Source organism: Ylistrum balloti, unplaced genomic scaffold, assembly GCF_031769215.1.
Source record: "Ylistrum balloti isolate Yb309-2 unplaced genomic scaffold, AGI_CSIRO_Ybal_v1 Utg370830, whole genome shotgun sequence".
In the NCBI taxonomy this organism is placed as follows: domain Eukaryota; kingdom Metazoa; phylum Mollusca; class Bivalvia; order Pectinida; family Pectinidae; genus Ylistrum; species Ylistrum balloti.
The window spans coordinates 69,406-187,874 of NW_026782479.1; the positions used below are offsets into that span (position 1 = coordinate 69,406).

At 34.1% G+C, this 118,469-nt stretch overlaps 5 protein-coding genes across 5 annotated transcripts; 3 read left to right on the top strand and 2 right to left on the bottom strand.

The window, feature by feature from the left end:
* The first annotated feature begins 23,277 nt into the window (after nucleotides 1–23,277).
* Nucleotides 23,278–27,071, top strand: LOC132558850 (multiple epidermal growth factor-like domains protein 6). Its single transcript, XM_060223467.1, has 3 exons — nucleotides 23,278–24,933; nucleotides 25,155–25,404; nucleotides 26,242–27,071. Exons 1-3 carry the CDS (start codon nucleotides 23,278–23,280, stop codon nucleotides 27,069–27,071), a joined length of 2,736 nt encoding a protein of 911 aa, XP_060079450.1.
* A 615-nt stretch (nucleotides 27,072–27,686) lies between these two features.
* On the top strand, nucleotides 27,687–32,360 carry LOC132558851 (tenascin-like). The gene is made up of 5 exons (XM_060223468.1): nucleotides 27,687–29,043; nucleotides 29,643–30,000; nucleotides 30,291–30,453; nucleotides 30,795–30,940; nucleotides 32,225–32,360. The coding sequence occupies exons 1-5, from the start codon at nucleotides 27,687–27,689 to the stop codon at nucleotides 32,358–32,360; spliced, it is 2,160 nt and encodes a 719-aa protein (XP_060079451.1).
* Nucleotides 32,361–37,137: 4,777 nt separating this feature from the next.
* On the top strand, nucleotides 37,138–46,414 carry LOC132558852 (kynureninase-like). The gene is made up of 12 exons (XM_060223470.1): nucleotides 37,138–37,333; nucleotides 40,513–40,633; nucleotides 40,975–41,063; nucleotides 41,967–42,028; nucleotides 42,193–42,264; nucleotides 42,783–42,857; nucleotides 43,360–43,506; nucleotides 43,679–43,777; nucleotides 44,242–44,368; nucleotides 45,222–45,307; nucleotides 45,588–45,821; nucleotides 46,292–46,414. Exons 1-12 carry the CDS (start codon nucleotides 37,138–37,140, stop codon nucleotides 46,412–46,414), a joined length of 1,431 nt encoding a protein of 476 aa, XP_060079453.1.
* Nucleotides 46,415–61,497: 15,083 nt separating this feature from the next.
* Nucleotides 61,498–67,857, bottom strand: LOC132558853 (interphotoreceptor matrix proteoglycan 2-like). Its single transcript, XM_060223471.1, has 6 exons — nucleotides 67,671–67,857; nucleotides 66,251–66,425; nucleotides 65,339–65,524; nucleotides 64,773–65,004; nucleotides 63,917–64,069; nucleotides 61,498–61,572 (listed from the first exon to the last, which is right to left on the bottom strand). Exons 1-6 carry the CDS (start codon nucleotides 67,855–67,857, stop codon nucleotides 61,498–61,500), a joined length of 1,008 nt encoding a protein of 335 aa, XP_060079454.1.
* Nucleotides 67,858–83,973: 16,116 nt separating this feature from the next.
* On the bottom strand, nucleotides 83,974–104,737 carry LOC132558854 (mucin-2-like). The gene is made up of 8 exons (XM_060223472.1): nucleotides 104,728–104,737; nucleotides 97,242–104,291; nucleotides 95,983–96,098; nucleotides 94,750–94,808; nucleotides 85,729–85,899; nucleotides 84,877–85,078; nucleotides 84,336–84,467; nucleotides 83,974–84,129 (listed from the first exon to the last, which is right to left on the bottom strand). Exons 1-8 carry the CDS (start codon nucleotides 104,735–104,737, stop codon nucleotides 83,974–83,976), a joined length of 7,896 nt encoding a protein of 2,631 aa, XP_060079455.1.
* Between the last annotated feature and the right edge of the window lie 13,732 nt (nucleotides 104,738–118,469).

The window sequence follows — 118,469 nt, forward strand, 5'->3', positions numbered from 1 at the left end:
TGGAGACAGCAGGTTTATTATGCTCTACCTGCAGGTCTATGCAATTTGATCATCTTGGTTATGCATTCATTAAATAAGCGTATCAACGACATCACGAAAATGTACAATTCTTAAAAAAATATTGATATTTTAAATGTTAATGTAAAGAAACTATTCGATTTCCTTAAGTTCTAGATTGTTTGATCTCATGGAAGCGCCTATTGCGCCAAAGAGAACTTCAACGAAATCATTTTTAGCAATTTATTTATTTGAGAACAAAGTGTGTGTTTCTGATGTATCTAAAGCATGCACCTGAATTACCAAGACAGAGCTCTGACTAAAGTTTGAAGCGCCTGCCGGTGTAGTTCTTAAAATCGAGTTTATCTATATACAAAGGACAGTAATATTGAACATATATCGGACACCCGTATACTAAACACTATCATAAGGTCTACAACACGGAAATCGGTGTCCTTGACTCAGTAGACAGACAATTTAGCTATTACACCGTTGTAGTTTTTTTTTTCGAATATTAATGCCAGAATATGATGTATTCTGCCTTTTTTGTTTTGCAATGGACCAAAATGTTTAAGTATAATTTATGTATAATGTATAATTTGTCCCGTTTTCCTCGGGAATCCGGACTTTCTCTTGATAGTACCAGTCAGATGGGCTTACACTAGGTATGAAGCTTTAGAGGGATTACTCTTATATTTGAGTCACCAGATTTTTGGAAAAAAAATTTTGATTTCGTTTCGTTCGACGAGGTGTTAGATGTCAGGATTAACCATATGTAACTTAATGTTAATTTTATTAATGCATGTGACAAGCTTTCCTTTTGATTGACACTTAACACGTGCTTTTATTATAGGAAAGAAATGTATAGATATTGTCCAGCCTTTTCTTTTAGAGCATTGTAAAAGGTATCAGTTTGAACTGATCTGATAACTGAAGGCTAATTAACTGAATGAAATAGTTAATAGAAAAAGACTCTTTATTTAACTGTGCGTTACACATAGTTCCTGTTTACTTTTTTAAAGCATGCCTAGTAGATACGATCCCATGTAGTTCAAAACATCAGTACCTTATCTTCATCAGGTACCATGAACGATAGCACTTTTGCATGTAGAAAACTTTTATCTTTAAGAAACGTATGTAAAACATAATAAAATAGACGTTTTTGTTATATTTCAGAATATTTCGGTCATGAATTCCAAACTTCTCTCTATTGACGAAATTGAAAGGACATTTTTGGTATCACGTTCCCATGGATTCCTAATTGACTGCTCCGAGGTATGCGCACTAATTTTGTTGTCCCGAACAAATGTATTTTCATATTCATTTGCAAAAAAATATTGATTTCTTATTTCACTTGGTTTTTATTTCTGTAGATTATATATCAATGCTGTTGTATGTCGGAAACAGCATTCAATACTAATTTTGAAACTAACGGGTTTCTTTTTGGCAAAATATCCATACACGTATACAGTGTTTTATCATCTTATCAATTGTGAATTATTTGTTCTCTTTCCTTTAAACAAGGTGGAACTTCAACCATGTTGGAGCTGTTATCGGGAAGCGGCTGAAAATCTACCTGATTTGGTGGCGACGAGACTGCTTCATCACTATGTAAACGAGAAAGTATGTATATGTACCGATATATTCTTGATAAATGTGTCAAAGAAAAAAATATTTTTTTCTGTACTTAACACTTGTTGCGTTTTATCAACATGATACAGAATTTGTTTTACGGAGCAGCTTCTCTCTGTTGTTCGCCAGTCATTTCGTCTATATTTTTGAAAGGGGTTCTAGTAAATTGTGGATTTTATTCAAAGGTATTTGTTATTGGTACACAGTGACTATTACACCTGATGTCAAATGCTGTTCATGTCAAATGGATTCTGACATCATAATTGTTCATTATACAAGCTTCATTCCTTTATTCATAGTGATTGACATTTTACCTGGTATACAAACGTGTTTTCATTGTCGTGTTTAGTTGGAGATTCCGATAAACGATAACGATTGAAGGACAGATATAGTATAGTATCATTTCTTATGTCCATAGCTTTGTGAAGAAGCCTTGAAGATTCCAAACGACAAGCGCCAGCTATTGGAATTACACACAGTGTTAACATTCCTAACAGCGGGATATGTATGGCAAAATGGGGGCCGGAGTCCAACGCAGGTACGGTACTGAAAATAAACAGTCATTAACTAGATTATAATAAAAATAATGACAAAAGGTAAGTGTATGGTACCTGAAATGTTCCTTATTAAATCGCGGTAAACATGTGTTTTTATTATTGACCGAGTAGTATACAAATATTAGCAAGAGGCGAAAGATCCATCAGTTTTCTCTATTTTTATATGGCATTGCTAATCAGGTTTTCAATCACCGTATAGCGGATATTTTCCGCGGGTCAAAATTTATGAGAATTTCTTTTAGAACGATAAAAATATGTTTTGGCGAATTATCATTTCGCGCTTTTGGATGTAAAAGAACTTCTTATACAAAAGTATTTCACCGACTTCATTTTCGCGATCACTTAAATTTACTGATTTTTCATCCCAGCGACTGTATTAAGCTAAAAGGTATCCCTTTTTTGGTGGTACAATGCATTTATATTTAAATATCGTTATCGTTTTCACAGCAGCTTCCTTCGTGTTTAGCTGTCCCACTGTTTAAAGTATCTGAAGCTCTAGGAATGAAACCGGTAATATCATATCCAAGTATGATATTGTCTAATTGGAGAATCGGAAGTGTTGACGGGTAAGTTAACACTTATATAAAATGGAACACGATTCAACAAGACCACTCACACGATTCTATCTGGGCAAATAAGATTGAAATGTTGAAATAGCAAGTCACACCGTTGTTGTTAAAAATAGTTTATACTTATGTTCTTTTAACATTTGTTCTTATTTTGTGTAGAAACCTGAAGCCCATTTACACGACACCTGGTGGTCAAGGGGCTGATGTGTTCATTTTGAAACATGTAGAAGTTGAACAACATTTTGGTCCAGCGATTAAGGTAGCACACGATATTATCATCTATAGCAAGAAATCACATTATCTTGAATATGAATAGCGAATTTGTTTTAAAATCTTAAGAGACACTGTTAAATCGTGTCTACCTAAACGAACCACTCCAAAATTATCAAAATTATCAAAATTATCAAATTATCAATATGTGTTTTAAAAATACCCCAGTGGTATGTTTGATACATGAATAAATATCGGATATATCAAGATATGTTTCGGAGAATCGATTAAGTATCCTAACTCCATTTATTAAGGAATATTGAAATATTATGACATTACGTAATTTACAGCGAGAAATAAAATCTATCGTCTTTCTAGTATTTAACAAAGAGCGTGACGTCATTATAACGGAATATAAGGTATTAATATTGGTTAACTATAAATCTACTTCCCATCATTTTAACCGTGTCCGTGCAAATTTCTACATTTCATTTCTTGTTTTTGTTAATCATTGTGTTATATTCGACCAAACAATTTGTGACATTTAACAAAGTGGTCAAATGCCATTTTATTTCAGTCAATCATAGACGCTATTGGCTGCACAAGTGGAACAGACACGTGCAACGATTACCAGCTGATAACGTCATTGGCCATTATACCACAGGTTATGAACAAAATGATCGTCACTCTACAAGATTTAAAGGGCAAGTGTGTTATTGAGATACATCTCATCCACAAGTATTTCAGTTCTAAAAATCATTATTACTCATGTCTCTCTGTTTATCACAATACCATTGCATTGATAGATTTACTCTTAATATTTGTAAGATTTCCGACGTTTTTCGTAATCTTGTCGTAATTAAGTTAGAATTCCAACGAGCTCAGAGTATACACGTTTCATGATCATTAAGAATTAAATATGACACAATAATTGAAGAACAGAACAGAGTTTGACTTGTATTTTTACTTCAATTTCATTCTTAATATCGTGTCCCCTCGTGTCATTGCGAGCCAAAGCAGAACAAAAAGCTGTAGGTTACAAACCAGCAGTTTATAACAAACGATAAATTATCAGTTACTTGTTCTAACATGTTATGGTCATGTTGATATCACTTCATCAAAACCAAATAACACAACTGTACATCTTATTCTTAATCTGTTCATGTATTTATTTTTTGGCGAAAAGTAGACGCGATTCAAGGAAAGGCAGTAGTAAAAGAAAATAAAGCATTTCATGGCATCTAAGCACATTGTATTCATTTTGCTTTAAACATTCAATAAAACCGCGAAAATCTGACACCGCAAACCAAAATTTACTGCGAAAACACCAATTTCTATGAGATTTTATTTTTGTTGATTTCTTCTCTTAATCCAAGAAATACTTATAGGATATTTTTTTCTGCTTCAGACGTTTTGCAGCCAAATATTTACTACGATCGTCTAAGGATATTTTACAATGGGTATGATTTGGCGTTTCAACGTATAAGATTTACCAATTAGATAAAAGCACAAGACACAGGCTATTACAACTTGAGAGGCCTAGTGATAGGCAAACAGACAAAAATAGATATAATAGATTTGTGGAATTAAAGTATTTAAACATAAATCAATTTGATTATGAGACAAACATAGACATGATAGACTGGTAGAAATATAAAAAAATTAAACATGCAATCAATTTTATACAAACATAAATAATAGATTGGTGGAATTGATATATTTAAACGTAAAATTTATTTGAGTGGGGAAAATGTCAATGATCGTGTTAATTATTACAGGCTTGATTGGATAGACTTAAATAAAGTTGTAAGAGAAAGTCTGAAATGTAGTATTCGATAATTATGTTTATTCCTTACCTCACATGGACTTGTTTCCTTCATCAATATAGGTTAACGGACTTCTTAGATTCAATATTACATATTATATGTAATTTGACTATACATGTTTAAACTTGTACAGCAGGCCATTTTTCCATTAAATCACTTCGCAAGGTAGTTTCAATTTACAATACTAAACTTTTTTATTGACGATTAATTGAAATTGTACCTTAAATGTGAATAACGAATAAGAAAAATTATATAGCAATTGTTATGTTTCGTTAAGTGGGAAGTTCTGTGTATATTGCTTTGCTTGTTGAAGGTGGGGTTATGGTAATCCCCCGTTACCTCACGGACTTGTTTACAAGGGAGTGCACGATTCTCCATTAATGGTAAGTTTCACTGTTACTGATACAGGCTTATACGTGTTGTTAATTCAATTAACAGACACATGATCTTTTGGACGTACACAATAACCCAGTTCTACATATTATCATAAAATTATCAAAAGCAATCTTTTCCAAAGGCTATTAATTTGTGTCAGTTAAATAACATGATAATATCCAGTGATGGATTTTATGCCAGGCCTATTTCCTATAAATTGGCATTACGTTGAATGCTATATTGTAAGGGTTACGACAGGATGTTTACATAATAAAATATCATTCAGTGGCTCGAAACCCATTGATATTTTGATATATGAATTCATTACCTTTTCACAAGTGAAATTTAGAAAACGGGGGAAAGGATGGGGTGTTGGAGGGAGGCATTGCAATGGAAAACAGTTTTGAAGAATTCTATCAATGAAAATAAATCACATTGCATCTTCCAAAATTGGCCTATCATAAAACGTGATACCAAATTACATAGAACTAGCAAACATAATGTTTAACGATGTTTTCACGATTGACATATATATTTTACACGTGTTGCTAATAATTTTGTTTTTCACTCTGCGCACCCATGGCAGATGCCAAAATATAAGCCACTTTCCTGAAATATACCTGTCACACTGTTAGATATCTTTTATAGCAGTAGCCATCACGTAAAATTATATAAGTATATCAAACGAAGCGATTTTCGTAGTGTTTTTCTATTAGTCAACTGAGGGTAATATAGACCCACCACTTGTACATAAGCTAATATGTACGTATTAAACGTGAACAATAAATGTATGTTTCTTGATGTCTTATTGACATAATTTATTTTAATTATGATTTTTTTCTAGATGAGAGGTGGTAGTGCGGCTCAGAGTTGTACATTTCAGGTGTTAGACGCAGCCTTTGGGATCCAACATAGTGGAGGTATGTCTCACATTTACGACATAAAAGCTATCAACTAATTAAACGAAGCAATGTGCGTGTATTTTTTACTGCATGAAATTCTATTACTGTAAACAAATGAAATACGCTCTTACAATCAAGAGATACCTTCCATTCGAAGAGCGAAGATGGTGTCCACAAATAACGGGACCTTTCACGGCCGCCTTTATCGTGCAATCATACTGAAATATCATAGATTGATATAAGCAGCACGACATCACATGATACAACAGGGTGACCAGTCTCTGTGTATGATATATAATACCTATAGGGAAGCAGGAGACATCTATACCCTTCCTTACGTGGTCATACGTTCTACATTAAGACCGAATATAAGGACGTTTCAAGCTAAAATGGGAAATCTAGTTGATTTTATGTTTAATTGTCTCGTCAGATCATGTGATAAGGCAGTAGTAACATTTTTTACGTTCTCCTTTAGGGCAGACGCATTATTATAGATCTCCTTGTTCGCTTATTTCATATAATTATATGAATATATATTTCATATATGTTTTCATATACAGTTTTTGTTAAATATTGCTTAAGTTTTGAATTTTCCAAACGAATGTGATTTGTTAATAATAACGCGCAATGGGAATCATATAGACAACTCTGATTTTTCCGCCCAGACCAAATATATCGAAATTGACAATATTCGTGATCATACAATCATGAACATTATAAGCTTATCGTAGCCTTTGAAGTGTCCTTACTTGAAGAAACAAGCTTCTTAAGAAGTGTACTTCAGTTTGAACCATATGCTTGTGATGTACCTCAATCATTAAGTATACAAATTACTTCCCTGATAGTACATCAATGCAGAAAGCCGATAAAGTTAGGATTACAATCAGTTTCATTAGATTCAGACTGTAACGCAACTTCTGCTAACAAAACGTTTAAACATTAGGCTTATTATCAAGTGAATAATCTTATTTTTGTTTTAGATGAAAAGAAATACCTGGATGAGGTTAGAGACTATATGCTTCGGGAACATAGGAATTTATACGACTACGTAAAAAGCCAAAGCAGAATAAGGGAGTATGGTAACACATTTGATTAGGACAATATCTCAACTTTATCGAGATGCAACATTCATTTCTGAGTTGATATTGCTGTAATTGCATGTGTGATATTGGATAATTTCTTGCAAATTGATGATTATCAGTAAATCAATATGAACACTTATGATATCTACTGAAAGTTCATTAAGATGATCAGCTATATAAAAACTTTAAAGATTTATTGAAATATGATGATAGTGCACGTGTCCATCTATATTTGACATTTCTGTCAATCACATTTGATTTTACCCAGTAAAAATGTAGGCCTTTAGCATAACTTAAGAGTTCTAGTTGGAGAAAACAATGGAAGTGCCATAATAAGCTCAACATTTGTCCCTAATATACATAATTCTGAATCTGCATCAAAATTTGACATAAAGGTAATAATGAACTTGTTCGTATATATATCAAATGCTGCTGATACTGGATATACTATATGATGTCCTATTAAACCGTTGTCAGCTGCATGTGTAATAGTGCATGTTTTTGATAAGACGTAATAATGATATGCTGTTCTTCATTTAGTTGAAAGTAGCAGAAACATGTTAGTGACAGAATCATACAATGACTGTATCAGCGCCATTGAACGATTTAGACGTCACCATATAACGAAAGCTGAGGAGTAAGTTACATATGTTACTCATGCCCAGTTTCCTTACAGACCAAACATTTGGATGTCATGCCAGAGTGTTTTTGTACTAATAATTCTCGGGCGGAAAAAAAACTCGTAAGAGTACTTTGAACACGTAGAAGAAAAAAAGTTTTATTTTTGTGAAATATACAATACTATATTAATCATGCGCTTGCATCTGACGTTTCTTCCCTTCTTGAAAATTCAAATTTGAAAGTAACGAAATTTGACTGAATTTCATTTATATGCATTAAAACACTATTCTATACTCGTGTGTTACATTTTTCACATTGTTTCCCGGTTATATGTTATGTGTTTTAACATCCTACCAAGTTCTCCAAAACAGAGCTTGATCTAATTGTTATGATAAAATTATGCAGATAAATGAAAATGAATGGTTAGCATTAAAATGTGATAGAGAAATAGTGAACTTATGGTTGTATATTTTATATTTAGAAATATTGATATTACCATCTAAATTAATCAAAGTGACTATTCACATAGCGGTCATTGAGATGCTTCTAGATGTTTGCATACAATAGTGCATAATTACATATAAATTAAATAGAAAATAACTAGCAGTTTCACAACAACATCTCTGTGTGAAAGAAACAGTTTGAATAATTTCACCGTAAAATGTGGCGACGATTAGATATATATTTGCCTTGTTTTCAATTGCTTATTTACTGATCCGTCGTTTGTACTGTCTACTCATTACATATTTTCGCTTAAATGTTATAATTAGCACAACATTTTCTCGTATGGCCCGTAATATGTAATTATCTTGTCAAATACAAACCAAAATTGTGATTTTTCGAAGTAACTTGAATACCGTTATAGATTTATGACACTAATTGTTCCTTCATTAAGTATACTGAATTTTAAATTTTGCTGATTTAAGGTATATCAAGCAGCCTAGTCAGAGAGCCGAAAGTAACAGTGGCGTCAATTGTATTCGATATAAAGGCACAGGAGGAGCAGGTTAGATATCACCTATCACAGATGTTACTGTATTGAACAAGACTCTATATTCAGAAAATATACGTCTGTTAAGATCTTCCGGTATTCTTCTTTTTTGTCTTTCCTGAGATAAAGGAATTTCTGATATCGACACTGTCTCTGAAGGGGTGCTCCCTGTGATTGTATTTCAATTATCTTTATACACTTAACTCGATATTATTGACACATTTAATGATTGAATAACAGAATTCCCCGTTGTTATTTTTAGAAAGATTATTCCCTTGCATAACTAATTACTTTACAGGATACATCACATTCCTGAACAAGATCAGACGAAACACTTCGTTGGCGAAACTGAAACCTAGCTAAATCAGCTTCACTGAACATTTGTCTGAAAGATCCCAATTCTTCCTCAGGTGACAAAAACAAAAGAACAATTTCAAGAGAGACAACTTCAACCTCGAATCTGTATTTATTTAAAGAGGACACACTAACTTCAAATAATAATAATAACATTTGTTGATTCCAGAGATATTTCAAATACTCTCATCTGGAAAACTTTCATCTTTGGAAACTTTGTATCCCTGATAATAATACTTTTCGACCTGTTTAAAATTCAGCCTGGGCATGTGCATGTTTTTTCCTGTCTTTTCGTTCATGTCAACTTCTCTCTTTGGCGAAATGATGAAAGCTTAACAATGCTGAAGCAGCACAATATGGAGATTTGTGATGATAATTACAAATAAAAACTTTCTGTTTCCCTATAACACAGTCTAAAGAAAGTGTAACTTATTGAGTTTCAATAGGAGTGTGATATATGATATTACAGTGCGGAGTAAAAAAATCCTGAACCCCACTTATCTTAGACCATGACATCAACGTCCAGAAAACAAATTTCCGGCAAAGATCTATGCACATATTTAAGAAATTATGAGAGTCGAGCAAACGCTTGATAATCTTCGTTTATATCTTCAATGGAATACAAGTTCAATTGTGTTGCTTTACCGGAGACTTGAATTTCTATTTCAGATTCACTCACCCGAAACCTACAGGTGTGGTTCATTTTGAAATGTGTCTGATATTGAAGAGTGTGTGTTTGATTCCAACCATCTGTTAATATTGTTTTTGAATTTACGATAGAATGATAGTGATATTACTGATAGGTGTTATGAAACAAAATTTAAAGAAAATTATAAGAATTCTTCAAAACAATATAGTTTTGATCACTATATTTTTAAGAATATTTTTAATACTTTCCATTCTGTTTACGCTCGACAGTTTACCACAGTCTACTGTCTTAATTGTTTGACTACTGTAGTAATAAATTAGTGATGGCACTTTGGAACACCTCTGCTGTTTTCACGCAGTTACCGGGAATTTTACACGTACAATTTGCCACGATTTGGATATATAACAGGTTGGCTCAGTTTCTCTCTTCTATGCCTTACGGTAGTGTAGAAAATGGTAGTTAATACTTAGAGATATATAGGGTTTAGTGTTAATTTGTTATTTTATTGTTAGAGTCACAATCGGATGTATATAGTATAATTATTATATGGAACTAGAATGCAGAGTTAGTAACATTTTTTTAGACACATAGGGTCAATTTTACTCACCCATAATCTATTTTGTTTAAAGGAGTTTGGCCATATCGTTTTTATAACCCTGAGTTATGTATATGAGAGTGGGTATGGGCGTCCTGTTTAAATATATTAATCTTTGCATTACTTTGGTTCTTGTAGTTATTTTAACTCTACAATATATATCAACAACAACATAGTGCACGTCCATTGTCAGTTTGGTCGAATGATAAAAAAACTGATTGGTATATTGTGCAACAAGTGATTAGAATAAATCATAACTGGATTATTTGATTTACATAATTATATATGATTGCAGCTGAACATAAGAGAATAAAAAAAGTATTCAGATACTGCAAATAATGCCATTTCGAGGTGTTTTATTTTCATGGATTTGACCAATTCGAAAAAAGGTGCATTTAAATAAATCTGATAGAGAAAACGATATTCCCATTTATGTAGCATTTTCTTCAAGATTTTGTTAAAACCGCGAATGTTTGAACCTTCAAGAAAGAGAATATCGTAACATTACTTTGATCAATTTACTTAATCTAACAATGATTATGATACAGTAACAACTTATTGTCCTGATTACACTTACTGTTGTTCATGCAGACGCAGATAGACGTCTTACAGTTACATAATTTTCTGTACTTTGTTGACACATCTCGGGTTAAACTGGCAAGACATTTGATAGAGAAAAGATAGTACACAGTTGAAAATGTATTTTGTTTCTATCCCTATATCATGAGCTCAACAGCAGCTGAAAGAATAAATGATAAAACTAAATTGAACAATGATCTGCTGTAAATAAAAAACGTAAAAGTCAACGTATGGTTTTTAATATTTTAATAAATTTGTTTATTTCAGTATCCGTTACATAAATATGAATAAAATATTTTAATCCACTGGAAAGCTTATTATCTAGGTACATAACACAGCAAAGCGTCCAGATCGTGGATATGAAATTTACATGGTCGTCACCATTTATCTTACAGTATGTTTTAAATACACCAGTCCTACCTCTGAACCATGCAGATAAAGTATACTGCATAGTTGGTAATATATGCGATGGTTCGATTTCGTTGTCATAAATAAAAGTGCAAATAAATACACAGCAAACACATAATGAAACCAAATCTTGGATAATATGTTATATGCATTCATACGTAGGAACAGTGTATTAACATGCGAGAAATTTAATCCTATTGAACTATCCAAAACCTTGACAGTCGCGAAGAACTAACTCCCGAAATTAAACAATGATATAGTATGAGGAAATAAAAAGAATATGAGATGAATTATCAATTTGTTACCAAATTAGATTATAACTCTGGTCCTTATACTTTCCCTAGCTTCCATCAACATGCGTCTCTTTTAAGACATCAAATCTAATTTTATTTAATGGACTCGTTTTTGAGACTGGAATAATTTATTCTGATGCGATACAAAACCAGATGGATATTGTTGCGGAATTAACCCGCAAGGATTTGCACTAAGTGTAGACATTGTAATATTGGGCAAATGTGTTGACGTTGCCAATACGAAAATCAACTTGAATAAATGGAATGTTTTTATCGAAAAAAAATGTCGATAAAACTATGACGACGACTTAAATAACGATTGCTTCAAAATATGGACACTTGCGGTATGTGAAATTAGGGTATCGATATCGTCAAAATATAAAACCTATCTCAGATTTGTTTACAGAATTAACGATAAATCAATCTCGATGCAGGGGTCTCTTTCCGTGCCTTGTACAAGATAAAAGACAACAGTAGATACAACAAAAAATCAGAGAATGATTAGCCGAAAGGTAACGTGTTATCTTCAAGAGGTGGACATTAACCATCATCACTGTATGCGTGAATCCCTATCTGCTACTAAGACCAGATAACTGCCTTAAAAATTAACACACTAACAGAATAAGATAAAATTTAATGATATCGACGCACGAATGATCAGCGTTAACACATACAGTCCTAAGGATGACGACATTCACCCTCCTCCTCCTTCTGATTATGATTACAACGGTAAGAGGATCCTCACTATGATATTTTAAGATTCTTATTCATTCAGTGGTACTACAAAATGTTACACCCCATTAATCATCTCGTCATGTTGTGAAATCTAATTGTATGGCATATAAAGGCAGGATGTATTCTACTAAATATTGCCTCCCCCCTCTTGGTTATATCATTGTTCTCCAATTGCGATATTGACGGAAGCATATTCCGTATACTGCCTCACCAAATTGTTCGGTAATGGGATAGTGGTGTTCACTATAAAATCAATATAAAGGAAAGGCAGCTGAATTTGTATGGAATTTGCGTAGAGAAGGCATGGAACTATGAACTATTGTAACGAAAAAAATAAGTACAATGTTGTATGCAGAAAAATACAGATAATATTAATGAGAAAAAATTGAGAGTAGTCAATATCTTGGAAAAGGTTTTTGTTAATAGGAACAATTTATAAATAATTAATAAATGAATAATTGATACTAAATTAAGTGATTACATTTCTTAATAAATTGCTGATTTATAAATTATTTATTTCTTTATTGATTTCTACTCTGACATAAATGCACCATATAAAATACTTACAATCATAATAAAATATTGACAATAAATAACTTCGTTGTTTAGATGGACAAGCTTGCTCTCTATATTTTTGACTTTAATTATATCGATTACCAAGCACGGGTGACCGTCAACTAACTTTTGTGATAACCTTTACTACCACGTTTTCAATGGTAAACCAGGTATTTCGGAAGGGTAAGCATCTTCTGCTACAAATCATGGTCAATACCAGTACGTAATGTTTAGTAGACGATCTTTGCAGTTTCATATTCCATTTAGTTTACATTCTCGGATATACGTTTTTCAAATTAAACGATAATTTTGGTATGTTAGCACTAATGATGGTAATAACAAGCTTAAAGAAGGTTGTGTTGAACTTGACCAGTTAGAAACAAAAGGTTGTTTATATAGACTGCTGCGGACTTAAAAATCCTATATAATTGAGAAAGGTCCGTATCTTTACCATCAGGTTTCAATTTCAATGATTGCAATACTGAGGTAAATGTTAGTATTAAAACTCCACTAACTCAAATGGTGATACGTAAGAGAAAGCTTGCTTGAGATAGTATTGAACGATTGTATGCTATATGTGAAGACGACAGTAATATTCTAAGTTATAATTTATATTTCATTTCTTTATGTAGGTGCATACTGTAACCATATTGTCTGTGCACCTAATGTCCCTGTACAACCAATATAGCCATGTGTACACCAATAATCAGTTCCAATGCTGTAAGAATGCTGCTAAAGTAGGAAACCGTTGCATAGAGCCGTGTAACGTGGTAATTCAGGCATGCTACAGGTAAGGATCTAATGCAAACGTAGAATATATAATATTTTGTTATAATAAATTTCTACATCCATATATGCTCCATAAACTATCTGAAGATCTCATGATTTCATACTTGGCTTCGTAACATTTTGTCATGTCCTTAGAAAACTTTGTAACTCCTGCTTACCACTACATTTAGTCAGTATTTGATCACCAGTATGACTGACATCAAAAGAAAGCCAACTTAGGAAACAACAGGTTTAGAGAGGTGCGCGGTTTTGTACGCCTACAAACTCTAGTGTATAAATTCGCTCTAATTTAAAACGTTATATTGATATACACATTTACATTTAATTAATCGGCAAACAAACGTACCTCTGTAGATGTACAGAAGGAGAGGTAGCACATACATTATGATTAATAATACCATGCATATACGTTTTTTCCATTTGTAAGATGTACTTACAAAATACCACTACCTGAAATCTACCCATGATATTTTTTTTCAAGAATGAAGATAACGTTGCAAACCAATGTCATCTCATTGTAAATGAATTTTCATAATCCTTTAGTATTACCATTCAATTTTTCTTTAGATTGCTTATTTACTACTAAATTTTGTTTCATTTCAATGAACTTCAGGCCTAGTTATCAACAATCTTGCCAGCAGACACAGACTAGTAATCTAATAAAAGGACGGCGCAGCATCAGATTCTCCTCAAGTATTGGCAATTTGTCAAATCCGATCATTTTCCAAACGCAACACTGGACGGTATGTTTGTGTGTTCCGCTTGAAGTCAATTATTTCATTTGCTTTAAACAACTTCTCAACAAATTTATCATCAAGTAATGTCGATTTGTCAAAATCAATTTAGTAAAACTTGCAACAGTGAACGGTATGTCCGTCAACTGACACAAATTGATTTTGTTTTGTCAAAGTAAGGTGAACGACAGCAAACTTAACATGAGATACAACAACACCGAAAATTCATACTCGGCCAGTTCCAAATATTATTTCTGTGATAGTAAAGTGTTTAGTTGAAGAAACTTAATAATACTTTCATTCTTCAATTTTGGTGTTCATAAAAAAATCAAATGTGTTATTTTCTTAAATATTTTATGACAGATCAGTTCACGATTCACTGTCAAAGCTTTTGAGGATATTAAGCTGTCGCGAACCGTTGGCACATTTGACGTGCGTCCTTACTTAGGTAGAGGCGACAGAAGTAACAATACTGCTAGATTTCACACGCGAAAAATCACTGACCACATAATTGATTCAACGTAAGTATAATAGTTACTTAGTAACAATATAAAACTAATATCTTAAAGTGTTCCCTGAGAGGTCAGCTATGTTGACCTTGAAAAATAGTTCTGCACATAAAATACACTATGCCGAAAACACGAATGCCGTGGAATGTTCCGTTATTGAGAAATTGCTACTTTTCTGAAAAACACACCTTTGGCTGAGAGGCGTTGACCTCGTTTTCGGGCACCCAAACCTGTGACGTCATGTTCAACGCTTTATTTGATGCAGCCATATTATCTTTACTGTGCTACATGTGATTGTGATCTATTTTGGGATTTTCCGTGGTAATTTCTTTGTTTATTTACGTGAAAGTACTTCACATCTTCGCAATATCTAAGGTAGTGAAAGCCGGTGAATTAGCGCTTAAAAATTCGCGGAGGGAAGCGGTGTGTATGGTTGTCCTAACACTAACACGGATGGGGTGTCGAAAATAAAACTGATTGTTGATTAAATAAAAGTATATTTGTTAGGTTGATATTTTGTTATTAATTCTACAACTAAACATTTTAAATTGATAGGCTAGCCTATGACTTGGACGGTCATAGGAATATTATTCCTTCGTAATCGTGAACGCCCAATACTCGGAGAAATATTTTCACCCCGAGAATTTTCATACTACTATTATATAGTATAGAATAGAATTATTAGAATTTATAGAATAGGTTATGTGTGTATGTTGTTTGTATAAGGTGTAAGATCTTCCAGCAGAATGTTGTTTAGTTATTAATAAGATCACCAATCTTGATTTGAAAACACAGTTAACAGTGTAGATATACAGGTTAGGTAATTAGCACCTCTGTGGCTGGAAAAAACAATTGTGACACCTGTGAAAACATTTCAATAATTGTTTAAAATTCTAAAACATCAAATTTTTTATTATTAACACAGCGGAGGGTGTTTTAATTGGTTGTTGACACCCTATCTATATATATCCATAGTGCTACGAAAATTCCCTGGAAAGAAAAATTCCCCTTGTATAGAAAGTTAAGAAAACAAGAATATTTCATTTTCCAGTTAAAAAGTCCAAAACCACAAAGAAGTGTGAATTAATTGCATCGTCACTTTTTCATTTTCCTCCTCACTGGATACATCGTCTTGTAATTCCAGTTCAAATCGGTAGGGCTGGATTCCGTCTTCAGACATATCATTCACACCATAATCAGACTCCTCAAAACTCATGCTCAAATCGCTCTCAGTTGCGGTGTCGTTGTCACTGTCAGTCATGTTGACTGCCATTTCTGTTGAACTTATGACGTCACGAGTAGAAGAGCCTCGATTCCGCGGAAATGACGATTCGGCTGATTAGGTCTGGGCGGAAAGGTGAAAATCGACAACTTTGACCTCTAATAACTCGACACTGGGGCGACGGATTTTGACGGGGTTTTCATTATTATTATTTTTACGGCATTCTTAACATTATATCTAAATATAAAATTACTCTCAGGGTACACTTTAAAAGGAATATACTTTGTCAGATACTGAAATATTTCAATATAGGTATATCAAAAAAACGATATATTCCTCGCAAACATTTAAATGATTTGGCACCTTTGTATAGAAGTTAGAACAAGAATATTTCATTTTCCAGTTAAAAAGTAAAGAAGTGTATTAATTGAATTTTCAGGCTCCATGTAGAATACAAAGTGTACGAAAATCACTGTAGTCCTGACGTTGCAACACACAGAGATTGTGACTCGTATGGAAACGCTAAATGTGCACAGCACTTCTATGGTGAGCAGTGTGATAGAAGGTGTGAACCAGTATTAAATGGCCATTGTGACAGCAATGGAACCCTACGATGTGTTGCCCCATTTCACGGTCCAAACTGTAGTGAGAAGTCTGTGACAACAACTCCTCAGGTAAACTAGTGTCAGATACAATAGTATTTAGTCGGATTTCTAATATTCTGCAGACTCAACAAAGTTACAATGTTTGTAGCTATTGAATGTCACGTTTTATGTACCACTATGGTAATCTCTCCTTTTTCAGTAGAAACACTTGTACATTGAGAAACAAACGACTGTGTAGACAACCTGTAGTAGTACGTTACGGTATAATTAACTTAAAATAAGTGCGATGATGAATTCTGAATTTGTACTTTTTTGTACTTTATTTTTATGATACATTTTATCTTTCTATGCTGGCGGTAAAAAAGCAACGTACATATACCCTCAATTTTATAAATGTTTTTCTGTAGGTTTTTCTGTAGGTATTACACAATAACAATCACATGCTATCTGTTCCTAATGTACAATGACAAGTTTTATATTCAAGGTAATAAATAGATACATAAATTTGATTTAATCCTGTTTGTCCCAAAACTGAAAATTTATAAATCCTGTTTGTCCCGAAATCCTGTGTGTTGTTATAACAGTAAGGTACTGCAGTGTTGCTTTAACAGGTAAGGGAAGTTGTCCCAAAATTCATACAGGTAAATTAGTATGTGGTATTTTCTTAAAATGTGTACATATATGTGTGTGTATTTCAGTTTGAAAAAAAAATAAACAAATAGATATATAATATTATTTTAAGCATTTTGTTTTCTCTTAAACATTTCATCTGAAATTATCGTACTATTAAATGGGTTTGTGATCATTATTTTTTAGAAACTTATTCTGAACTCAAACTCATAATTAATCTATTTTAATGATTAATTAAGAAAATACATATCATGGATCTCATAAAAACCAATTAAGACAATTAAGGTTTTTAAATGAGTAATTAAGAGAACAACTATGATAGATTTGAATGTGAACAGTTAACACCAAATTGAGTTTGAGATGAATACCCAAGCTACATATCATCATGCTGAGTGGAAATAGTGAATACCCAAGCATAACGGAAGTACATATATATCACAAGAGTTGGAAATGGACATTATCGTTGCAACTATGGCAAACTACCAAGTTCAAGTTGAATTCACAACCAACAAGCGTGGTGGTCGGACTCTACATCAAGCCGGATTTAGTTATATGGTGAAGAACAACTACCGAGATAAAACCTATTGGAGATGCTGCATTAGAGACTGCCCAGCAACCATCAACACCAGAGATGACATTCCAATGAAGATGGGCCACCACCAACCCAACCGATTTCAAGTAGAAGTAAAGAAGGTCATGAATAGTATAAAGAAGAGATGCAGAGAAGAACTTAAAGCCGTACCCGCCATCTACGACGAAGAAATCGCCCACTTACAGACATTAGATTGGACAGATGACAAACGACGAATGGTGGAACAGATACCAACTTATCCCTCCTGCAAGACATCCCTCTACCACAGCAGAGCGAAGCTACTGCCCAAACTACCGAATTCAGTGGCAGATATCACACTAGAGAACGAATGGACGCTCACCAACACAGGGGACCAGTTTGTACTATTCGATGACAACAGAGACAACTCGAGGATTTTAGCCTTTGCCACTACCAGTAACCTAGAGATCCTGTCAACAGCTACCACTCTGTATTGCGGCGGAACATTCTACACTTGTCCGAGGTTCTTCAGTCAACTGTACACCATCCATGCCATGATAGACAACCAGATGTACCCACTTGTATTTACACTCTTACCAGGGAAGTCACAGCTCATCTACACCAGGTTCTTGGAGAAGCTGAAGTCTACAATGGAAGAACGACAACTTCAACTGAACCCGACAGTGATATTCATGGACTTTGAATCTGCCGCCCAGAACGCCGCCAAATCCATATTCCAAGGAATTACAGTGAAAGGGTGCTTCTTCCACTTCACGCAGTGCATTTGGAGAAAGACGCAACAACTCGGACTCCAGACCTACTCTAGAGACAACGAGGATATCCACAGACTTGTTAGACGTGCAGCTGTTCTCCCTCCACAACGCATTGAGGACTACTGGTTCAACGCAATGGATGACCTTGAAGATGTCGACCTACCAGTGGATACAACACCATTCACTGACTATGTCACAACCCAATGGATAGAAGGAGACTGACATGTTTGGAACCACTTCGACAACGACGGGCCGAGGACTACCAACAATCTTGAAGGATGGCACAGCAAACTTAAGAAGAGGATTCCACATGCGCACCCAAACATCTATCTAATCATCCGTGTACTGAAAGACATCCAAGCTGCCAATGACATCAACCGGATTCAACGTGCTGCTGGAGGTTTACCTGTGCCAAAGAGACGACGCTATCGGAACCTGGCTGACCGCCTGATCCAATTGAAGACTCTCCTACAGAACGACGAGATCAACTTCATCAATTATGGAGACAGAGCCACATATCTATTGCATATGGAGTGATAAAACTGTGAATATATCCAACAGTGTTATTCTTAGAACTATCTTAAAGTGTTTAATGGACCATCTTACAGTGTTTAATGTGTCTTCGTGCTAAATGGAATTATCTTGTAGTGTTCAAGTGTGAGACAAAATGGAATCACCTTATAGTGTACAAAGAGAACAGTGCTTATTGGAACCATTTTACAGTAACAAAAAATAGTGTATTAGTGTTTATAAAAGCTGCCTCTTAAAGTGACATTAGTGCTAAGATTTTTTATTAATTGGAAACAATATGGAACAGAAATACTATTTGTATATATCTTGTAAATGTGTTGTTATAATATATCAATATGGTTTAAAACATAGTTATTGTCAATATTATATAACCTATATAGGCTATTATATAACTTATATAGGCTAAAAATGTACATGCTATTTGATTTAGAACAAATATCTTTCAGTGCTTATTTTGACCACTTTAAAGTAACAAATAGTGCAATGGATGTGTAAGTGTTGAGTAATGGAGACTATCTAATTTGTGCTATGCTTGTAATGACTTATTCACCTGGATTTACCTGTATTTCACCTGGTACCTGTATTTCAAATAAAATGTCTAATGATCATAATTACCTGTTGTTTTCTTTGCCATTACTGGCTTATATACACAATTCCTGTTTGTCCCAAATTATTTTTTACCTGTTTTACCACTTTTGGGACAAACAGGACTACACCATAAATTCATACAGTTACATCATGTTTTGTTTTATTTCTAGGCTTTTGCGAATTTTAATCTGAGGATAACGTTGAAGAGCCTTTTCACTCCCGCTTGCCCTTGTGAGAAACCTAATATCACATGTCTGCCGGTGTGCCATCCAGCGGCTAAAATCTGTTTTAAGTAATTCTTTCATGAAATTTGATAATTTAATTTTATTGATTACATGTTAACTGATGTATCTGTGATTAGAGGTGTCGTATCTTCAGCAGTGATTACAATGAATATCTTAATATAATACTTTAAGATAAGGATTGTCTTTGACATATTACATAATGATGAAGGTGAAGCATTATTTGTAGTTCTCTTTTATCAAAACCTTCAATATATATATGTATAAGTTGTGTGAAATATGATCATAGGTATAACATCATTCAACGACAGTAGGCAATGGGACAATTTATATACAAGATTGTACAAAAGACACACATTTAGAATTGAATACAGTAGAGCCATACAATTAAGTTAACCGAATCATAAAGATGTTTCGTCCTACTACGGACTCGTCAGTGTTGTTAAGGGCCTAAATGTTAAAGATAGGAGGCAAAAAAACTAATCACAATGTAGAACTAAAGAAAACGGTTGCATCGTCCTTCTAGATCTCGTCAGTGATGCTAAAGGCCTTGATTCCGAAGCCTAGAAGGCGACTGAAGAAATTCCAAAGTAATCGAAAGAAAGGTCAAAGTTTTGATAGTGAGGTGTAAAGGACCCATAAAAGTGTTAATATTTCCTCATAAATCATAATGTACAATTACATTCACGTTAATAAGGTGTATCATTTAACCCGACAGAAATGGTACGCGGAACAGGTGCTCGAAGATAATACAAGGTTCCTCTGACTATTCTGGCAGCAAACACGTAAGGTTTGGATCGACGATTGGGAATCTGTCAAACCCTGTCCTAATTCGTCTTCAAACCTGGTCGGTAAGATTTGCTTGTATTGTAATAAAGAATACGGAGTCAAAAATATTGCCATAATCAATTCCATAGCAGAAGAAAAATTCGGGTAGCGTTTTCAGCGAAGTTGTCTGGTTTTCCGGATTATAAAAAGTAAAATCGAAAGCATCAATAATTTTCTCTTTACTGCTGAAGTTAGCATTTGACGTAAAAATAGTTTTGTGTCTAATAAAATTTTTGTTATCGATATATTTTTAGAGTAGAGACAGATTCCAGGTCATGTTCAACGGTAACGGCCACGCACCACATCTTATTGGTTCCTTCACTGTCACACCACACATTTCTGAGGCAAATGTAACAACTGAGGGCCGAAGCATTAGACATGTCAGCAAAACATATCACGGTTCAGTGTGAGTATACGTGTCATTTTAGTAATTGGATCTTGTCCCTGGTCGTTACGTACGTATCAGAGTCGATACAGATTAGAGTTTACTGATACTTGCTTAACAATCAGTGTTGTGTTATTGCAATGGTTGATGTGTGCGCTGTGAGTATAATGTTGTGGGTGTCTTGCTGGGAGACCCAGATAGTTTATCACAGTGTATTGGCACGTCCAGAATGAGTGCCACCCTAGCCCAGGTAAGATAACACGAATAAATCGGAATCTTTATAAACACTCATACAGGAACGAACAGAAGCACTCAACTCACATACAATTGTATATAAGGAGGCTTTCCTTGATTCACTGATGTGACGTTAAGCAATTTAAAACCAAACAAACCATGTCATTGATAACAATACAAGTACCTTATTTGTTTATGATAAAAATGATATAAAGAATATATACTGTAGGCAACCATGTAAGCCTGACAGTACATGATGTAAAGCGTCTGAAGATTAATACATGAAAGCGCTCATGATTTACACATAAATTCATATCGTGTTTCTGATTATTATTCTCATATATTGAACCGGACACTGTATATGTATATATATATATAAATGCATATCATACGTATACCAGATAAAACGTTTTCCTACTCTACATCAGACACTTATCAAGGTGTTTTCTTACAGCGATATGAATCATGGACTACATTCCACTGAAGTGTTTGATATACAGCTGTATGTTGTCATCACAAATGTAAAACCGGATTTATTTAATCACACGTATAAACGATTTGCTGTCACAAGAAAGAAAAAGCTTACTACAAACGCAATTACAAGCAATTCTGTAAATACCTTATATTTCGAATGGGTTTCCTGTTCGTGTAAATTCGCGAGAAGAATTAATCGTGGATTCAAATCCTTCTAACCGTATTGAAATAAAATTTCAAAACTCAGCAAATGGGAACCACAGATGAACATTATAAGTTTGATACAACAATAGATCCGGTTTAACTGCAACAGGCAGCTGTTTTGTCTTTCTAAGACTCTTCAGTGATGTTAAAAGCCTACATGTTAACACTAGAAATCCCTTGAGGATATCCCAAAGTGATCCACAGTAAGATCAAAAGATGTGCACTAGCTCTATAATAAAATAAATCTCGTGAATTTCATATCTCACATAATTTTAGACAGTGTCAAGTACATGTTTACATTCTGATCCGTTCCACCATTCGAATGAATCAAAACGTGGCATGCTGGTTACGGCAAACCTCGGGGACTAATCATTTGAAATTGTATTGTAATATTTATTGTATGTTCTATGTAGTTGTAAAATGTTACAACGAGTACACAAATGTCGGTCGAAACGCATGCATGCACTTCATTGTCTTAATATGAAGACACATTTTGAGATACAAATTTTGTGCTGGTCTTTGTAGAGCTTTTACGTCGGGCAGAAAGGCATGTTGATGAAAGTTAAGATGAACTGGTTTTGTATTAAAGAACATCCTAGCTATCGATATGGTTAAGAGTACCTCCCCTATGTATATCAGGTGAGAGTGTGTTTGAAGGAGAATGATATATATTCGTGTAAGCATGACATTGATATTGCAGAACTATTGCCGAATTTGCAGTGTTATCACACTGAAGTATACTGTCGATGGCCACCAGCAGGGCAATCCAACCGAATATATTTACTGACAACGGGCAAGCATGTCGTTGCACAAATAGAATACTTATCTTTAGGTAAAACGTTTGAAGTCTAACGGTCAGCATTACCATTTAACATGTTAAATATCTTTCAGGTATTCGATAATATAAGAAATTGTACAAACGAAACGCAAGTGGAAAGCACATTTGAAATATTTATTTATAGCCATTTACAGCCAAACACCGTATTCAGATGTTTATATCCGGCTATTCTAAATACTTGTAGTTTGGTTTGATACCATTTAGGTTGACGATGGATTACGAGGTGTTTCGAGCTGCATGTCTTCCATCACCAGAACAACATCGTGTGTGTAATGATGATGGTCAGCTGGTATGTGATATCGACCACTACGGACCTCAATGTGACCACTTATGCGTATCTACCGACCATGGAACTTGTGACCACCTTGGACATTTGATTTGTAACAGAAGCTACTATGGACCAAAGTGTGAAAAACAATGTGTGCATACCGAACATAAGCAGTGTGATAAATACGGAAATACGCACTGTGTTTCGAACTATTATGGACCACAGTGTGACGTTCATTGCGTATCAATGAGGCATGGATCATGTGACCAACACGGACATTTACGATGTCACCCGAACTATTATGGACCACAGTGTGACGTTTATTGCGTATCAATGATGCATGGATCATGTGACCAACACGGAAGTTTACGATGTAACCCGAACTATTATGGTCAAAATTGTAGTGTGCACTGTGTGGCTACAGGCAATAAAACGTGTACGAAAACAGGACGACTGCTTTGTAAAGACTTCTTTTATGGTAATAACTGTGAAAATCGTTGTGTTTCTACCATGACATCTCATTTCATACGAACTTCTGAAGGAGAGTTGATTTGTACTAAGAACTATTATGGTACATGCTGTAACAAGGTATGTCCACATACACAACACGGCCACTGTAACGGCTCCCATCTTATTTGTGATTCAGGGTACTTTGGATCTACATGTTCAACGCACTGTCTGTCAACTGACCACGGTAAATGTGACGCCAACGGACTGCTGGTATGTGACGTCAATTTCTATGGATTAGCTTGTGACGTGTTGTGCGTACCGAGAAGACATCAGGTGTGCGACAGAAATGGGACGCTACGTTGTGACACTAATTACTACGGAGATTTATGTGACGTTTACTGTTTAGTTCCAAAAGACCATGGAAGATGTGAGAGTACTGGACACCCTCAGTGTGACCAAGCTTATTACGGCCCCAGTTGTAACTTTTCTTGTCATGTTCATTCAAACGGTCATTGCACAGATAACGGAACCGTAGTTTGTTATAGAAACTATTTTGGACCCTTATGCGACATTTTCTGTCATATACCAGATAGACATCATGGTCGTTGTGATATAACAGGACAAAAACATTGTTTTAATCCTTATTATGGGGAAAATTGTACACATGTCTGTCCTGTTACAAAGACTGGCCACTGTCTTTCCAACGGGACTCTTGTATGTAAAGCTGGATTTTATGGACCTACCTGTGATGTTCCTTGTACAAAAACATTACACGGAATGTGTAACAACAACGGGATGCTTGTATGTAAATCTGGCTTTTATGGACCTACATGTGATGTTCCTTGTACAAACACATTACACGGAATGTGTAACAACAACGGGACGCTTGTATGTAAATCTGGCTTTTATGGACCTACTTGTGATATTCCTTGTACAAACACATTACACGGAATGTGTAACAACAACGGGACTCTTGTATGTAATACTGGCTTTTATGGACCTACCTGTGATGTTCAATGTACAAACACGTTACACGGAATGTGTAACAACAACGGGACTCTTGTATGTGAAACTGGCTTTTATGGACCTACATGTGATGTTCCTTGTGCAAACACGTCACACGGAACGTGCAACAACAACGGGACTCTTGTATGTAATACTGGCTTTTATGGACCTACCTGTGATGTTCAATGTGCTTACACGGAACGTGTAACAACAACGGGACTCTTGTATGTAAAGTTGGCTTTTATGGACCTACCTGTGGTGTTCAATGTACAAACAAGTTACACGGAATGTGCAACAACAACGGGACTCTTGTATGTAATACTGGCTTTTATGGACCTACCTGTGGCGTTCAATGTACAAACAAGTTACATGGAATGTGTAACAACAACGGGACTCTTGTATGTAATACTGGCTTTTATGGACCTACCTGTGATGTTCCTTGCACAAACACGTCACACGGAACGTGTAACAACAACGGGACTCTTGTATGTAATACTGGCTTTTATGGACCTACCTGTGATGTTCAATGTACACACACGTTACACGGAACGTGTAACAACAACGGGACTCTTGTATGTAAAGCTGGCTTTTATGGACCTACCTGTGGTGTTCAATGTACAAACAAGTTACACGGAATGTGCAACAACAACGGGACTCTTGTATGTAATACTGGCTTTTATGGACCTACCTGTGGTGTTCAATGTACGAACAAGTTACACGGAATGTGCAACAACAACGGGACTCTTGTATGTAATACTGGCTTTTATGGACCTACCTGTGGCGTTCAATGTACAAACGAGTTACACGGAACGTGTAACAACAACGGGACTCTTGTATGTAATACTGGCTTTTATGGACCTACCTGTGATGTTCCTTGCACAAACACGTCACACGGAACGTGTAACAACAACGGGACTCTTGTATGTAATACTGGCTTTTATGGACCTACCTGTGATGTTCAATGTACAAACACGTTACACGGAATGTGTAACAACAGCGGGACACTTGTATGTAATACTGGCTTTTATGGACCTACCTGTGATGTTCCTTGTACAAACACGTTACACGGAATGTGTAACAACAACGGGACTCTTGTATGTAATACTGGCTTTTATGGACCTACCTGTGATGTTCCTTGTACAAACACGTTACATGGAATGTGTAACAACAACGGGACTCTAGTATGTAATACTGGCTTTTATGGACCTACCTGTGATGTTCAATGTACAAACGCCTTACACGGAACGTGTAACAACAACGGGACTCTTGTATGTAAAGCTGGCTTTTATGGACCTACCTGTGATGTTCCTTGCACAAACACGTCACACGGAACGTGTAACAACAACGGGACTCTTGTATGTAATACTGGCTTTTATGGACCTACCTGTGGCGTTCAATGTACAAACAAGTTACATGGAATGTGTAACAACAACGGGACTCTTGTATGTAAAGCTGGCTTTTATGGACCTACATGTGATGTTCCTTGTGCAAGCACGTCACACGGAATGTGTAACAACAACGGGACTCTTGTATGTAATACTGGCTTTTATGGACCTACCTGTGATGTTCCTTGTGCAAACACATTACACGGAATGTGCAACAACAACGGGACGCTTGTATGTAATACTGGCTTTTATGGACCTACCTGTGATGTTCCTTGCACAAACACGTCACACGGAACGTGTAACAACAACGGGACTCTTGTATGTAATACTGGCTTTTATGGACCTACCTGTGATGTTCAATGTACAAACGCCTTACACGGAACGTGTAACAACAACGGGACTCTTGTATGTAAAGCTGGCTTTTATGGACCTGCCTGTGGTGTTCAATGTACAAACAAGTTACACGGAATGTGCAACAACAACGGGACTCTTGTATGTAATACTGGCTTTTATGGACCTACCTGTGGTGTTCAATGTACAAACAAGTTACACGGAATGTGCAACAACAACGGGACTCTTGTATGTAATACTGGCTTTTATGGACCTACCTGTGGCGTTCAATGTACAAACGAGTTACACGGAACGTGTAACAACAACGGGACTCTTGTATGTAATACTGGCTTTTATGGACCTACCTGTGATGTTCCTTGTGCAAACACGTCACACGGAACGTGCAACAACAACGGGACTCTTGTATGTAATACTGGCTTTTATGGACCTACCTGTGATGTTCAATGTACAAACACGTTACACGGAATGTGTAACAACAACGGGACTCTTGTATGTAATACTGGCTTTTATGGACCTACCTGTGATGTTCCTTGTACAAACACGTAACACGGAATGTGTAACAACAACGGGACTCTTGTATGTAATACTGGCTTTTATGGACCTACCTGTGATGTTCCTTGTACAAACACGTTACATGGAATGTGTAACAACAACGGGACTCTAGTATGTAAATCTGGCTTTTATGGACCCACTTGTGATGTTCCCTGTACAAACACATTACACGGAATGTGCAACAGCAGCGGGACACTTGTATGTAATACTGGCTTTTATGGACCTACCTGTGATGTTCCTTGCACAAACACATTACATGGAATGTGTAACAACAACGGGACTCTTGTATGTAATACTGGCTTTTATGGACCTACCTGTGATGTTCAATGTACAAACGCCTTACACGGAACGTGTAACAACAACGGGACGCTTGTATGTAATACTGGCTTTTATGGACCTACCTGTGATGTTCCTTGCACAAACACGTCACACGGAACGTGTAACAACAACGGGACTCTTGTATGTAATACTGGCTTTTATGGACCTACCTGTGATGTTCAATGTACAAACGCCTTACATGGAACGTGTAACAACAACGGGACTCTTGTATGTAAAGTTGGCTTTTATGGACCTACCTGTGGTGTTCAATGTACAAACAAGTTACACGGAATGTGCAACAACAACGGGACTCTTGTATGTAATACTGGCTTTTATGGACCTACCTGTGGCGTTCAATGTACAAACAAGTTACACGGAACGTGTAACAACAACGGGACTCTTGTATGTAATACTGGCTTTTATGGACCTACCTGTGATGTTCCTTGCACAAACACGTCACACGGAACGTGTAACAACAACGGGACTCTTGTATGTAAAGCTGGCTTTTATGGACCTACATGTGATGTTCCTTGTGCAAACACGTCACACGGAACGTGCAACAACAACGGGACTCTTGTATGTAATACTGGCTTTTATGGACCTACATGTGATGTTCCTTGTGCAAACACGTCACACGGAACGTGCAACAACAACGGGACTCTTGTATGTAATACAGGCTTTTATGGACCTACCTGTGATGTTCAATGTACAAACACGTCACACGGAACGTGCAACAACAACGGGACTCTTGTATGTAATACTGGCTTTTATGGACCTACCTGTGGCGTTCAATGTACAAACAAGTTACATGGAATGTGTAACAACAACGGGACTCTTGTATGTAAAGCTGGCTTTTATGGACCTACCTGTGATGTTCCTTGTGCAAACACATTACACGGAATGTGCAACAACAACGGGACTCTTGTATGTAATACTGGCTTTTATGGACCTACATGTGATGTTCCTTGTGCAAACACGTCACACGGAACGTGCAACAACAACGGGACTCTTGTATGTAATACTGGCTTTTATGGACCTACCTGTGGCGTTCAATGTACAAACAAGTTACATGGAATGTGTAACAACAACGGGACTCTTGTATGTAATACTGGCTTTTATGGACCTACCTGTGATGTTCCTTGTGCAAACACATTACACGGAATGTGTAACAACAACGGGACTCTTGTATGTAATACTGGCTTTTATGGACCTACCTGTGATGTTCCTTGTGCAAACAAGTTACATGGAAAGTGTAACAACAACGGGACTCTTGTATGTAATACTGGCTTTTATGGACCTACCTGTGATGTTCCTTGTGCAAATATATTACATGGAGTTTGTGATTCAAAGGGTCATCTCAGATGTGACACAAACTATCATGGATTAGATTGTTTAACATTCTGTAAACAAACCATGTCGAGTCACTGTACCGAAAATGGCTCTGTCGAATGTAACCATGGATTTTATGGGCCGGAATGTGAAGTCGAATGTAAAGCTGTGGATCATGGCCATTGCGATGCAAATGGTTCCTTAGTATGTGAGGAGAACTACTTTGGGACGAACTGCTCTCTACAATGTAGCATTGAGGCGACTGATGGCATCACGAATGGGCGTTGTGTGACAAATGTTGGACCCGTGTGTAACCAAGGTAAGGATATATTATAGTCAGATGCTATAAATATTCTGATTTTCCTCTAAAGAAACAACAACGAAATTTCAACATTTCAGCAAACTCTTTATCCAACAATAGGACAGAATATGAACAAAAGACAGATTTACACATAGATCTCTGAAATAGTGTGCAAGGTGGAATAGTCGAGGTGTAAGCAAAATAAAATTTAGATAGCAAAACAACTCCAAAAATACCCATTAGAAAGGCTGCTTTCAAATCAGGATTTTAATTTGCTGATGGAAATAGGGGGATCTACCTTTCTAGTTTTCCGGTTTTTATTTTCATCACAAATACGCTGATAAAAGAATCAATTCGAAGTGAAACTGATCATAAATCTAAATGTCAGTTTGTTCGATCAAAGGACATATAAGTAAAAAGACTAAATACCACAACGTTCAGTGCAAATGACAAGCAGGCTAAATATGATGAAAAAATTGATGAGTACTGTACAATTTTTTGTGAGACTATATGTTTGATATGTTTCTATTTTCTTTGAATCTCTACATGAAGTAAACCTCACCTGCAGATATTTTCATTCATGGAACACATAAATATCTTTTGTTTTTTTATTGAAGGCTATGCAGGACGACATTGTGAACAAAATATCAACGAATGTCGGAACATCACATGCAACAATGGAGGGAGCTGCGTTGACGCAATTAACAACTACACATGTGTTTGTCCCAACGGTTATTCTGGACTGCATTGTGAGATTGATGAAAATAAGTGCAAAACTAATCCTTGCAAAAACAACGTGTTTGGATTTGCAGATGTCACAGCGTCAACCTCCATTGAATTAAATTTTGACGGAATCATCGATAACAACTCTCTTCCGAAAGTGATGGACGCTATGGAGAAAATATTATCTTCGAATCTGTGTTCCGGGTTTAATGTTTCTGTTAAAGAACAGAGATCCACTAGAAATGTTAAACAGTATGTGCAAAATAATCAGCTCGTACTTTTTGTTAATATGGCGATGATGTTTTAAGAATTTTCGAAAAATCATTCCATCTTATAACTTACCAGAAAGGTATCTACATAATATTGAACCACTTCTATTCCTTCTTCTTAATCTGGGATTACTCTTTTCTAGTACAGTACATTATTAAATATTAAAAACTTTTTCTCTTTGTTATATTTTTATTATTTGAAATCCTAATGTGACGTCAAGTTCCTTAGCAATATTTATTAGAATATTCAGACCTGTTTGTAATCTTTTTCAGGAACCAGCCATCAACCGTGATGTTGTCCGTCTCGTGCGGCGGTAAATCACTCAACACAAGTGTCATTTATGAAGAGGTATACAAATCATCGGATACTACATTTCCTTTCCCACTGATGAACAAACAAAAACACTTAAGCAACCACACGGAAAAACAATCAGATGTGAGTAATATTCATATACGTTTCTCTGCTGCTACTTGTATGAGTTCGTTGTTGTTCTGTATATCGTGTATTCATGTTTTGATAAATGATTGCATTTAAAACTGACGATTTCATTTGTTATTCACTGGGAGTAACATATAACAGCTAACAACAGACTTACTTTTGTGAGCATTGGACACTTGTCCCATTTTTTTTTTTTTTTTTTCCTCCTTTTTTTTAATCCTTTTTTATCTTTATACATTCGTCTGTGGAATCCGGCAAAAACGATGTTTTAGATAATAGCTTGACATTATATCTGAAACAGATTATAGTCATTGTAATTATGTTAAATATTGATGAAGTTGATGACGAGATCAAAACGTTTTGAGCTAACTCAGTTATATCAACAGCAGGACTGGCTGAAAGACAACTGGAAAAACCTATTAGGTGTGTCTGTCGGGTTGGCTTTCCTATTGATCATCGTTCTTATCATACAGCTTAGGAGGCGGTAAGTACTACATATTATTTATGCAATGTTAAGGAGCTACACACATCAAATAAAGCTGATATAGATACAAGAGATTGTATAAAAGACACACAAGTTAATAGAATCTGTTCATAATTTAGAATGATATACAGTAGAACCAAATAATGAAGTAAACTGTATTACACAGCTACAACCTTTACAACTTTAGTTACAATTTTTATAAATGGTTTCTGGTTCCTAAATCATTAATGGGGGTGAACTAAAAGGGAAACTTGTTTAAGTTTGATTTTATTAGAATTGTATTTCGTACGTTTTTCCTTTCTTGGAATTACCTCAAAAATGTTTTACATGTTGTATTCAATCGCGCCGATAGAAATAATGTCGATTAATTTTAATCTTGTACCCGTCGTTTATCTGGTAATTAAATGTTATTGAAAATATCAAAGAGTTTTGTATATATAACACACACTTTAAACGCAACATATTTTACCTTGTCTAGGATCTTACGAAAACACACAAGAGGATAACACCGTTTCATACAAATTTCGAATTTGATACAATATAACTAAATTGTGAATTAGACATCAGAGAACTGTCTCGTCCTTCTGTGACTCGTCAGTGATGATAAAGGCCCAAAATTTTGAAATCTTGGGAAACATTTATTATATAAATATGTCTTTAATTGTTCAATATTATAGCTAATTCATGAAGTCAGAGGTACAATTTATAAACTATGTGAAACTAATATGCATAACGATTTGATAGGGTTATCAATTAAAAACATGTAGAACTATTGGTTTTGTACCGAGTCAATTTACTGACATGCTTCATGTTTATTTTATTTCGTTTTTGTCGAAACAATAATTCGTTTTTTTTAAATGATAATTCGTTTTCATTAATTATCAATCCGTTTTAACGAAATACTATTTCGTTACTATTTCGTTAAAAGCAAAATATTGTTTCGACTTTAACGATGTACGTATGAAGCATGTGAGTAAATGGGCTCCATAGGTTTTAGGGATGAGATAATTGTTTTATGATACTTGCTACATGAATAATATTTCAATATTGTATATGATGATATGTGCCCACTCCATGCTAGGCAGATTACATGATGAATGATAAAAATATACATAACTGTGTATGTTTCGATTTACATAGTGAATCGTAGGCAGAAAAATACAAGACAATTATTTAAATAGGCAAGACGTACATGTATATTCAGTGGAAGATATTGATGAGTGATTAAGGAGAATCATGTTCCAGAATATTTAATATATTGATTGAGTGTCAATCTATTTATAGGTACAAACGGCGGAGTGGATATCAGTCCCAAAAAATGGGAAATCGGCTCAACATTGTACACGCTAATCCTTTATACCTGGATACAAACTCATATAGCACAAATGAAAACGCTTCAATACAAATTGAAAAACTATAGCAATAGAAACAATAAACTAAATTATAAATGTATTCAATCATTTTAGGATGTATCTTTTTCAAAGTATCACTTATATGAGCTTACCTCTGCGTACCTGTTGCTATTTGCATAAATACTGGTTTTATACTAATTTCATAAGCATTGCAATCATGTTGTGTGAATTTGCTATAAGAAATAAAACCGAACTCTATTTCTTTTACAACAATTGCAAAATGAATTAATCCAGCTTATATTTATCACTCTTGTTGGCTCGGATGGGCGCTGTAAAGATATTACTGCGGAAGGAAACCGATTAACCCACTGAAAATCCAGGTAGATGACTCAATAAATTTTCACGTAATCGAAACCCGGGTTAAGGAATTCAAACCGCGGACGCTCAAGTCGAATAATTTACAACTGAACCACCAGACCATCCAACTTTACTGGGTTTATCGCCCCACCAACGTTAAGGATCATTTTACAGCATGGTATCCTTGTAGTAGCTGGTGGCTACTTCGGTGAAATAAATATTTTAGAATATTTCAGAGGATATGATCACTCCCACTTTTTGCCCGAGCTCAGCACAGGAATCCATAGGCATTTATTTGGTGACAAAGCTGGAGTTATTACAAACGCTCGTCAAATGACACCTGTCGATTGTAACACATGAGGGAAAGAAATCCCTTAAATAAGCTACTATCGACTATTTCTGCACTGTTTTGTCACTGAAAAGTTGGTGCAAATTATGTCTTATGAAGTTATTGTTATTTTCATACTTTTCACAAATTGTAATAAAGTAACTCACAATTTGATGGTTTGGTTTTGTTGTTTGTACAGATTTGAATATCCGTGTTTTCGTGTCAAGGTCAAAGTTACCGTTATGTGCTTAGAAAAGTTTGTTTCAGCGCTGTAGCTGCTTAATTTCTCAACGATATCGATGATATTACACACCATTTCAAAATGTCATACTATCTCGAAGAAATGTGTGTTTCAGTTAAAGGCCCAAGGTCACTATTACCTGTTTAACAAAGTCCTTGTCAGCGCTCAAGTGCCTTCATTTCTTAAGGGGAATATGGAGATTTGAAAAAAAAATCTCACACACTTTCTATTCCAACTAGGGCATGTGCAATTCCAGGATGATAAGGTCAAAGACAAAATAACTATTATTACGTGTAGGCAATTTCTTGTCAATGCTCTAGTGACTTCATTGCTAGATGGATTTCGATAATCTAACCTCACACACATATATATAGGACCATAATATTGACGACGAGATAGATTTAAAGACTATTTTAGGAAAAACGTTTTCATCACCGTAGTAGATTTATTTCGTGATATTAGGATCAAACTTCAGACGATTGCCCATCCTCTTTATTGCGCTTACGGCAAGGTAGAAGGAAATTAGTATTCTCATTCAATGTTTTTCATTCCAATACATATGCCTTTCTCCTTTTCTACTGTGTTGACAAGTTTCTTCATAATACAACATTTTCGTTTTTAGTGAACTTTTCAGTATTAAAACAGACCTATGAGGTGACTTAGGTAAAGTTCGAATGAATGTTTAAATGAAGGGGTTTAATTATTTAATTATATGAAAATTCAATTAATTTAACAATCTTAATTAGCAAAATATTTTTAAAACCGTAAAAAATGTGTACATACTGAATCGTGTGATTATTAATTGCTTATCACATTTTCAAACATTAGCAATTTTTCACTAGAATTTCAATTGTTGATGAGGATACGCTGTTCCAGGATGGCGTCACTTGTCTTATTGTACTTTACATCATAATCGGGTGTCATGAAAACCAACAAGCCAACATAATCATAATCCTAACTCAAAGTTGATAAAACTGGGGTGAAATATGATTAAACGTAAGAGTTACATTCAACCTGATAAAACGATGGCCAGCAGTTAAAACCTGGTTTACTTATATGAGGTCAAGCCTCATTGCATCAGCAGTCATGTACATCTCAAGACAACAAAAAATCAAACTCAAAATCCCAGACTACTGCATGTCAATCATTTCAGTTCAATGGTCTAACCAGTCCCATAAGAGCTAATGGATCAACGTTTACTTGAAAGACTGCGATCATCTGCTTATAGTTGTTTCCAAATACAATTAGTCATAGTCGATAGTCCTAATCAGGAACAAATCGGAACATACATAGAAAATGATTCAACTTGTACTTATTAAGAAATAGAGGTAACAGTATAGTTTAACGACAGACTGACGAATAGCGATGTTATCACCTCAACATTTGATGAAAGGCTAGCAAAAAGATAGTTGTGCATAAAAGAGTAAGATCACAAAGAAATCTTGTATGATTTATTTACAAGCAGGTAAAATTCCACACTCAGTGTAAAGTTCTGGTTCATAGCTTGGGATAATTTGATATATTTATATATTTTGTATAATCCGTTCTACAATTACTGCTATGTTTAAATTGCAGCATTTGAATAAATTATTCATATGTGAAGCAGAACGAACAGAACGTCCTTGCCCCCTTCATAAGTTGTTTACATAACACATCAGCTTCTAACTATAATTCTGAAGTGTAACACATGTAAAGAACGACTGACTTGATACATTGAGGGCGTATACTTGTAAGGACATGTAATATCAAGATATACAGGTACGTAGTAAAATAATGTTTTTGGCGTAATGTCGTTTTATTCATCAAGTCCTGGCTGTTGGTTTCTTCCCCGAGACATTCATCGCTCCATGGTCATATGACCCTGATTATCGATACCCTCTAAACAACAGTCCTCGTATTCACATGGTTGGGGGTGTCTCCCATAACACCCGTCTGCATATTATTGTGGCTTTTAGTGTCACCCTAAACTGTTGGTATCTCTCTCAACATCCGTCCCCATAGTACCCTGGCTGGTGCTGTCTCCTTAAACAACTGTTTGCAGAGTACACTGACTGTTGGTATCTCCCTAAACATCCTTCACTGCATGTGTGACGTCATCATTTGACCGAAAGAGGTACCGGAAATGGCCTTTTTGCAATTTCGCAATTGTTTGAAAGTCTGCTGGAGCGTGAATAGGCGAATAAGGTGGATGATTAATCAATTTAAAACCACAATCGTTAATGACATCCATGGCAATGACAGACTTGTGGACAGGGGCATTTTCCTGTTGGAACATCACATCTTTACTGAGTTTTCCATTACTTGGTGTCTACCTAAACATCCGTTATCATATTACCCTGGCTGTTGGTGTCTACCTAAACATCTGTTATCATATTACCCTGGCCGTTGGTGTCTACCTAAACACCGTTATCATATTACCCTGGCCGTTGGTGTCTACCTAAACACCGTTTTCATATTACCCTGGCTATTGGTGTCTACTAATACACCGTTTTCATATTACCCTGGCTGTTGGTGTTTACCTAGACATTCGTTATCATAAAAGTCTGGCTGTTGGTGTTTACCTAAACACCGTTATCATATTACCCTGGCTGTTGGTGTCTACCTAAACACCGTTTTCATATTACCCTGGCTGTTGGTGTCTACCTAGACATCCGTTATCATATTACCCTGGCTGTCGGTGTCTACCTAAACATCCGTTATCATATTACCCTGGCCGTTGGTGTCTACCTAAACACCGTTATCATATTACCCTGGCCGTTGGTGTCTACCTAAACACCGTTATCATATTACCCTGGCCGTTGGTGTCTACCTAAACACCGTTTTCATATTACCCTGGCTGTTGGTGTCTACCTAGACATCCGTTATCATATAAGCCTGGCTGTTGGTGTTTACCTAAACACCGTTATCATATTACCCTGGCTGTTGGTGTCTACCTAAACACCGTTATCATAGTACCCTGGCCGTTGGTGTCTACCTAGACATCCGTTATCATATTACCCTGGCTGTCGGTGTCTACCTAAACATCCGTTATCATATAAGCCTGGCTGTTGGTGTCTACCTAAACATCCGTTATCATATAAGCCTGGCTGTTGGTGTCTACCTAAACATCCGTTATCATATTACCCTGGCTGTTGGTGTCTACCTAGACATCCGTTATCATATTACCCTGGCCGTTGGTGTCTACCTAAACACCGTTATCATATTACCCTGGCTGTCGGTGTCTACCTAAACATCCGTTATCATATAAGCCTGGCTGTTGGTGTCTACCTAAACATCCGTTATCATATAAGCATGGCTGTTGGTGTCTACCTAAACATCCGTTATCATATAAGCATGGCTGTTGGTGTCTACCTAAACACCGTTATCATATAAGCATGGCTGTTGGTGTCTACCTAAACATCTGTCCTCATATTACCATGGCCGTTGGTGTCTACCGTAACATCTGTCCTTATATTACTTAGTCTGTTGGTGTCTACCTAAACATCTGTCCTCATATTACCATGGCTGTTGGTGTCTCCTGAAGATCTGTCCTCATATTAGACTGACTGTTGCTGTCTACCTAAACATCAGAAATCATATTTACCCTGGCTCTTGGTGCCTTCTAAACATCCGTAATCATATTACCCTGGCTGTTGGTGTCTCCCTAAACATCCATTTTCAATGTACCCTTGTTGTTGTTGTGTCCTTAGTTACTCGGCTGTGTATGGCCCTTGCTGTTTCGAGGATGAAAAACCATAAACAAACAATATATTACCTTTGTTCCTATTTTAGGTATTGAGAAGGTTTAAAGGAGATTCCTTAAACTTTTGTGTTAAAGGAATCTTAAAAACTTTCTTTTTCCAGTGTCAATTGGTCGTACAACGCCCGTGGCATTCAACTGAATTATCCAGGTTAACACCTTGTATTATTGCATCTAAGAATGGCAGACAGGAAAAGCTTCATCACGCCAGAACGACACGGATCCAGACACCCACTTAATGACCTGCAAAGTCTAGCTAATAAATATCATTGTGATATATCTGGTGTAGAGTTCGTCAAACGCATGGACGAGCAAGATACATTGAGAGGTTTACGTCACGAATATCATCTTCCGAAAATGAAGGATATACCAGAAGGTAGGTTATGTGCGAAGGTATCGTATTTCTTAGGTTTTTGTATTCACATGTCCTGTCTAAATCAAATTAAAAATATTTAAAATTAAGGTCAATGTCCCCTGTAACTTAACAGGTTTGTATTATAAACTTTTACAATTATAGGGAGCATTAAAGTTTCCGGTATTTATACAGCAGTTTCTTATACTAGTGTTGAAAGTTGTGAGCCTCATATTTACGAGTTGTACTTTTGGCTGACATAATTTATCATTCTTTATAATAATCCCTGTCAGAGATGTTTAAGGGCCAAAATGCCCTTTTTAAAGAAATGCTTTTCTTGGTCGTTCATGACGTCCTTCACTGCAGGTGTGACGTCATCATTTGACCGAAAGAGGTACCGGAAATGACTTTTTCTCAATTTTGCAAACAGTTGAAAGTCTGCTGGAGCATGAACAGGCGAATAAGATGGATGATTAATCAATTTAAAGCCACAATCGTTAATGACATCCATGGCAATGACAGACTTGTGGACAGGGGCATTTTCCTATTGGAACATCACATCTTTACTGAGTTTTCCACTGCGCTTGAGTTTAATATTTTCTTTTAACTGCCTTAGAAGTGATGCCTAGCCCGTACATGTCTGGGTGTCCACCTGGTGCGAGTGGTGGTTCCTCCTTGTTTTTCGGACAGGGTGACCAACCCCAGTCTCAGACGGGCCATTTTGGCCAGTTCTGGGGTCACTCCAAGCCTGCGGGACCATTCCAATTCCCTCAGGGGTTTGGGTTTAAACCTATAGGTGTTCCCTCGTGGAATCCCTGGGAGTTGATCTCTCCCTCCATTAGACGATTAAGCAGTTCAGAAGGGAGGGCGGGATTTTTTTTTTTTTTTTTATATTTATTTTATTTTTGCATTTTTTCATTGTATGTACACAAAGAAGTTCACACACACACACGCCCTTACATACATACATACATATGTCCAACATGTATCATCATACACATTATCATCACACACATCATCATTAAACATGTATCATCATACACATCATCATCATACACATCATAATTAAACATGTACCATCATACACATCATCATTAAACATATATTCTCATACACATCATCATCATACACATCATCATTAACATGTATCGTCATACACATCATCATTAAACATGTATTATCATACACATCATCATTAAACATGTATTATCATACACATCATCATCATACACATCACAATTAACGTGTATCATCATACATATCATCATCATACAACACATCACCATTAACATGTATCATCATACACATCATCCTCATACACATCATCATTAAACATGTATTATCATACACATCATCATTAAACATGCATGTATTATTATACACATCATCACCGTACACATCATCATTAAACATGCATGTATTATTATACACATCATCACCATACACATCACCATTAACATGTATCATCATACATATCATGTAAGTATTATTATACACATCATCCTCATACACATCATCATTAAACATGTATTATCATACACATCATCATTAAACATGTATTATCATACACATCATCACTTACATGTATTATCATACACATCATCCTAATACACATATATATCATCATTAGCATGCATCATCATACACATCATCACTAACATGCATCATCATCATCATCATCATCTACGGATTTGTCAAATTGTGAGTGTTCATCATATATCTAATGTACAGCATAAATAATCAACTTTTTTTATATTTATTTTATTTTTTGCATTTTTTCATTGTATGTACACAAAGAAGTTCACACACACACACGCCCTTACATACCTACATACATACATACATATAAGAAAAAAGGAGAGAAGAGACAGATTATGATAGAAAATGGTTAGATAGAGGAGAGAAAGAAGGCAGATGGCTAGAGAGAGGAAGAGAGAAAGAAAGCAGATAGGGAAGGAAACAGGAAGGAATTCAAGACTTAAATAAAACTATATAAAGCAGATGGTGATTTTAAATAATTTACCAAACTGAAAATTTGTTGGTACAGATGATGGCCATTGTCAGGGACTGGTAACCATATCAGGTTTATTGATTCATATTCAAAATTAAGTATTGAGTATCTTAATTATGTTTGAGTAAAAAAATCATATATCGATATAGTACCAGAGTGGTAGTAATATTAGTCGTTCATGATTTTTATAAATTTCTCCCATTTTTTCCACCCTAGTGCAAATTTGTCTTTAACCCTTTCCCCTTTAGTATACGTGATATATTTTTGAACCTTATAATAATCATGGATGGCACAGGTTAGAGCATTAATGCTGAGGGACTTATGTAAACATCTAGTTCTGTAAATATATTGTTTTATGAGTAAAATAATTTGGTTATCAACACTATATATTAGGTTGGTCCCATTATCTATCTTGCCAAAAAGTATTGTTAGGGCGGGATTTTTTAATATTTTGTTTTTGGGATACAAATATGGGTGTTGGTACCATATTTGCATACTCAAGTTATGGTAAGTATTACCTCATGAAAATTAGTTTTACATGAAAAAGCCTCGAATCACCACGATATCAGTGATTTTGTCTATTTTGAAAAACATATTTGCCTTGTTTACTTTAGAGTGTTACCTCTTCGACATAAACTGACCAAATGCTAGCAGTCTTTCGGTACAAGACCTTAAATTATCTAGGAATAGTAGAGCGGAAAACTGACATCCCTGATAAACCTCTTCAATTCAAGGCTCACGACTTATTAAATTGCCCTCGCGAGGTGTTCTTATATAATAGGTTACTCATTTTTTTCGCCTAACTGTATCATTTATAGTGTGTTTACCTAATCTTATATTTGAATGTACGTTATATGTTACTCTTTTCGGTGATGAACTTTTGTTTCTCTTTATTCATCAGTGACGCTTAATGTCATATCGTTTATTGTGTTCTTTTTGTAATTAGTTTTCCTGTAAAAATGAATACTTTTAATATGGCTTTACTGGTTTGCAAACTGCTTCGCACAACATTCTTCTCTTATTCATTATCTCTTTCTCTTAGTCAGGTACATAGTATCACTGACTAACCCTAGATGGAGGAATCAGCTGTATGATGCAGATTTATTTAGTGTTTGACTATACTCTGTGAAATATATTTTGAGATGACATTTTTATGATATTATTTTATTGAACGGTGCTCCTTATGTTACAGTTGACAAAAGTTTGGTAAATCCAGATTCAGAATGTATATATTTCGTCGGAAACTCTCAAGGTCCCTGTCCAAAGGAAACCGGCGAAAACATCAACTTGGAGCTGTCGAAATGGGCTAAACTGTAAGATTTGCTTACTTTTTTATCCTTATGAGAGAGATTTAGAGTGAGAGAGATAAAGAATATAGACATGCATTGATATCATAATTCAGAATCAGAATTCAGAATGCAATGACGGCAAATATTAATAACAAAAAATGATATGTTATTCTCCTCGAGCTGGGACTGCACGACGTAGAGGCGCGTCTCTACAGACATAATGCCTAATCCAAGTTTAAAGCATGTCTGTGGAGACATCCAATGTTCGAGAAAGCTGTCTCTCAAGATTCATACCTGAGGTTGGAAATCATAATTGCTGAGTACTTAATGTATGTACATGTATATTCATTGCATATGCATTGAAGTGGATTCAATGGATTCACAGATCACAACGTAGGCCTTCCCTGGGCAACATGTGACGAAGATCTTGAGACAAGTATGGCTACCCTCGTAGGTCAGATTTTTTTTCGTTCAGTCTATATCTTCATGCTTGAGTGTATATTAGGAAGTCATTACTCATGTTTTGAATTATTTGAGAAGATCATTTTGTTCCCTGTCTTTCTAATGAAATCTTAATTCTTTCTTTTGTGTCAAGCTGATACCGTATCAACAAAATTGCAAAACTCCTAATGGGGCATGAACTTAATTATTTCAACGGAAAAACTACTTTCAAAGACGTGTCAGTCATGAATTTGTTGAGAGCCTCATACAAAAAAGATATTTTTAACTGAACTCCTAAAACTTAGTTCCAAAAATTAGAAAACATTCTTAGTATCATGAAATAATCTTTATTTATAATGAGTTCATTTATTAGGTTTGGATATATATTTGTGATATGTGATTCTTAAACCTTAAAACGAACCCGTCCATTTCCAATTATTTTGTTTAAAAAAAGAGAGACATTGTAAAATTAAGTATCAGATAGTAATATGGTGATAATATTTAACATTATACTTGATATAAAACTCTAATTAAGGTATACCAGTTAATGTTTTATGACATAGATTATTCTATATTTAGCGAGGCTTTATTTGTTGTGTTTTACAAATGAACACGTACCTTGTTATATGACCTTGTACATAAACAGTGCTCCAGAAATATACGGATGCTGATTCTATTACTTTATGGATTCATAGACATGAATTCTTATCATAGGGTTAAGGGTACCCGTGAAATCATTGTAACCAATTCGTTGCGAAAACTGATAAGTTTTCAGTAGATTTGGAAAAGCAAAATCTGTAATCATTTTATATATATATATAAACATAAATGTGATCTATGGTAGAATTCATTTAATCATTAAAATTCATTCAAAAACAAAATGTGAACTAAACGTCCTGAATTATTGAAAATACAGGGTCCGTGCCTGGAGAAGTGGCCATCATGAATGGGTTATCAGTAAACATGCATTTGATGCTGGTAAGTCAACTATAACTGCACTAGTGAGATTAATACTAATATGACCTTGACATTTGATAAGCAATATTCATTTATAGATGTATCACCGTATCAGTAACGCACATAAATCCCCGATGTTTGAAATACGGAAATACTGAGGCAGTATTTGTGATGGTAATTTTCAGGTGTCATTCTATCGCCCAACTCCTAAACGTCACAAAATTTTATGCGAGAAGAATGCTTTCCCATCCGATTACGTACGTATGTTATAGTGTTACAGCCTATCAAAAATACACAACACCAAGATGACATTTAACATCTATATATTTCTTCTAAAAGAGTTAACAAGAGCACAAAGCTCTTACTCACTCAGTGTTACTTACAAAAATACTACATATGTCATCTAAGTAATGTGAAAGGAATTGATATAAGCCCAAAGCTTGTTTTCCTGTCTGTTTTCGTTGTTATTATATGAAATAAATATTGCTTAAACTTAGGTATTGTTTGGAAGCATAAACTCGTTCAATATGATATTTTTATCAAAAGAAAAAAAGATAATATTTGTTCAGTGCACGAAAACGTAAAGGAAAATGCAAGTCTCTACTTTATAAAAAAGTTCAAATGAAAAAATGTTATAACATAATATCGTTTGGTAAACATTCGTGTTGAATAATAATGAGTTTTTCAAAAATCAACAATAATGAAGTTATGATATCGTTTTTCTAAAAAACCAAATGTTGGTGATGTTGCCAATATCTACATACCTCTTTTTCAGTACGCATTTCAAAGTCAAATATCTTTAAACGGATATGATCCAAGCACAAGTTTGATATACGTTGAACCTCGAAAGGTAGGGCTATGTGTGTGATATATTGAAAGTCATTTTAGTAAAGTTCCCGTATGTGTACTGTTATAATATATGTAACTTGACATATACTGTAAACTTACGTTCAGGGTTTACAGTACAATCTTTTTGTAGAATGACTGATTTTATTTGTAATCAATTCTCAATTTATACAATGAAATATATAGATGTTTTATCCTTTTTATTTGTGTTATTTGACTCAATATCATGCCATCTATTTACAAGAAGACTGTTTTTGGTATTAATAATGAGGTTTCGTCGTACGTGTTTCACCAAACATTTATTATTGAGAAGGTAACTACACGTAAGATGTGTCAAATAAACTTCCTTACTATCAGAATATTTTTGTCCATATTTTAACATATTTATGGGAAATAATAAAAATAGCGTCATAAAAGTGTTAAACATTTGATTGAACAACAAGAACGATTTTGTACATATGTTTTAGCTGTTTAAATGTAGTGTTTAAGGTATGTGTGAACTTCAGGGCGATGAGACGTTACGTATGGAAGACATACTGGCGAAGATAACAACAGAGGGTGAATCTATAGCGGTGATTTGCCTAGGTGGCGTACAGTTCATAACCGGGCAAGTCCTTGACATGCAGTCTATAACACTGTGTGGGCATGCTAAGGTGAAGAAAACTCATGTTCATTTTTAGGAAAATTAGATACACACGCGCAATTTAGAATGCCATGTTTCGAACTGTTATTTGATTCATGAATAATGTTTCTTGTTTACACCAATTCTGTGCTTACGGCATTAAATGACATGATATCAATAAGAACTAACAAAATTCATTTCAGGGATGTTATGTTGGATTTGATTTGGCGCACGCTGTTGCCAATGTTCCCCTTTATCTGCATGATTGGAAAGTTGACTTTGCTTGCTGGTGTACTTACAAGGTATAGATATATATATATACTATACATAAGTTAACCACTAAAATCAAAGATATACAGGATCATCGTATGTGAATAAAGTATCTTTACCTGATAGATTTTCTTTTGATGTTTCAGGCGAATAAATATAAGTATATTAACAAGAAAACCCCTTTGGGGAAAACTACATACGTAAATCACATGTTCTACTAATATAATAGCAGAAATTGTTAGATTTATTTAAAACTGATGATAGCTCAAAAGTAAACAACAAGGAGAGAAAATATATAAATCTACCTGTAATTATATTCTGTTCTATTTTGATTCTTTTTTTATTTTATTTTTAAATTGGTTTCTGTCAATATTTACAGATTTATTTCTGTCAATATTGCGGGAAGAATTAACGAAATTTATGGAAAAAACCGGCTTCCCATTTTTTCATTGCTTTGTTTTTGATAATCTGGTATTATATTTGTATGATCCTTCAGTACATCAACTCTGTTCCTGGAGGATTAGGTTGTATCTTCATACACAACACTCATGAACGGAACGATTTTCCAAAACTTCTCGGCTGGTGGGGACATAAGGCAGAGAGCAGATTCGATATGGACAACAGTAATCTTATTTTTATTAGGAATTGATTTTCTTCATCAGAAAAGTTTTGTTATTTTATTGTAAATAAAGAAAGAGATATTATACAACGATAGATTGAGGTATATGGTATATATTTCACGGGAGTTAATTATTTTAAAAGCTTAAATACATTAACTTTAGCGAGTGATTCGTAACTTTTGGAAAATAACTGATGAAGGTGAAGGAATTCCGTATACAAACACGAGTTTGTGTGATATGTTTCTACCACAATAAAAAAAACGTTTGACAACTTATAATTTCATATTAACAAATATATCTTTTAACAATAACAAATTAAATCTAGTAACAAATTGTGATCTAATTTAATTTCCGTAAATGCGTGAAGACTCCTTTCAGTTCGTCTTGTCAATAAAATGTTGTTAACTTGTTTGTTATGCCATGTACAGCAGCAACAGTTGAAATCATTAATTAAAGCTTTAGGGATTGTGTTATAATTAGTTTGAAACAATACGATAAAATATTGTGATTATCAATAATGTATTTGGAAGCATAAAAAGTAATAGTTGTAATATTATTTCATTAACGAAACTGCATCCACTTATCATTTGCTTTGATTACATATGGATTTACTTGCTGACTATTTCTACACATCGGTGTATACATTGTTCAAATTAAAAGTGACTGCATTTAACTACTCTATTTCATTTTGTCACTTTGTGATTGCCATTGACAATGGGTCGAAGTCGCGCTCTTTAAGTATGTTGTGGCAAGCATTTTTCATACCAATGCAAATACCACGTACAATTTATTACGAATCGTTTTATTAATGATAAAAGAAAATAAAATCTGGCAGTTTTCATTTACGAATTTGTAGAGATGAATCTGTCAACTGGCGCTCGTGGATACAGAATCACGAACCCGCCGCCATTATTGTGCGCATCTATCAAGACCAGCCTTGATGTGAGTATACATCTTATTTATTTTCAATACTTTCAATGAGTTGCTATGTGTGTACAGAATTGAAATCTCAAGTACAGAAATTAATAAAGGTACAAAACAATGAAAAAATGACATATTGCTAACTGAAATCGAATGTAAATGTTTTACTTATTTTTTCGTCTACTATTGTCTACATCAGATGTTATCTTTCTTCCCTGCCTGTTTTGCAACAGATACATGCGAATCTTATGGTATACAAAGCATTTAAACCTGACAGTGGTTTTTAAAACGATAATTATAGATATTTAACAAGACGACTATGGAGGATATTCGTGCGAAATCCAGACTCATGACTGCTTATCTGGAATTCCTCATCACTGACCGATATAAACACGGCGACAGCACCGATTCCATACCTCCCATTAAAGTCATCACACCGTCCGACCCAGAACAACGTGGAAACCAAATGTCGTTAACATTCCCAAACCAGGATGTGGCAGCTGTTTTTGAAGAGCTTGGAAAAAGAGGTGTATTGGTAGATATGCTTTTTGCATTATTTTGAATTTCTTACTGTATTTGGTCATAACGGCATATATGTATTATTTCGAATATTTTTTTACATTCTAAGGTCAAATTTAATTCATATGTTGTAGATATTTATATCACAATATCTTTATTAAATTTAATAATTTAATTTGATTACATCATAATGAGAAAAGTGACGTTATTTCCATGTAATTCATATAATGAAATATTGTTTTTGTTATACATGTTATCATTTTCTAGTATCTATTTTACGGTTTTGTTTCATCCTCGAACATAGCGAAAACCATAGCTTGTAAAAATTATAAAAAAAATCAGTAGTTATGAGAACTTTGAAACCCAAACTAATTTATAACACTGTGTTATTTTGATCAATATTAGTATTTTTCGATACACACGAACTGCACAAGTGACTTAACTTTATTTTAGTCAGCCAACTGTCATTGGTTTTCTGTTTTCCAGTGTACCGCCAGAAAGGGTTTCGTTATACGTATCGCCATGGCACCGCTCTACAACTCCTTTGATGACATCCATCGTTTCATGACGTATTTAGACCAGGCACTTAAAGCTGCTGTCACAAAATAACCGAACTAAGGACTAATCCAACTTCTTTATTGTGTAATAAGCAAAAAATCTTTACTTTTTTTGCAATTAAGACATTCAATGCAATGCAAATATAGGTTGAAATCTTTATCTATTGTGTTAACTAATAGAATTGTAGTTTGTATGTTTGACTGTGTGAATAAAGTGGAAAGAGGACAAAATTCTCCCAATGTCATACTTGTTAAATTTATGAAAAATTCTAATTTTGCCCAATTATTTTTTTTTTTTTAAAAGATTTTTTTTGTTTTTTTTTTTTTTTTGTTTTTTTGTTTTTTTTTTTTTTTTGACAAAATAAAGTACAGCACATATTGGGGGGAAAACAACGAAAAAGGACTTTTTTGAAATGAGAACCAAAAACACAATTTGTCAATGTGAGAAACAAACACATCCACTGTCATGCCGATATAATATATGTAAGAAGACAATGATTTTACAGCTGAAGCAGGCAATATATGGCGTGTTAATCATCATGTTAAAACAAGTGCTGCCTTTTTACTTCAGATTTACATGATAATTATTATTAATTATGTAATACTTCTGTGTAACTGTTTTTCTTATATATATATATGTATATATATATATCATTTAAGGAAACGAAAGCTAAATCACCCGTTGATAATATTTCGTACAGATCGTTCAATGAGCGTGTTTTATATTCTATGAGATTTCAATCATGTAACAAATTACTGTTACGTATCATTTTAGTGTAACTTATTTACAATTAGTATTTGATATCCTGTCAATTCATGACCGTTATGTTTACCTGCTTTTCAGTTTCATTATGATAACTGTGGAAAAAAAAACAAAAAGATGTATTATCGCTTTGGTAAATCATGTATGCTTTTCAGTGTTTTCTCGCATGGAAATTGGTTGCTACTAGTTCTTCAATTACACGTATTTTGATATCTTTTCTGTCTTGTTGTTTTTGACATCTGAAAGAAAAATACAAAAACAATGGTAATTGTAAAAACTCAATAAGTTTACGTAACGCTTTTAATTTTATTTGTCAACCATGGTGCTGATATAAATATCATGTAAAATAGCTAACCAAGGGAAAGATATTAGTTCCTTACATACCCTAAGATAAATACTTCTCACAATAATATACAACTTGGTGAAATAAACAGCAGCTGTTAAGCAAAATACAACTATTCATCGTATAGATAATAAACGTATCTCTATTTAACTCTAAAATGTCTTTTACTAATATTACTTATGCTACAGAATATATCAACTGTACGGAACGTGTTTTATTTATTTTTGTATTGATTCAATTAGGACAAGTCCACTTCATATGTCCTACATCCTTTCTATATATTTCTATCTAACCTCTGTATGTTTCTTATGAATATTTATCCAACTGGCAAACATAATAAATCAAAATAATTGCGAATAGATATCTCTATCACCTGCTGTAAGCTATGGATCAATATAAGACGTCTGGTTTTAAAATACATATCTATGGACCTTAAAACATGGAGTTGTTAACTTTTCTGTAATGATCACTTTACCTTGGTTTCAATCGACGTTTGGAGTACAAGTACCCAGTAAGGCCTATCAGTAGAAAAAGCAACATCACCATTCCTATCGCAATAGCCGACAGGACATATAGAGCGCACATACTGATCTTCTTCACACACGTGTTCTCAGACTCACAGCTGAAATATGTCATAAGCACAATCTTTTAACTGTGTAATCTGAATGTTATCAATTTTACTGACTCTCAAACTGTCACCAGGTTTATAGAAATTGTGCCTTTAGCAATTATATCCACAAAGGCATTTTAAGTCCCATTCTGCTTCATAGACGTAACCCCGTGTTACATTCTAAACCAGTTCTTAAATTAATAATCGGTGCCATAAATGAGAGATCGCTTGACATGGTAACAGAAAGAAAATTTGATATTTCCGTCGTTAGGACAAGCATAAAAAAAACCGCTTTCCGATAGACGTTATCAACATGCATATCTCACACTATGATGTCACTCTGGCCGATTGTGAAAAGTTATATCTATTATGTGGATGATTAGAAAAACATGGAAGAGGGGTTTATGCTATCCAATACATATGTATAAAGAGGATAGTGTGGATATGGTTAGTTTACATAAACATCGATTTAATGGTTATCTGCCTTGATGGAAAAATATACTAATTGGATTCTTTTAAAAGAAGAAAACGTATACATTTCACAACCAGTCAGCAAATTGTATATCACTTCTCTGTGATTTAATGAGGGTGAAACTGAGCCTTCGAAGCGTCACCCAAGTTTATAACTAGTTGTGATATAAAAACATCCATTCAACATCTATCATTCCTTTGAAGAAAATGCTCAAAAATATGTTTCTTCCTAAAGCATTCCAGTAATAGTTATGTTAAGGAATAATCATTGATATAGAGCCTACATGAATATCAATTCTATATTTCATTCACACACTCTTGATACTTAGATCACATTAAAGATGATACTTTCACACCCAGACTGTGATATGACGTAATTACTATGACAACACTTACAAACATTTCGGTTTACCAGCGTCGTCTAAGAAGCAGGTGCCATGCAGGCACGTGACTCCGAGTCCCTGACGTTGACTACCACTACACGGGAGGACACATATCGCTTGGCCTTTTTGCTTACTGTTGATACATATTCGGCCTTGTTTTATGCATATACGTCCTATTAGTGAACATATATCCTTGAATCGCAGCGCCACTGCAGTTATAAATAATTGTATAGGCATATTACACAAATGGAAACTGACATTTGTCTAACACTAAATAAGCGACCGATACTTATGGAATTGGGAATACTTTTTTTGTGGTATCACATATTTTGAAATATGTAAATTCATTTATTTGCGTCCACAAAGGCATTTTTTTTTGTAATATCACTATTTGCATGTAATACTGACATAAAGTTACATCATGCTAATACATAATTAAGATGAAGTAGCTGTATCTTGATTTATTAAATAACATACATGTATTGACATAAACCATTTACCTATTTTGAGTTGCTTCCCTTGAATCTTTTGAGTAGATGGCGTATCAACTGTACCAATGCTAATAGGAAGAACGGTTTGCTGCCATTTCACTTTGTGTAAAGATTGCAGTATATTTTCGGATACTGAGCTGTTACCATTCAAGATTAAACTGATGGTGTATTCACAAATAATGCTGCCTTGCCTGTCAAACAAAAATCAAATTTGTCTGATATTGATATTTTCATTGACGAACATTAATGCATTAGTACTTTCAACTTTAATATAAACTTGTGCAATATCACTCTGGGAAAGAGCCTTATGTGAACCGTTGATTAGAGATTGGCACATCTTTTTTGTTAGTGCTTAAAACAACATGTTGCCATGAAACATTTTAGATTACATCAATTTACAGTTTGCACGAAATCTATGGAATAAATTAGCCGTTAAGATATCGACGTCATATCTTACAGTTAACACAATGGTTAAGGTTCATTTAGATATATATCATTTTTCTCTACTGATATTGAAAAGAAACCACACACACACACAAACAACAACAACATAATACCTTAGTTTCCGTATGGATACTCGCTGGAATCCTTTTGTTGAATTGTAAATATTCACAAGCTGAAAGAACATTTGTAGATAAAACACCTCTTACTATGTTGCAGGGTCGATAACAATGTTACATTTCACAAATATTTCAATAAATATAATCTAAAGGGGACTGTTGCTTAGTCTATACAAACGCTTTCCTTTTCTATACATGACCCGGGAACAATTTTATTCCACTAGAGACTTGATATTGATGATAATAATGTACATTCAGAGCAATTCATCACACTAGATAGCACATATTAACACAAACTAAATTATTCTTGTATGTATGTATAAAACAATAAGAAAACAAAAACATATCAGCATAAACATGTGTCTGTATACATGTTTATTATCCTTTAAATGTAATATTTAACTGAGCATTTGATAGTTTCTTCAATTACATAATGAATAACTATATGAATACTAATAACAGATTAAAATCCTTATGATAAATAGCATTTGTTACTTACTGTAAGTAAAATAGAAAAAAACATAATACCCGGAATCTGTTTTATATGTTGCATGTATAAAGGTGCGTTTGTGGTAATTTGATCCATGACAGGCCATATATGTTAAGAAGGCAATACACTTACTAAGTTTTCTAAATGTGTTACAACTGATTTGTACGTAATCGAGGCAGAATTGTTCAGTTCCGGTGAGAAATCAGCGGTGACCACCATTGTTAAATCTATCGATATCGGTACCTCATCTACAAAACAAAGTTGTTGTGAACTTATATAATTTGCTATGGTGACTGGTATTATAATAATTTGTCATGCTTATCGATAATCTGATGTTGATTCTTTTATATCCAATCTCCTCCACGGTACGAATAGATAACAAGTAGTTTTGCAATTAATGAAGGATAACAATGATATCAAAATTGTTCTGTGTATTATATCACATATTTATATCGTCCTTTACTAAATGATGATTTTAATATTTTTTTCAAATCTTTTAAAAATAGATGATTTCATAGTGATTTGCACATTCAAACTATTCTAGTAGAGATAAAAATGTGTTATGTAATCCAATATTTCATCAAACTTACCAATTACGTATTCACGATATGGATTTCGAGAATCGCCGTTTGACAATGTAGGTTTGGAACTCGTTGTCCTTGAACGGCAATATTCCATACATTTTGCAGATAACTTTTCTTTCTTTGAAGGCTGTTGTGCTTTATCTTTTTCTTTTATACGATGAGATCGAAGATTTTTCATCACCGTTGTCGTAGTTATTCTCGCTTTCCTTGTCGTTGTGGTGTATTCCTTCGTCGGCCTGCTAGAGGATGACGATAACATTCTTGTCATCGTCACACGTGATGATGACATGAGAAGTAATTTTTTAACATTAGTATAAGCATCAGTAAAAATTGGCGTTGATGTCGATGAAGAGGAAAATGTAGCTACCGTGTACGATGAGGGCGTTGTGGATGATGACCCAAACGACGTCGACGGTGTCGTTGAAGAAGTCGTTGAACGCCTCGAAGTTGAAACAGTTGACGATGCGAATCTCCTGGAGTTTTTAGACATAGGATGAGCTGTCGTTGTAGACGATGCTGGTAATATGAGTGACGACACTTTCGATAAATAGATAGGTGTGACAGTCTCGGGACGCGTAACATAAGTCGTTTGAGATGTGGTCGTTTGTCTTGATGGCCGTGTCGACGTTGAATAAATTCGAGTGAGTTTAAAATCGTCGCCAAATGAGATTTTCGTTTTGTATAAGTTACAGTCACATATTGTGTGATCATTTCCTGGAAAACAAATGAATAGTATTGCCAATATGATTCACTTGTATCTTCTACTTGAATAACTTAATAATTATCGGAATTATCTACTGGAAGAACTTAATCATTTTTCGGTATTATCTACTACTGTAATAACTTAATCATTATAGGTATTATCTACTGGAATAACTTAATCATTATCGGTATTATCTACCACTGGATTAACTTTATCATTATAGGTATTATCTACTGAAATAACCTAATTATTCTCGGTATTATCTACTACTAGATTAACTTAATCATTATAGGTATTATCTACTACTGGAATAACTTAATCAATCATTTTTCTAGATTAACTTAATCATTATCGGTATTATCTACTGGAATAACTTAATCATTATCGGTATTATCTACTGGAATAACTTAATCATTATCGGTATTATCTACTGGAATAACTTAATCATTTTTCGGTATTATCTACTACTGGAATAACTTAATCATTATCGGTATTATCTACTGGAATAACTTAATCATTTTTCGGTATTATCTACTGGAATAATTAATTATTTATTATCTGGAATAATTAATCATTATCGGTATTATCTACTGGAATAACTTAATCATTTTTCGGTATCCTCTACAGGAATAATCTAATCATTATTTGAGTTTAATCTGAATTATGAATATATTTCGTTTCTACATTTTTTTCAGAAAAATAGCTCTTATACACTTTATCATGCAATGCAAAATGCTACTTTCCTTTTTTTATACTCAACCCTTCCAGGCCGTTATAATAGGATATAACACATATATAACACATTATAATAGCTTAGTATATGTCTGTTTTACATCCATTTGGTTTTTTTCTTTTCATTCATGTATTATTAAAGTATGACTTAAAATAATAAAAGATTGTACAAAAGACACACAAGTGAATAACACCTTTTAATACAAATTTATACTAAGAAACAGTAGAGACTAACACTGAATAAAACTGCATCACATAGCTGTTTAGTCCTTCTGTTTCGTGCTATATTTTGATATGTGAGAGACCAATGTTGATATTCCAAATTATAATCTTATGTTTAAACACTTTAGACCCCTACCACAGCTGTATGGTACTGTTCACATTTTAAAAACTTTATTGTATCGAATTTCAGATTCAAATCAAAAAGTGCTATTCAGTCGTGGGTTTTATACATTCTTCTAACAGCATGTGAATTCAAGAATAATTTTCATATCCTTGCCGATTTTACTACCTTCAAACGTTGGCTCAATAGAGGTGATCATCACATGAGAGAGCCAAAAGAGGATATTACCAAATCCTGCAACACATATATACAGTATGATATACCTGAGACACATCGAGACAAAGATAATAAACCAACGATTCTAAAATAATCTAACTTACATGTATACTAAACATTTACTAAAACCAATAAGAAATTCATATTATTTCATATTTCACAAGACAATTCCATATGAAATTTGAAAACAATTTCATTACTTAGATATTAACATCAAATGAATATTAGAATTTATATATTGGTAAATATTTACGAAAATCTATCACCATTAAAAATATTACAACGAGCACTTAAAACATTTACGAAGCTTACTTTTCATCGCAGCATGACACAGTTACTTTATCCTTTTTAAGACAAGTCCATATGCTTCAGACTATGGGTGTTTAAAGAATGATATACAACCTCCTTTTCATCATAAGTAGACTTTTGTCTTCAGCGACTGAAACATGTATATGCAGCTGCCGAATTGATTTCACAGACAAGCAGTATGTAGGTCAACCACGGGTCCCTTTAGGACGGGATGACACTGCAATTGATTTTGAACGGGAAAGAAATCCTTAGTGATATTCAATAAGTTTATTGCCGTAATCCTTACTGTTTTATTGGTCAGGAGGCTGACAGCTGTGTTTATAGAAATACTTCACTACATAATTCACTTTTCTGGAATCAGGCGAATATACTGATCTGTTGATATTAATACACTGAACAATTGATATGTTTCCATTCGTTATATGAAAACTTAGGATGACGGAACCCTAACGATTATATCATATTGATGTGGTGTATATTATCTTGATTGTCTTAATGAAACTGTCCTGTTAATTTTCTTGCGGAACAATTGTCCTTTGAAAACTTTCAGATACTTTCCGTATAAGTTTCCATATCGTTGTGTTCCCTCACTTAAGGCGTTGTAATTATTGTTTTAATTAATTTTATTTTCTGTTTGATGTTGATTTTCATCATACAGATTTGTAGTTTTAACATTAAGATTGGTTCATTCAGAACAAAGTGAACTTTCTAAGTTACATAAAAAGTGTTTTTATTTGTCTGTTTATAAAGTAAATTAGGAGTACTTCATTTTTGTATTGTCATTCTCCATTCTGTAGTGACACAGCTTTTATAGTCAAATAGTCCATCATATGGCTATTATGCCTATAATGCATTGCAACGGTGACGTATTTCTAAATATGGAAGATTCAAGATATATGAAAAATGACGTGACAGAATACTTGTGTCATATGCAATATTTTGAACCAGTGCTATCCACATATTTGAAAAAAAGTGTCAGGTGAAAAATAATTTAAAATACCAACATGTCAATATAATCATAATCCAAATTCAATATAAAGAAGGCAAACTATGAACAAAAGAATTGTTTAGATGGGAATCATATGCTGACATGGGAAAAGAATCATAACTGTACGGTCAATGCTTATCTAATTAAATACTTTATGTATTATTATTCAGTCAACAAGGTCGTCAATTAAGCGCACTACAAGTAAGATATATACGCTTAGATATATGTAAACAAAAACACTTTATTTATTCATGCGGCAAGGTTATCATATTATTGTTTTCAAGAATGCTACTTACATGTGTTGAATGGCATAATAAATGGGATTTATTTACAGTGATTGTTTTACCATCGGATAGAAAAATCATTGAGAAGTAGACATGTCAATTAGCATCACTCTGTATCTACTGAGGTTTAACTTGGTGCGCTCACAATCACACAAGAACGTACATAAATGTTATTAAGCACAATTTACACAGTTCCCCCTTTTTTTTTTATCAAAATATGGTACAATACATACACATTGAATCATGTTAGTTAATATCGATTTGATTTTTCTCTGAAATACTTGTCCATATTTTCAATCTAGCTAATCCAAAATGTGTTTAATGAATTGTTTATGTTATTATATAACTGATCTTTAAATTAGCTACATTATAGTCTTTAAGCTGAAGGAACACATACTCGGAAGGAATATATATATATAATATATATATATATTAAGAAAGATAAAAACATTGTGTATCGTATATATGATAAAATTAATCACTTAACATGACATTATATATTTGTTTGTCATGTTAAGTGATTAATTGTATATATATAGGCAGCTAAGGCATTAGCTTAATTTATGTATCGGAAACACTATACAAGATATTTTTATTGTCAAATTTTTTGTTCAATAGATATACGAGTTATTTCCCTTGATTTTCTTTCCAAAAATAACTAAGAGTTATGTCCCTTGAATAAGAGGGTCATCGGTCATCTGATTGGTCAGTTACTTTCGCGCGGATGCTGAGACCCCCCTCATAACGCAGCCATCTTTAATTGTATCAATTCGTAGTTCAATTAGTGGAGTGGATTTGCATTTGTCGTAATCTTCGATATTTTTTCTTCGGCATATGTTTCACTGAATGAAGTGTATGCATTTTATACCGGATTTCTTTTGGACTGTGCTTTTTAAGCAGTTTTTCTTGATATCCTGGCTGACCGTTGAAACTTTTGGAGTGCGGAGAAACATTTTTCCTGGATTTCGATTCGGGTAGAGACCTGAGGTTTTTGATGCACGTCCAGAGTTCGGGGAGGATCGTTATAATCTTAATTATTACGTACTGTGAACGTTCAGCTTACACCTGGCTACGACTAGGAGGACAGACCAGTGAGCCACTACTGCACAAGACTTCGCCTAAATATATAAGTATATTTTTGATTTGTGTACTATATCAAACATTTCCTTATGACTACTTTTTCTGATATTCGTCCCCGGGTGCTTGTTTTAGGTCACAGCTTTGTCAGACGTTTGTTTAAGGATGTTTATTCGGGTATTTTCCCAGTTGACTTCAATCTCTCACAGTGCGAGGTGCGCGGGTTTGGTGTCGGTGGAGGCACGGTACGGGTTTTTTTCCGTGACCGTCGTATTGTGGACTTGTTGAACGATTTTCAGCCTCATGTTGTGATTTTACAGATTGGTGGCAATGATTGTTGTGACTCTCATATTTCCCCAGCAAGACTCGCCAGTGAAATATTTTAATTTTGCCATTCATTTGTATGATAATTAGCAAGTTCAAGTTTCTGTATGTGAACTTTTTAATCGACCGCGTCCCCGTGGTATGGCCCCCTCAGTGTATGAAGGTAGGCGTGTCGGGGTAAACAAAGCGCTATGTGTGTTAGCGGTTACACATGATCATGTCAGCATTTGGAAAAACCGGCGGATTTTTCAAAGCCCCTTGCATTTATTTACTAGCGATGGGTGCCATTTGAACCAGATAGGGATGCGAAAATTTTACAGAAGTTTGCGCCATGCCATAAAACATGCTTGTGACCATTTTGTGTAGTCGAAAGAAAGTTAGTGTTGTAGGTTACCGAGGTGTTTACGGTTGGATGGGTTCGCATTATTCTTAATTTAGTTCAAATATATTAATTTTAGTTTATTTGTCAGTCTGTGACTCAATGATGAGTTTTTATATTCTATATGATGTAGGTGATACCTGCAGGCATGGTATGGGCATCATGATTCTCCAGTTTTTAGCCATTGGCTATGATTTATTTTTAGCCCATGTGGGTTATTCTCTTTTTAGCTGGAGGTCTGATACTGATTACAAGTTCCTCTACATGAGGTTTTGGTCAATTTAGCCCTAAGGCTATGTTTTACAATAAATTTAACCATGGTTACATTTTGTTGTCATTTATGTATATATATTGTACACAGTTTGAATTAATTTGAAATTACCAATATTGTTGGCCCTGGCCCAGGCTATGTTTCCATTTTATACTGATTATGTGTGACATTTGCCCTTTTTGAGCCCCTTTGCCTCCATTGCTTCCTTGCTGTAGCTCAGCGAAGGAATTTTGGCCAGTTTTAGCCCCTTGGGCTATGTTGATTGCTATTGCTATGAATTTGGCCATTTTGTTTGCTATTATGCACTGTTTGAGGCTGCTTGCACTTATCGGGCTGGGCTGTTTGTATAATTATGTCACCATTTTAGCCTGGGTTTTGGGTTGGCATATTTCTACTTATTTTCTGTACCAAGTTTTGTTCCTCTCTATCTGTTGTCAGTATGTGATGGGATAATCTGTATCTGCGGTTTATGCTTTTAAAATCAGTTTCGTGCTTGACACTATCAGTTGCACCCGGTTCTACGGCATATTTTCATTTCAACTTCACTTTGTGTTATTTCTGGTTTCATTGATATAAAAACCTTGGTATAGTTTGGTTGTCATGTGTGGTATGTCTATATTGTTAAACTTCACTTCAGATTTCATTCGTACTTTCCTTTTGTTTAATATTTTATTAAAAAAAAACAACATTAATCTGAACTTAAGTGTATGCAAGGTCCTTTAGATGGATGTTTTCATACAGTCATAATATCAGCATTGGCTGGCATTTATTGTTTTTCAAGTTTGAGTTATCTAATGTTCCTGTTTTATCTTCCAGTTTGAGAGAAGGAAGCTAGAAACTAATTATGCCAAAAAGGAAAGCTGGTCCAGATGCCAACGTGCCAAAGCATAATGGCAGGAAAAGGTCCACTAGGCCTGGAGGTCACAAAGCAGAGTCACAGGAGCAGGCAACCTCCTCAACGCAGCCTCCGACCAATATGATTCAATTACCAAGTCAGGATTTTTTTGGGCTATCTCCGAAAAGCAGCTTAGTTCAATCACAGCTGCTATTATTGACTCTGTGCGACATTCCGTTATGTTGAGCCTGCAGCAGCAAGGCATTTTCAACAGAGAGACACCTACACCTTCCTCCTATCCTGCTCTTCCCAGTTAGGAGGTCCCTGTGGTGTCCCAAACCACACCACAAGTGGCACCACATGTGGCGCCCATTACTGGTACTAATATTGACTTGACAGGTGGGTCGCAACAAGTTGACACAGTTAATTCATTAAGTTTTTCTTCATCCCCTTCCCCTCTGACATGCCCACCTCTACATGCAAAGGTACCTCTTAAGTTACAAGAGAAAATTTGGGCTGGGGACTTTGTAGAGCTTGGTATCCTCCATCAGGATCAAGCTGAAGGTGATTTCACCTTCAAAATGAATAAGGATGGGGTGTTAGGGATTATTCCTGCCACCAAGAAGCAATTCCTTACGATTGAAAAATGGACAGATGCGTTTAACATCTATGCCTCTGTTCGGCGTATCAAGTTTCCCAAGGAAATGGAAGGTCTGGCAATTTACCAAATCGTTATTCGCAGCATTTCTAATGCTGGTGGGGACTGGCATTATTATGATGTGAATTTTAGGAAATTACGTCAGGGTTGTGCTGCGATTTCTGGGGAAACTCTGGAACACCAGCAGTACGCCATAGCTCTGTCACGTCGACGAGTTGATAGGGCTGGTGCTTTCCAATCAGGGCAGCCCTTTCGGACTCGACAGGGCCAGGTTTGTTTTAAATTCAACAACAGGTTCACCTGCTCTGGCTGTCGGTACCGACATGCCTGCTCCTACTGCGGGCTTTCATCTCACCCCAAGGTCAAGCGCTTCAAAGCCCAAACGAAGCTAAGTTATTTCCCTTGATTTTCTTTCCAAAAATAACTAAGAGTTATGTCCCTTGAATAAGAGGGTCATCGGTCATCTGACTGGTCAGTTACTTTCGCGCGGATGCTGAGACCCCCCTCATAACGCAGCCATCTTTAATTGTATCAATACGTAGTTCAATTAGTGGAGTGGATTTGCATTTGTTATGCAAAATTTACCCACCCACTTCCACCCTATTGTCTGTTCTATAGTAACGTTATTTTTTATCAGCAATTGTGGCGGTTTTTTTGTTAACCCCACATTGGCTTTTTATTAACAACACATTAAAGTAATTTTAATTTAAGTAGAATTATATATGACTAGATACACATTTCAATCATGATATTGGTGATTTGTCACTGTATGTTTCTAAAACGACTTCTATTGCAGGCCGCACCGTGTGACATATTTGCAGTTATGCAAGGTAAGGCTATGATGATTAATAAACAAAACAATCTGTTGTGTATATGTGACAAATTTATTTTGTTGGAGTCTTTCAACACACGAAAAAAATGCTGTAAATGTACTTAGTTTGGCGCAAAAAGGAATAATAGCAATCATGAGTTTGCACATTCGCAATGATTCCTATATAAACGACATACAGAAAATGCAATTAGCGCAATCTCATCTTAGAGCTGTGTCGTAGCTCTAAAACTGCAAAAGTATAATTAGCGCCAAAATCTTTACCTTTACAGTGTGGCAATTAAATACAGTTGACGAGAAGGAATGCTGTCTGGTAAATAACACTTTTTTTTTTTAAATGATTGTAACAAGAGACTAGTTAGAGTGCAACTATATATATCCTTTTTCCTCAATGAGCACAATTGAAAGATACATTAATAAGAAACACATATTAATAAATCGATTACATTACTAAATATGTGTTAACAAATACGTACATAGGATCATATTATGCAATTTTAATCTGTCATACTTAGATTTCAATATTCATTAGTATTAATCTCAACATAAGCGGTAAAGGATATCATGAATATACATGTGAATAAACAAACAACACGAAAACATACTATATAAGGAATAATGATTATATATATACTGATTATTGTACATTTAATTATTGTAAACACAATTCATCTCTTCCATGAATAATAATCATATAAAAAAAGCATTTTTTATCAAACAAATTCAAAACGCATAATTTTATGAAAAACATAATAGTGTCATTTTTTAAAAAAAAATAATTAAACAATGTTAAATCATAATTTCAAATATCAGCATATGAATACTCTGTACGATGACATGAATCAAAAATCCCAAAAATCATAAATTGATCATATCATGTATATAAGGCAAACCTACATTAGATAGAGCTATGTTTGTAGACGAAAGTGAGCGGAGTGTGCGAAAAACGAAATAAGTATAACAAATGATATTAAATATTGTTTTCAGATAATCTACCACACTTATTCAACTACGGTTGACCCTGTTTAGGATCATTCATGAGGATTTTAAGTTCGCGCACGTCTATAAAGTCGTACACAAAGATGAATACATAAAACATTGTACACTTATATATAAGATATAAGTCCTGATAATTTGATTTATATTAAATATTTGCTGGATATTTAACATCATACCGAACTTAAGTCCCCCGGGAAAATTAGGAACTACTAAGGATATTTTACCTCTACAAACAAGTTTATAAGGGATTTCAACGCTAATTTAAAATTTATGAAATTATTTAACGTACAGTGCAAATGATGATCTGATAATATTCATTGCTTCGATAATACGCATGACGCCACATTTCATCAAAAGTTCATACTAGTCCACCAAATAGATTCAAATCTGAATCATAAAAATGTTCATCTTTGTCTTTGGTGTATATCATCCACTGGTCTTTCACACTCTAGCATTGATCTAGAGGAACGGTTCTATATGTAAATTGGTTTTTTAAAAAGTCGCACATCCATGGCTGTATGACATGAATTCCCGTCTACCGATATCTACAAAATATAGAAAGGCTTTATTATTATGCTCATAATAAATATTCAAATATATGTATATATATCTAAAACAAAAAGGAAATAACAAAATGTCAATATAATCATATTCCAAGATAAAGTTCAAGAAAAGTAGGTCAAAATATCAACAAAAGAAAGATTTACATGGATACTACTGAAAAAGGATCATTTGACCAGGTGTGTCGGTAGAGTAAGCGTTTTCTGCTTCATTGATTACACACGTTATGTAAATCTTTGTCAATCTTAGTAATGTCGCATTCTTAAATGAACATTTTTAGTCAGATGCAGTAGAGCCAAACCATAACTTAAATTGTATCATACAACAGTTTCTTACTTCTATGTCTCGTCATTGATGGTACGGGCCTAAAAGTTGGAGCAAAGGGGGCGATTGAGGAAACAACAACAACAACAAAAAAACAAAACAACGCCAATGATATATGTATATTCTGAACCGTGCCACAATGCAAATACGGAAAAAAAATCTTCAAAGCATACAGGTTGATGACAATTATAGAGAAGTTGATGAAGTTAAATATCTTATCTAAACCGGATGTGCTACCCATCATTGTGTCTTACAGTTAAATTATCATTAAAGATATATACTCTTATCTTTGTCGTACTACGAATTATCTGATGACTTTTATCTTACAGTTAAATATACCTTGATATCATAGGGAAATATCCATGTCCTTCCTAGTTAGCCATACTACAAATTATCTGGAGGTGTTGATCTTACAGTTAAAATATACCATAATATTAAAGACAAATGTCCATGTCCTTCCTAGTTAACCGCACTACAAATTATCTGGAGGTGTTGATCTTACAGTTAAAATATACCATAATATTAAAGAGAAATGTCCATGTCCTTCCTAGTTAACCGCACTACAAATTATATGGGGGCGTTTATCTCATACCGTTAGAATTGTACTATTATGTTAAAGAGATAAATACTTGCCCTTTTGAGTGACCCATGTCATACATTATCTGGGGACGTTTGATTGAGTACTGTAAATAAACAATACACGCTATATATAATCATAAAAAGCAAATATATATACATGTATGTTTCTTCTTGGAAAAGTATCGGGTGAGGTCAGAAACGCGTTCCTTTTAATGATGCACCGTAACTTAGTAAGGACGCCATCTTTTTTACATTGATATACTAACACGAAAAAGAAACGCCGGGTACATTAAATATACTACAAATGATTTATTGTTTGACCTAGAATAATGACACGCGGTCAGGTTGATGTGTTGTTCGTGGTCACTAGGTACACGTGTTTAAAATCACACAATGCCGGACCTCCGCACTCCGTGCAAGGCACGTGCTAAAATACAAGAATCCCGTGCAGGGGAAGGTCATTGAGTTCGCCAATGGAAATGTTCAGTCTATTTCATACTGTTCAAGTATTCGGATTGATTTTTCAAAGTTTGATTCGAATTAAGCAATTTACTTCCATGCCACGATTGACGGAAGACCAGCGGGGACAGGCTATAGGAATGCTTTTGCAGGGTCAGGGCCAACTTCAGGTTGCTGCACATTTTGGTGTGCATATTCGGACAATTCAACGTCTTGTCCAACGTGTGCGAGTGACCGGGAGGGTCATCGCCCGACCGCGAAGTGGACGTCCGCGCGTCACGACGCCACATCAGGATCGGTTTATAAGACTTTCTCACTTACGTAATCGCCATCTCACAGCTACCGAAACTACAAATAACACTATAGGCAGTCATAACCGCCATATTCATCCTGATACGGTTCGAAACCGATTACGCGTCAATGGCCTAAGAGCCCGACGTCCCTATGTTGGTCTGCCCCTAACTCCTGCGCGTCGCCAACGCCGATTGGCTTGGTTACAAGCACACTCGCCCAGAAATTTTCCTATGAGGCAATGGAGACGGGTATTCTTCACTGACGAATCTCTACCGTTCGGACGGGCGACGTCGTGTATATCGACGTCGTGGGGAACGTTACACCGACGCGTGCGTCGCTGAGCGGGATAGGTTTGGCGGTGGTTCAGTATGTGTTTGGGGCGGTAACTCCTATGGGTTTAAATCACCCCTGATCGTGATTGACGGTAATTTAACCGGCGTAAGGTATAGAGACGAAATCCTTTGCCCAGTTGCCGTGCCATGTGTGCAAGCACGGAACCTGATATTCCAGCAAGACAATGCCCGGCCCCATGTCGCTAGAGTTTGTCAGCAATTTCTTGCCAACAATAACGTAATCCCAATCGATTGGCCAGCATTCAGTCCAGATTTGTCTCCAATTGAGCATTTGTGGGACGAATTGGATAGGAGAGTTAGGAGACGTCCAAATGCCCCCACTAAGCTGGTCCACCTCACACGTGCCTTGCATGAAGAATGGAATAACATCCCCATTGCAAGGGTTAACACCCTGATGAATTCCATACATAGAATAATCAGGGCTGCGACAGCTGCGCATGGAGGACACACACGATACTGAAATGTCCGGCCGTGTTGCGCAATACAAGTAGGGTCATCGCTAAAAGGGGGATATTTTTGGCATAATTAGCATTGATAATCGATAGAACCTTCAACATATGGTTCCAAACAGATGAAATTGTATACAAAAATGAATGAAATAATGTAACATTAAATTATATCATTTAAAAGAATCTTTTTAGGTTACACGGCGTTTCTTTTTCGTTTTAGTATATATTCCATGCAACGCAACTACATTTCATTCCTTATTACAAAATGTAAACTTAACATTAACAGCAAAACATTGATATATCTACAATAATTATCGTTTAATTTAACCAATGTTTTTGTCATTTCTATATATTGAACATCTCTCTTAATACTGTGATATTTTCAAAAATGTATGACTGAACGCTGCATTCTCCATTATATATACACATTCACCACATTTTCAATAAATATATTTATAATATTTATAAATTTGATTTCATTTTTGGAACGATATTTCTAAAAAGAAACACCGTAACTGTTAACTGGTTAAGCCTAATTGTAAATATATTGAATATTTGAATAAGTTAATAATTAATTGGTATAAGATAAAAATAAAACATAGAAAGATAAGATACGAATTTTTTGAAAAATAGTTTTAGGAAGATATATATATAGTGAAAATGTGATGAATTCTCCGTGCCCAGCAAAAATAGAAAAAAATTAAAAGACTGGAAAACACGATGAGCTATATATATAATATATATATATATATAAGAAATATATGAGAAAGCTGAAATCAACCATTGTCTTTCACTAACGGTTTTATCCCGTCATGTTTTGTTTATATATATATTTATATTTAGGTATATACTTCATACAACAGCTCTATAAAAATGTATAATTAATATTTCACCGGCTGAGCAGTAACAATGTCTTGGTACTGTCGCTGCTCTATTTCTGGTCGCATGTGAAACGATGGCGGCTGGGAGTCGAGGTCATCAAACTTGGACGCTGTACTTGTTCTCGTGTCCGGCATCGACATATTAGAGGGCTGGTATACAAAAGCCTATATATAAATGTAGATATGAAAATATCGTATTGCTGTAAATATATGTATACGAAATAGTTTTTGAGATTTGTGTGGTGTCGTAAGCCTTTACAATATAAATTTCTGATGAGGCCATGTGGCTATGGAAATGCCACTTAAATACCTAATAGGTAGGACAAAAAACTGTCAAAATGTGGTGATACGGCCAGCTAACCACAAGATACCAAATATCCACTGATTTTTAATTACAGCTTTTTAACGACATCAGTTCCTGATTATCGTAACACAATGTATTTTTCAATGTACAATGATTCAATTTCAATAATTGTCGTGTCATTCTATTTCGTTCTAAAGAAGCCATTTATAGAGTTAAAATTAGGTATTGGACTGTCGCTTTTTTGCATTTCAGTTAGTTATACATACCAGATTTTCAGGTCAGCAAACTTTACAGAACGAAATACCACTTAATGAGAGCTAAACGTTTCTATACATAATCTCAACATATGTTGTTATCTTCTGTTGTCTCGAGCTTGTCAACACTATTGAGGACATTTAATTTCTTTAAATCACAATTGTTTTAGTTGATTTATATTTTTGTCTGGCCAAACAAATGTAAACGTTGCGTGGTAATTCTGATGATATTCGTGGATACCTCAAAGAATCTTTAAATGATTAATCGGCGTAGATATAGCTGAAAGCGATGTCAGACAGCATGTCTTACCTTTGAACGATTTTCTGGATCATTCAGTACCCTGTAGTACCTTCCCTCGTCATAAGCCAGTGTGTCCTCGTATACTAAGTGACCACCATGATTGTCATCATCATTTCCTTCGTGATTAAGCTCATCTTTGTACGAACGATACGTCGGGTTCGTCTTCCCCACACCAGCCATCGGTACGTTCTCGATCCTGGAATTTTCTCTCTGTATTTCTTCAGGGTTCGTCATCTTTTCGCTTTTAAAACGAAACATTGTTAAAAACACAAAACATATGCATAATTCCTAATGTAGTCATCACATTATAATTCCAAATACATCTTTATATAAAATATTACTTCCTTGAATAAATTGATTTCATAATTTCGATTTTGTTACTTGCAAAAACATAATGAACTTGTATTGGCACTTCAGTTTCATGTGTTTTTTGTAAACATTTCTCTTATATTTTCATATAACATAAAACTAATTTTTCCTGAATTGAGGTACAATTTTAGACAGCTTTTAAATGAATAATGAAAACAACATGAATGTAATTTACTTGGAAACGTAAAGGTCTTTAAAATACATACTCATTTAGTTGTTTGTTACGTTTGCGTCTCCATCTAGCGCCAAGATATATAACAAGTAACAAGAGAAATGCTACGACAGCCCCCGCGCATGCGCCTATGATAGCAGTGTTTTTCCCACTGAAGAAAATTAAAACCTTTTCTTTGCATGCTTCACCTTTGTAGATATAGGTGGAATCTTCTCTGCATCTGAAATCATAAGAGTGTTGAGGAAATACTATTTTCAGTGACAAGGGGTTCCTAATGACATGGTTCATTGGATATCGTTTGATTAGAGCTATATATGTTTTAGAAACACTATGCTCCGAAGAGGGGTGTAGCATTTTATGACGGCAAAGAAAACACAAGGACTAGAAGATTTAGTTGAAAAAACATTTTTACAATACATTGAAGGTGAATGTGAACAAATGTAGATTAGAAATTCATGTGTAAAATTGTATGAGATACTAATTGATATGGAGATATGGAACATTTTCTTCGATCGCGGGGGCATAAATACATTTAACGTATAATGAGTAATGCTATAAGCGGTACTGAACAAATGAAAAACTTGAATCTTTTGATATATATACGTCACAAAATGTCAAAGAAACATGCCAAATATGCACCGGATATCACACAGACATTCATTCTTGTAAAATCGTGTGAAAACAAAACCAGCCGTATTAAAATGACCCAGCATACAACCTTATGTGCACAGGGCATTGTGTTATTTCATAGCAATCAAAAATGAGAAAGTAGAACCGTCGTGAAGATTGTAGAAAAAAACACATAAGCGAACAACACCTTTCAAGCAAATTAAGGGATATCTAATTTCCTTCACACGTGTATAGTTTCTTATATGAAAACAAAGGAATATATAATAGCTTGTCGCTATTATTAAAAATATTATTTTAATACATTTATATTGTTTACCTGCATTTCATATCCCCTTTTTCGTTTACGTAGCATTCTCCATCATTTGAGCACATGTTATGTACATCACACTTGTGTTCGCACATGAAACGTTGTCGTTTAATCACACATACCCTATCGATTGAGCACACATTTGAGTGTCTGCAGTTATCTTCCATTTGTTTAGAGGATAACGCTGAAAGTTAAAACAAAAGTCATATTCAGCTTAGATTAAAAGAAAATATAAAAGTATAATCAAAGAAAACTTGAATTCAGCCACAATTATTTCTGAAAACACTTTTTCAAATATGATAATTACGATATTACTGATGAAAGTTATAGCATTCCATCCATTTCCCAAGGACGAAAATGTTCTGAATATGACCTTATTGCTTTACAAATAAAGTAATGAAAAAAATGTTATCTTGTATTTCCGGAACTCCTTTGTTGTTATCGCTGATGTCTAACATGAATTGTTATTGCTTTTTACAATGCAATGGTCGTGATATCTGTGTCAATTATTTTATCATCATGGTGATATGTAAAATTTGATCTTGATTTTTGTATAACAATATTAGTCACGTCATTTTTATCATTTACAGCGTACATATGTTACAACGTTTCAAATATGAGTGAATTGTCCATTACGATTATGGTGCTATTGGTATGTGACAGGAATAACAGCTGCAGCAACATCCGGGTACTTATTGTTAATGAACCTTTAGTTTTATTTCATCAACTTCAAATATCAAAATCCACTGTGTCTCCAATTGTTAATTTGGTCAGTTTAATCTCGTGCTTAAGATAATTTAAATTGTCAGGTTAAAATCTGCATATATACATACTATGACCCCACAGCAAGATTTACTTGTTAAATGGAAATACAAATATAGCCACTTGGACCCAGCCGAAATATAATGATTAGATTTGTACCATTTGAGATGTTTTCGTTAAGGTCACTAAAGGTATCAACTACATACTTCATTTTCCTAATTTAAAAATGACGGCGGGCGATCATCTTAAATACATATTCAGTAACAAAAATGTGAGATGCACGGCTATAACCAATATTTAATATATTTCAGGAATTTCCCTGAAACTGTAAATATCGATCACAAGAATTGGATACGGACTAACTGACTAATAGACCGCAGGTCAGAGACAGCAATTAATCAGGAAATCACACCTATTAGGCACTAATTATGTTCCACCCAATCTTACATACAGAGAACGAATAAAGGAAAGAAAAAATCTTTTGTGCGATTTTCAATCGCTATGTTTGCAGTCATTTTTTCATAATTCAATTGAATAACGACAGAATCGAATTGTTTTCTGGCAAAGGATGTACGCAGTAATAAAAAAAAACCCATGAGAAATACTCAAATTCAGTTTTGTAAAAGTAAATTAAAATGGGAATGACAGATCTTGTGTTCAAACGTACCCTTTTGAATCGCACAGTTTGTCTTTGATTTTTCAATCCTAAGAGAGACTCCATCGACAGTAATGTTATCAAGCTGCACATTTTTAATGGATTCAACAAGTGGTAATTCGTTGGATACTGCTTGATTCAATAGCAGGGTAAAATTGCATCCAATAGAGCCTTTGCTAAAATTCAGATAAAATGTCATTACGAAAACTGAAATTAAATTACAAAAGTCAAGCAAATAATACATAATTCAATGACTGCAATACATGTTAATGACCGGTACAATTTTAAAACACCTCTACAGGACATGAATTGCATGAATTGCTAAAACATATAAACACGATATGTACCATCGGAACATTAATTATACAATATCTTTATACATCTGTACGTTTTTGTTTTTGCATGGTATTGATTAACATATCGGTTGGGAGAAGCTACTGTACATATTTGAACTGACAGTTAAGAAGACTATTCTGTATACTCACAAAAAACCATCGATGCGAATGTCATGAAAACCAGTAATGTCCTGGTACTCATTATACAGCTGTTACAATAAAATGAAATACACATGTAATAATAATGATAACCACATTCTTTATTATGCCTGAGAAAATGTTGAATATTGAACCTTAAATGATATATATATATGTGTGTGTCTTAATCTCACTATTCAGACGGATACTTAAAGCCAAAGCAGATCCTAATAAGGTTAACAAGGAAGATAAGGAAACAATTCACTTACTCGACCATTGGAAATAGACAATTGTGTTAAGAATAAAATTATAAGAATGTTAACGATACGTCCAGCCACTTTTTAAGACAAACAATGTAATAAAACACATAATCGTAATTGTGTTCTTTTGACATCTGAAGACAAAATAATTCATTCCGTCTCATGTGCGCTATCATTTATATTACCACAAAATTTATGATAATGATTACGACATTTCAGTAGTGGTGTAATATATTATGCAAATGTTACGTTATTATTGCCAATATGGCAAAAATGATGTTTCAGGCTCCTTTACGATCAATAGATAACTTCATTTATTATAAATATTGTGTTCACTAATTGGATAAGTAACAGACACAAAAAATGCAAAGAAAGAAAATTGATTTGTCGTTTTGTGTCTAAATTTAGATCTGAGACATCAAATTATTTCTTCCCAGGAATATGACAACAGCAATTACCTGTCGTGGTTCTAGACTTTGTTTTATATCGATATTCTTCGATGTTCACATAATCTAAAATACTTACTGTACTATAGAAGGATGAGTTATAATTGGTATAAAGTGGTGAGGTTTTGTTATTCAAAGTTTCGTTGAAGCTGCCGTTGACAAAAATAGACAATGGTATGGACAACATTGCATTACCTGAAATGACAATTAAGTAGTGCGTAATCATTAATTATTTCCGAGTATCAATAAACATAGATCTCTAAAGTTGGATCAAAATGGATTAAACTTTTTGTATACATTGTTCTCATTTGAGAAAGTGACATTATTTTCTAGAATTGACCAAGATTAACATGCGGAGTGTTGTCGATGAAGCAAAAGACGCTTTCTCTTCCGGAACACCGTGTCTTATTTTCCTTGTCCCTTTCCGTGTAATCTTTCATTTGTTAATATTTTGTCCTAGTTTAATTATATTTGAGTTTTGATTAGGATTATGTTGACTTGTTGGTGTTTACATTGATCTCTGTAAAAATATTTGAGGTATATCCAAATGTAAATTGATATCGCAATCCAGTTATAAACAAATGATAAAGAAGTGAAATCGGGTATTGGAAACTGATATCCGATTTTTGTTACTGAAGAATCACACATTTCTTTTCATGAAAGTCGCCGCAATGCACATTTTATTGCATTTGTTTACTTGATACTTTAACATTCATATTTTTTCATCATACAGCTATACTTTGGTTAAAGAACTGTATGCACTCATTCGAACACAAATAACAAGAATAAAATAATAGCCGATATAGAAATATGCAGGATTTGAATCGTGTGACTGGGTAAAGCATTGATTTTCATGTTAATATAAAACTGTTGGCTATTTTAAAAAGATCAGAATGAATTTAGCTTAATACGATATAGCGACTGTCTTTCATTTTTATAAGTAACATTGAGCAGATTGGGTGTAAACAAACTAACCAATGTCAGGATATAGTGTGTGTCCTGAAGTAAAGCAAGAAATATCGAAAAGAAAAATATATGCATCGTGTCATATACCGCTGCTTTTGTTTTTGATAAAGGTAAGATATTTTAGATAAAATCATTTAAGGCAACATTTTGTTAATCAGTTCAAATCATGGAATCAACTGCGACATGTACACACATGAGGATGCAAGATGTTGATATCCAGAAATTTTTTTTGAAAATTATCATATTTATCATGCAACTGCTGAAATGTTATGATGACGTATTTCCAATTACGATTTGTTAAAAATTGGGTCACCTGATCGACCACGTGGGTTTTCGTCCGGTATTGTGGTTTCCTCCTACAATAAGACCCCTGAGCACATCCATCCGGCCAACAAGTGATCGATATATTCTTAAAGCTTGTTTAACCATTGTTGTAAAATAAATAAAATAATATATAATTTTTCATACTATCAAGCGATGAATATTGAAAACCAGTATGGTAAGAAAATTATTTTTTACCAAATGAATGGATTAAATATATTCTACATACCCCAGTCAGGTTTACGGAACGGAAATCGTGTCGGAGTGTCGGGAGTAGAAGCAGTTGACGATGCACCTTTGCTTGTTCCTGTAGAGTTTGTTACTGGAGATGATGTTACGGTATCATTGTGTGATACAGAACTGTTTCTGGTTGTTACTGGAGATGATGTTACGGTATCATTGTGTGATACAGAACTGTTTCTGGTTGTTACTGGAGATGATGTTACGGTATCATTGTGTGATACAGAACTGTTTCTGGTTGTTACTGGAGATGCTGTTTCGGTAGTATTGTCTGATACAGTACTGTTCGAGGTTGTTACTGGAGATGCTGTTTCGGTAGTATTGTCTGATACAGTACTGTTTGAGGTTGTTACTGGAGATGCTGTTTCGGTAGTATTGTCTGATACAGTACTGTTTGAGGTTGTCACTGGAGATGCTGTTTCGGTAGTATTGTCTGATACAGTACTGTTTGAGGTTGTCACTGGAGATGCTGTTTCGGTAGTATTGTCTGATACAGTACTGTTCGAGGTTGTTACTGGAGATGCTGTTTCGGTAGTATTGTCTGATACAGTACTGTTTGAGGTTGTTACTGGAGATGCTGTTTCGGTAGTATTGTCTGATACAGTACTGTTTGAGGTTGTCACTGGAGATGCTGTTTCGGTAGTATTGTCTGATACAGTACTGTTTGAGGTTGTTACTGGAGATGCTGTTTCGGTAGTATTGTCTGATACAGTACTGTTTGTGGTTTCTTGTGGTTGAGATGCTGCTTTGGTATTTATAATCCCTGTGTTGCAGATCAGGAACGTAACCAGGTCTGTATCAGCAAATTATGATATTCATTCAATTCAATTTACAGTGAAAATAAACCTTAACATGACAATAAATAATTTCTGTTAAGATGTTCTTATGAAGTAATTATTTAGAAATGTTTTCTGATGCAGAAAGAAAACGCATGGGAGAAAATTTGTATGTCCGTTGTCAACATCTTCACGAAATCGTGATAAGCCAAGATCGAATTAATAAGTTTAATCTAGAGACCATGCAACGCAAGGATATGAAACATCTTCTTTGTATCGCAATTAAGTTCTATCTTCGTGTGAGAAGCTGATGACAAATGATCAAGGTTAGGCTCTGTGGAAGCTTTATTCTCATGATACCGTGTCGTCATTTAAAAAGAAAACACACGCTTACATAATTATATCCACTGTTCTTTTTCTCAATGAAAGGAAACAAATTTGTTGAAATAATTTCGTCGGTGAATAGTTATACATTTGCTCTGCATATGTAGTAATAACGCTACTAAGACCCGTTCCGTACACCATAACATTGACGTAACGATATGAAAAATTCATGTTCTGGATTTATGTCCATATGTCTACAACAAGTTCTTCCTCAAAGTCTGCCTTTATTATTGTTATTAGCAAGTATTTCGTTGATAACAGTGGTCCCAATCGTTTTGCAGCATATATGTGTAGACGTTGAGATTACAAGTATCCTTGCTTGCCTCGACTGGTGGGAATTTCTCTTTAGACGATCACTATGCTAGAGACCGATTATTCGCTAGTCCGAGCCCCAGCAGTGGCAGGGTATTTTTTTCATTACTCCTTCTTGTCACAGTTGTACTACTGCAATGTTCCATCTAGGAACACACCACACATGTAGGTTCAACCACACAAATAAATAACCAACCCACACATAATTTAACATTTGGTTCTACCCTCACTGCACTCTAATAACTCCTTCACTCATATTGAAACCGAAACCGGTTTCAACACCAGTTTTCCTAAGGTGCAACAAACTACTGGATCGCTATGCCCCATCGCACCAGCAAACCAAACACCAAGTTACCACTACGACGAATATTCTTATCTTATGACAGAATTTAATCAGATGTGATTTGGATGTATTTATTTGGAAATCAAATAATTTTTTTTTCATTTCAAGGAGCTATATTTTTGTTTACTGGAAAAGGCACCATGAGATGACAATGCATGTGCTGTTCTACATGCTGTACAAACATAAGCAAAATTTTGTTCCATTTTATGATATTTTAAAACGAAATGGATTGCATACAGAAATCGTAAGTCGCGTTATTCATTTTAAGAGAAATCCTGATCCGTGTTAAAGGACAATAACACGGAATGTTATTTACTGTTTACATAACAGACATGTCATTAAATGAGAAACAAAGACTAATTGGAGTGGACTAAGCGTCAATAATTGATTACATCCCAGTCTTCCCTATCCCATCTCCCTTTTTCTTTTATAATTCTGACTTTGCCATTTTATTTAAGATTATTGTATCGATATCGTTCAACACCAAATTCGCAAATGAAACTCATAAAAAAGCATATGGGGAAAATATAACACCAGTTTGACTTACATAATATATGGATCGATGAACTGCGGTGACCTGAAATAAGAAAAAATAGATAATTACTTTTTGTAATATTTTCATAAAAACCTTTTTATAAGTATCAACAAAAAGTTCCCTTAATACGGATGAAATAGCAATGTGAAAGTATCAATAATAAATCATGCATCATTTTAATACGTTAATTTGAACAGATCTTGTTATCAGTGCTGCAGGTTTCATCATTTGAATAAGAAAAATATATTTGACAACATTTTTTTACAATGTAATAAAGAGATAACACGAGGACAGTAGATAGACAAATTTGAAAATAAATCGGTTGATTATATATCAGAGGTAGGATCAGATAAGGTAGGGCGAATTATCAGGGTTAGGCAAAAAATCTGGATTCAGTTCTGCACTATCCATTCAAAAGGAAGTTTTTATTTCGTATCTTTTTGTTATCTTTAATCAAATTAACTGGATTTATAACATCAAGTGACTAACGTAAACATGTGATTAACGTCAGTCGTGTATTACCGGCTCGTGAACGGCCACAGCGTATGAGTATTAAAATCTTATATTATCAAGTTGACATTTAAAGCCCATGAATGTCAATTAAAAATCGTTTAATACTTAAATAATTTCGTTATCAGTTCTGGTGCGAGTTTCAGTTCGGTTGATAAAACCAAAGATCTTGCTGTGTTATTCTGTGAAAAGGATATTATGGGCATTTCAAAGATTCACAAAATCGAAAAGATCTGTACTTTCCAGATTTCGCATTAAATCTTTGAAATTGTCTCCCTTTTCATGATAGAAAAACACAGTTCGTTATAGATGTGAAAGTGCAGAAGCAAGTTCTTCTAAGCGTGGGTTCTGATTTTTATAGATATCTAAAATTTTAAAAGGCTTTATAATACTTCAAAATTTACCGCTCCCCTAATTTTTATTTCACAACATCAACTACTTACAGTATTGCTCATAAACACTTGTGTATTGCTTAAATATATAATCCTGTTTTGTTATCATTTCCTGATTTCTTACAAGCTATATTCGAATGATTTCTTGGTTTCCTTTTCTCGTTTTGAAAAAGCTGGGACACCCTATCTGAATAACACTAATCCCTGATAGTAAGATAATTATTTATAGGTGGGTCACGGAAGAAAGACAATACTTGTATAGTGCTTAAATATACTAGTCATATAACAATAACAAGAATTTTAAACCCCGGTTTTATATTCTTCCATACTTATCTGGTGTTGTATCGCAATTATTGGAATGTCTTGAATTTAGAGGACATGACGAAGAGGTCACCAGGCATATGATTAAAAAAACAGATATCAAGAAGGAAAAACATCAAATAACAATGGAAATAAGAGATAGAATAAGTGTTGGAGTTCAAACATTGTTTCACTATTTTGTTTGTTGTGATATTCTGGTAGGCTATTTTATATACCTATATTGTCCTACTTATTCATATTGGACTTTGCTGTGTGTGATGATAATGTGAATACTGATTTTATGGTGTTACATTTGTGGAACATGAATTTGAAACCAAAAAGAGAAAAAAACGATTCTCGATACATGGTTTTGTCTTTATATATCAATACCGTTGAACGTTGGATATTTTCAATTATACATCAATTATATATGTTTGACTCTCTATTAAAAGTATGTTGATATGACCGCAGTACTTATACAATTTTACTTACCTTTCATCATGAAGTACTCCAGATTTTAATCCCTTTGTGGTGTTCTATACGAGGATTATAACACCTAACAATAAATATCCACGCTACAGATATGTCTCATATTTGATGTAAGGGATCATATCAGTACTTGTTCATTCTAAATTATCAGTTCTGCTGAGGTACACAACAGGGGGTATTTACTGGGAGACCTAGGTATTGTACAAACATATAACGGGACCTGATTTGATATCAGATAAATAACGAAGCTATCGATGGGTAGTTTAAGGTGTAAAATACTGTACAGAAAATAAGTTTTTGCTAAAAGTAATCGAGTCATATTTCAGACACAAAATGTAAATATATCTTTATTCATTATTTAATTACTGTCAGTTATGTTACTGTCAAAAAAAATAATTTTCGCTGGATGTTTTATTTTCGATGATTGCGTGGGTACTTTTAATCCACGAAATCATACGTCCACAAACTATCTTTAGTATAGGTACATTTGTAGAGCTATATCTATCCACACATTCAACTATCCGCGAAACAGTATTTGTAGGGGGGAAAGAAAATACAGTATCCATTTCTTTCTATTTTCAAATTACACTCTTTGTTTTGCCATCCTTTTGTCTTACAAGTAAGTTTGAATGATGCTAATGCGTATAATCTTCAAAGGTAACTTGTTGGAAAATGGTGACATTCATCCCTATTATAAAAAATTCATAATCGGGCTAGATTTAGAGTTTAAAACTGGGATTATACACATTACTTAAGTAGAAACAAATATCGGTAGTTGTAGCCTAAAATGCGATTATTGTACTCATATTGATGTAAAATGTTTTGACTGCAGAAAATGCTAAAATATCTCGTGAATATGTACCATATATATTGTCATCATTTGTGAACATGACATTGCTTACTTGGGTTGGCGAAGATTTAAATAGCGAGTGTCGTTGATGAAACGGAGGGCGCTAACTCTTCCGAAACACCTAGTCTTACTGTCCTTGTATTTTTCCATGAATACCCATGTGAATGTTTCTTTTGTTTATAAATTGTCTTAATTTTTAGAGTTGGAGTTTTGATTATATTTTGTTAACATGTTGGTATTTTCTTTTTTCTTTTCATATACATCTTAATCATTATCAAATGGATAAACTCCAAGTGGTAATTGTATTTAAAAGCTTCCTGTCCTTACTCGTACATGACAAAATATATTTCGACATTCAAAAGGTAACATCAGGTCTTGTGCTTATAAAACAAAGTTTATTTTTTCCTCATTGCCTACTCTAAAGATCATTCATAACCAGGAACAAGTCGCCTTGTACACAAAACGTAGTGTTAACACGAAGGAATTTGTCTTTTTTTCCCCCGGAGATAACAACCAATTTTACTGAAAAATAATGCTTATATCGTAATTCATATAGAGTTAACCATGTGTCATCAAAATTATTACTGCGCTCATTGCAGTTTTTATATGTTGATGTGGATGTGCTAAATTTAGTAAATTTTCCGTACATATAGTGATTAACCCTTGTTTAACTGGATGATTTCATAGACAAAAACAACCATATACTGCTATTGTATACATCATTAAAAATATACTTGTGTGATATTTACTCGTGTCTTTTCGACAATTCTTCCCTGTAACGGGCCCAGTGTATTGTTCTTATCAATGCTAATTAAACAGATAAGCGTTAGTATATCTACATTTTCGACCAAGTAAGGGCGTTCCTGATTTAGAAGTGATATGATACATGTACTTGGACAAGCCCGTTGCGGAAGTCATTCATTCCAAACCAGGCAAGGAGGATGTAGCACCTGTCATGCATTAACACCCGAGGTTATGCTGATCATAGTTGTATCCCGGATACACGTAATGCACTCCTTTATCAACTGGAATGTGGATTTTTAAAAGACATGTTGAACAATAAGTGTAAATATCTTATAAATATGAATTTCATGTAACTTGTTTATTTTCTTTAAAACTTTATTTATACAAAACGTATCTACTTAGTTAAGCAATTAAATAGTATTAAGATATAAGCCAATTTCGAGTATTAGTTATTTATATCGGTCCGTGCGTGTCCATGATTTGACCTAATTTATGTAACTTTGTAATATGTAAAACAGATTGTTAAATAAAAGACAGGTTAAAACCTTTTTGGGGTTTTCTTAATAGGGATTTATTTTTACTGCAAATACAAATGGGTTTATAGGACCGTTCTAATGTTATTGAATAGCTTAGACCACTGAATAAGATTTCTATGGTGTAGTGTATCAGCCTTCAAAAGTGATATGATGATAACCACTATGTTATCAGCAACAAAATACCAACATGTCTACATAATCATAATCCAAACTCAAATTCATTAAAACTTGGACAGAAACAACAAAATACCAACATGTCTACATAATCATAATCCAAACTCAAATTCATTAAAACTAGGACAGAAACAACAAAATACCAACATGTCTACATAATCATAATCCAAACTCAAATTCATTAAAACTTGGACAGAAACAACAAAATACCAACATGTCTACATAATCATAATCCAAACTCAAATTCATTAAAACTTGGACAGAAACAACAAAATACCAACATGTCTACATAATCATAATCCAAACTCAAATTCATTAAAACTTGGACAGAAACAACAAAATACCAACATGTCTACATAATCATAATCCAAACTCAAATTCATTAAAACTTGGACAGAAACAACAAAATACCAACATGTCTACATAATCATAATCCAAACTCACATTCAATAAAACTAGGGAAGAGACAACGAATCTAGACATCATGGTGTACATTACAGATCCGGATCTAGACCTCATGGTGTACATTACAGATCCGGGTCTAGACCTCATGGTGTACATTACAGATCCGAATCTAGAACTCTTGGTGTACATTACAGATCCGGATCTAGACCTCATGGTGTACATTACAGATCCGGATCTAGATATCATGGTGTACATCACATATCCGGATCTAGACCTCATGGTGGATAACAGATAGATCTAGAACTCATGGTGTACATTACAGATCCGGATCTAGAACTCATGGTGTACATTACAGATCCGGATCTAGACCTCATGGTGTACATTACAGATCCGGATCTAGAACTCATGGTGTACATCACAGATCCGGATCTAGAACTCATGGTGTACATCACAGATCCGGATCTAGATCTCATGGTGTACATCACGCATCCTGATCTAGAACTCATGATGTACATCGCAGATCCGGATCTAGATCTCATGGTGTACATCATAGATCCGGATCTAGAAGTCATGTTGTACATTACAGATCCTGATCTAGAACTCATGGTGTACATCACAGAACTAGATCCATGTTGTACATTACAGATCCTGATCTAGAACTCATGGTGTACATTACAGATCCGAATCTAGAACTCATGATGTACATCACAGATCCGGATCTAGAAGTCAGATTCAGAATCAGAATATCTGGTTTAGTGTACCGCCATAAATTCATCATCTAACAGGTTCCTAAACAGCAATATTATTAAGCATAAAATAATTTTTTACACGTTATGTTATGTTACCAGATAGTAGATAAGAAGGAGCAGTTTTTAACGTTGGCTCCAAATTAAATAACTACTATCGAAGACGGTAGTTCCTTCTTCTACTTCTCAAGTTTCTTTTAATCTTAAATGTAAATACTAATCCTGTCATATTTATTGATTTTTACAAAAGAAAAGAATATACATATCAAATTCATTACCTGATTTGTGGGCAGGTATTACAAGTAACTGTATTATACGTGCAATCTACATATCTGTCTTATCTACAAATAGCAGGTTTACCGACCATTGCACCAGGCGTTATCACGCTGGCATGTAGCGACGCAAGTTAAGTCTGCATACTAATTAGACAAGGGATCCTTCAATATTCATGTCTACTGCCTGGTTCTGTGTATTATTGTTATCTACGATTATATATGTAATAGAGGTCATTATTTATTCCAATGCCTCCTCTAGGAATCGAACTCGCGACCCCTGGCTTAATAGTCTGACGCTCAACCAATCGACCTAAACAGAAGTTCTCCCTAGCCGAGTGGTATACTGCGGCTAGTATTTTACCAGGGTTACAAATAACTTTGGGTGACTCTGTTAATAGAACTTCTCCCATTCTTCCGTTAAGGATAAGATTTAGTTTCCATTCCTGTGGTCGACTCAAGATTTACAACCGAATTTTCTATAAAATGTTAATGACTTCATTGATCAATTAAAAGTAACAATGTTAAAGTAAGACAAATATCAGGACCGCTATTAAAGTAGACTAGTTTAGCAAGATAACCTGTTGTATGTACATCTTCCCTGTAACCACTAGGCAACCCAACATGTTGGATATAGGGGTATTGATAATATGGCTACACTCATGTTTGCATTCTATATGGAAATTTGATCTTATCGATATCAATATAAAAAGGATTTGTCATCTTTTAGGGCCCTAGATGATTATATTGAACCTTTTATTATTATTATTATTATTATTATTAGTAGTAGTAGTAGTAGTAGTAGTAGTAGTAGTAGTAGTAGTAGTAGTAGTAGTAGTAGTAGTTGTAGTAGTAGTAGTAGTAGTAGTAGTAGTAGTAGTAGTAGTAGTAGTAGTAGTAGTAGTAGTAGTAGTAGTAGTAGTGGTAGTAGTAGTAGTAGTAGTAGTAGTAGTAGTTGTAGTAGTAGTAGTAGTAGTAGTAGTAGTAGTAGTAGTAGTAGTAGTAGTAGTAGTAGTAGTAGTGTAGTAGTAGTAGTAGTAGTAGTAGTAATAGTGTAGTAGTAGTAGTAGTAGTAGTGTAGTAGTAGTAGTAGTAGTAGTAGTAGTAGTAGTAGTAGTAGTAGTAGTAGTAGTAGTAGTAGTAGAAGTAGTAGTAGTAGTAGTAGTAGTAGTAGTAGTAGTAGTAGTAGTAGTAGTAGTAGTAGTAGTAGTAGTAGTAGTAGTAGTAGTAGTAGTAGTAGTAGTAGTAGTAGTAGTAGTGGTAGTAGTAGTAGTAGTAGTAGTAGTGGTAGTAGTAGTAGTAGTAGTGGTAGTAGTAGTAGTAGTAGTGGTAGTAGTAGTAGTGGTAGTAGTAGTAGAAGTAGTAGTAGTAGTAGTAGTAGTAGTAGTAGTAGTAGTAGTAGTAGTAGTAGTGGTAGTAGTAGTAGTAGTAGTCGTAGTAGTAGTAGTAGTAGTAGTAGTAGTAGTAGTAGTAGTAGTAGTAGTAGTAGTAGTAGTAGTAGTGGTGGTGGTGGTGGTGGTGGTGGTAGTAGTAGTAGTAGTAGTAGTAGTAGTAGTAGTAGTAGTAGTAGTAGTAGTAGTAGTAGGAGTAGTAGTAGTAGTAGTAGTAGTGGTAGTAAGAGTAGTGGTAGTAGTTGTAGTAGTAGTGGTAGTAGTAGTATCAGTAGTAGTAGTAGTAATAGTTGTTGTTGTTGTTGTTGTTGTTGTTGTTGTTGTTGTTGTTGTTGTTGTTGTTGTTGTTGTTGTTGTTGTTGTTGTTGTTGTTGTTGTTGTTGTTGTTGTTGTTGAGGTCATGTCGATGTATTCAGGTAATAGCGACTACAGACACTGCGGCTAACTTCGTGCAATCAGTTGATGGTGACCACACACTGCGGCCAATATCAAGCGCTCAGGTGATAGCGAACACCAACACTTCGCGCATGTCTCAGCTTCTAGGTGATCATGACCACAGGCATTGCCGCCAGGTCCCAGTAGTCAGGCTACAGCGACCAAAGACACTTTGCGCATGTCCCCTCGTTCCGGTGATAGCGACCTTACACATTGAGGCCATGTTCACTCCTTGAGGTGATAGTGACACTTATAACATCCTTGAACATTATATATATACATATAAATACCTTATCGCTGTTTTAGGAGAGAAAAGGAGTGTTTTCACAGAACTGTAGCTGACATGGGATCGTTATGTAAACATTTTTATCCAGCAACCGTTTGATATCGCTCAGTTTGATCGGCCATGTTCATGATGGTCGAGATGACTATGCTCATATCCTTTAAGTGCAGCTTATTAAATCGATCATTCATACAATTTAAGCTTTGATGTCCAATATCAATATTTGTTTTTGGTTGTTACGATTAAAAAACTAAAACTCAATCTTTTATGAAAATGAATGATATCTTGTTCAATAAATTACCATGGACAATAAAAACGCATACATTTTGACAATTTGATGTTCAAATATGTGTTTTCTTAATCCTTAATTCTTAATAATTATTGACATTTTCAACGTGATAAAACTGATTACAAATGAGTCAATAATTTAAAATATCTTATTACGCTAATTTTTCAATATATCCCAGAAAACTTCAAGCATTGGTATAATACCGCTTTTATTCACTGGATTTTTTCTTTAAACAATTATACATGGTCAGCTAATATTACCATTGCTAAAACAAATCCCGATGAGTTTCTTAAAAATATATTTTCCAATTTCAATTCCGTGTCTAACCACAAGTATTCTCCAGTGCCTATCTGAAATCCAAATCCCCTTTTTTCTTTTATGATTAAACTATTTGATACCGGTTGACACAACACTGTACATGTGTACCTCGCTGGATAAATAAAACTAGACCTGAATGAAAACAATGAACAGTTTTATTGTAAGATATGTAACAATCCTTTAAATAAACATGAATTATTAACTAACATGAATAATAAACGAAACTATTATAAACGATACAAAGTAAAATTTTAGAGATGATATACATCTTACAGAATGAAAGGGGACATTTTTACCAGATACCATTACATACATACTACACTCAAATTAACGAAATAAAAATATAACAAAATTGTTTTAAAACAAATTATTAATACAAAACATGACAATTTATCCGATTCCTAATAAATTGCATTGACACGTAACCGTTAGTAATGAAATAAAACAGTTAAACACCGACCAAGTATCTGTACATATTATGTCTTTGCTTACTGTATAACACAAAATGTATGTTATGTAGAAGCCTTTGTCATTTTCTTGGTTCTAGACAAACCGCAAAAATGAAATGTAATGAATAATTCTTCAGATGAAAGAATTAAGTATATATTTATTAAGCATCTAAAACGTCTGTTTTACCCTCGAAAGGATGTATTAGAATTGAAGTAGGAAATAAAATAATTATGAATATTTTCTGTTTTACAGTATAGGGTTGAGGATGTAATTTTCGAGGGGCTCAAATTTTCGAGATGTTTAAATTTTTGTTCTTTTCGAAGGCGGAATTAAATCTATAGAACAGCATGAACAGCGAATTAGAACAATAATTAACCCTGTGACTTTTAAGAAAAAATATATAATATGTTGAAAAATGACTATTTAAAACAACGAAAATCCCAACCATTATAGTAAATAACTTTAGTAGAGAAACTATTTCAGTTTGTAATATGTAATGACAACAACATTCATAAAAAATCACCAGTGAATATTCCACGTAAATTACGGTGCGAGACAAACGAATATCTCATTAAGACTATTATTAGTTTCAGTGTATGATTATATCACAATACTGCTTGACAAGGGGAGATAAGTCGAGACATTTTGTTCTACCCTCCCGACTATCAAATCTCCCGATTTTCCTGATAGTTCTGCCATTTCTTCATTAACATTTACAGTATAATCTATCGGTTGAGGGTATATTTATCCCTGTTCTTCATTCACAGTATAATCTATTGACATCATTAACTTCCTATAAAAGGCATTAGTGTGTTGAGGGCATCATTATCCCTGTTCTTCATTAACTGTAAAATCGATATATCAGAATACCATTGACGTCAATAAAGGGTATAGTTATTTCATTTCTATATTAATCATAACAGTGAAATACACCATTGTCTGTCTATAAACCATCATCTCTCAACATGATGATGCAATGATAATAGTCTTTCAATTCGTGATATATGACATTGATTAGAAATGTTTGGCTTTCAAAAATTCTGTTTTGCACGCGACAATCATGGCAATAAAGATGAAAAAGGGAAAAAGAATATGAAAGAAAATTTATAATTCACAGAAATGTCAAAAATACAGTTAAATAATTGCTAACGGATTGCTTATAATTATTACCGCCCAAAGGAAAGGTTGGCAAAAATAAATAAATTACAAAATATCTTACACTATACCTAGGGTGGGGGGAGGGAATCCACTGTTTAGTATTGAATGATTTAACGGTATTAGTTCCTTTGCACACGTCACCTTGATAATCGGAATTCAGCTGCTGAATGCATCTTTTGTAATGTTAGAACAGCCACGAAACATAAATGTATAATCATAAATTGTAAGAGATTCTCGAAAGCACAAGGTGATGTTTTGCTACCGTCATGATGATCTTGGAAATAAATATGTACAAATATGGCGAAACTTATACATAATGTTCCCGGTATCTGAAAAAAAAATTAAAATATATTAATGCTTCTCTAGAAATGAAGTCGATCTGGTAATATCTTATAGAAGTACAAGTAAACGTGAGTCGATCGATTTCTTTAACTACATTTAGATGTAATAAAAACAGATGTACTCCAATCGTGATCTTAAAATGTACATATATCATAAGTGTTTAAGTCAATTCAAGAAAGATATGGTGTAATTTTGATATGATCAAAATGACGAGTTCTCCAATTTAGTGTTCAAAATTCATCTTAGGAGGTTAACGGTAATGATATTCATAATGAGAATATAAGTCAGTATAACTCTATTATGTAACCAAATGCAGAATATCGTACACGTTTATATATTACTGATGCGATTTAAATAGATTTAAATAGGTTTAATCGGACGCATGAATGATAATTTAAAATATGGAAATATTGATTGAAACAGGAACTGTCCATGTTAATTAGCATCGCACTTTAGCTTAATTTAGATTCTATTATGAAAAGATAAAGGAAATGTACCCATGTTTTTGTAGAATTTATCAAGGAATTTTGAGTTATGTCAAAATTTATGTTCGACGTATCGGCCACATAAATTGCAGTGCAATAATTCGCCAACAATTTACATATCAAAATTTTAAAAAATACATACCCAAACATATCACTGTAAGTTGTTGACAGCCTTGGACGTCGAATGAAAAGCTATGAATGGAGAGAAAATAACAGTATTGTAAAAAGTAAACAAATGATGATTGTGTTTCATCAAAAGGAATTGTGCCGTTGTCTCCAATCGATTAGATTCTTTAACATTCTATTTTGTCTAGGATATCTGTAATTCAAAAACTTGCGACCTCAGTTATGTAGCATTAATCAAATTCAGTATTAGTAACCCCCCGATAACCTAAACAAAATAGAAATTTTTAAACTCTTATATTGGCAGTTTTTCGTTGAAATGTAAATTCGATCCCACGCTTTCCAAAACTTACAGATATGAAAACAACGAAAACATTCCGATTGCTGACTTAAAACTTCCAATAAAGAGCAGGATATTGTTTCAATCGCTCTGATATCACATCCACAGAACTAACAAGTCTTTTTCATATTTTTCTGACTTACATTCACTTTTATTTAATCAATACAAAATTCCGACGATTATTCTATAGAGATAGAGATTCTATAGAGATTTTGTCAAAGTAAACCTCAAAAGTTTGACCAGGTCGGGCAAAGGGCAATATTTCGTGGAGGAATCTTAAAAAGTGAAAAAGTCGAGTTCAATGCGATACGATAACGATACGCAAGGGCCGACTGTTCGGGCCAGGTAAGATCATGGATGGATCGTTCAAATGTGAATGAAAACTAAAATGCAAGTATATTTTTCAACTTTTGTTGAATATAAGTTAATAGTTTTCAATTTCTTTTTGTCATAGTTGTTGTTGTCTATATACATGTTTACTTGTTAATCAAATTGAAAATTTCCAAATCAATCACTAATTGATTTATGATACGAGAAAAAAAATCATTATGATTGTCTGTTATTAGTAAGATCGATATTTTTCACTCACCTCGTTTTCTGTGTCGAGTGATCTGTACGCGTCGCCAGGCTCGGAGTATCGTGAAGTTCTTCGGTCGTGCGTCGCGGATGAATGATAGTCACGTGGTGAATGACTTGCTGACATTGGCATGTACATGCGCGACTGTCATGACAACGAAAAAGATAACACTGTTAGATCAATCCTTCTATAATACAGCAGGAGTATTTAGTCATTCTAGGTATAGTTAGTGGGCTTATCTGTTCCCGGTGACACACACGAGTCAAAGTTGAATTCAGCCATATTTTCTGTATTAGAAAGTTTATAAAATTTCATTTTCAATTCAATGTAAATATAGATATATTCATTAGATTGTGCATTGCAAACACGTCATGTAAAATATCTTCGGAAGAGCATATCCTCAACAGGTAATGGCATTTTTGAGACAAAATTACAATAACCGTGACCAAGCACCACACCTTTCTAAGCATCGTCGCCCTCCAAAATACAGAAATAATGATTATCTTTACAAAATCCAACATAAAAACATCTATTTAAAACATTCCTCCCTTACCGGCACAGCTGGGTATTCACTGACACTTTCCCAACCGTTATAGTATCCACCCGGACGGTCCTGTTCGGAACTATTCCATATCAGGTCCCTGGGCATTCGTTGTTCCCGTTCAGAGCTATCTCCAACATTATACGCTCTGTTGGCTTTCCACTTTTTCACTTTTGTCGGCATGCTGAATTCACTTCCATATCCAGGGATATTTCTGAGGATTTGAAAAAAATATCCATCAGTTTAATCATTTTCCTTTTTTTCTTTATCAATGTTTATCTTTGAAAGGTATTAAGTGATAATAATGTCCCGGTTATATCATCTAGACGATATTCTCTTCTGGTGAAAACTCTCGGGTGTGGCCAGCCAAGAAAAGTCGAGGAAAAAGAAACTGAAGTACAGAATGATTATAAAATCCTAGGGAACCGACACATATTTTATTTTGTGACTTTATATGCAGAGCCAACTGATAGGCCTTTATTCAGAGTTTTACACAAGCGTATTGGCGGTGATCAAAGATGCATACAGACACGCCATCGTTTCTAATGTAGAAAGGTGCAAAAATTATTCTCAGACTCATATTGTTTAGGAAAACTATAGATTTGACATGTCCACTAAACGAAGGCAACATATCAACAAAAAACGAATTAATAAAGACACCCCCGAAAAGGTACCTAGAGAATAAGATCGGTGTTTTCGGAAAGGAGAGTGTCGTCACATTGCCGGAGACCGCCAATAGCTATGTCCGCTGACAGTTTTTGTATCCATTTTGTCCTAGTTTTATTGTATTTGAGTTTGGATTATGGTTTTATACAGATTGGTATTTTCTATATCGTTTTTTAAAGTAGGATAAAATTCACTTACTTGTTTGACGTTCCTTTTTCCGTGCTTTTTCTCTTATGCATATATACGATCACCGCGATTATCACGATAACTGCCCCTCCAAGCCCTCCGGCCAACGCCATGATGTTGGCGATGTCACCAAACTTCTGACATTCCTCACTGTAATACTCGAACATGGTGTTCGGGTTACATCTATAAAATAATGAATTATTCAAATAAATATCTCTCGCCACGACCCATGCGACCAGTTATTTTGGATTCTAGGTTCCTAATAGTTATAGTAAGGTTGTAATTGTCTTTAAAAAGAGGTATTTAAACACAAGCATGAATTTAATGCAGTGTCATGACATGCATGTACAATTCATCATCGTGGGATCCTAAGGGCCATAACTCAAGTGGTTATGACGTTGACTAGTTCAATGCATCTTTAGTGCAACATAAAATTCTATAACGGAAGAAAATGCGTTACAACTGTTAACTTATGAAAATATCTATTTCCATTTCATTTTAATTTTTGTATTTATTGTTAAAAGAAAAGTTTGAAATAAAATGAAAATTATTAATAGAATATTCCATCGATGTTGAAAATGAAAATCACTATTTCTCTACTTATCAACGGAATACCACAAAGTAACACGAAACTAACGCCATTCTGATATCAGATGTTAGTGTGCTATTAAACATTTATCAAACTCGGTTATATGTAAAAAGTATTCCCTGAAAAAAATATTTCTCATCCACTTTGTAATTTGTGTCGCGATGAAAATGTGTCTCACATTACCAATGTTATAAAAGAATGTCTTACTTGCATCTTGCGTACCCTTCCGGGTGGAGCAAACACTCTCCGTAATCTCCACAAGAATGATATGCACATTTGGATCGACATGTGATAGATGTATCAGAAGGATTGGTACAATTTTGGTATATATTGCAATTTTGCTGCATATCGCACAAAGTCTGACTGTCCACTGAAAAATATATACATGTATTAGACGCAATAAAATAATCGTGGTATTAAAAATAAAGTCATCGTCAGTTTATATGAATTATAACAGGTGTTTGGTAGTTCAAAAACCATTTCATACTTTTTATACTCCTTAAGCAGGATATTCGAGCTTAAGAACGGATACTCGTCCACGGTTTGTCCATTCTTTGCATGATATGGAGCTGCACGTGTTTGATGGTCGTTAAAAATACAGAATATACATAATATTCAGCCCAGAATTTTTATAGAATTCGCCCAAAGTGCTAGGAATGTTCATAGAATTCTTCCAAAGTGCTTAACACACAATAACACACAATAATGCAGAATGTATGTAAAATTAACACACAATAACACACAATAATACAGAATGTATGTAAAATTAACACACAATAACACACAATAATACAGAATGTATGTATGTAAAATTAACACACAATAACACACAATAATACAGAATGTATGTAAAATTAACACACAATAACACACACAATAATACAGAATGTATGTAAAATTAACACACAATAACACAGAATGTATGTAACACACAAACACAAAATGTAACACACAATTAACACACAATAACACAGAATGTATGTAAAATTAACACACAATAACACACAATAATACAGAATGTATGTAAAATTAACACACAATAACACACAATAATACAGAATGTATGTAAAATTAACACAAAATAACACACAATAACACACAATAATACAGAATGTATGTAAAATTAACACACAATAATACAGAATGTATGTAAGATTAACACACAATAACACACAATAATACAGAATGTATGTAAAATAACACACAATAACACAAATTAACACACAATAACACACAATAATACAGAATGTATGTAAAATTAACACACAATAACACACAATAATACAGAATGTATGTAAAATTAACACACAATAACACACAATAATACAGAATGTATGTAAACTTAACACACAATAACACACAATAATACAGAATGTATGTAACACAAATTACAGAATGTATGTAAAATTAACACACAATAACACACAATAATACAGAATGTATGTAAAATTAACACACAATAACACAGAATGTATGTAAAATTAACACACAATAACACACAATAATACAGAATGTATGTAAAATTAACACACAATAACACACAATAATACAGAATGTATGTAAAATTAACACACAATAACACACAATAATACAAAATTAACACACAATAACACAACACACACAATAACACAGAATGTATGTAAAATTAAAAACACACAATAACACACAATAATACAGAATGTATGTAAAATTAACACACAATAACACACAATAATACAGAATGTATGTAAAATTAACATACAATAACACACAATAACACAGAATGTATGTAAAATTAACACACAATAACACACAATAATACAGAATGTATGTAAAATTAACACAAAATAACACAGAATGTATGTAAAATTAACACACAATAACACACGATATTACAGAATGTATGTAAAATTAACACAAAATAACACAGAATGTGTGTAAAATTAACACAAAATAACACAGAATGTATGTAAAATTAACACACAATAACACACAATAATACAGAATGTATGTAAAATTAACACACAATAACACACAATAATACAGAATGTATGTAAAATTAACACACAATAACACACAATAATACAGAATGTATGTAAAATTAACACACAATAACACAGAATGTATGTAAAATTAACACACAATAACACACAATGACACAGAATGTATGTAAAATTTAATCACAATAACACACAATAACACACAATAATACAGAATGTATGTAAAATTAACACACAATAACACACAATAATACAGAATGTATGTAAAATTAACAAACAATAATACAGAATGTATGTAAAATTAACACACAATAACACACAATAACACAGAATGTATGTAAAATTAACACACAATAACACAGAATGTATGTAAAATTAACAAACAATAATACAGAATGTATGTAAAATTAACAAACAATAATACACAATAATACAGAATGTATGTAAAATTAACACAGAATGTATGTAAAATTAACACACAATAACACACAATAATACAGAATGTATGTAAAATTAACACACAATAACACACAATAATACAGAATGTATGTAAAATTAACACACAATAACACACAATAACACAGAATGTATGTAAAATTAACACACAATGACACACAATAACACAGAATGTATGTAAAATTAACAATAACACACAATAACACAGAATGTATGTAAAATTAACACACAATAACACACAATAATACAGAATGTATGTAAAATTAACACACAATAATACAGAATGTATGTAAAATTAACACACAATAACACACAATAATACAGAATGTGTGTAAAATTAACACACAATAACACACAATAATACAGAATGTATGTAAAATTAACACACAATAACACACAATAATACAGAATGTATGTAAAATTAACACACAATAACACACAATAATACAGAATGTATGTAAAATTAACACACAATAACACACAATAATACAGAATGTATGTAAAATTAACACACAATAATACAGAATGTATGTGAAATTAACACAAAATAATACAGAATGTATGTGAAATTAACACACAATAACACATAATAACACAGAATGTATGTAAAATTAACACACAATAATACAGAATGTATGTAAAATTAACACACAATAACACACAATAACACAGAATGTATGTAAAATTAACACATAATAATACAGAATGTATGTAAAATTAACACACAATAATACAGAATGTATGTAAGATTAACACACAATAACACACAATAATACAGAATATATGTAAAATTAACACACAATAACACAACACACAATAATACAGAATGTATGTAAAATTTAACACACAATAACACACATGTAAAATAATACAGAATGTATGTAAAATTAAAACACAGAATGTATAACACACAATAACACACAATAATACAGAATGTATGTAAAATTAACACACACACAATAACACACAATAATACAGAATGTATGTAAAATTAACACAACAGAATGTACAAAATTAACACACAGAATGTATGTAAAATAACACACAATAATACAGAATGTATGTACAAATAACACACAATAAACACACAATAACACACAATAACACAGAATGTATGTAAAATTAACACACAATAACACACAATAATACAGAATGTATGTAAAATTAACACACAATAACACACAATAATACAGAATGTATGTAAAATTAACACACAATAACACACGATATTACAGAATGTATGTAAAATTAACACAAAATAACACAGAATGTGTGTAAAATTAACACACACAGAATGTATGTAAAAACACACAATAACACATGTATGTAAAACACACAATAACACACAATACAGAATGTATGTAAAATTAACACACAATAAATACAGAATGTATGTAAAATTAACACACAATAACACAACACAGAATGTATGAAAAATTAACACACAATAACACACAATAATACAGAATGTATGTAAAATTAACACACAATAACACACAATATTACAGAATGTATGTAAAATTAACACAAAATAACACAGAATGTATGTAAAATTAACACAAAATAACACAGAATGTATGTAAAATTAACACACAATAACACACAATAATACAGAATGTATGTAAAATTAACACACAATAACACACAATAATACAGAATGTATGTAAAATTAACACACAATAACACACAATAATACAGAATGTATGTAAAATTAACACACATTAACACACAATAATACAGAATGTATGTAAAATTAACACACAATAACACACAATAATACAGAATGTATGTAAAATTAACACACAATAACACACAATAATACAGAATGTATGTAAAATTAACACACAATAACACACAATAATACAGAATAATACAAATGTAAAATTAACACACAATAACACACAATAATACAGAATGTATGTAAAATAACACACAATAACACAATTAACACAACACACAATAATACAGAATGTATGTAAAATTAACACACAATAACACACAATAATACAGAATGTATGTAAAATTAACACACAATAACTCACAATCATACAGAATGTATGTAAAATTAACACACAATAACACACGATAATACAGAATGTATGTAAAATTAACACACAATAACACACAATAACACAGAATGTATGTAAAATTAACAAACAATAATACAGAATGTATGTAAAATTAACACACAATAATACAGAATGTATGTAAAATTAACACACAATAACACAGAATGTATGTAAAATTAACATACAATAACACACAATAACACAGAATGTATGTAAAATTAACATACAATAAAACAGAATGTATGTAAAATTAACATACAATAACACACAATAACACAGATTGTATGTAAAATTAACACACAATAACACACAATAATACAGAATGTATGTAAAATTAACACACAATAACACACAAAGAATGTATGTAAAATTAACACACAATAATACAGAATGTATGTAAAATTAACACACAATAATACAGAATGTATGTAAAATTAACACACAATAACACACAATAATACAGAATGTATGTAAAATTAACACACAATAACACACAATAATACAGAATGTATGTAAAATTAACACACAATAACACACAATAATACAGAATGTATGTAAAATTAACACAGAATAACACAAACAGTGTGTCACAATAACACAAAATAATACAAAATAACACAGAATGTATGTAAAATTAACACACAATAACACACAATAATACAGAATGTATGTAAAATTAACACAAAATAACACAGAATGTATGTAAAATTAACACACAATAACACACAATACAATAACACACAATAATACAGAATGTATGTAAAATTAACACACAATAACACACAATAACACAGAATGTATGTAAAATTAACACACAATAACACACAATAATACAGAATGTATGTAAAATTAACACACAATAACACACAATAATACAGAATAACACACAATAATAATACAGAATGTATGTGAAATTAACACACAATAACACATAATAACACAGAATGTATGTAAAATTAACACACAATAATACAGAATGTATGTAAAATTAACAAACAATAATACAGAATGTATGTGAAATTAACATACAATAACACACAATAACACAGAATGTATGTAAAATTAACACACAATAATACAGAATGTATGTAAAATTAACACACAATAACACACAATAACACAGAATGTATGTAAAATTAACACACAATAACACAGAATGTATGTAAAATTAACACACACAACACAGAATGTAATAAAATTAACACACAATAACACACAGAATGTATGTAAAATTAACACACAATACACACACAATTAACACACACAATAATACAGAATGTATGTAAAATTAACACACAATAACACACAATAATACAGAATGTATGTAAAATTAACACACAATAACACAGAATGTACAGAATGTAAAATTAACACACAATAACACACAATAATACAGAATGTATGTAAAATTAACACACAATAACACACAATAATACAGAATGTATGTAAAATTAACACACAATAACACACAATAACACAGAATGTATGTAAAATTAACACACAATAACACACAATAATACAGAATGTATGTAAAATTAATACACAATAACACACAATAACACACAATGTATGTAAAATTAATACACAATAACACACAATAACACACAATGACACACAATAATACACAATAACACACAATAACACACAATAACACACAATAACACACAATAACACACAATAACACACAATAACACATTATTCAAATCATATACACCCAAAGTATTAACTGATACATGATGATGATGATGATGATGGTGATTTTAAGCATACACTCTTATTTACCAGTACCTGTGTGAATATTTTGATATGAATTATAAATGAATACGTGTGGAGTGTGAATGTATATTGATATATTGTTCTTTCTTTATGTTATTATGAACATTTCATTTGTTTTTTTTTATAGAAATTCCATTTGTATATAAAATCATAATAGAACAGATGTACATGTTCAAAATATGTGTAACGTAGACATTTCTTACATAAAGTTACAGCTATCTGTGTCATCTTTCGTGTCCTCGATGCATCCACTGTGTTTGTACAGTTATCTTTAATGCAAAGTGTCCGGTTTCTCCAATCGGTATCATTTACAGTAGCTCGGACCTCCGTTTTATTCATACCCCGGTATTCCGTTTTGTGATCACATTCAACGCTTCCTTTTCTACAACAAAGAATAAGATAAACATAAAAAGATTCCCTGTATCAAAAGATGCAGGTAAGTAAAACTAAGGGGACATTTTATGGTTGTCATAGCGATATTACTGAGAAATATTCTATTTCTTTGTGCAACATGAAACTGGACATGTTTACAGCTCGTTAGTTTGCCTTTAGGTTTCATTTTGGCATGGCGGGTGGCGCCGATAAAGTAAGATAAGCTTCCTTTTCCAGAACTCCTGGTTTTTATCCTCATTGTACTTTGTCAGGTGTCTCTGCGTAAATCTTTCTTGTTTTCGTATTTTTACCCTAGTTGTATTGAATTTGAGTTTGGATTATGATTGACATATTTGTATGCAGAAAGTAAGCAGGAACTGCCTCTAAAAGATTCAGATTCGCCTGTCAGTCAAAACAATACCATTGACTTCAGTGACAGGCCTTCCACGACGGGCGTCATCCCCAAGGCTCTGCCTGCCATCCATCTTTTCACTGTAGCATATAAAGGGGCATCATTCCCTAGTGTTGTTACTATATCAGTATATATAACCTTAGGTACCAGCACTTTCTTATACGAATATCGATTCACTTCTCTTTCAGGGATTTTGTCTATTTTGCAAAAGTCAATTGCCTTGTTTATTTTAGAATGTTAAATCTTCGACATAAAATGACCAAATAACACAAATAATTATTATCACTCTAAGAGACTGTAGTCCTTTGTATTTCTGCATCTTGATTGATAAATTGTTTACACTATTGTCTTTACACCTACCAATGTATATTATGATATTCAAATTCACCACATCTTCAGATACCTCCAAATCTTAATCTTTTAGTTTACAGACCATGGAACATACATGTATCAGAAACAGCAAAGACAATACGGACATGTTTACAGAATCTTAATTCAAAGTCAACTTCGATGAAATTGGGACCAAATATGGACACAAGAAAGATTTACACGGAAACTTCTGAAACAGTACAAGTAGAATGAGATCATGTGTTTCGGAAGGGAAAGCGTCGTCTATTTTATCAATATAACCGGCCTTGTTATTTTGGTCAAGATATTCAACTATTTTTTGGGGTAATACCCTCTCCACAGTTATTTCCTTCATTCCTTAGCTGTCACGTGGTTGTTGAAATCTTTAGCAATCATATTTCCAAATAAATCTTTTCAAAACCAACCAAAATCCCATCTCCAGTTTTTGTTTATTATAAGTTGTCTTCTATCTGATAATGTTTAAGAAATATTCCTTTCAACGATCTACTGAACTAAAAACCGAATGAAAGTAAAGATTTACGTTAATTTTGATAGGTTCCAACTACGGAATGTTTACAAAAATGCAGACCCTGTGACACATACACATTGTAGGACAAAGATGCAAAAAAAAAATGATAATCTTCTCTTTATAAACTACCTGTAGAACAAATATTTTCATTATTTACCAACTTGGTAGATATCTCTACACGAACGTCCAAATAGTCTCCCTTTACCCTTTCGGCAGTATTAGGTTTATAATTATCACAATGATAGTCAAATGGAAGGGAAGTAACTCTGGAAAGTCAGACAGATGTAAATTAATTTTTTAAAATCTATATTTCATGTTTTGCAACATCGTTACATGCCTTGCATGTACACAACGAGACAGATCTTTTAATGGTAATATGTCGCACATATATGTCTTGACAAAATGGCTTCTTGAGTCTCAGATGTCTGCATTGTTGTAAAACTTCCATGAACTATGAGAGCGATTTCAAATGCAAAGATTTCAGAATGAAAACAATTACTTACCTGAATCCGATAATCGTCACTCTGTAAAATCCCTTTGTTTCGCTATATAGATCATTTAACTGATGGAAGAAATTAATGAAATCAATATACACTGATTACATATTTGTCATATAAGAGATTATCAAATATATAAAAGTTTAAAGAGTTCTTGAAATATTCTTAACGTGTTGTGCGTGTAAATGTACTAAAGAAACAAGTATTCAATACGGAGCATAAATTCATATTTAAAAAAGAGAGTAAAAAAATCATGTCATCAATTTTATGTGTATTTATGATTTTACCAAGAGCACCTTCTAATACAAATTCAAAATGAGACACAGTAAAGATAAATAATGAATTAAACTGTATCATTTAACCGTTTTGTCCTATGACTTGTCAGTGATTCTATGACTCAATTTGTAAAAACCTATAAGGTGACCTGAAAATCCTAATTTAATATTATCCAGTTGTTTTGTCTTAAAATTTGAAACATCAACGAAATAAAGCATATATTATTCACCTATTTACCCATAAATTATAAATAAAGTAGACTCGATTGTAGACTGTTTCTGTTTTCAATGTTTTGTACCTTGTGTATGGACACGTATAATCTAGATATTGACAGGAGCTCTTTAACAGATTTATACCTTACATCGGTCTGTTTCGTGGAGAGAGATATTTCAACACGAGTTTCATAGAAAACAATTACTACTGTATCGTCTTTTATGCTGATAATCCAATCTAAATGGTAATGACCAAATAAGGAGAAACCTCTTAATTAGTACACAAGGGGAGACTTCCTATGATTTCTCGTAACGGACTCTACCAATGGAAAGGAAGGATGAGATCTAAGGGGGGAGGGGGTATCCTCCCTTCACCTAAAACGAGTACTTTCTCAAAATGAATTTTTTTTATAATCGCAAAATGTTGTGGTTAAATGATAATAGTTTGTACATTTTCTTTCCATGGAAATTAAAAACATAATGTTAAAATTGTATGATTTCCCGTACAAAATAATTAATTTCGCTCGTAGAATAAAATGTGTCAATACTTTACTCTCTTGCTTTACGGTCATACATTCACATTTCTCACGGCTTATGGAATATGTATATTAAAGAGAACCCATTAAAATACTGAGGCCACGCCAAACAAATGTATGTTGTATATACGACTTACAATGATGAACGTATGACTTATTGCAGAAAGGTCGAAGACCTAATACAATACCGGTATAGCATAGTTTGTGAAACTTACCATTTTACGGAATCCATCCTCATACGCTTTGTAGAGAGAAGTACCTTTCTGTTCCAGGTCTTTTTCAAATGGCATGTCCACCACGACCGTCAAGGTCACTGCAAGGACGATTTCATCTGAAAATTAAAAAGACACGTATAAAGAAATAGAGTTTAATATGGTGTTCTTTTATCGAAAAAGTACAAAGTACAGTCTTCTAACATAAACCTTTGTTTTATAAAGGAAACTCCTGTGATCGGTAAGCTAAAAGCCTAGAAACAGCTTTGACCACGAAAGTTGTAGTCCTTTTGTTGATGTCAATGCTTAACAATGTCAATGATTTATTTAGATAAAGAAATGTATACACTATAATACAAATTATATAAAAAACGAAATGTCTCTTTTTTTCTTTTTTTTTCTTTTTTTCATGTGATCAAAATACTTTGAAATTGCTAACGTTATCCTTTTCATGCACTTTATTCTTTATTCTTAGCAGAGTTGGTCTTTTAAAATGCAATTTCGGAACTCAGATTTAGCATCAAATTCGATTGTCTCGTCATTTTTGATCGAGGCGATATATGTCAAACCAAAATAGGTTAATTCTTAGAAATTTCGGTGAGACAACCGTTTGCATATTCTGTGACATATTGAGATGTTGTCCCCAAATTGGTCAAGAAAGTTTATCCAATGGTTCTCTCTATCAAAACTGTTTCGTTTCAAATTTATGTTTACCTTCCTTATATATTCTAGTTCTAGAAATTACATCATCGTACTTGTATTTATGTAGATTAAAATGATAGGCAACAACATTGTTTTTTGTGTAAGATATACATTATATTCCAAGGTGTGGTTAGCTATACTGCATCATAAGATGATATAATCATGTTGCTGAGTTTTTGCTGATTAACATGACGATCAAGTTATAAATAGGGACTTCTGTTGGTGTCCCTATTGAAATAACGTTCACTATTTAAATATTAATCCAATGGTGAAAAAAATTACTTCAATAGTTGTTGAACCAAACCGGCGATATCTCATGCCGAGTTGACTATTGAAATATTACTTCAATAGAGTTGACGTTGTTTCAATTGTAGCTGTATGTTAATTTTAATTGAATCTGCGACCACTATTGCAATAATGTATTTTTTCACTATTATTAATAATATTTCAATTTTGAAAATTTATTTCAATAGGGGTTTCAATACAACTAAAAAAAGAAAAAAAAAACTTCAGATCAATTTCGTTCTGGAATTGAACATTACTACTCAATATTAACTTACCGATCGGCACTACCGTCTCAGTAATGTCCGTGGTTGTTGGAACATGTGTTGTAGTGCTTAGAGATGTCACTGCGGATGTGTGTTTAGATGAGGCTGATGATGAAACAGTAGATGTGACAGGCGATGTATTAGTACTAGATGTAGTTGTAACGTTGTCAGTAGTTGTTGGAGTAGTAGTAGGTGTAGTTGTCGGAGTGGTAGTAGGTGTGGTTGGCGAAGTAGATGTTGATGTTGGAGTAGATGTTGGAGTAGATGTAGATGTCGGAGTAGATGTTTGAGTAGATGCAGGTGTTGGAGTAGATGTAGATATTGGAGTAGATGTAGATGTTGGAGTAGAAGTAGATGTCGGAGTAGATGTTTGAGTAGATGTTGATGTTGGAGTAGATGTTAGAGTAGATGTAGATGTCGGAGTAGATGCAGATGTTGAAGTAGAAGTAGATGTCGGAGTAGATGTTGTAGTAGATGTAGATGTCGGAGTAGATGTTGGAGTAGATGTAGATGTAGATGTTGTAGTAGATGTAGATGTCGGAGTAGATTTTGGAGTAGATGTAGATGTTGTAGTAGATGTAGATGTCGGAGTAGATGTAGATGTCGGAGTAGATTTTGGAGTAGATGTAGATGTTGTAGTAGATGTAGATGTTGTAGTAGATGTAGATGTCGGAGTAGATGTTTGAGTAGATGCAGGTGTTGGAGTAGATGTAGATGTCGGAGTAGATGTTGGAGTAGATGTAGATATTGGAGTAGATGTAGATGTTGGAGTAGAAGTAGATGTCGGAGTAGATGTTTGAGTAGATGTAGATGTTGGAGTAGATGTTAGAGTAGATGTAGATGTTGGAGTAGATGTAGATGTCGGAGTAGATGTTGTAGTAGACGTAGATGTCGGAGTAGATGTTGGAGTAGATGTAGATGTCGGAGTAGATGTTGTAGTAGATGTAAATGTCGGAGTATATCTTGGAGTAGATGTAGATGTTGTAGTAGATGTAGATGTCGGAGTAGATTTTGGAGTAGATGCAGGTGTTGGAGTAGATGTAGATGTCGGAGTAGATGTTGGAGTAGATGTAGATGTTGGAGTAGATGTTAGAGTAGATGTTGATGTCGGAGTAGATGTTAGAGTAGATGAAGGTGTTGGAGTAGATGTTAGAGTAGATGTAGATGTTGGAGTAGATGTAGATGTCGGAGTAGATGCAGATGTTGGAGTAGATGTAGATGTCGGAGTAAATGTTGGAGTAGATGTAGATGTCGGAGTAGATGTTGTAGTAGATGTAGATGTCGGAGTAGATTTTGGAGTAGATGTAGATGTTGTAGTAGATGTAGATGTCGGAGTAGATTTTGGAGTAGATGTAGATATTGGAGTAGATGTAGATGTTGGAGTAGAAGTAGATGTCGGAGTAGATGTTTGAGTAGATGTTGATGTTGGAGTAGATGTTAGAGTAGATGTAGATGTTGGAGTAGATGTAGATGTCGGAGTAGATGCAGATGTTGGAGTAGAAGTAGATGTCGGAGTAGATGTTGTAGTAGATGTAGATGTCGGAGTAGATGTTGGAGTAGATGTAAATGTCGGAGTAGATTTTGGAGTAGATGTATATGTTGTAGTAGATGTAGATGTCGGAGTAGATGTTGTAGTAGATGTAGATGTCGGAGTAGATGTTGGAGTAGATGTAGATGTCGGAGTAGATGTTGGAGTAGATGTAGATGTCGGAGTAGATTTTGGAGTAGATGTAGATGTTGTAGTAGATGTAGATGTCGGAGTAGATGTTTGAGTAGATGCAGATGTTGGAGTAGATGTAGATATTGGAGTAGATGTAGATGTTGGAGTAGATGTAGATGTTGGAGTAGATGTAGATGTTGGAGTAGAAGTAGATGTCGGAGTAGATGTTTGAGTAGATGTAGATGTTGGAGTAGATGTTAGAGTAGATGTAGATGTTGGAGTAGATGTAGATGTCGGAGTAGATGCAGATGTTGGAGTAGATGTTGATGTTGGAGTAGATGTTTGGGTAGATGTAGATGTCGGAGTAGATGCAGATTTTGGAGTAGATGTTGATGTTGGAGTAGATGTTTGAGTAGATGTAGATGTTGTAGTAGATGTAGATGTTGGAGTAGATATAGATGTCGGAGTAGATGTTGGAGTAGATGTAGATGTCGGAGTAAAAGTAGGTGAATTTGTCGGAGTGGTAGTAGGTGTAGTTGTCGGAGTGGTTGCAAGTGTGGTTGTCGGAGTGGTAGTAGGTGTAGTTGTCGGAGTGGTAGTAGGTGTGGTTGTCGGAGTGGTTGTAGGTGTAGTTGTCGGAGTAGTAGTAGGTGTGGTTGTCGGAGTAGTAGTTAGTGTGGTTGTCGGAGTAGTAGTAGGTGTGGTTGTCGGAGTGGTAGTAGGTGTGGTTGTCGGAGTGGTTGTTGGTGTAGTTGTCGGAGTAGGTGTGGTTGTCGGAGTGGTAGTAGGTGTTGTTGTCAGAGTAGTGGTAGGTGTATTTGTCGGAGTGGTAGTAGGTGTGGTTGTCGGAGTGGTAGTAGGTGTGGTTGTCAGAGTAGTGGTAGGTGTATTTGTCGGAGTGGTAGTAGGTGTGGTTGTCGGAGTGGTAGTAGGTGTGGTTGTCGGAGTAGTAGTAGGTGTAGTTGTCGGTATAGTAGTAGGTGTAGTTGTCGGAGTGGTAGTAGGTTTAGTTGTCGGAGTGGTAGTAGGTGTAGTTGTCGGTATAGTAGTTTGTGTTGTTGTCGGAGTAGTGGTAGTAGGTGTGGTTGTCGGAGTGGTAGTAGGTGTTGTTGTCTGAATGGTAGTAGGTGTGGTTGTCGGAGAAGTAGTAGGTGTGGTTGTCGGAGTGGTAGTAGGTGTGGTTGTCGGAGTGGTAGTAGGTGTAGTTGTCGGTATAGTAGTAGGTGTAGTTGTCGGTATAGTAATAGGTGTTGTTGTCGGAGTAGTAGTAGGTGTTGTTGTCGGAGTGGTAGTAGGTGTAGTTGTCTCAGTAGTAGTAGGTGTAGTTGTCGGAGTAGTAGTAAGTGTAGTTGTCGGAGTGGTAGTAGGTGTAGTTGTCGGAGTGGTAGTAGGTGTGGTTGTCGGAGTGGTAGTAGGTGTGGTTGTCGGAGTGGTAGTAGGTGTTGTTGTCGGAGTAGTGGTAGTAGGTGTGGTTGTCGGAGTAGTGGTAGGTGTAGTTGTCGGAGTGGTAGTAGGTGTGGTTGTCGGAGTGGTAGTAGGTGTGGTTGTCGGAGTAGTAGTAGGTGTGGTTGTCGTAGGTGTGGTTGTCGGAGTGGTAGTAGGTGTAGTTGTCGGAGTGGTAGTAGGTGTGGTTGTCGGAGTGGTAGTAGGTGTGGTTGTCTGAGTAGTAGTTGGTGTGGTTGCCGGAGTAGTAGTAGGTGTGGTTGTCGGAGTAGTGGTGGTAGGTGTGGTCGTCGGAGTAGTAGTAGGTGTAGTTGTCGGAGTGGTAGTAGGTGTAGTTGACGGAGTAGTAGTAAGTGTGGTTGTCGGAGTAGTAGTAGGTGTGGTTGTCGGAGTAGTGGTAGTAGGTGTTGTTGTCGGAGTAGTAGTAGGTGTTGGTGTCGGAGTGGTAGTAGGTGTGGTTGTCGGAGTAGTAGTAGGTGTGGTTGTCGGAGTGGTTGTAGGTGTAGTTGTCGGAGTGGTAGTAGGTGTGGTTGTCGTAGTGGTGGTAGGTGTGGTTGTCGGAGTAGTAGTAGGTGTGGTTGTCGGTATAGTAGTAGGTGTAGTTGTCGGAGTGGTAGTAGGTGTAGTTGTCGGTATAGTAGTATGTGTTGTTGTCGGAGTAGTGGTAGTAGGTGTGGTTGTCGGAGTGGTAGTTAGTGTGGTTGTCGGAGTAGAAGTTGGTGTAGTTGTAGGAATGGTAGTAGGTGTGGTTATCGGAGTAGTAGTAGGTTTAGTTGTCGGAGTGGTAGTAGGTGTAGTTGTCGGTATAGTAGTAGGTGTTGTTGTCGGGGTAGTAGTAGGTGTTGTTGTCGGAGTGGTAGTAGGTGTAGTTGTCGCAGTAGTAGTAGGTGTAGTTGTCGGAGTGGTAGTTAGTGTGGTTGTCGGAGTAGTAGTACGTGTAGTTGTAGGAATGGTAGTAGGTGTGGTTGTCGGAGTAGTGGTAGTAGGTGTGGTCGTCGGAGTTGTAGTAGGTGTAGTTGTCGGAGTGGTAGTAGGTGTTGTTGTCGTTGTAGTAGTAGGTGTAGTTGTAGGAGTAGTAGTAGGTGTGGTGGTCGGAGTAGTGGTAGTAGGTGTGGTCGTCGGAGTTGTAGTAGGTGTAGTTGTCGGAGTGGTAGTAGGTGTTGTTGTCGTTGTAGTAGTAGGTGTAGTTGTCGGAGTGGTAGTAGGTGTGGTTGTCGTAGGTGTAGTTGTCGGAGTAGTAGTAGGTGTGGTTGTCGGAGTGGTAGTTAGTGTGGTTGTCGGAGTAGTAGTACGTGTAGTTGTAGGAATGGTAGTAGGTGTGGTTGTCGGAGTAGTAGTAGGTGTAGTTGTCGGAGAAGTAGTAGGTGTGGTTGTCGGAGTGGTAGTAGGTGTGGTTGTCGGAGTGGTAGTAGGTGTAGTTGTCGGTATAGTAGTAGGTGTTGTTGTCGGAGTAGTAGTAGGTGTTGTTGTCGGAGTGGTAGTAGGTGTAGTTGTCGGAGTAGTAGTAGGTGTAGTTGTCGGAGTAGTAGTAGGTGTAGTTGTCGGAGTGGTAGTAGGTGTAGTTGTCGGAGTGGTAGTAGGTGTGGTTGTCGGAGTGGTAGTAGGTGTGGTTGTCGGAGTAGTGGTAGTAGGTGTTGTTGTCATTGTAGTAGTATGTGTTGGTGTCGGAGTAGTAGTAGGTGTAGTTGTCGTAGTGGTAGTAGGTGTAGTTGTCGGAGTAGTAGTAGGTGTTGTTGTCTGAGTGGTAGTAGGTGTAGTTGTCGGAGTAGTAGTAGAGGTGGTTGTCGGAGTAGTAGTAGGTGTAGTTGTCGTAGTGGTAGTAGGTGTGGTTGTCGGAGTAGTAGTAGGTGTTGTTGTCGGAATAGTAGTAGGTGTGGTTGTCTGAGTAGTAGTTGGTGTGGTTGCCGGAGTTGTGGTAGGTGTGGTTGTCGGAGTAGTGGTAGGTGTAGTTGTCGGAGTGGTAGTAGGTGTGGTTGTCGGTGTAGTAGGAGGTGTGGTTGTAGAATAGTGTAGGTGTGTTCGGAATAGTAGTAGGTGTGGTTGTCTGAGTAGTAGTTGGTGTGGTTGCCGGAGTTGTGGTAGGTGTGGTTGTCGGAGTAGTGGTAGGTGTAGTTGTCGGAGTGGTAGTAGATGCAGTTGGCGGAGTAGTAGTAGGTGTAGTTGTCGGAGTAGTAGTAGGTGTAGTTGTCGGAGTAGTGGTAGGTGTTGTTGTCTGAGTAGTGGTAGGTGTGGTTGCCGGAGTGGTGGTAGATGTAGTTGTCGGAATGGTAGTAGGTGTGGTTGCCGGAGTAGTAGTAGGTGTGGTTGTCGGATTAGTAGTAGGTGTGGTTGTCGGAGTGGTAGTAGGTGTGGTTGCCGGAGTAGTAGTAGTTGTTGTTGTCGGAGTGGTAGTAGGTGTGGTTGTCGGAGTGGTAGTAGGTGTGGTTGCCGGAGTAGGTGTGTTGTAGTAGTAGTAGGTGTGGTTGTTGTAGTGGTAGAAGGTGTGGTTGTCGGAGTGGTAGTAGGTGTAGTTGTTGGTATAGTAGTAGGTGTTGTTGTCGGAGCAGTAGTAAGTGTGGTTGTCGCAGTAGTAGTAGGCGTAGTTATCGAAGTAGTAGTAGGTGTAGTTGTCGGAGTGGTAGTAGGTGTGGTTGTCGGATTAGAAGTAGAGGTAGTTGTCAGAGTAGTAGTTGGTGTGGTTGTCGGAGTGGTAGTAGGTGTAGTTGTCGGTGTAGTAGTAGGTGTGGTTGTCGGAGTGGTAGTAGGTGTGGTTGTCGGAGTGGTAGTAGGTGTGGTTGTCGGAGTGGTAGTGTTTGTTGTTGTCGGAGTGGTCGTAGGTGTGGTTGTCGTTGTAGTAGTAGGTGTTGGTGTCGGTGTGGTAGTAGGTGTAGTTGTCGTTGTAGTAGTAGTAGGTGTAGTTGTCGGAGTAGTAGTAGGTGTTGTTGTCGGAGTGGTAGTAGGTGTAGTTGTCGGAGTAGTAGTAGGTGTGGTTGTCGGAGTAGTAGTAGGTGTAGTTGTCGGAGTAGTAGTAGGTGTGGTTGTCGGAGTAGTAGTAGGTGTAGTTGTCGGAGTAGTAGTAGGTGTAGTTGTCGGTGTGGTAGTAGGTGTGGTTGTCGGAGTAGTAGTAGGTGTGGTTGTCGGAGTGGTAGTAGGTGTAGTTGTCGGTGTAGTAGTAGGTGTGGTTGTCGGAGTAGTAGTAAGTGTGGTTGTCGGTGTGGTAGTTGGTGTGGTTGTCGGAGTAGTAGTAGGTGTGGTTGTCGGAGTAGTAGTGGGTGTAGTTGTCGGAGTAGTAGTAGGTGTAGTTGTCGGAGTGGTAGTAGGTGTGGTTGTCGGAGAGTAGTGGTAGGTGGTAGGTGTGGTTGTCGGAGTAGTAGTAGGTGTGGTTGTCGAAGTAGTAGTAGGTGTAGTTGTCGGAGTAGTAGTAGGTGTAGTTGTCGGTGTGGTAGTAGGTGTGGTTGTCGGAGTAGTAGTAGGTGTAGTTGTCGGTGTGGTAGTAGGTGTGGTTGTCGGAGTAGTAGTAGGTAGTTGGTGTTGTTGTCGTTGTAGTAGTAGGTGTTGGTGTCGGAGTGGTAGTAGGTGTGGTTGCCGGAGTAGTAGTAGGTGTGGTTGTCGGATTAGTAGTAGGTGTGGTTGTCGGCAGTTGTCGGAGTAGTAGTAGGTGTAGTTGTCGGAGTAGTGGTAGGTGTTGTTGTCTGAGTAGTGGTAGGTGTGGTTGCCGGAGTGGTGGTAGATGTAGTTGTCGGAATGGTAGTAGAGGTGGTTGTCGGAGTGGTAGTAGGTGTGGTTGTCGGAGTAGTAGTAGGTGTGGTTGTCGGAGTTGTGGTAGGTGTGGTTGTCGGAGTGGTAGTAGGTGTGGTTGTCGGAGTGGTAGTAGGTGTGGTTGTCGGAGTGGTGGTAGTTGTAGCTGTCGGAGTGGTAGTAGGTGTGGTTGCCGGAGTAGTGGTAGGTGTGGTTGTCGGAGTCGTAGTAGATGTAGTGTTCTGATTAACTCCAGTCACCGAATAAAGACAAAACGGCAACAGCAACGTTAATGTTAGAACTGAAAGAAAATACATACATAGTATTACTTTAATGTTAGTTGACCCTTTAGAGTTGATTGGGGGCATTATGATTTCATCTGGTTAAACAACATATCATTGATCCTCAGGATGCACTAACATATAGCATGATAAGTGCTTGATCGGCGTTGTTTGGCCCGTAAAAAATCAATTTACATATAATTCTGTCAAGTTGTAAAAGGTTTGATGAATATTTACTATGAAGATTTCTTTTGAAAATCATATGTAGTACTTTGAATAATATTCGAAATGATAGAAGCAGTTGCATTAGGGAATTAATTTGTAAAATTGCTTATTAGAAGAATATTTGTAATTGCGCTGTTCCATTGGTTTAAAGTCTGAGATTTTTTATACGTACGTTGCGACATCTTGTTTGCCAGCAGTAATTTTTCCTGTAGGATTTAACTCCCTTTAAACACAAACCAAACAGAAAAAAGGCAAATAATAAAACATTTCTAATGAAAAATATGTAAATCACACCCGATCCGCCATTTTATGTTACGATCATTAATACAAAGCGTCGCCTAGAGTTTTGTTTTTATGGGATTAGACAATTTTTAAACCCCAAAGTTATTTACTGACTGGTGTCAAGTGGATCGTGTGAGACACGAAGCCTGTGGATGTATAGAGGGGGTATTTACAGACTCAATAAATTGTATTTTATTGTTTAACAGCTCAGATCTTGTGTATGAAATAGTGCAGCGCAACGATTAGAATAGAATAATTCATTGTGTAAAGATATTTTTCCCATGAATGAATACTTGTCGCGAATCGGTGTATACTGAAATTTCCTATTCAAACTACACCATACAGCTGGTTCCTTCTGCCAGGACCTGTAGTTGATACAATTGACCTAAATTGCTATAGCCAAGGCAGCGTCAGATAAAAAAAAAACGTTCTTCGAAATTAATATCTAACATCAGATGGGGAGGTGAATAATCAAAAAACTAAATAAAGTTAGTCATTCTTAGTATGGTGTATATCAAAATAGAAGGCTGGCTTTTGGACATTGTGATCAGCCAGTGCAACGATTTGTATAAACGAGGAATCCAGGTTACAGTAAAGCTCGGAAAGTCCAACATCGGCAATCTAAAAGGGTTGATAAACAATTATAACCATCATCTAAAAGTTCAATGCATTTGTCACAAAACTCTGGCATTGTTTGTACGCATTTTATCTCGGCTGTATTCAAGTGTCGTTTAGTTTTACGTTGTCGACATTTAGAAAAGTAACAACAGTACTATTGTCATTCTACATATGTTGATTTTCGAGGACTATTACAAATGTATGCCGAAACAGTGCACATCTGCTAGGAATTCAGTTTACAAAGGGTGCCATTTCAACCCAATATAAATTTAACCTCTACAAAATAAAAAATATCTAGGGCATGCCATATTGCGAGGGTTAGGTTGGGGATTTCCCGATACTATAGACCCAAAGCAATCTCTCTTAGTGTGACTACTGTACTGAAAGAAACCGCTAGCCGACTAGTCAGCTACAAAGAACTTGGCGACAATTCTGATTCAGATTTATGGATGTAATCTCAGCTATCAATGGGATGACAAAGCTCAATAAAGAATTACGATATCACAAATATAACTGCATGATAAGGAAAAAATTATCACTCAAAAGAATGCACCATGTCGTGAATCATCAAGCGTTGTTACGTATTAAAGAGCAGCCCTACAACACAGGCAACAATAAATATATCAATGTTACCACTTCAAGACAAATTAAACATTTGTATTGTAACAAAATCAAACAAAACAAAACGCCAATGTTTCTACCATTCAAAATTGATAAGAAAAAAAAAATTAAGTCTAGGTAACTCTTCTGTTCAACAAAATTAGAACATTAATCCGTTTTATATCAATATTCCGTTTTATATCAATATTTCGTTTAATATCAATATTCCGTTTTATATCAATATTTCGTCTCATTTCTTTAGGCTTCAATTTCTCTTACGTAGTAAATAACTCAATGATTTATGGATATTATCATTTAAAGAAAAGAAAAGTTTTTTTAACATGTTTAAATTCACAAAACATTTGCAGAGTTTATCTTTAAGTTGTCAGAACATCAAAACACGTTAAAATTTTATCACATAGTATGGAATCCCGACACCATTTGCATAATTTATCTCTAACTTGTAAAAGCCCAAGATTAAGACATCTTATATTTAGTTTATCAAATTTTATCATTATATCAACTCAATTCAACCTTAACGTTATCAATTATATCAATATTTACACAATTTACCTCTTACGTCATCAATTATATCAACGTTTGCACAATTTACTTCTTACGTCATCAATATATCAACATTTACACAATTTACCTCTTACGTCATCAATTATATCAACGTTTACACGATTCATTCTAAGATCATCAATTATATCAACATTTACATAATTTATATCTAACGTCATCAATTATATCTAGCTTTACGCAATTCATCTCAAACTGTATAAATTACATCATCATTTACCCTTTTTATCTCAAACTGTATGAATTATAAATCATCATTTACCCTTTTTATCTCAAACTGTATGAATTATATCATCATTTTACCCTTTTTATCTCAAACTGTATGAATTATAAATCATCATTTTACCCTTTTTATCTCAAACTGTATAAATTACATCATCATTTTACCATTTTTATCTCAAACTGTATAAATTATAAATCATCATTTACCCTTTTTATCTCAAACTGTATGAATTATAAATCATCATTTACCCTTTTCATCTCAAACTGTATGAATTATACATCATCATTTTACCCTTTTTATCTCAAACTGTATGAATTATAAATCATCATTTACCCTTTTTATCTCAAACTGTATGAATTATAAATCATCATTTACCCTTTTTATCTCAAACTGTATGAATTATATCATCATTTACCCTTTTTATCTCAAACTGTATGAATTATACATCATCATTTTACCCTTTTTATCTCAAACTGTATGAATTATACATCAACATTTACCCTTTTTATCTCAAACTGTATGAATTATACATCATCATTTACCCTTTTTATCTCAAACTGTATGAATTATACATCAACATTTACCCTTTTTATCTCAAACTGTATGAATTATACATCATCATTTACCCTTTTTCTCTCAAACTGTATGAATTATACATCATCATTTTACCCTTTTTATCTCAAACTGTATGAATTATAAATCATCATTTACCCTTTTTATCTCAAACTGTTTGAATTATATCATCATTTTACCCTTTTATCTCAAACTGTTTGAATTATATCATCATTTACGCTTTTTATTTCAAACGGTATGAATTATATCAACATTTACACAATTTATCACAATCTGTACGAATTATATCAAAATGTACACAATTTATCTCTAACGTTGTGAATTACATCAACATTTACACATATTTTTTCCAACTTTGTCAGTTTTATCAAAATTTACTGATTCACCTCCAACGTTGTGGAAAACGTTACAGAACTGCTTTCATGGTTTTTACTTTGACTATTGATCAGGTCATAATGTAATAAAAACGAGCTCACAACTCTTTTCTTAAATGATTTAGACAATAGATATAGACTCCAACTTACAGCTTCGGAGAAATGTGCAAATGTTATGAACAATGTAAATAACTGATATATTAAAAATGTACACAGAAGTTACTTAATTAGCATTGAATCAATAGCAGTTATATATTATGTGATTATTTTATGAAATTATCCTTTTAAAACTTACCAATATTTCCACTTTGAAAACAATCATGCAATACTCGAAGGATTCCAGGCTTAACAAACCTTTTGAATAATTGTCCTTGATGAAGATGTATGAAACACTTTTCAATGTACATCAATCTACATAAATGTTATTTAGTTAGAAACACATTTTGTAATGTAACCTGCAAGAGGTGACCGTGCACCGATAGTCTCACTGTATTAGTGGTGCATATTCCGAAAATACGTGACGACGTCACATAAGTAAACATCCCATCTAAGGAATTCGTTATCATTATTTCTAGCACTCCCTAGTTTTATCTTACGCTCAGTAGATACAACAACTATTTCATTTTATGTTTACTTACAAGTACAATGGTAGACTTAGTAATTCACAACAATACAGTGTTGTAGCTTCCTCTTACTGATATAATTATGCATAGACAAAGAATTATATAGAAAATTTTAAAAGCTTGTTTTAAACTTAATATTCCATACTAGACTTAGTTAAGTGTACGTTTCACCTTCTACTGAGTAGATCCAATTTACAATCATATTTTATATATTTCACAACAATACAGTGTTGTAGCTATGTCTCACTGATTTTCTTATGTATAGACAAATAGTTACAACGCTTCTTAATTTAGTATTTAGCAATAGTCTAAATTATGTGTGAATAAATACCCGAAGGTCATTATGATCTATTTACACTTGGTCTTAAACGAGTTGTCATTTCATACGAGATTTTAGGAAACAAGTCTTAAAAGGTTTTATTTTTGTAAGCTATAATTAAAACCTCGAGAAGAGTTTTATATAATCTCACATAAAATGAAAACAACCTACTTTTTTATCACATAGCTATGAAAAGTTACATTTCGACAAGTATTGCCATTAAAGAGTGGAGGATAAGATCAAACGGAGGCAGCTGCTTGATGCGTTATTTTTAATCTTTGTTAGTTAACAGGTGGTTTATTTGATAATTATAATCTTAACATAATCGATGTTCATGTAAAATAGTCAATGTAGTCAGATATTATAAAATAATTTATTATTGGTGAGCGAATCTCTGGAAATAGGCCTATAGCAACAGGTCAAAAGTATTGTGTGTGATGTGATGAAGCACTTCATCTTGACATTTTCTTTAAAAACAGTGACATGTCAGAGTGAAATAATCATGGTAAAGCCAGGAGCTACTGTTCTACACTGAACATAGCGCCACATACGACCTGACTATGGCCATAAAAAACAATATAGATATCTTTTAAATCAAGATAAACTCGACAAATACTTACGTGAAAATATGACACCAGACTAGACATATACCGAGGCAGAAAATAAGTAAGAAATAGAGTGGACAAAATACAAGAAAATACCACCATGTCAACATAGTCATAATACTAGCTCTAATTCAATAAACCTAGGGCAGAAACAACAAAATACCACCATGTCAACATAGTCATAATACTAGCTCTAATTCAATAAACCTAGGGCAGAAACAACAAAATACCACCATGTCAACATAATCATAATACTAGCTCTAATTCAATAAACCTAGGGCAGAAACAACAAAATACCACCATGTCAACATAATCATAATACTAGCTCTAATTCAATAAACCTAGGGCAGAAACAACAAAATACCACCATGTCAACATAGTCATGATACTAGCTCTAATTCAATAAACCTAGGGCAGAAACAACAAAATACCACCATGTCAACATAGTCATAATACTAGCTCTAATTCAATAAACCTAGGGCAGAAACAACAAAATACCACCATGTCAACATAGTCACGATACTAGCTCTAATTCAATAAACCTAGGGCAGAAACAACAAAATACCACCATGTCAACATAGTCATAATACTAGCTCTAATTCAATAAACCTAGGGCAGAAACAACAAAATACCACCATGTCAACATAGTCATAATACTAGCTCTAATTCAATAAACCTAGGGCAGAAACAACAAAATACCACCATGTCAACATAGTCATAATACTAGCTCTAATTCAATAAACCTAGGGCAGAAACAACAAAATACCACCATGTCAACATAATCATAATACTAGCTCTAATTCAATAAACCTAGGGCAGAAACAACAAAATACCACCATGTCAACATAATCATAATACTAGCTCTAATTCAATAAACCTAGGCCAGAAACAACAAAATACTACCATGTCAACATAGTCATAATACTAGCTCTAATTCAATAAACCTAGGGCAGAAACAACAAAATACCACCATGTCAACATAGTCATGATACTAGCTCTAATTCAATAAACCTAGGGCAGAAACAACAAAATACCACCATGTCAACATAGTCATAATACTAGCTCTAATTCAATAAACCTAGGGCAGAAACAACAAAATACCACCATGTCAACATAGTCATAATACTAGCTCTAATTCAATAAACCTAGGGCAGAAACAACAAAATACCACCATGTCAATATAATCATGATACTAGCTCTAATTCAATAAACCTAGGGCATAAACAACAAAATACCAACATGTCAACATAGTCATAATACTAGGTCTAATTCAATAAACCTAGGGCAGAAACAACAAAATACCACCATGTCAACATAGTCATAATACTAGGTCTTATTCAATAAACCTAGGGCAGAAACAACAAAATACCACCATGTCAACATAATCATGATACTAGCTCTAATTCAATAAACCTAGGGCAGAAACAACAAAATACCACCATGTCAACATAGTCATAATACTAGCTCTAATTCAATAAACCTAGGGCAGAAACAACAAAATACCACCATGTCAACATAGTCATAATACTAGCTCTAATTCAATAAACCTAGGGCAGAAACAACAAAATACCACCATGTCAACATAGTCATAATACTAGCTCTAATTCAATAAACCTAGGGCAGAAACAACAAAATACCACCATGTCAACATAATCATGATACTAGCTCTAATTCAATAAACCTAGGGCAGAAACAACAAAATACCAACATGTCAACATAGTCATAATACTAGCTCTAATTCAATAAACCTTGGCAGAAACAACAAAATACCACCATGTCAATATAGTCATAATACTAGCTCTAATTCAATAAACCTAGGGCAGAAACAACAAAATACCACCATGTCAATATAGTCATAATACTACCTCTAATTCAATAAACCTAGGGCAGAAACAACAAAATACCACCATGTCAACATAGTCATAATACTAGTTCTAATTCAATAAACCTAGGGCAGAAACAACAAAATACCACCATGTCAACATAGTCATAATACTAGCTCTAATTCAATAAACCTAGGGCAGAAACAACAAAATACCACCATGTCAACATAGTCATAATACTAGCTCTAATTCAATAAACCTAGGGCAGAAACAACAAAATACCACCATGTCAACATAGTCATAATACTAGCTCTAATTCAATAAACCTAGGGCAGAAACAACAAAATACCACCATGTCAATATAGTCATAATACTAGCTCTAATTCAATAAACCTAGGGCAGAAACAACAAAATACCAACATGTCAATATAGTCATAATACTAGCTCTAATTCAATAAACCTAGGGCAGAAACAACAAAATACCACCATGTCAACATAGTCATACCACCATGTCAACATAATACTAGCTCTAATTCAATAAACCTAGGGCAGAAACAACAAAATACCACCATGTCAACATAGTCATAATACTAGCTCTAATTCAATAAACCTAGGGCAGAAACAACAAAATACCACCATGTCAATATAGTCATAATACTAGCTCTAATTCAATAAACCTAGGGCAGAAACAACAAAATACCACCATGTCAACATAGTCATAATACTAGCTCTAATTCAATAAACCTAGGGCAGAAACAACAAAATACCACCATGTCAACATAGTCATAATACTAGCTCTAATTCAATAAACCTAGGGCAGAAACAAAAAAATACCACCATGTCAACATAATCATGATACTAGCTCTTATTCAATAAACCTAGGGCAGAAACACCAAAATACCACCATATCAACATAGTCATAGTACTAGCTCTAATTCAATAAACCTAGGGCAGAAACAACAAAATACCAACATGTCAATATAGTCAAAATACTAGCTCTAATTCAATAAACCTAGGGCAGAAACAACAAAATACCACCATGTCAACATAGTCATAATACTAGCTCTAATTCAATAAACCTAGGGCAGAAACAACAAAATACCACCATGTCAACATAGTCATAATACTAGCTCTAATTCAATAAACCTAGGGCAGAAACAACAAAATACCACCATGTCAACATAGTCATAATACTAGCTCTAATTCAATAAACCTAGGGCAGAAACAACAAAATACCACCATGTCAACATAGTCATAATACTAGCTCTAATTCAATAAACCTAGGGCAGAAACAACAAAATACCACCATGTCAACATAATCATAATACTAGCTCTAATTCAATAAACCTAGGGCAGAAACAACAAAATACCACCATGTCAACATAGTCATAATACTAGCTCTAATTCAATAAACCTAGGGCAGAAACAACAAAATACCACCATGTCAATATAGTCATAATACTAGCTCTAATTCAATAAACCTAGGGCAGAAACAACAAAATACCACCATGTCAATATAGTTATAATACTACCTCTAATTCAATAAACCTAGGGCAGAAACAACAAAATACCACCATGTCAACATAATCATAATACTAGCTATAATTCAATAAACCTAGGGCAGAAACAACAAAATACCACCATGTCAACATAGTCATAATACTAGCTCTAATTCAATAAACCTAGGGCAGAAACAACAAAATACCACCATGTCAACATAATCATAATACTAGCTCTAATTCAATAAACCTAGGGCAGAAACAACAAAATACCACCATGTCAACATAGTCATAATACTAGCTCTAATTCAATAAACCTAGGGCAGAAACAACAAAATACCACCATGTCAACATAGTCATAATACTAGCTCTAATTCAATAAACCTAGGGCAGAAACAACAAAATACCACCATGTCAATATAGTCATAATACTAGCTCTAATTCAATAAACCTAGGGCAGAAACAACAAAATATCACCATGTCAACATAGTCATAATACTAGTTCTAATTCAATAAACCTAGGGCAGAAACAACAAAATACCACCATGTCAACATAGTCATAATACTAGCTCTAATTCAATAAACCTAGGGCAGAAACAACAAAATATCACCATGTCAACATATTCATAATACTAGCTCTAATTCAATAAACCTAGGGCAGAAACAACAAAATACCACCATGTCAACATAGTCATAATACTAGCTCTAATTCAATAAACCTAGGGCAGAAACAACAAAATACCACCATGTCAACATAGTCATAATACTAGGTCTAATTCAATAAACCTAGGGCAGAAACAACAAAATACCACTATGTCAATACAGTCCTAATACTAGGTCTTATTCATTAAAACTAGGACAGAAACAACAAAATACTACTATGTCAATATAGTCATAATACTAGGTCTTATTCAATAAAACTAGGACAGAAACACCAAAACACCAACATGTCAACATAATCATAATCCAAACTCAGATTTCAATAAAACTAGGACAGAAACAACAAAATACCAACATGTCAACATAGTCATAATACTAGGTCTAATTCAATAAACCTAGGGCAGAAACAACAAAATACCACCATGTCAATATAGTCATAATACTAGGTCTTATTCAATAAAACTAGGACAGAAACAACAAAATACCACTATGTCAATATAGTCATAATACTAGGTCTTATTCAGTAAAACTAGGACAGAAACACCAAAACACCAACATGTCAACATAATCATAATCCAAAGCTCAGATTTCAATAAAACTAGGACAGAAACAACAAAATACCAACATGTCAACATAATCATATTCAATAAAATTAGGGCATAATATAACAAAGTATCGAGTCAGACAGAAAACATTCAATGCTACAAATATCGAAATTGAACGAGAAAACTAGCAAATTAGAAGACAACTTTACACACGACAAACTAAAAAACCAGCCAATATACTATAACCAGAAAGTACTAAATGATACACGTTATTCATATTAGAAAACAAAACCTTCATACTTAATACAAATACACAATCTGAACTACAGCAAACAAGGACCATGTAAAGATGAAGTATATTGAAACACACCGTGAAATATTAAGGACAAAACAGCAAGCACTTAAAAACGTCTATATCATTTACATTTTGTAAAATCTATAATTTGATATGTCCTCCATTGTTTCTTTGCTGCATTATATGTCATATGTTGAAAAATATTCAAATAAATTAAGTAAGAATTAAATAAGTTGAAGATGGAAATGATCATATTACAACATTTATAAAACTGAGATATTATTGAAATATTTATTGATCACTTCCGTTATCATAAGAATGTATTTGTATCGATTTTCTATCGGTTATAGCAAACACAAATCTTTTGAAAAAGCACAGACATACCACACGTGGACAGCTGAACGTCTCTAACAATCTTTGCATATCTTTGTCAGGTAGTTGTAAGGTAGTTTACCAGTATTTGAGGGTTGTATTCTTTTAGTGTGATCTGATATGATATTCCTTGATATTATTTTCGGCTCTGACAGTTGTAAATAACCCATAGGAGTATTTCAATGTGGACAATCATCACCTTAAAACACCTCAAAACAAAGATAAAACATACACCTGTATTTATATGCAAATTGCATGTCCATCCCAAGTATTATATAAGATTGAAAGTTAAAAGAGCAGACTGATTGAAATTATTAGTATGCATTGGTAATCGAACGTTAGAACAATAGAGTTACGAATATTTCCAATTCATAATAATCATTGTGATAACAAAGTGTGTTTGATAATAACCATTCGAAAAACAAAGTGTGTTCCAAAATAATCATTGTGACAACAAAGTATGTTTCTTTATAATCATTGTGACAACAAAGTATGTTTCATAATAATCATTGTGACAACAAAGTGTGTTTCTTAATAATCATTGTGACAACAAAGTATGTTTCATAATAATCATTGTGACAACAAAGTGTTTCATTATAATCATTGTGACAACAAAGTATGTTTCTTTATAATCATTGTGACAACAAAGTATGTTTCTTTATAATCATTGTGACAACAAAGTGTGTTTCTTAATAATCATTGTGACAACAAAGTATGTTTCATAATAATCATTGTGACAACAAAGTATGTTTCATTATAATCATTGTGACAACAAAGTGTTTCATTATAATCATTGTGACAACAAAGTGTTTCATTATAATCATTGTAACAACAAAGTATGTTTCTTTATAATCATTGTGACAACAAAGTGTGTTTGATAATAATCATTGTGACAACAAAGTATGTTTCATAATAATCATTGTGATAACAAAGTGTTTCATTATAATCATTGTGACAACAAAGTGTTTCATTATAATCATTGTAACAACAAAGTATGTTTCTTTATAATCATTGTGACAACAAAGTGTGTTTCTTAATAATCATTGTGACAACAAAGTATGTTTCATAATAATCATTGTGACAACAAAGTGTTTCATTATAATCATTGTGACAACAAAGTGTTTCATTATAATCATTGTGACAACAAAGTGTTTCATTATAATCATTGTGACAACAAAGTGTTTCATTATAATCATTGTGACAACAAAGTGTTTCATTATAATCATTGTGACAACAAAGTGTTTCATTATAATCATTGTGACAACAAAGTATGTTTCTTTATAATCATTGTGACAACAAAGTGTGTTTCATAATAATCATTGTGACAACAAAGTATGTTTCATAATAATCATTGTGACAACAAAGTGTTTCATTATAATCATTGTGACAACAAAGTGTTTCATTATAATCATTGTGACAACAAAGTATGTTTCTTTATAATCATTGTGACAACAAAGTATGTTTCTTTATAATCATTGTGACAACAAAGTGTGTTTCTTTATAATCATTGTGACAACAAAGTATGTTTCATAATAATCATTGTGACAACAAAGTGTTTCATTATAATCATTGTGACAACAAAGTATGTTTCTTTATAATCATTGTGACAACAAAGTATGTTTCTTTATAATCATTGTGACAACAAAGTGTGTTTCTTAATAATCATTGTGACAACAAAGTATGTTTCATAATAATCATTGTGACAACAAAGTGTTTCATAATAATCATTGTGACAACAAAGTGTTTCATTATAATCATTGTGACAACAAAGTGTTTCATTATAATCATTGTGACAACAAAGTATGTTTCTTTATAATCATTGTGACAACAAAGTGTTTCATTATAATCATTGTGACAACAAAGTGTGTTTCTTTATAATCATTGTGACAACAAAGTATGTTTCTTTATAATCATTGTGACAACTTTATAATCATTGTGTGTTTCTTTTAATAATCATTGTGACAACAAAGTATGTTTCATAATAATCATTGTGACAACAAAGTGTTTCATTATAATCATTGTGACAACAAAGTGTTTCATTATAATCATTGTGACAACAAAGTGTTTCATTATAATCATTGTGACAACAAAGTGTTTCATTATAATCATTGTGACAACAAAGTGTTTCATTATATCATTGTGACAACAAAGTATGTTTCTTTATAATCATTGTGACAACAAAGTGTGTTTCTTAATAATCATTGTGACAACAAAGTATGTTTCATAATAATCATTGTGACAACAAAGTGTTTCATAATAATCATTGTGACAACAAATATGTTTCTTTATAATCATTGTGACAACAAAGTATGTTTCTTTATAATCATTGTGACAACAAAGTGTGTTTCTTAATAATCATTGTGACAACAAAGTATGTTTCATAATAATCATTGTGACAACAAAGTATGTTTCATAATAATCATTGTGACAACAAAGTGTTTCATTATAATCATTGTGACAACAAAGTGTTTCATTATAATCATTGTGACAACAAAGTGTTTCATTATAATCATTGTGACAACAAAGTATGTTTCTTTATAATCATTGTGACAACAAAGTGTGTTTGATAATAACCATTCATTGAACAACAAAGTATGTTTCATAATAATCATTGTGATAACAAAGTGTTTCATTATAATCATTGTGACAACAAAGTGTTTCATTATAATCATTGTGACAACAAAGTATTTCATTATAATCATTGTGACAACAAAGTGTTTCATTATAATCATTGTGACAACAAAGTGTTTCATTATAATCATTGTGACAACAAAGTATGTTTCTTTATAATCATTGTGACAACAAAGTGTGTTTCTTAATAATCATTGTGACAACAAAGTATGTTTCATAATAATCATTGTGACAACAAAGTGTTTCATTATAATCATTGTGACAACAAAGTGTTTCATTATAATCATTGTGACAACAAAGTATGTTTCATAATAATCATTGTGACAACAAAGTGTTTCTTAATAATCATTGTGACAACAAAGTGTTTCATTATAATCATTGTGACAACAAAGTGTTTCATTATAATCATTGTGACAACAAAGTATGTTTCTTTATAATCATTGTGACAACAAAGTGTGTTTCATAATAATCATTGTGACAACAAAGTGTTTCATTATAATCATTGTGACAACAAAGTATGTTTCTTTATAATCATTGTGACAACAAAGTATGTTTCATTATAATCATTGTAACAACAAAGTATGTTTCTTTATAATCATTGTGACAACAAAGTGTGTTTGATAATAACCATTCGAACAACAAAGTATGTTTCATAATAATCATTGTGATAACAAAGTGTTTCATTATAATCATTGTGACAACAAAGTGTTTCATTATAATCATTGTAACAACAAAGTATGTTTCTTTATAATCATTGTGACAACAAAGTGTGTTTCTTAATAATCATTGTGACAACAAAGTATGTTTCATAATAATCATTGTGACAACAAAGTGTTTCATTATAATCATTGTGACAACAAAGTGTTTCATTATAATCATTGTGACAGCAAAGTATGTTTCATAATAATCATTGTGACAACAAAGTGTTTCATTATAATCATTGTGACAACAAAGTATGTTTCATTATAATCATTGTGACAACAAAGTGTTTCATTATAATCATTGTAACAACAAAGCATGTTTCATTATAATCATTGTGACAACAAAGTGAGTTTCATAATAATCATTGTGACAACAAAGTGTTTCATTATAATCATTGTGACAACAAAGTGTTTCATTATAATCATTGTGACAACAAAGTGTGTTTTATAATGATTATCGTAATAAAAAATATTTTTTAATGATAATCATAGTGAAACAGGGCAAAACTCATTATACTCAAATTCAATTAATGATAATTTTATGATGATTGCTTTTTAATATTTTAATTTGTTGACAGTTTTGAGGAAA

Excerpts from the sequence above, each read along its gene's own strand:
- LOC132558852 (XM_060223470.1), top strand. The coding sequence starts at position 37,138 with ATGGCAGACAGGAAAAGCTTCATCACGCCAGAACGACACGGATCCAGA. Across the intron at positions 43,778-44,241 it reads CTTGCTGGTGTACTTACAAG|TACATCAACTCTGTTCCTGG; the intron begins GTATAGATATAT and ends ATGATCCTTCAG. Across the intron at positions 45,822-46,291 it reads TTGGAAAAAGAGGTGTATTG|TGTACCGCCAGAAAGGGTTT; the intron begins GTAGATATGCTT and ends TCTGTTTTCCAG.
- LOC132558851 (XM_060223468.1), top strand. The coding sequence starts at position 27,687 with ATGTGCAACAACAACGGGACTCTTGTATGTAATACTGGCTTTTATGGA. Across the intron at positions 30,454-30,794 it reads ACACGGAAAAACAATCAGAT|TTGATGACGAGATCAAAACG; the intron begins GTGAGTAATATT and ends ATATTGATGAAG. Across the intron at positions 30,941-32,224 it reads ATCATACAGCTTAGGAGGCG|GTACAAACGGCGGAGTGGAT; the intron begins GTAAGTACTACA and ends ATCTATTTATAG.
- LOC132558850 (XM_060223467.1), top strand. The coding sequence starts at position 23,278 with ATGGATTACGAGGTGTTTCGAGCTGCATGTCTTCCATCACCAGAACAA. Across the intron at positions 24,934-25,154 it reads GCAACAACAACGGGACTCTT|TTACATGGAATGTGTAACAA; the intron begins GTATGTAATACT and ends TGTACAAACAAG. Across the intron at positions 25,405-26,241 it reads ACCTACCTGTGGTGTTCAAT|CTGGCTTTTATGGACCTACA; the intron begins GTACAAACAAGT and ends TTGTATGTAAAG.
- LOC132558853 (XM_060223471.1), bottom strand. The coding sequence starts at position 67,857 with ATGACATTTTATCTGAATTTTAGCAAAGGCTCTATTGGATGCAATTTT. Across the intron at positions 66,426-67,670 it reads AAACTGTGCGATTCAAAAGG|CGTTATCCTCTAAACAAATG; the intron begins GTACGTTTGAAC and ends TTTAACTTTCAG. Across the intron at positions 65,005-65,338 it reads CGTAACAAACAACTAAATGA|CGAAAAGATGACGAACCCTG; the intron begins GTATGTATTTTA and ends TCGTTTTAAAAG.
- LOC132558854 (XM_060223472.1), bottom strand. Across the intron at positions 94,809-95,982 it reads AGGATGGATTCCGTAAAATG|TTAAATGATCTATATAGCGA; the intron begins GTAAGTTTCACA and ends TTCTTCCATCAG. Across the intron at positions 85,079-85,728 it reads GAAAAAGGAACGTCAAACAA|AAATATCCCTGGATATGGAA; the intron begins GTAAGTGAATTT and ends TCAAATCCTCAG.